The sequence below is a fragment of the Choloepus didactylus genome, chromosome 10 (assembly GCF_015220235.1).
Source record: "Choloepus didactylus isolate mChoDid1 chromosome 10, mChoDid1.pri, whole genome shotgun sequence".
NCBI classification, from domain to species: domain Eukaryota; kingdom Metazoa; phylum Chordata; class Mammalia; order Pilosa; family Megalonychidae; genus Choloepus; species Choloepus didactylus.
The window spans coordinates 80,077,148-80,221,326 of NC_051316.1; the positions used below are offsets into that span (position 1 = coordinate 80,077,148).

A 144,179-nucleotide genomic window follows, 5' to 3' on the forward strand; every position below is an offset into this window, starting at 1 on the left:
ATGGTAGATCAAATATAACAAGATGCTAGCAATTTTTAAGTTTGGATGTTGGTTAAATGTTCATTGTACTATTTCTACTTTTCTTTACATATTCTTTACATATAAAACTTTTCAACTTGTTTGCTATGATAATTACACTGTATGGAGAATGTCCTTAATTTTGGAGATGCATACTAAAGTACTTGGGGATGAAATTATGTGATTTTACAATTTACTTTTTGGCACAATGGAGCAGCACTTTGCAAATATTAATAATCACATTCTTAATTATAATCAATAATTAATATTAATACTTATTGACTGTACGTGGGGTTATTTACATTATTCCTGCTTTACATGTCAAAAATTCACATATTAATAGTCAAGAAAATCCTAGAATAATTTTTCTGCCAGCTAAAGTTTATAAAGACTGAAGAAAGAGATCTCCAACATTTATTGCTTGTATATTAAGTGCAGGTATATGGCCGGTTCCTTCATATTTATTTAATTATGCACAAATGATATGAGAGATGTCATTGCTCATGTCTCAAAATAAGCCAACTGAAGCTCCAAGAGATTAAGAAATGAGGTACATTTTATGCAGCTACAGCAAGTGGATCAAGTGCATTTGCTTCATGCCAGCTTATTCACCTTGCTATGAGAGAACCTCCCTAGGACGTTGTCTATTTTGGTGTAAAGGAAAAAGGAACATGAGGGTCCCTGATCTGACTCCAGAAGCTTCTGTTCAGAAGAGACATGATGCGCATCTCTCCAGTCCAAGTTTTGTTGGTCAAATTAGGCACATAGCCAATGACACTACAAGAAGGGAATCAGGAATATTGCATAAAATACTGACTTTAACCATCACAACATTATTGCTAGTGTATACGAAATCCAAATTGTGTCAAAAAGATGAAATGAAGTGTTGTGCAAGTGATTTCTACTGAGCTAAGCACACTGCAGAAGTTAGGAATTATTGTTTCCAAATTTATTGCACTAAATTTTGTACGTGGGCTATATGCTAAAACTTGAAATTTAGAAACAGTGATAGCAGGTTGTTACAAGGTATTTTTATCCCTTTCCTTAATTATAATCCTTTGAATCCACTCTGCTTTGTGTGAAGTACCATTTAACATTCCAGTGTGCTGTAAAACACTTTTGCTGAGATAAAGGATGTTTATGATTCCAAGTAAATGCTATGATGGAATATAATCATTATTTTGAATAAATCTTATGGATTGCAGAGTGAAAAATGGAATTCCAGAAAACCAGTTGGGGGTTGTTTCGAATTAGTTAAATTGGATTTTAAATTTGAGTCCCAGCGGAGGTCAGGTGTAACAGAATGGGAAACTAAGGCCATGAAACAGGAGAAAAGATAGTTTATTCCTCACAAGTTCCAGAGAGAGAGGGGTGCCCGTGAGGGGTGGACGGGAAGCGCAAAAGACTCTGGGGGCTCAATCAGCAGACGGGAAGCACACAGGCCGAGTGAGGAGGACCCCGTGGGCTTCTGCTTTGATTGCGCGTCAGAGGCGGAAGCTAGCAAACTTCTTGTGGGAGTCAAGGATTGGTTTGTTTAAAGCAAATGCGCGCGAAAATGGAAAGGGACAGGGGGTCTGAGGGCGGTGGGGATGGGGAGTTTATAATTCGGAACCAGTGGTGGGTTTGGAGTGAGGTGTGTGAGTAGTGTGGACGGTGGCCAGAAGCAGGTTTTGGTCCTGGGAAGGTTTATGCCCCAGGGCTGAAAAGCTACTTATTAACCAGGTCAAAGATCAGTGCTGAGGCAAGTGACTTAGTCAAAGTAAAATGGATGCCGAGGCAGCGCACAAAGAATTTTGATAGTTCTAACAGGTGTTGAGATTTAAGATATGTTTTCCACCTATTTCTTTACTTTTTGGGAAAATTAGTATTTTCATGTAGCTAATAATGAATTTAAAAGGTTAAACTTAATTGCATTTATAAACTAATAACTATATAAATATAGACGGAATATAGTATATTTCCACTTACTTTATTTAAAATCTTTTGGTAGAATTGGTACTGTCCTAAAATAATTCACTCATATTTCATAAACATGTGAGAAAAAGAAAGCAAAAATGGTATTAAAAGTGGAAAATGTATGCATACATTTATTTATTGATCCCTTACTATGTGTCAAGCTTTGTTTAGATTCTGGGAATAAAATAATAGACAAGAACTAAACCTAAACTCAGATTTATAAGGAAGAATAGATGATTATGTTCAGAGTCAATAGTGTGTGCTAAATGTCATGATGCAGGGTACTCTGAAAGGTATTTAAGCAGAAGGTAATATAATCTTGGATAATCTGTTAAGGCTGCTGGAAGAAGGAATGTCTATGAAGAGATATGGAAATTGAACAGTAACTATTTCTGTGAAAATTAGGGGAAGAGTTGGGTAATAGGGTCAAGACAATGTAAATAGTGTTTACAAAGTTGCCAAATTAAAAGAGTAGGGCACATTCTGAGAATTTCAAGTAACTCCCTGTGACTAGGGGGATGAGAGAGAAACTGCTGGAAGAAAAAAGGGGAAAGTGGTTTAAATAACCAAGGGCTTTGAATGTCACAACTGGCCAAAAAAGGAGCCGTTGTTAAAAAGTTTCAAGCATGGGTGTGAAATGATCATATTTGAATAAATATTGGAATGCTTTCTCTCTATATTCAGGTTACCTAAAGAAATCTCAAATTTGATAAGGTAGTGAAGAGTAGGTGGAAAATGGCATTTCTTATTGCAATGAAGATAAGAAAAATGCTCCTAGATTTAATTATTAAGATATGTTTAACCCACTATGTGATCCTTGGTGACCAATTAGCAAAATGAGCCCTTTTAAAAAAAAATACCCTGTTTAAATCTTGTAACATAGATGCATATTTTAAAACACAAGAGAACGCTGTGTTGATTTTTTTTTTAACTCAGAGCTATCATTTAAGGTGTTACTTTGAGAAATTTTTCAAATGATTTGGATGTATGCTATTTATTTTCTTCCCTATTTATTTCTGTATTTTCAAAAATTTGGGCAATTATGAGTTAAATTGGGAGTGCTAATACTAATGAAGCTAATAATGCTTTCATTAGATTTAAAAGTTAAATGATAAGAAAAATTCAAATTGTGGCAATAAAACAAAGATTAAAATGAAATGGAATCATAATAATGCCTCATTAAATTTCTTTAGCACTAGGGAGAAATAAAGTGATTTTCATTAGACTGCTTTCCTGATAACTGAAAAAGAGTCAAGATGCTATATACATACAAATGTTTAGAGTTTTTCCCAAAGATGTAACATATACTTTATTATTTCTCTAAATAAATTATGTTAAAGTAAGTTGTTTTATTGGTAGCTTAGAATCATTTGGGCATCAAATATTAATACTATTTTGATAGTATTATTTAGTTATTCCATTATGTGTTGTTGAGATTTGTAAGACATTCCTCCTTTCATTTACACTGAAGGTTTTTTCTTTCATGTTCTTTTTTCCCTCTTTTTTTCTTTTCTCTTACTGTTATTTCACCAGTATTTTTCCAGATTATTACCATTCCTTTCTTTTTGATGTCAGTATGTGTTCCTCTGTCAGTTCCATTTCCTTATAAAAATGTTTCTAAGAAGTTGTACATTGAGAACTAGATAAATAAACAAGATTCTTTCTAAGACACTAGTTAGTGGGTTTCAAATAAACATGAAGTGCTTTCTTATAATTTATTTTCCTCTAATAATGCATTTTCTGCAGCTTTATTGCTTAATTTGCAGATTGCTAGGGTTTCAGGAAGAATAAACTTCAGACAAGTGGTTTTAAAACTGAGATCATATTTGGGTCAGTTTTTTGAACCTGTAAAAAGGGTAGTCAACATGAACAGAGCGATGTCTGTCCCAATAACAATGTTACGCTTTATGAAAGAATATTGCCCTGTCCAATGAACAAAAAGTGTTCAAAGTATCATGAGAATTTTGAAAATGATTATATAGCACATAAAACACGCTCTTGCACCAACACTTCAATAACTTAAAGAATTACATTTAATATTATAATTTTATTGTTGCCTGTGATAGCCTAATATACTAAGAGACTTTGATTTAATATACCATATCATATCATATCATACAAAATAAAAGAAAACTGAAATTAACTTTATGCCTGTAATAAAATCAAAGAAAAGAACATCAAAGTATTAATAATTTTAAAAGTTAGAGAATTCACAATAATAGTTTAACTTAAATCATTTAGAGACATTATTTACTACGGTTCCTCTAGCAGTTCTATACATGTGCTTTAAGCATGCACAAATGTACAAGTTTACCTATACCTAAATATATGCAATTACACATAAAACTAATCTAATTGCTTAGACTTTCATTAGACATACTTTCCATTTCTTCTAGGAAATAAAGGCTCCTGAGTAATTAATACTTCATCTTTGAAAGAAATTAAGTTAAAAGAAGATAAAGGTACCTATTAAACCACAATGGTAAGAATGTAAAGATTTTCAGTTAAAACTATTTTTAAAAATTTAGTCTTCATGAATTATTGGAAATGATTTTGTATTTCAATTCTGAATTATTAATTTGATTGTAAAAATATTTTCTTATAGTAAAGATCAATGACTATATTTTTTATTTTAAAAAGTTTCTGCTGTGACAGGAGGTCACATGTTGTTTGTAAATTTTACCTATTATGGGATAGTCACAATTCAATTTTTTAAGTATACCAAGTTTAGAATTTATCTAATGATGAAAACTCTAGTTCTATAAAATTCAAATAGTCATTGCAATCGATAAGATTTTAAGGCAAACTTTAAAATAGTTGTTAGATCTATGACAAATAGAAAACTTAAAAGAAAAATCTTACGTTAGCAAGGATGCATCGTGACATGGACAAGCCAATATCCAAATTACTTCCCCATGAACAGTGATATTTTAATGAAAGTAGATGCCATACAGATGATGTTTCAACAAAGAAGGAAGTCTACTAGAATTCACCTTTATAAAGGACATCTGTTAGCTTTGATTACCTATGATCTATTCTGCCTTCAAATAATACACTTTGATTTTTCAATGGGAAACACCTCTCACTAAATCATAGCACATCTGGTTTGGTTATATTTAACTTCTTCCACACATCCAGTGTTTGAAATATTATATTGTTATAGCATTGTTTCTCCTTGATCACAGAGGTTTGCTCAAATATGTACACGTGACACATTCTAAGCTGATATACCCCAATAATGGGAATTTTATGGAATTATTAGAATTAAACTTTCTTCTGAGATTACTGGTGATATAGCTGTGTACTCTTGACCATAGTAGGATTGCCATGTGGGGTTTGAGATAACACCAGTGAAGAGGAAGTCATTGCCAGGGATGAAACAGGATCCTATAGACAAGTATTCTTTGTGTTTTTGGATACAGTTGGGCCTGAATTTCAGCCCTGGGCACTTATGTTAGGTGAGTAATTATATTTATGCATATATATGTACATACATACATATATGTATGTACATATGTTGTACATGTATATAATTTTATACATTTCTCACTTTAAGTGAGGTTTTTGTGAATTGCAAATGAAGTTTAGACTGATACAACTACCTTCCCAATCCACATACATTCTCTTTCCTTTAATTTCTTGTCACATTTTACCTCAGTTCCTGTTCCCCGATACGTCATGCCTGGCTTTCAACAAAAAATTACAAGTTAGCTTAAAAGACAAAAAATATAGTCTGAGGAGACAAAGCAAGTATCAGAACCAGACTCAGGTACGGCAGATTTTGCAATTATCAGATTAGGAATTTAAATTATTTGTGTTTTATATGCTAGGATCCCTAATGCAAAAGTAGACAACAGGCAAAAACAGGTAGATAAAGTAAACAGAAAGATAGAAACTCTAAGAAAGAAATGCTAGAATTAAAAAAAAAAACAAAAACAAAACAAAAAAAACCTTTAACAGAAATGAAGAATGCCTTTGAGGGTTTTAGTGCTGGACCCAGACAAATAAAAATCAGTGAGCTTGAAGAAATGTCAGTAGAAACTTCTCAAACTTAAAAGCAAAAAGAAAAGAATGAAAAAACAAAACAGAGCAAAACAGAACAGAATACCCATGAACTGTGGAACAATTCTAAGAGTTGTAACATACACATAAAAAGAATACCAGAAGTAGACAAAAGAGAGAAAGGAACAAGAAAATATTTGATATAAAATGGCTGAGAATTTCTCAAAATTAATGACAGATACCAAACCACTGACCCACAAAACTCAAAGAACTTCAAGTGGAATAAATATCAAAAAATCATAACCAAGGCATAGCACATTCAAATGGCTGAAAAATAAAAGAAAAAGAGAAACTCTTGAAAGAAGCTGGGGAGGGGAAAACCTTATCTATAAAGGAGCAAGTATAAGAATTCCATTGGAATTCTCTTCAAAACCATGAAAGGAAGAACTGAATGAGGTGAAATATTTAAAGATTTAAAAAGGAAAAGAAAGAAAGAAAAGTAGACAAACACCAACCTAGAATTATGCATCCTGATGAAATTAGCCTTTAAAAGTGAAGAAGAAATATTTTCTCAAACAAAAATTTTGTTGTCAGTAGAACCACCTTGCAAGAAGTTCTTCAGAGAGAAGGAAAATGATATAGGTCAGAAAATCAGATTTACCTAAGGAAAGAAGAGTGGTAGAAGCAATAAATGAAGGTAAATGCAGTCTTTTACTAATCTAATTCTAACTGATCTAACAGATAACAGTTTGTTCAAAACAATAATAACAACAATGTATTGGATGTTTATATATTGGATAATAGTGAAAAAATAAAATGTTTGACAGCAATAATATAAGCAACAGAAGGGAAAATTTGGGAATATTCTGTTATAAGGTGCCTATATTATTCATGAAGCAGAACAGTGTTACTTAAAAGAGGTGTTAGATTAATGTATACAGCAAACCCTAGGGCAATCACTAAAATAACTTTTAAAAGAAGCATAATTGATATGCTAAGAGAGGAGAGAAAATTAAATCATATAAAATGTTCAAGACAGACAGAGACAGAGACAGAGCAGGGTGGTGGTGGGGGGAAGATCACTAAATGATGGAGGAATGCTTCAGACTCCAGGAGAAAGCAAGTCCTGCCAATACCTTGATGTTGGACTTCTAGATTCCAAAACCTTGTGATAATAAATTGAGATTATGTCAATCCTTTGTGTGCTATTTATCATAGCAGCCCTGGCAAACCAAGACAATGTACAAGATTTATAAAGGAAAACAACAATACTCTGATGAAAGAAGTCCAAGACCTAAATAAAGGAAAGATATTACATGTTTACGTATTAGGAGACTCCATATTGCTAAGTTAATCAGTTCTTCACAATTGACGCATGGATTTAATTCAATTCCAATCCAAATCCTAGCAAGACATTTTGTAGATATTGACAAACTTATTTGAAAGTCTAAATGGAAAGGCAAAAGACCCCAAATATCAATACAATACAGAAAAAGATCAAAGTTAGAGGACTGACAATAGCCAACTTCAAGACTCAGTATAAAGCTATAGCAGTAGAGACAGTATTGACGAAAGAATAGATAAATAGATCAATGGAACAGAATAGAAAGCCCATAGACCCACATAAATATATTAAAATTATATTGGGCAAATGAGCAAATATAGTTCAATGAAGAAAGAATAGTCTTTTCAACAAATGGAGCAGAAACAACTGGCCATGCAGATGCAAAAAAATTAAAAAAAGAATGGAGACACTGTAGATGCTGACTTTACACCTTTTACCCAAATTAACTCAAAATTGATCATAGACCTAAAAGAAAAACACAAAACTATAAAACTTCCAGGCAGTAACATAGGAGAAAGTCTAGAAGGCCTTAGGTTTTGAGCTGATTTTTTAAATACAACACCAAATGCATGATCTATGCAAGAAAAAGTTGGACTTCATTAAAATAATAAAGAAAAACTTCTGCTCTGAAAAAGACACTGTTAAAGAGAATGAAAAGACAAGCCACAGACGGGAAAATATTTGCAAATTTCATATCTAATAAAGTATCCAAAAGATACAAAGAATTCTTAAAATTCAACAATAAGAAATCAAGCAACCCAAATACAAAATGAGCAAAAGATATGAATGGATACCTCACCAAATAAGATAAAGGCTCATTGCCATATGTCACTAGGGAATTGCAAATTAAAACTAAAATGAGATACTATGACACATCAATTAGATGGCTTAAATCCAAGACACTGACAGTAACGAATGCTGATGAGAATGTGGACCATAGGAATTCTCAGTCATTGCTGATGGGAATGCAGAATGGTACAGCCACACTTTAGAAGACAGTCTGGCAGTCTCTCACGAAGTTAAATATATTCCTACCATATGATCCTGTAATCATGCTCCTATATCTTTACTCAAATAAGTTGAAAACATATGCCCAACACAGAAACCTTCATAGGATAATTTAGAGCAACTTTATTCATGATTGCCAAAAATTGGAGGCCTTCAAGTTGTCCTTCAATGGGTGTATGGGTAAATAAACCACAGTACATCCATATGTTGGAACAATCCACAATAAAAAAGAAGCGTTATCAAGACACGAAAAGACAAATTGGAACTTTAAATGCATATTGCTAAATGGAAGAAGCCAAACTGAAAAAGCAACATTCTGTACAATTCCAACTACATGACATTCTGGACTAGGCAAAACTAGAGGTAGTCGCCGGATCATTGGTTGCCAGGGATTTGAGTTGGGGGAGTGGGGGGATGAATCAGTGGAACACAGGGCATTTTTAGGGTAGTGAAACTATTCTGTCTGATACTGTAATGGTGGGTACATGGCAGTATACATTCCTCAAAATGCATAGTATTGTACACATCAAAGAATGAACCTTAAGGTAAATTATGGACTTTAATAATAATGTATCAATATTGGTTTGCCAATTGTAATTAATGTACCACAGTAACAGAAGACATTAATAACAGGGAAACTGTGCTGGGGAGAGGGGTTATATGGGAACTCTCTATACATTTCTGCTCCATTTTTTTGTAAACTGAAATCTCCTCTTAAAAAATTGTCTGTAATTAAGAAAATAACAATCTTGAGTAATACAAATTATCTCTAATCTGTAAGGAAAGTCATTTCCAATACACATGTATTATGAATTTCAAGAACTAGGAATATACAGAAATTTACCCACCCAACTACATCACATACAATGCATTGACTATGTGTATATATTTCATTTCAGACTCAACTGGATCAAGTAGGTCACTGATTATATAGATCCAGTTTTAGTTGCACTGTCTCATATTTTCAATTTGGTTTTACAAGTGCTTAGCCGATAAGGGATAAACGAAATATGGGACCTCCTAATAACTAATGCAAGTGAAAGAATAATATATTGCTCTTTGGGTCTTCGGAATAGAATATAGGTATGTTTGAATGTTTGATGTACTTCACCTATACCATTGTCAAAGATGCCCAATAACAAATTTACTAATATGTCCCAGTATCATAATGCCTTTAGGAACAGATTTCAACCTGGCTAGAGTTATGGTAGATGTGAAAACTGACCTTGAATTTTTTCAGTCAGGTAACACCCAGACTCCTTTCCTGTTACCTGTCCCTGAACATTTTAAGTGCTCCCTGCTAGAAAAAAATGCAGGGTCAGTTTCCCAATTAACATCACTTCAGCCAGCCCACTTACAGGCCTGGCTGAAATCTCTTCCTAAAGGCACTGCAATGATGGGACACATAAATAAAAGTGAACAGGATCTCCAGGATAGAGGGAAGAGATCGTTGGGTTCTAACGATGCCATCTTTCAAGCCATCATGTACTAAGGTAGGAGGTTTCTTTCTGGAGATTTTGAGGGACAGGATTTTCTGGCCTTCATCACAGAGGTGCTAATTCATGTGTAGCAACCATATCCTTTACCTATATCCTGTAGGTATCTATTTGCCTGACTATGTTGGCAACATTCTGTCAATCATATCACCTTGGAAACAATCATGAAATAATGTTACCAGATTGTTTTTTAAAAGACTACGATAGAAAATACACAGAGGGCGGGGCAAGATGGCAGACTGGTGAGCTGTATGTTTTAGTTACTCCTCCAGGAAAGTAGGTAAAAAGCCAGGAACTGCGTGGACTGGACACCACAGAGCAATCTGTCTTTGGGCATACTTCATACAACACTCATGAAAACGTGGAACTGCTGAGATCAGCGAAATCTGTAAGTTTTTGCGGCCAGGGGACCCGCGCCCCTCCCTGCCAGGCTCAGTCCCGGGGGAGGAGGGGCTGTCAGCTCCGGGAAGGAGAAGGGAGAATTGCAGTGGCTGCTCTTATCGGAAACTCATTCTACTGATTCAAACTCCAACCATAGATAGACTGAGACCAGACACCAGAGACTCTGAGAGCAGCCAGCCCAGCAGAGAGGAGACAGACATAGAAAAAAAACAACACGAAAAACTCCAAAATAAAAGCAGAGGATTTTTCGAGTTCTGGTGAACACAGAAAGGGGAAGGGCGGAGATCAGGCCTTGAGGCTCATATGCAAATCCCGAAGCAAAGCTGATCTCTCTGCCCTGTGCACCTTTCCTTAATGGCCCTGGTTGCTTTGTCTATTAGCATTTCAATAACCCATTAGATCTCTGAGGAGGGCCGTTTTTTTTTTTTTTTTTTTAAATCCTTTTTGCTTTTTCTAAAACAATTACTCTAAGAAGCTCAATACAGAAAGCTTCAAAGAATTGAAATTTGGGCACGTCAAGTCAAGAGCAGAACTAAGAGAGCTCTGAGACAAAAGGCAATAATCCAGTGGCTGAGAAAATTCACTAAACAACACAACTTCCCAAGAAAAGGGGGGTGTCCGCTCACAGCCACCATCCTGGTGGACAGGAAACACTCCTGCCCATCGCCAGCCCCATAGCCCAGAGCTGCCCCAGACAACCCAGTGTGACGGAAGTGCTTCAAATAACAGGCACACACCACAAAACTGGGCGTGGACATTAGCCTTCCCTGCAACCTCAGCTGAATGTCCCAGAGCTGGGAAGGGGGAGCAGTGTGAATTAACAGAGCCCCATTCAGCCATCATTTGAGCAGACTGGGAGCCTCCCAACACAGCCCAGCAGCCCAGAACTGCCCTGGGGGGACGGCACTCACCTGTGACATAGCACAGTCATCCCGCAACAGAGGACCCGGGGTGCACAGCCTGGAAGAGGGGCCCACTTGCAAGTCTCAGGAGCCATACGCCAATACCAAAGACTTGTGGGTCAGTGGCAGAGACAAACTGTGGCAGGACTGAACTGAAGGATTAGACTATTGCAGCAGCTTTAAAACTCTAGGATCATCAGGGAGATTTGATTGTTAGGGCCACCCCCCCTCCCCGACTGCCCAGAAACACGCCCCACATACAGGGCAGGCAACACCAACTACACACGCAAGCTTGGTACACCAATTGGGCCCCACAAGACTCACTCCCCCACTCACCAAAAAGGCTAAGCAGGGGAGATCTGGCTTGTGGAGAACAGGTGGCTCGTGGACGCCACCTGCTGGTTAGTTAGAGAAAGTGTACTCCACGAAGCTGTAGATCTGATAAATTAGAGATAAGGACTTCAACTGGTCTACAAACCCTAAAAGAACCCTATCAAGTTCAGCAAATGCCAAGAGGCCAAAAACAACAGAAAATTATAAAGCATATGAAAAAACCAGACGATATGGATAACCCAAGCCCAAGCACCCAAATCAAAAGACCAGAAGAGACACACCACCTAGAGCAGCTACTCAAAGAACTAAAGATGAACAATGAGACCCTAGTACGGGATATGAAGGAAATCAAGAAGACCCTAGAAGAGCATAAAGAAGACATGGCAAGACTAAATAAAAAAATGGATGATCTTATGGAAATTAAAGAAACTGTTGACCAAATTAAAAAGATTCTGGACACTCATAGTACAAGACTAGAGGAAGTTGAACAACGAATCAGTGACCTGGAAGATGACAGAATGGAAAATGAAAGCATAAAAGAAAGAATGGGGAAAAAAATTGAAAAACTCGAAATGGACCTCAGGGATATGATAGATAATATGAAACGTCCGAATATAAGACTCATTGGTGTCCCAGAAGAAGGGGAAGAAAAGGGTAAAGGTCTAGGAAGAGTATTCAAAGAAATTGTATGGGGAAAACTTCCCAAATCTTCTAAACAACATAAATACACAAATCATAAATGCTCAGCGAACTCCAAATAGAATAAATCCAAAAAAAACCCACTCCGAGACATATACTGATCACACTGTCAAACATAGAAGAGAAGGAGCAAGTTCTGAAAGCAGCAAGAGAAAAGCAATTCACCACATACAAAGGAAACAGCATAAGACTAAGTAGTGACTACTCAGCAGCCACCATGGAGGCAAGAAGGCAGTGGCACGATATATTTAAAATTCTGAGTGAGAGGAATTTCCAGCCAAGAATACTTTATCCAGCAAAGCTCTCCTTCAAATTTGAGGGAGAGCTTAAATTTTTCACAGACAAAGAAATGCTGAGAGAATTTGCTAACAAGAGACCTGCCCTACTGGAGATACTAAAGGGAGCCCTACAGACAGAGAAACAAAGACAGGACAGAGAGACCTGGAGAAAGGTTCAGTACTAAAGAGATTCGGTATGGGTACAATAAAGGATATTAATAGAGAGAGGGAAAAATATGGCAAACATAATCCAAAGGATAAGATGGCCGATTCAAGAAATGCCTTCACGGTTTTAACGTTGAATGTAAATGGATTAAACTCCCCAATTAAAAGATATAGATTTGCAGAATGGATCAAAAAAAATGAACCATCAATATGTTGCATACAAGAGACTCATCTTAGACACAGGGACACAAGAAACTGAAAGTGAAAGGATGGAAAAAAATATTTCATGCAAGCTACAGCCAAAAGAAAGCAGGTGTAGCAATATTAATCTCAGATAAAATAGACTTCAAATGCAGGGATGTTTTGAGAGACAAAGAAGGCCACTACATACTAATAAAAGGGGCAATTCAGCAAGAAGAAATAACAATCGTAAATGTCTATGCACCCAATCAAGGTGCCACAAAATACATGAGAGAAACATTGGCAAAACTAAAGGAAGCAATTGATGTTTCCACAATAATTGTGGGAGACTTCAACACATCACTCTCTCCTATAGATAGATCAACCAGACAGAAGACCAATAAGGAAATTGAAAACCTAAACAATCTGATAAATGAATTAGATTTAACAGACATCTACAGGACATTACATCCCAAATCACCAGGATACACATACTTTTCTAGTGCTCACGGAACTTTCTCCAGAATAGATCATATGCTGGGACATAAAACAAGCCTCAATAAATTTAAAAAGATTGAAATTATTCAAAGCACATTCTCTGACCACAATGGAATACAATTAGAAGTCAATAACCATCAGAGACTTAGAAAATTCACAAATACCTGGAGGTTAAACAACACACTCCTAAACAATCAGTGGGTTAAAGAAGAAATAGCAAGAGAAATTGCTAAATATATAGAGACGAATGAAAATGAGAACACAACATACCAAAACCTATGGGATGCAGCAAAAGCAGTGCTAAGGGGGAAATTTATAGCACTAAACGCATATATTAAAAACGAAGAAAGAGCCAAATCAAAGAACTAATGGATCAACTGAAGAAGCTAGAAAATGAACAGCAAACCAATCCTAAACCAAGTACAAGAAAAGAAATAACAAGGATTAAAGCAGAAATAAATGACATAGAGAACAAAAAAACAATAGAGAGGATAAATATCACCAAAAGTTGGTTCTTTGAGAAGATCAACAAGATTGACAAGCCCCTAGCTAGACTGACAAAATCAAAAAGAGAGAAGACCCATATAAACAAAATAATGAATGAAAAAGGTGACATAACTGCAGATCCTGAAGAAATTAAAAAAATTATAAGAGGATATTATGAACAACTGTATGGCAACAAACTGGATAATGTAGAAGAAATGGACAATTTCCTGGAAACATATGAACAACCTAGACTGACCAGAGAAGAAATAGAAGACCTCAACCAACCCATCACAAGCAAAGAGATCCAATCAGTCATCAAAAATCTTCCCACAAATAAATGCCCAGGGCCAGATGGCTTCACAGGGGAATTCTACCAAACTTTCCAGAAAGAACTGACACCAATCTTACTCAAACTCTTTCAAAACATTGAAGAAAATGGAACACTACCTAACTCATTTTATGAAGCTAACATCAATCTAATACCAAAACCAGGCAAAGGTGCTACAAAAAAGGAAAACTACCGGCCAATCTCCCTAATGAATATAGATGCAAAAATCCTCAACAAAATACTTGCAAATCGAATCCAAAGACACATTAAAAAAATCATACACCATGACCAAGTGGGGTTAATTCCAGGCATGCAAGGATGGTTCAACATAAGAAAAACAATCAATGTATTACAACACATTAAAAACTCGAAAGGGAAAAATCAATTGATCATCTCAATAGATGCTGAAAAAGCATTTGACAAAATCCAACATCCCTTTTTGATAAAAACACTTCAAAAGGTAGGAATTGAAGGAAACTTCCTCAACATGATAAAGAGCATATATGAAAAACCCACAGCCAGCATAGTACTCAATGGTGAGAGACTGAAAGCCTTCCCTCTAAGATCAGGAACAAGACAAGGATGCCCGCTGTCACCACTGTTATTCAACATTGTGCTGGAAGTGCTAGCCAGGGCAATCCGGCAAGACAAAGAAATAAAAGGCATCCAAATTGGAAAAGAAGAAGTAAAACTGTCATTGTTTGCAGATGATATGATCTTATATCTAGAAAACCCTGAGAAATCGACGATACACCTACTAGAGCTAATAAACAAATTTAGCAAAGTAGCAGGATACAAGATTAATGCACATAAGTCAGTAATGTTTCTATATGCTAGAAATGAACAAACTGAAGAGACACTCAAGAAAAAGATACCATTTTCAATAGCAACTAAAAAAATCAAGTACCTAGGAATAAACTTAACCAAACATGTAAAAGACCTATACAAAGAAAACTACATAACTCTACTAAAAGAAATAGAAGGGGACCTTAAAAGATGGAAAAATATTCCATGTTCATGGATAGGAAGGCTAAATGTCATTAAGATGTCAATTCTACCCAAACTCATCTACAGATTCAATGCAATCCCAATCAAAATTCCAACAACCTACTTTGCAGACTTGGAAAAGCTAGTTATCAAATTTATTTGGAAAGGGAAGATGCCTCGAATTGCTAAAGACACTCTAAAAAAGAAAAACGAAGTGGGAGGACTTACACTCCCTGACTTTGAAGCTTATTATAAAGCCACAGTTGCCAAAACAGCATGGTACTGGCACAAAGATAGACATATAGATCAATGGAATCGAATTGAGAATTCAGAGATAGACCCTCAGATCTATGGCCGACTGATCTTTGATAAGGCCCCCAAAGTCACCGATCTGAGCCATAATGGTCTTTTCAACAAATGGGGCTGGGAGAGTTGGATATCCATATCCAAAAGAATGAAAGAGGACCCCTACCTCACCCCCTACACAAAAATTAACTCAAAATGGACCAAAGATCTCAATATAAAAGAAAGTACCATAAAACTCCTAGAAGATAATGTAGGGAAACATCTTCAAGACCTTGTATTAGGAGGCCACTTCCTAGACTTTACACCCAAAGCACAAGCAACAAAAGAGAAAATAGATAAATGGGAACTCCTCAAGCTTAGAAGTTTCTGCACCTCAAAGGAATTTCTCAAAAAGGTAAAGAGGCAGCCAACTCAATGGGAAAAAATTTTTGGAAACCATGTATCTGACAAAAGACTGATATCTTGCATATACAAAGAAATCCTACAACTCAATGACAATAGTACAGACAGCCCAATTATAAAATGGGCAAAAGATATGAAAAGACAGTTCTCTGAAGAGGAAATACAAATGGCCAAGAAACACATGAAAAAATGTTCAGCTTCACTAGCTATTAGAGAGATGCAAATTAAGACCACAATGAGATACCATCTAACACCGGTTAGAATGGCTGCCATTAAACAAACAGGAAACTACAGGTGCTGGAGGGGATGTGGAGAGATTGGAACTCTTATTCATTGTTGGTGGGACTGTGTAATGGTTCAGCCGCTCTGGAGGTCAGTCTGGCAGTTCCTTAGAAAACTAGATATAGAGCTACCATTCGATCCAGCGATTGCACTTCTCGGTATATACCCGGAAGATCGGAAAGCAGTGACACGAACAGATATCTGCACGCCAATGTTCATAGCAGCATTATTCACAATTGCCAAGAGATGGAAACAACCCAAATGTCCTTCGACAGATGAGTGGATGGATAGAGTGTGGTATGTACACACGATGGAGTGCTACGCAGCGGTGAGAGGGAACGATCTGGTGAGGCATATGACGACATGGATGAACCTTGAAGACATAATGCTGAGCGAAATAAGCCAGGCACAAAAAGAGAAATATTATATGCTACCACTAATGTGAACTTTGAAAAATGTAAAACAAATGGTTTATAATGTAGAATGTAGGGGAACTAGCAGTAGAGAGCAATTAAGGAAGGGGGAACAATAATCCAAGAAGAACAGATAAGCTATTTAACGTTCTGGGGATGCCCAGAAATGACTATGGTCTGTTAATTTCTGATGGATGTAGTAGGAACAAGTTCACTGAAATGTTGCTATATTATGTAACTTTCTTGGGGTAAAGTAGGAACATGTTGGAAGTTAAGCAGTTATCTTAGGTTAGTTGTCTTTTTCTTACTCCCTTGTTATGGTCTCTTTGAAATGTTCTTTTATTGTATGTTTGTTTTCTTTTTAACTTTTTTTTTCATACAGTTGATTTAAAAAAGAAGGGAAAGTTAAAAAAAAAAAAAAAAAAAAAAGACAAACAAGGGAAAAAAAAAAAAAAAAAGATGTAGTGCCCCCTTGAGGAGCCTGTGGAGAATGCAGGGGTATTTGCCTACCCCACCTTCATGGTTGCTAACGTGACCACAGACATAGGGGACTGGTGGTTTGATGGGTTGAGCCCTCTACCATAAGTTTTACCCTTGGGAAGACGGTTGCTGCAAAGGAGAGGCTAGGCCTCCCTGTATTTGTGCCTAAGAGTCTCCTCCTGAATGCCTCTTTGTTGCTCAGATGTGGCCCTCTCTCTCTGGCTAAGCCAACTTGAAAGGTGAAATCACTGCCCTCCCCCCTACGTGGGATCAGACACCCAGGGAAGTGAATCTCCCTGGCAACGTGGAATATGACTCCCGGGGAGGAATGTAGACCCGGCATCGTGGGATTGAGAACATCTTCTTGACCAAAAGGGGGATGTGAAAGGAAATGAAATAAGCTTCAGTGGCAGAGAGATTCCAAAACGAGCCGAGAGATCACTCTGGTGGGCACTCTTACGCACACTTTAGACAACCTTTTTTAGGTTCTAAAGAATTGGGGGTAGCTGGTGGTGGATACCTGAAACTATTAAACTACAACCCAGAACCCATGAATCTCGAAGACAGTTGTATAAAAATGTAGCTTATGAGGGGTGACAGTGGGATTGGGAATGCCATAAGGACCAAACTCCACTTTGTCTAGTTTATGGATGGATGTGTAGAAAAGTAGGGGAAGGAAACAAACAGACAAAGGTACCCAGTGTTCTTTTTTACTTCAATTGCTCTTTTTCACTCTAATTATTATTCTTGTTATTTTTGTGTGTGTGCTAATGAAGGTGTCAGGGATTGATTTAGGTGATGAATGTACAACTATGTAATGGTACTGTAAACAATCGAAAGTACAATTTGTTTTGTATGACTGCGTGGTATGTGAATATATCTCAATAAAATGATGATTAAAAAAAAAAAAAAAAAAAAAGTAAATACACAATATTTGTCCTTTTGTGACCAATTTCTTTCGCTTGGCATGGTGTTTTCAAGGTCCACCCAGGTTGAAGCATGTGTCACTGCTTCGTTCCTTTTTGTCGCCAAATAGTGTTCCATTGTCTGTACATGCCACAGTTTGTTTGTCCATTCATCTGCTGATGGACGCTATCTCATTTCCACTTTCGGTTTATCACGAATGCTGCTGCTGTGAACACGTGTGGACAAGTGTCTGTGTGGACATATGTTTTCATTACTCTTGGGTGTAGACCAAGGAGTGGAACTGCCAGATCATATGGCAATTCTATGTTTAACTTTTTGAGGAGGTGCCAGACTGTTCTCTGCAGCGGCTGCACCGTTTCGCATTGCCACCAACAACGTGTGAGGGTTTCAATTTCTCCACATCCTTGTCAACACTTGTTATGTTCTGTGTTTTTTTTTTATTTTTTTATTATTAAAGCCATCCTAATATGTGTAAAAAAAAAAAAAAAAAAAAAGACTACGATAGAAGATGAAATCAAGTCAAGCATAATTTTACATTTTTGTTAATAGTTTCCCACTAATTTTAACATGCATTTCATTGTTGTTTCCTATATAGTCTTCAGTGAGTATTAGCTCTTTAATTGGGCTCTGACAAACCTGCTATAAAAGTAAAAATTAAGTGTGCTTAAAGGTTAAACAATCTAATGTTTGACCAGGAAACTCTTTTTTTCTAATGATATTATTATCTAGAGGAAGAATTTTACTTTACCAACAAATGGGGAAGCACTGCATCAACTTACCCAAGGACCCAACCAATTCTGTTTTAAATTTCATTTTACATGTGCTTTTCATGACCTATTATCCCAAATGAAATTGCCAAGACATTAACTAATTTTGCCAACTCTACAGAAGGTATTCCACTAATCCTCACTTTTTGGATTATTAAAATTATTTGCGGGTGACTCTAAATTTACATTGTATCATATAAATTGAAATATCACTTTTATTCCCATATCTATTCTCTGAAAACAAAATAAAATGAAACAAAACTGATTGCATGCACACCAGGAGGCATAAATCTAAATTTTTTAATAGATTATCACAGTTGTAAATGTATATAAAAATGCATAAACCTATAATGGGTATGGTGTGAACATTTTTTTCTGATAGGGTGGATGGTGAAAAGTTTGGAAACCATTTCCATGGAAGAGCAAGAATTTTTGCCTTTACCCCAAGTGACATTTTCAGTTTCTTTTGCTTATTAAATCATTTCTTATTCAATATCAACTGTACTGCAATAATAAAAATTGAGCTGTTACAGATTTATTGGTTAAAACAAAATGAAGCACATAAAACATGAATGAATGAATGAATGACTCTCTACCATTATGAAGCTCACTACAGTCTGGGGCTTTCCTCGGCAACTCCACCTACAAAGAGATGGTGCTGAAATTATGATTACTCACCTTTCTTCTCCAATGAAATTTTACCCTCCTGACTGTTTCATGCTTAATGCTTAGCATTGTATCTGTCACTTAATATTTAACAAATGCTTCTTTAAAGCAGTTTTATTGAGATATACTCACATACCATACAACACATCCAAAGTGTACAATCAGTGGTTTTCAGTATATTCCCAGAGTTGGGCAACCATTATCACAATCAATTTTTTTAGGACGTTTTCATTACTCCATAAAGATAAACCCCATACCCCTTAGCAGTCACCTCTCAATCCCTCTATCTTTCCCCAGCCCTACATAACCACTAATCTCTTCTGTCTCTATGGATTTATTTATATTTACATTTTATATAAATGGAGTCATATAATATGTAGTACTTTGTAACTGGTTTCTTTCACTTAGCATAATTTTTTTTAATTATTATTTTTTAATTAAAGAAGTTGTAGGTTTACAGAAAAGTCACATAAAAATATAATGTTCTCATAAACACTCCTATTGTTAATACTTTGCATTAGTGTGGTACCTTTGTTACAACTGATAAAAGAATATTAAAAATCCATAGTTTACATTAGGTGTATTTTTTCCTCACATACGCCCCTATTATTATTTTCTGGTCAAACATTTGTTAGAATTCATTAAAGAACATTCTTATACTTGTACCATTAACCCCAGTCCATCGACTACCACAGGGTTCACTGTATTAAACAGTCTCATGTTTTATCTTCTTTCATTCTAGTAGCATTCACAGCCCAGAACTTCCCCTTTCAACCTCAGTCACAAACATAATTCAGCGCTGTTAATTCAGCATACAATAATATGCTACATTCACCACTATCCATTTCCAAACATTTACAATCAACCTAAATATAAATTCTGTACAAATTAACTATCAGCTTTCTATTCTCTACCCCAGTCTATTCACTGGTCACCTATATTCCACAGTCATACTCTACGAGTTTGCTTATTATAGTTGCATCATATCAGTGAGATCATAAAATATTTGTCCTTTTGTGTCTGGCCTATTTCACTCAGCATAACATCCTCAAAATTCAGCCATATTGTTGCATGTATCGGGACTTCATTTCTTTTTACAGCTGAATAATATTCCATTGTATGTATATACCACATTTTTTTTATCCACTCATCTGTTGATGGACATTTGAGTTGCTTCCATCTTTTGAGAACTGCAAATAATGCTGTTATGAACATAGTGTGCAAATATAAGTTCAAGTTTCTGCTTTCAATTTTTCTGGGTATATATCTGGTAGTGGGATTCTCAGGTCATATAGTAACTTTATATTAAGCTTTCTGAGGAACTGCCAAACTGTCTTCCACAGTAGCTGCCACCAGCAATGAATGAGTATTCCTATTGGTCCATATCTTCTCGAGAACTTGTAATTTTCTGTTTTTTTTTTTTTAATAGTAGCCATTCTAGAGATGAGAAAAGATATCTCACTGTGGTTTTGATTTGTAATTTGCTAACAGTTAGTAATGTTGTGCATCTTTTCATGTGCTTTTTAGTCCTTTGTATATCTTCTTTGTAGAAATGTCTATTCATGTCTTTTGCCCATTTTTAATTGGGTTATTAGTCTTTATTTTTCAGTTGCAATATTTCTTTATATATTCTGGATATTAAACCATATTGGATATGTGGATTACAAATATTTTCTCTCATTGAATGGGTTGTCTTTTCACTATCATGGCAAAATATTTTGAGATGCAAAAGTTTTTAATTTTTAGGAGGTCGCATTTATCAATTTTTTTCTTTCATTGCTTGTGGTTTGTCTAAGTTTAAGAAACCATTGCCTAACAGAGAATCTTAAAGATGCTTCCCTACATTTTCTTCTAGGAGTTTTATAGTCCTGGCTCTTATATTTAGGACTTTGATCCATTTTGAGTGAATTTTTGTATATAGTATGATAGGGGTCCTCTTTCATTTTTTTTTGCATATGGATATCAAGTTTCCCAACACCACCTTTGAAGAGACCATTCTTTCGCCACTGAGAGGACTTTGCAGCTTTGTCAAAAATCAATTGGTCAGAGGGAGGAGGAGCTAAGATGGCAGCATAGGGAGCAGGGGAATTTAGTAAGTCCCCTAGAGCAACTAATAAACAATCAGAAAAGCTAGTAAATAATTTGGAATAACTGCTGGGGGACAACCGTGACTGTCCACACATCATACACCAGCCTGGATTGGGAGGAATGCCTGAGACTGCAGAATAAAATCTGTAAGTAAAAACTGTGGAACTGTGCCTGGGGCCCCTCCTCCCATTGCAGGCTGAGCTGCAAAACCTCTCTGTGGTAGAATGCAGCACTTTCTTAGCAAGCAAATATAGTTCAGCCCAAGTCCAACTGGAGATTTAATTAACAAATGTGTACTGCTGAATACAAGCTACAGACCTCTAACAAGCAGACAGAGGCTTTTAGTGACGACTGACTTAAAGAACCAGAAGACTCCACTGTCCTGGGAGGGAGAGCCCAGAAGACCAAGTGTTACCTCTGGCTGATGAGTGAAATTGGGGGGCCATGTACTGGCTATGAGAGGGGGCTTTATGTCCCTTTTTCTCTCTCTTAAACTGAGGGGCTCAGTGGAAAGAGCCTCAGCCATTATCAGTTCACAGCACTCTGACCCAGACAAGGGTGGAGATAACAGAGCCAGAGAGACAAAGAAGCTATTCAAATGCAGATGATGAGTCCCTAGGGGCTGTATCTTCCCTAAGAGGAAGGAGGTGGTGCCCAGCTCTGCTACCCATCTTCCCTTCAGAACCAGACCCCAGAACTTGGGGGAAACAGCCAAAACAGAAACTAAAGGGGCTACACCTCCTTACACCAATTGGGAGTGACAGACTGACAGGCGCCACCTGCTGGGCAGGTTAGGAAAAGCACAGGGACTAGAGACATCACAGGAAAGTCTGTCAATCACTAAGATACACCCACAGGGAGACTTCTCAAAAAGACTTTATATAACCCCAGTCTAAGACCTGAACTTATTCTGGTCTGGGAAAATCTGATTGGGGTAACCAAGGAAACCAGATGCCTAGACAACAGAAAACTACAATCTACACTAGGAAAAATGATGATATGGCCCAAAGGAACAAACTTAAACCTCAATCAAGATACAGCTGAGATATTATTTCACTTCAATGAAACAATCTATTAAAGATTTTCAAAGAAATATGCTAAACCAAATCAATGAGTTCAGGGAAGATATGGCAAAAGAGATGAAGCCTATAAAGAAAACACTGGGCAAACATAAGGTAGAAATCAAAAGTTTGAAAAAACAACTGGCAGAATCTGTGGAAATGAAAGGCACAACACAAGAGATAAAAAACATAATGGAGACATGCAACAGCAGATCTCAATAGGCAGAAGAAAACACTCAGGAACCAGAGAACAAGACACCTGAAATCCTACACACAAAAGAACAGATAGGGAAAAGAATGGAAAAAATATGAGGGAGAATTTAAAATATTATCTGACAAACAATGAGAGAGTTTGTCAACAAGATACCTGCTCTATGGGAAATACTAAAGGGAGCACTACCGACAGATAGGAAAAGACAGGAGTGAGAAGTTTGGAACACAATTTTGGGTGATGGTAGCACAGCAATATAAGTACACTGAACAAAGCTGACTGTGAGTATGGTTGAAAGAGGAAGGTTAGGAACACGTGGGACACCAGAAGGAAAGAGGAAAGATAAAGACTGGGACTGTATAACTCAGTGAAATCTAGAGTGCCCAACAATTGTGATAAAATGTACAAATATGTTTTTACATGAGGGAAAACAAATGAATGTCAACCTAGCAAGGTTTTAAAAATGGGGTGGTATTGGGGAAAAAAAATACAATCAATGCAAACTAGAGACTATAGTTAACAGAAACATTGTATTATATTTCCTTCAATGTAACAAAGGCAATATACCAAAGCTACATGTCTATAAGAAGGGGACATAAGGGAGGGGTAAGGAACTTTTGGCATTGGTTATGTTGTCTGATTCTATTATTCTACTTTAGTTTAATTCTATCTTACCTTTTGTTGCTTTTTAGCTGTCTTTTTTTCTTTCTTTTTCTTTTACTTTTGTCTCTCTGCCTTCTTTTACTCTTCCTCCTTCTTTGTAGAAGAATTGGAGATGTCCTTATATAGAAGGTGATGGTGGTGAACACCTAAATATATGACTATACAGGGAACCATCAATTGTTTAATTAGGACAGAAACTATGGTGGGTGAACAAAACCATCTTAAAAAAATGAGTTGATGAAGAAACCTTGAGGGCACTATATTGCATGAAATAAGTCAGCCACATAAGGACAAATATTGCATAGTCTCACTTATATGAGCTAATCATAATATGTAAACTCATAGACATGAAATATAAGTTACTAGGATATAGAATGAGACTAAAGAATGGGGAGTGGTTACTTATTATGAGCGTGTTCAACTAGTTGAACTTAAGGTTTGGAAATGGACAGAGGTGATGGTAGCATGTTACTGTGAGAATAACTAACAGTGCTGAGTGGTTAGAGTCATGTATGTCACTAGAAGGAAGTTGGAGGTTAAAAGATGGGAATGTATAAAACAGTGAATCTTGCAGTGGACAATCTCTGTGATTAACTGTACAAATACTGTAAAATCTTTCATGAACTAGAAGAAATGTGTAACACATAACTAGAAGTTAATAATAGAGGGGATATAGGGAAAATATACCTATTGCAAATTATGTACTACAGTTAGTCATATTTTTAGCATTCTTTCATCAACAATAACTAATGTACTATACCAATACTATGAGTCAATATGGAGGGGGGTGTGGTTAGGGAAATGGGAGGATTTGAGTGTTCTTTTTTTGTCTTTATTACTTTTCTGTAGTAATGAAACTGTTCTAAAAATTGAAAATAAATAATTGTGGTGATGGATGCACAGCTGTATGATGGTACTGTGGGCAATTGATTGTGCACTTTAGATCTTTGGATAATTATTGGTATGTGAACAATCTCAATAAAATTATATTTTAAAAATCATTTGGCCATAGGTGAGGTCTATTTCTGAACTCTAATTCAGTTCCACTGGTCAAACTGCTATCCTTTCATCAGAACCATGCTGTTTAACCACTGTAGCTTTGTAATATGTTTTAAAATCAGGAATGTGAGTCCTCCAACTTTTTTCTTTTTTTCAAGATGTTTTTTGTCTATTTGGGACCCCTTACCCTTAAAATAAATTTAATAATTGGCTTTTCCTTTTCTGTAATGTAGGATGTTGGAATTTTTTGGGATTGCATTGAACCTGTAAATAATTTTGGGTAGAATTGACATCTTAACATATTTAGTTTTTTAGTTTCCTATGTACAAGTCCTTTACATCCTTGGTTAAATTATTTCTAGATATTAATTCTTTGTTTGCTATTGTAAATGGAATTTTTTCTTAATCACTTCTTCAGCTTGCTCATTATTAGTGAACAGAAACACTACTGAGCTTTGCATGTTGATTTTGTACCCCACTACTTTGCTGAATTTTTTTATTAGCACTAGTAACTTTGTTGTAGGTTTTCTGGCACTATCTCTATATAGGATCATGTCATCCTAAAATAGTAAGTTTTAACTCCTCCTCTCCAATTTGTATGCTGTTTATTTCTTTTTCTTTACCTAACTGCTCTGGATAGAACTTCCAGTACAGTGTTGAATATCAGTGTTAACAGTGGGCATCCTTGTCTTGTTCCAGATCTTAGAAGGAAAGCTTTCAGTCTTTTGCCATTGAGTACTATGTTAGCTGATATACGCCCTTTCTCATGTTGAGGAAATTTCCTTCTATTCCTAGATTTAGAAGTGCTTTCATCAAGAAAGGATGCTGGATTTTGTCAGATGCCTTCTCTGTGTTTTGTCAGATGCCTTTTCACATCAATAGACATCATCATGTGGTTTTTCCCCTTTGTTTTGCTGACGTGATATATTACATTAATTGATTTTCTTATGTTGAACTATGCTTAATACTTGGGATAAAACCCACTAACCATGGTGTATAATTCCTTTGATGTGCTGTTGGATTCAATTTGCAAGTATTTTGTTGAGACTTTTTGCATCTATATTCATAAAGATAAATTTGTAATTTTCTTTTCTTTTAGTACCTTTATCTGGCTTTAGTATTAGGGTGATCTTGGCCTCATAGAATGGGTCAGGTAGTTTTCCCTTCTTTCAATTTTTTGAAAGAATTTGGTATTAATTATTCTTGGAATAATTGGTAGAATTCCCCTGTGAAGCCATCTGGTCCTGGGCTTTGTTTTTGTTGGGAGGATTTTGTTGACTAATTCAATCTCTGCTTGTAATTGGTCTTTTAAGGTCTTCTATTTCTTGTAGACTTGGTGTAAGTTGCTCAGATTTTTCTAGGAATTTGTCCATTTCATCTAAGTTTCCTAATTTTTTGGTGTACACTTGTTCATAGTATCCTCTTATGATCCCTTTTATTTCTGAGGGGTCAGTAGTAATGTCCCCCTTCTCATTTTTTATTTCATTTATTTGCATTTTCCCTCTCTCTCTCTCTCTCTCTCTCTCTCTCTGTGTGTGTGTGTGTGTGTGTGTGTGGTGTTTTTTGTTGTTTGTTTGCTTGTTTCTTTTCCAGTCTGGCTAAAGGTTTGTCAATTTTATTGGTTTTTTTCAAAGAACCAACTTTTGGTTTGTTAATTGTCTCTGTTTTTTTATTCTCAATTTCATTTGCTTCTGCTCTAGTTGTTATTTCTTCTTTTGTTTGCTTTGGGCTTAGTTTGCTGTTCTTTTTCTAGTTCTTCCAGGTGTACAGTTAGGTCTTTGATTTACCTTTCCTTTTTTTTTTTAATGTAAGTATTTAGGGCTAATAAATTTTCCTATCAGCACTACCTTGACTACATCCCATAAGTTTTGGTATGTTGTGTTCTCATTGTCATTCATCTTAAGATATTTACTGATTTCCCTTGCAATTTCTTCTTTGTCCCACTGATTGTTTAAGAGAGTTATTTAACTTACATATATTTCTGGATTTTCCAGTTCTCTGTGTGTTTCATTCCATTGTGATCAGAGAAAGTGCTTGTAATTTCAATCTTTTTAAATTTATTGAGAACTGATTGGTGACCCAAACACATGGACTTTCCTGGAAAATGATTCATGAGCACTTGAGAAGAATGTATATCCTGCTCTTTGGGGTTACAATGTTCTGTATAGGTTTGTTAGGTCTAGTTAATTTATCATATTACCCAAATTCTCTGTTCCTTATTGATTTTCCATCTAGAGGTTCTATCTATTGATGAGAATGGTGTATTGAAGTCTATATATTGTAGAGACATCTGTTTCTCCCTTCGTTTTACCAGTGTTTGCCAAGATATTTTTGGGGCACTGTGGTAGATGCATAAATACTTATGATTGTTATTTCTTCTTTGAGGAATGTCCCTTTTATTAATACATAGTGTCCTTCATGTCTCTTATGACACTTTTGACTTAAAATCTATTTAGTCCAGTATTAGTATAGCTACTCCAGCTCTTTTTTTGGTTACTATTTGCATGGAACATCTTTTTCCATCCTTTCAATTTCAATCTATTTGTGTCTCTGGATCTAAGTCTCTTGAAAACAACATATAGTTGGATCATGCTTTTTTATCCATTCTGCCAACCTTGTCTTTTGATTGAGGAGTTTAATCCATTTACTTTCAGTGTTGTTACTACAAAGGCAGTACTCCCTTCAGCCATCTTTGCCTTTGGATATCATATGTCATTTTTTTTTCCTTGCCTCTCTTTTCCTTTATTGCAACCTCCTTTTCCATTTACTTGATCTTTTTTGGTGTATCTGACTGATCTTTTTCTCATTTCTGTTTCTGTGTATATTTTTAAATACTTTCCTTGTGGTTACCCTGATGTTCATATTACATAATCTACATCTTTAACCTACTTATTTGAAAAGATACCCATTTAACTTCAATAGCATACCAAAAATACATGATCTCTGCTCCTATATTCCTGTTTCCTCTCTTACGTTGTTTTTGCCCCATTTTACCACTTTATGTTTTGCACATTCTTTAACAGGAAATATGCCTTTTTCTTCTTCAATTATATTCTGATTCAACAGTACTATTGGGTTTTGAATTTATCCTTTTAGTTACTGTTACTGATGATTTCTTTTCTTCACATTATTCCTAGCCTCTCTCTCCTGACTTACTTTCAACCTGCAGAATTCCCTTTAGTAGTTCTTGTAGGGCAGATCCCTTGTTGATGAACTCTCTGTTTCTGTTTATTTTTGAATTTTTAAAACTCACCCTCATTTTTACCAGGTAAAGAATTTTTGGCTGGTGGCTTTTCTCTTTCAGTACCTTAAATATATCACCTCATGGTTTCTATGAGAAATTGGAACTTAGTCTTTATGAGGATCTCTTATATGTGATTAATTGCTTTTCTATTGCTGTTTTCATAATTTTCTCTTTATCTTTGGCATTTTATATTCTGATTAGGATGTATCTCACAGTAAGTATATTAGGATTTATTCTGTATGGAGTATATTGAGCTTCTTGGGCAAGTATATTTATGTCTTTCAAGAGAGTTGGGAAGTTTTTGGCCATATTTTACTCAAATATCCTTTCTGTCCCTTTTCCCTTCTCTTTTCCTGGGACACCCATGACATATATGTTTGTGCATTTTGTGCTATCATCCAATCCGATGGACACTGCTCATTTTTTTCTATTTTCTCTCTATCTGTTCTTATGACTGTATGATTTTGATTTTCCTGTCTTCTAGTTCACTTATCCTTCCAACAAATCTGCTGTTGTATTTTTATTCTCTACCATTGTGCCTTTCATCCCCATAATTTCTGTTATGTTTCTTTTTATACTTTCAAATTCTTTGTATGCTCATTCATTTTCTTCTTAATATCTTTTATCTCTTTATGCATATTTTCCTTCATCTTTTTGAGTTGATTTAGGAGATTTGTTTGAATATCTTTGATTAGTTGTTCCAACTTCTGAGTATCCTCTGAAGTTTTAATTTGTTCCCTTGACTGAGCCATATCTTCCTGTTTCTTAGTATGACTTGTAATTTTTTGCTGATGTCTAGGAATTTGATTTTCTTCTGGAATTAACTCTGGAAAGTCCATTTCTCCCTCTTGTTCTGGGTTTTATTTTTGATTGGCTTTGTGTTAAGCTCTTCTTTGACTGTCGGTTAACTTATTCTGGATCTTTAGACTAGCCACTATGTAACTGTTCAGATTGTCCTCAGCTCTTATTCCTCTGAACCTTGCAATGGATATACAGTGCAATTTTTAAGAGTATCAGGGTTTGTCATTGTTTCATCTCCAGGAGAGAGCTTGCTTTCCTCTCTGTTTCTTCTCTGGAAATCTTGATGTGTTCTGTTCATTTTTGTGCAAACTTTGCTTCTAACTCCTATGATTTGTTTAAATTCTCTCCTTCACTCTGTGTCCCATTTTCCTTAATTTTTCAATTCTGTTACCCATCCTGTCTCACAGCAGCTCAGTTTAGCCCTTCCGTTTTTTTGTTTTTTTTTTTTTCTTCTGTAAAGCCTTTCTGCCTCTGCTTTCTTCCCTGTTAGGATATCCTGCCCTTTACAGCTAGATAGGATCAATCTGGAAAGGTGGGTCCCTTCAGAAAGTTTTTCTTTAGGTAGTTCCAGCCACAGAAAAATGGATTGTGTGAGGGTACAACAGTTCTTGCCAGCCTTTCAATCATGGTCTTTCTTTTTCTTTTCTTTTCTTAAGTTTTTTCTTATTTTTCCCTGGAGGTCTTTTTGTATACAACACTCAGTGGCATATGTTCCACTCTGCCTCTCTGTGGACTTGTGTGGATATGTGTGGAGTTCTAACTCACTGCTGTGACTTACTCTACAGTCTCTGTCTGCAGTGGGAGGAACTTGAGCTGTGCTGCCTCTGTGTGACTCCCAAGCTGCATGGTACTGAATGAGAGAGAGGGGAATGGGAACTGATTGGTGGTCCAGAATGGAATTCTAGTACTTGAGTTTTTTCTGTTTCTTCAATTCAGCATTTGTGGAGTCTTTCTCCATTCTCTACCATCCTCCCCCTAAGCAAGTGGGCTTTGTCCCTTTATTGGCTATATCTCTAGGGACACTTTCTCAAGGGATGTCTTACATTGCCATGTTGATGACATCAGTTCTTTTAATAAATACTTTTTTATTTATATTGAACTAAACCTCTTCATCTCTTCTCTGCTATTGAAAGTCTTGGAAATTTTCCATTCTGTTTTCCTACTTTTATGTTTAGATGATTTAAGGAGAATGTTTCCCTCTGCTACTAATCATGGTTCCACTATTCTTTTATGAAACTTTCTGTTAGCTCTTAACAATTTCTCTATTCCATTTAATTCTACTAGATACTTTTTTCTTCTTCCTACAGATTTTTTTTCTACATTTTCCCACTTCTAGGAAGTTATATTTTTACATCAACCATAATGAATTTCTGGATCCTAATTTTCATTCTTATCTCTTTAACTTATTTAGAAACTTAAAGAGACTGTCTTTATATTTCATTGCATAAATCTTAGATTTTATTTTGGATTATCCTTAATGCAAAGTAACTTTGGATGATAAGGACTTTGTCATATTGTTCTCATCTAATTACTTATGGTGGATTTATCTTCTGTAATTACATAGTAGCCAAACAGGCAAAGTTATTGAATTGTACTGAGTCCTAAAGAATAATTCATTCTCAGTTACTAGGAGGGAATCTTGAGCTAAAAAAGGGGGAGAAAAAATTAACTTTTCTTTAGCATTCTAATTTGTTTCAGATCTTTCATATGTATTTTCTCATTTTAACTTTGACAATCTAAACATAAGGCTTATAATTCACTTCTAATTCAACCTTCATACCTCAGTTGAAGAATCTTATCCAAGTACTCTCAGTTCTATAATGACACAGAAGGCTCCATTACTATATCTACAACCTATCCTGCAACATCATACCAATCACATTTGCAGTTATGGGATTGCATTTGACTCAAATGATGATGGCTTTCAGCCACTTTATTTCACTTCAAAACATCCTCTCTTTGTTCATTTTGAATTACTCCATAGGACAGATTCCTCCCATCTCCTTAATTGAAAGGATGAGTCTGAAAGATTGCGTATTTTCTATGTCCTATGGGAATAAAATGCTACTGGTAATTTTGAAAGACTGCAGTTTCATGAAATTTATGTTTTATGAATTTAATAGCATTTGGCCATTTCTGTAATCACACTTGTTACTTTAGGGACTCATCAGCGTGGCTGCCTAATTTTAGGAACCTGAATCAGAAGTTTACCATTCTGAGTATCTGTTCACATTAATTTCACCCCCCTTCCTGGTGAGTTTATACAGATGAGTAACTCAGACTTTGCTGTAGTTTTATTCATAATTCAGGAAGTATTTCTAAAATGGCTAATCCTAACACTATACTTTCAAATTGCTCTATCTAGTTAGAAAAAGGTTTTGGGTGGAGCTGTGACAATATATATGACTAGAGCCATAAGAAATACAGGGCTTGCCATAGTGATTTCATCTCTGTAAAGTATATGCTTACTTTCTTACTCCCTCAATTTATTCACACAAATGTACCATATACAAATATCTAATTGGATCACATACTTTGAACAGATAAAAGAAAAAAAAAAAAAAAACAAAAAAAAACAAAGACCCAAAACAAAGTACTAGCAATCTAGTGAGAAATGTGAGAACAGGACCAATGAACAGGAAATTCAGATATTACTATATTGTTACATAAATACATTGAAAGTATTTAAACAACACTACAAAGGAGTCATTTTAAACTACATGTTATTCTTAAAGTTGCTTTTTTAAAATTGAAACAATGAGATATTTATATAACTCAAAGATTATGAACTAGAAATTAATGCAAAAGTAGAAAACTAGATTGAGATATGTGATCATCACCATTCAACATGTGGCAGGTATGCTTTAGAAGATCAGGCAATTTAACAAATAAACCTATTTATAAATTAGATATCATTTATTAGGCAGAAAAGATAAAACACCAACAGCTCATAGACATTTAATATTCTTTTTCTTAATATTCTCTTATTTAAATATCATTTGCTACACATGAAAATAAAGTGATTTCAAACTGTCATCACAATATTTGTTTGGCTTATATAGCACCACCTGCAGGGAGCCTACTTTAATTCCCTTAAGGAAAACAATTTGTAATCCTTTCTTCAACTGAATATATCCTAACCTGAGCTATTGAATGGTGAGTACCTGTCAATCTTTATGCAAATGTTTCCTTCCCCCACTGAAATGAGCTATCCAAGGTCCTCTGTAATAAGGAAAACCCAGCACATGGAATCACACACAGCAAATAATAGCACTCTCCTTAGAGTAAGATGAAGAAATATACACCAACACATGCCATAAAAGTGCATGCATATCTTTCTAGAAAGTATAGTGTTAGGATTAGCTGTTTTAGAAATGCTTCCTCCATTATGAATAAAACTACAGCACAGTCTAAATAACTCTGCCTGGTAATATGTAACCTGCCACACAGAAATCTCTTAACTTCAAAGTCTCATCATTTTCTCATTATTGTCCTGTCCCTTTTTTCACCTCTCCTCATTCACTACTGTTCCATCAGCCAAAAACAAAGAAGACAAAACTTGGTTACTTCATCTTCATCCCAGACCTTGAATGCAGGTTGAGCCAATAGAGGGTTGTGAGAGCCATCTCTGTGTCTAACCAGCCTATTGACCCAACCTAAATATGCATGTTCCTCCATAAAGTACTGTCTTATACATTTTTCACTATCTAAAAATCTCAGTACCTCTTTAGAGGCAAGAGTTAATAGGTTTTTGCAAAACAAAGCAACTGCATGAAGTCATGGGTAAAGATTTTGTTCTCTGTATTCCCAATTGCTTACAGCTCAGGTTTTTTGTTCCAACAATAGATCATGATGTGCATTACACTAGGGAATACTTCACTTTTCGTCATATAAATGCTTTCAGGAACATCGACATACAAACTATGTTTTTCTTCTAACCTGCACGAAGCTATTTCACTGATTCTGTAAGGAACTATGTCAGATTCATTTTCTCACACCACACATGCTGAGAGCTTAATGCCATTCAGAGCAACAAGATCCAGCAGGTTTTCTTTTCTTTCTCTCCTAACCCTCCTCCACCCCCTTCTTTTATTAGAGAAGTTGTGGGTTTACAGAACAATCATGCATAAAATACAGGATTCACATATATCACTCCACCACCAATGTCATGCATTGGTGTGGAACATTTGTTAAAATTGATGATAGCACATTTTTATAGTTGCACTATTAATTAAAATCAATGATTTAACTTAGGGTTCACTGTTTATGTAGTGTAGTTCCATGGACTTTTAAAAAAATTTACTCTTTTACCATATATAGAATCTAACATTTCCCCTTTCAGACACATTCAGATATATATTTCAGTGCTGTTAATTGCTTTCACAATGTTGTGCTACCATAAACACAATCCATTTTCAAACATTCTATCATTCCAAATAGGAATCCTATATAATTTAGGCCTTAACTTCCCATTCCCTATCCCCACCCCATCCCCTGGAAATCTATAGTCTAGATTCTGATTCTGTGAGTTTGCTTACAATGTTTCAAAACAGTGAGATCATACAATATTTGTCCTTTTGCATCTGGTTTATTTCACTCAACATGCCTTCAAGATTCATCCATGTTGTTGCATGTATCAGAACTTCACTTATTTTTACAGCTGAATAATATTCCATTGTGTGCATTTACCACATTTTTTATCCATTCATCAGTTGATGGACACTAGGGTTGCCTCAGTCTTTTGGCAATTGTGAATAATGCTGCTGTGAACATAGGTGATGTGCAAATATCTGTCCAAGTCTCTGCTTCCAACTCTTTTGGGTATATACCTAGTAGTGGGATTGCCAAGTCATATGGTAGTTCTATACTTAACTTTCTGAAGCACCACCAAACTGTCTTCCACAGCAGTTGCACCATTTTACATTCCCACCAGCGAGGAATGAGTATTCCTATTTCTCCACATCCTTTCCTATACTTGCTATTTTCCATTTTTTTTAAAAATAGTATCCATTCCTATAGGTGTGAAATGGTATCACACTGTGGTTTTGATTTGAAGTTCCCTGATGGCTTAATGATGTTGAGAAACTTTTCACGTGATTTCTGCCCATTTGTATATCTTCTTTGGAGACATGTCTAATCAAGTCTTTTACCCATTTTCTAAAAATTGGGTTGTTTGTCTTTTGGTTTTTAAGTTGAATGATTTTTAATATATTCTGGATATCAATCCTTTATCAAATATGTGGTTTGCAAATATTTTCTACCATTATGTAGGTTGTCATTTTCTTTCATGATGAAGTCCTTGAGGAACAAAAGTTTTTAATTTTGATGAGTTCTCCTTCATGTATTTTTCTTTTGTTGCTTGTGCTTCGAGTGTAAAGTCTAAGAAACTGTTACCTAACACAAAGTCTTCGAGATGTTTCCCTACATTTTTTTTCTAGAAGTGTGATAGTTCTAGCTCTTATAGTAAAGTCTTTGATCCATTTTGAGTTGATGTGTACATATACACACACACACACACACACACAGTGTGTGTGTGTGTGTGTGTGTGTGTGTGTGTGTGGTAGGGTCCTCTTTCTTTCCTTTCTTCAATTTTTTTATTTGGCAAATGGACATCCAGTTTTCCCAGCATCATTTGTTGAAGAGACTACTCTTTCTCAATTATTCTTCCTCAATATCTGCTTTCAAGTGGGACTTTGAATCATTTAAATTTTACATTTAGTGTAAATAATGATACAATTGTGTTCTATATGTAATCTTTTCATTTAAATTTTATTTGTCCCATCTGTTCCTTCCTCTTTTCAACTTTTTTCTACTCTCTTCTGGATTACTTATTATTCATGATTTCATTTTGTATCCTTGTTTGTCTTATTAACTATAACTTCTTTTTTTGCTATTTTAATTGTTGTTTTGGGGTCTATATGAAACCTAAATTTAAAAAACATCCTATCACATCATGTATAGTATAAGAGCCTTTCAACCATGTACTTCCATATCTTCCATACTTGTCTTTATGCTATCTATATAGTATAAGCTCCAGAATACATTGTTGTTAGTTTTTCTTTTAAAAAGGCAAATGATCTTTTAAAGAAATTTAAATAATGGGAAAATTGTCTTTCATATTTTCCCACAGAATCATCATCTCTGTTATTCTTTATTCCTTTGTGTAAGTCTAGATTTCTATCAGGTATCATTTTCTTTTGGTTGGAATATTTCCTTGGGCATATATTTTACTATAAGTCTGCTGGTGATGAAATGATCAGGTCATAAAATTTGGAAAAAAAGTTTTTATCTCATCTTTGTCTTTTGAAAGATATGTCTACTGGGTATTGAATTCTAGGTTGGCAGGTTGTTGTTTTACTTTGTTTTTGATATTTTAAATATGTTGCTCTGTTGTTTTCTGGCTTTCTTTTACTTTTTGTTAAATTTAGGAGGTGAGACTGCACCAGAGATATTGCCTCACAGACTCTTGTTGTTTTTTTATTTTTTTAATTTTTTATTTAATCAGTTTTATTCCCACACCATACAATCCATTCTAAGTGTACAGTTAGTGGTTCTTGGTATAATCACAGTCATGCATTGACCACCACAGTCAATATGAGAACATTCTAATTTCTTTTGAAAAACAAACAAACAAAACAAGCAAACAAACAAAAATCCCATACCCCTCCTATCCCCCTGTAATTGACATTTAGCTTTGGTGTAGTAGTTTGGTAACAATTACTGAAAGAGTATTGCATTGTTACCATTAACTATAGACCTTACTTAGTATTAATTGTACTTTTCCCCATATAGCAACCTATTATTAACACCTTGTAATAGTGACGTACATTTGTTCTAATTCATGTAAAGAACTTTCTTATATTTGTACAATTAACCACTGTCATCATCCACTCTAGGTTTCACTAAGTCGTGCAGTCTCAGTTTTTATCCTCTAGCTTTCCTTCTGGTGATATACATGACCCTAGCCTTCCTCTTTCAACCACACTCACACTTCACGTTGTTAATTACATTTACCGTTTGGTGCTACCATCACACAGTATTGTGTTCTCTATTTCCATACCTTTACAATCAACCTTATTAAACATTCTGTACTCCTTAAGCATCAAATGCCCAATCTCTAACCTTTTTCTATCTCCTAATAACCTATGCTCTCACATTTAACAAAGTTTGCTCATTATAGTTAGTTCATTTTACTGGGAACATGCAGTATTTGCCCTTTTGTTTCTGGCTTATTTCGCTCAACATGTCTTCAAGGTACATCCACATTTTTGCATGCATAATAACTTCATTCCTTCTTACAGCTGCATAATGTTCCATCATATGTTTATGCCAAGTTTGTTTATCCACTCATCTGTCAAAAGACATTTGGGTTGTTTCCATCTATTGGCAATAGTGAATAATGCTGCCACAAAAATCCGTGTGTAAATGTCTATCCATGTCTGTGCTTACAGTTCTTCCAAGTATCTACCTAGTAATGGGATTGCCAGATCATATGGCAATACAGTTACCTTCCCAAGGAACCTCCAAACTGCTTTCCAGAGTGGCTGCACCATTCTGCATTCCCACCAAAGGTGAATAAGTATACCCATTTCACATCCTCTCCAACACTTGTTGTTTTCTGGTTTTTTGTTTGTTTGTTTTTATAATGGCCATTCAAGTAGGTATGAAAGATTGGCATTTCCTTAATAGCCAGTGAAGTTGAGCATTTTCCATCATGAAAAAGTGTCTATCCATGTTTTTGCACATTTTAAATTGGGGTTGTCTTTTTGTTGTTGAATTGTAGGATTTCTTTATATATTGTGGATATTAAACCCTTATCAGATATGTGGTTTCCAAATATTTTCCCTCATTAAAGAGGCTGTCTTTTACTTTCTACACAAAGTCCTTTGATACAAAAAAGTACTCAATGGTAAGGAAATGAAATTGTTTCCTTGATTTTCCTCCTCAGATTGCTCCTCACTAGTGTATAGAAACACTGCTGATTTTTGCATGTTGATCTTGTATCCCACCACTTCCCTGAATTTGTTTATTAGCTCTAGTAGCTTTTTTGTAGCTTTTTCAGGACTTTCTACACACAGGATCATGCTATCTGCAAACAGTGAAAGTTTTATTCTTTCTTTCCAATTTGGATGCCTTTTATTTCTCTTTATTGCCCAATTGTTCTAGCTAGAACTTCCAGCACAATGTTGAATAACAATGGTGACAGTGGGAACTCTTGCCTTGTTCCAGATCTTAGAGAAAAGGTTTTCAGTTTTTCCCCAGTGAGTAGGATGTTGCTATGGGTTTTTTTATATATGCCTTTTATCATGTTGAGAAAGTTTCCTTCTATTCCTATCTTTTATCAAGAAAGGATATTGATAAATCCTTGAAAATAAATATTGATTTGTCAAATGCATTTTCCACATCAGTCAAGATGATCACCTGATTTTTCCCTTTCAGTTTGTTAATATGTTGTTTTATGTTAATTTATTTTCTTGTGTTGAAACACACTTGCACACTTGGGCTAAAATTCATTTGATCATGGGGTATAATTCTTTTAATGTGTTGCTGAATTCCATTTGCAAGTATTTATGATTTTTGCAACTATATTAATTAAAGAGACTGATCTGTAATTTTCTTGTAGTATTTTTGTTTCCATTTGTTATTAGGGTGATATTCATAGAAAGAGTTAGGTAGCCTTCCTTCATCTTCAATTTTTTGGAAAAGTTTAAGCAGGATTGGTACTAATTCTTCTTGGAATGCTTGGTAGAATTCATGTGTGCTGCCATCATGTCCTGAACTTTTCTTTTTTGGGAGGTTTTTGACAGCTGATTGAATCTCTTTGCTTATAATTGGTCTTGTTGAGGTCTTCTATTTCTTGTTTAGTTAGTGTACATTGTTTATGTGTTTCTAGGCAGTTGTCCATTTCATCTAAGTTGTCTAGTTTGTTGGCATATGGTTGTTCATAGTATACTCTTATGATCTCTTTTATTTCTGTGATGTCAGTAGTAATCTCTCCCCTCCCATTTTTTATTTTATTTATTTGCATCCTCTCTCTTTTTTTCTTTAGCAGTCTAAGGGTCCATCAATTTTGTTGATTTTCTCAAAGTGCCATCTTCTGGTTTTGTTGAATCTATTTTTTTTTCTTCTCAATATCATTTATTTCTGCTCTAATCTTTATTTCTTTCCTTCTGTTTGCTTTGGGGTTAGTCTGCTATTCTTTTTTACTTCCTCCAGGTGTGTCATTAAGTCTTCTGTTTGAATTCTTTCAGGCATTGCTGGCAATAAATTTTCCTGTCAGCATTGCCTTTTGCAGTATCTCATAAGTTTTGATTGTGGTGTTTTCATTTTCATTTGCCTTGATATATTTATTTATTTCTCTTGTAATTTCTTCTCTGACACACAGGTTGTTTAAGAGTGTGTTGTTTAGCCTCCATAAATTTGTGAATTTCCCAGTGCTCTGCCTATTACTGTTTTCCAGTGTTATTCCATTATGATCAGAGAAAGTGCTTTGTATAACTTCAAACCTTTTAAATTTATCGAGACTTTATTTGTGACCCTACCTGTGGTCTATCCTGGAGAATGAGCCATGAGAACTTGAGAAGAATGTATATTCTGCTGTTGTGGGGTGCAATGTTATGTAAGTGTCTGTTAAGTCTAGTGCATTTGCCTACTGTTCAAGATCTGTTTCTTTATTGACCCTCTGTCTAGATGTTCAATCCATTGATGATAGTGGTTTATTGATGTCTGCAACTATTATTGTAGAGATGACTATTTCTTCCTTCAGTGTTGCCAGTGTTTCCCTCATGTATTTTGGGGCATCCTGGTTAGGTGCAGAAGTATTTATGATTGTTATTGATTCTTGGTGGATTCCCCCCTTTATTCCCTTTATTCATTGTTACTACTATAAAGGCAGTACTTTATTCAACTATTTTGTCCTTTGGTTTTTATATGTAATATCTTACTTTTTCTACTTTTTATCCTTTTAGTTACCCTTACTGATATTTTTCTTTTCTACACATTCCCCAAATCCTCTGTCTCTCTCCTGTATTTTCCTATCTGCCTGAAGCACTCCCTTTAGTATTTCTTGTAGGGGAGCTCTCTTGTTCATGAACTCTCTCAGTTTGTTTATCTGTGAATATTTTAAACTTGCCCCCCTCATTTTTGAAGGACAGTTTATCCAGATATAGAAGTCTTGGCTGGCAGTTTTTATCTTTCAGTATCTTAAATGTATCATACACTGCCTTCTTTCCTCTGTGTTTCTGCTGCAAAGTTTGCACTCAGTATTATCAAGCTTCCCTTGTATGTGATGGATTACTTTTCTCTTGCTACTTTCAGGAGTCTCTCTTTGTCTTTGGCATTTGACAATCTGATTAGTAAGTGTCTTGGAGTAGGACTATTTGGACCTACTCTGTTTGAAGCACGTTGTGTGTGCTTTTTGGACAGGTATTTTGATTGTCTTCTTAAGAGGTGAGAAATTTTTGGCTATTATTATCCCAATTCTTTCTGTCCCTTTTCCCTACCCTTCTCCTTCTGGAACACCCATGACATGTATATCCATACTGTCATTCAGTTTCCTAAGACTCTGCTCAAATTTTTCCATCCTTTTCTTTATCTGACCTTTTGTGTGTCAGATTTTGGATGTCTTATCCTCTAGTTCACTGATCCTTTACTGCCTCTTCAAATCTGCTGTTAAATGTCTCCATTGTATTTTATATCTCTTCTGTTGTGTTTTTCATTCCCATGAGTTCTGAAATATTTTTTTGCATGCGTCTGAGTTCTTTATGCTCACCCAGTTTCCTCTTTTTATTCTTCATGTCTTTTGGCACATGTTCCTTCATCTCATTGAATTGATTTAGAAGATTGGTTTGTACAGCCTTAATTAGTTGTTTCAACTCGTGTGTCTCATCTGAATTTTTAGTTTTTTCCTTTAACTGGACCATATTCTCATGTTCCTTAGTGTGACTTGTGATTTTTTGCTGGTGTCTAGGCATCTGAATTTCTGGATTAGTTTATCCTGGAGGTCATTTTATCTTTCTTGCCTACAGTTTTCTTGCTGATTGGCTTTGTGGTATAATTCTTCTTTGACACTTATTTCAACTTATTCTAGACCTCTAGCATAGCTTGTGTTTAATTAATCAGAATTTTTTCAGCTTTTCTTAATCTGATTCTTGCTCTGAATATATGGAATGATTTTTGAGATTGCTCTATTTGTGCAGTTGTTTCACCCCCAGGAAAAAGCTTTCTCTTCCCTCTTCCTCCTCAGGGGAGGTTGATCTCTTCTGTTTGTTTGTTTTTTTATAATACAAGGATTTACTAAATCATACATGAACAATATACTGCTAATTGCATTAGCAAAATGTCATTGTAAAAACACTCCACAATTCTGCAACTGTCAATTTAAAAAATTTTGTTTTAATAGTTCAAAGGTCCAATGTTGTGTTCTTTCCAGTGTGTAGGAGGTATAGAACATTATCTGCATTATTGCTGAGTTACTGAACCTCAAAGACCCCAAGGAACATTTTTAGGAAAAGCAACAGAGGAAGCACGTGTCTATGAAGGTGAGGTAAAGGGGAGGTATTAGTCAAGTTACAGTGTTAGTCAGCTGACAAGACAGTGATATTTAGAATGGCCAGAGTTTAAGAATATCTAAAATATTTTAAAAACTGTAAAGCTGCAACACATGATTTTTACACCTAGTTATGAAGGAAAGCACATATTAGCTCTGAATAAATTAACATGAAAATGGGGTAATTCACTTTTACTAATCTATGAAACAAGATTCTAATGCATTATCAGAAAAATTTTATAATACAAGGAGACATATTGCTTGTTAAGATAGAGTTCTATAAGAAAAGCACTTACTAAGTTCAAGATAGCAACTGTGGGAATGACCAGTTCAAAGAGGAATTAAATGTCCAGTTTTAGGGGCATGGCTGGTACAGGAGAAAGGAAAATCTTACAAAAACACATGGTGATAATACTGACCTTTCTTCATCTACTGCGTTTGAGAGAAATTAACCTTTTAAAAATTGTACCCATGACACTTTTATTCAGTCTATTTATTCTGTGTACAATGTAAATTAATCTCTACTTCATATTTGTCAAAATACTGTCATCATCCTTTGATCACATCAAGTGCTGCAGACACTCCAGCCTTGTACACCCACCACTAAGAGAAGAATACTTCATTAGAGGAAACACAAGAAACAGATTTCTGTTCAAAATCTCAGCAAAAGCTAATAACCAAACTTAAAAGACAAATTCACTATGAAATAAAAAATATTGATCCAAAGAGTTGAGTCATTATACTCATTCCATTAAGAGATAGAGTACAATGTTATGTAATGAACATGGATAGATAAATTATTGAATGCAGTAAACGGCAACCTTTCATTGAGGAGGCTGTGCTAAACTAGTTAGAAAGTGTCTGTATTTCCTAACATCAGAAGCTATGGCTTCCTGAAGACAAAGGTCTTTAAAGCAGTTTAGTGCCTAGTGTTCATAATGCAATTCAGCTTAGTTCAAAGGGTATTTTGGCAACTCTTAATCTGAGCAAGTATAGGGACTTTTGAAAAATAAGACATTAAGAAGGCTTGTCATTTAGGGCTAAATTTTAATAGAATGTGAAAATTTGAACTCTTACCCTATAACAAAAAAATATTGAAATTAATGATTCATTCAAAATAGTCTTATGGAAAAACTAATCTGTAACAAAAACTTGGCATCAAGGGCAAAGACTCCACCGTTTCTGAGTAAAGCGTACAAATGTTCCAAGTGGAACAGAGTAAAGAACAAGGGGATCTTACATTTATAGCACAGGCATTTTCTCTTCCTCTTCTTGACAGAGGGGTGGACAGAGGACTGCTCTGACAGCTTCATCGAACACTGTCTCGATGCCCCGCTCTGTGAGAGATGAGCACTCCAGGTATTTTACAGCACCGATCTCCTTGGCCATGGCAAACCCTGGGGATAGGTGATGGGAGTCAGCTTCTTCAGTTTCTCAACCATGTCTTTATCCTTCCTAAGATCAAGTTTAGTTCCCTCTAGAATGATGGAAGTGTTGGGACAATGGGATTGCATCTCAGGATACCACCTTGCATGACCATTTTCAAATGATGCAGGACTTACAAGGGAAAAGCAAATTAAGAATACATCTGTTTGCTGATATGAGAGGGGCATAATCGGTCATAATCTTCTTGTCCACCTGTATCCCATAGGTCCAGATTCACTGGTTTTCCATCTACCATAACATGGGCAGAAGAGTTGCCAAAGACAGTGGGAATATATTCTCCAGAAAATGCATTGCTTATGTAACTGATCAGTAGTCAGATTTTACCTGGTGTCATCTCCCAACAACCACACACTTGATGGCCTACGTTATGGCTGCCCACTGGGCTGTCGGGGTGGCAGCAACCAGGCATGGAGGTGAGGAATGGCAGGTGTGGGGTGCAGTGGGCTTGGGGCACAGCAAGGCATGGGGTGCCAGGGCCACTGTCCACAGCACCTGGCCCTCAGTGCACTGCAGCCGAGGCCCAGCAGCAGCTACCACCCAAAGCTGATGGAAAACTGCTGTTCTGTTTGTTTCTGATTTGCCTCTATATGTTTTTAACACTCCTTTTGTTATCTCTGGCTACTGTTACCTGGAGGGCTGACTCTTGGAGGAGGTTCCACCTAGAGAGGACCTCCCCAGTAAGTTTTTCCCAGACAAGGCAGGTCCAGGACTCACAAAGGGGGTATAGATAATACCAAGTTTCCCTGGGGGAGAAGCCTTAGCAGGACACCAATCTTTTCTGTGACGTCTCCTGATTTTGTGCTTTTCCTGTCCTGCCCAGCTGATGGCACTTTTCAAACCACTGCTCCTCACAGGCCTAAAGTGGTACTGTGCTTTGAATTCTCAGCTGACCCCACCCCTGTCAGGGAAATGGTTGAGACAGAGGCTGAGAGAAAGCAATTTGAGATTGTTTCTGTTTTCTCTGGCTTTGTGGTCTGAATTCTCTAAATAATAGCCACCACCTGCACTGGGCCCTGCCTGTCTGCCTCTTTGGATAAGAGTCACCCTTCAGTGAACTGTCTCTGCTGCCTGAGGGGTTTACTGTGCCTATCAGTGAGCCCTGCTTCCACCTCTGCCTGGGACAGTACTGACACAGAGATTACCAGCTGCTTTCTCTATTGGCTGCTGAAAAAAAATGTAGTTGTTCTCAGAGCTGGAGTCCAGCAGCCTGGGTTTGCCAATCAAGAGCCAGAGTTGGTGCCTAGCCCTGTCTACCCCTTTCCTTGGGGGCAGAGCCATCCCTCAGCAAAATGTGCTCAGCCACTTCTAGAAGCCACTGTGACTTTCCATCCACCCTGCCTCCTCCCCTGTGGGAGGTTACACTGAAACAGAACCTGCTGGGTTCTTTCTTTCTTGGGTGCATTGTAAATTTTGTGCTAAGACTCAGCATGCAGCAGCCTGAATTCATTAATCAAAAGTCACAGTTGGTGCCTGGCTGAGTCCCCTCTTCCTAATCCTAGGAGACAGAGCTTCTGTTTCCCACCATGGAGTGACTCCTAAGTCAGCCTGCCATGCCTGTCAGGAAAGATTTACTTACAGCTCTTCACCACAATGTATCAGTCTCGTTCTTCCACTCCTAACTGGATGGTATATGATGTATGTCTAGATCCCTCTCTCCCCCCAACAAAAAAGTTTGTTTCAGACAGTTTTTGGCTATTTACTAGCTGCCCTGGAGGACAGACTAAATCCTAAAAGTCCCTATGCTGCCATCTTCTTCCACTTGCATTGTTTTGGACAAGAAATCTACTACCACCCTTATCTTTGCTTCTTTGTTCAAAATATGCCTTTTTCTCCCCTCAGTCTACTTTTATGATATTTCTGTTCGTTAAATTAAAAATAATTTTTTTATAAACACTACCTCTTCTGCCCTCCCTACATTCCCCTCCACTGTAATCTCTAATTTGTTTTCTATATCTGTGAATTTGCTATTTCTAGTCATCTCTTACAAGTGATATCATACATTTTTTTTCCCAATTTGTATTTTGCACTGAGCATAATGTTTTCAAGTTTCTTCCTTGTTGCAGCATGTCTCATAACTTCATTTTTTTTCTTATGGTTGATTAATATTCCATTGTGTGCATGTGCCACTTTTTGTTTATCTATTCATTTGTTGATGAACAAGTGCTGTCTCCAGTTTTTGGCTATTGTGACTAATGTTGCTATAAACATTGGTGTATGAGTATCTGTTTACCAGCCTATTTTCATTATCTTTGGGTACATACCAAGAAGTGGGATGGCTGGATCAAATGGTAAGTCTATATTTAATATTTTTATGAGCTGCCATAGTGTTTTCCATAGTGGCTGTACCATTTTACTTTCCTACCAACAATACACTAGAGTTTCAATTTCTCTGAATCTTCTCTAACACTTACTATTTTCTGTTTTTTTTTAAGTAATAGCCATCTTTGTCCGCATGATTGTAGTTTATCTTATTGTAGTGTTATTGTAGCTTTATTTTGCATTTTTCTAATGGCTAATGATTTTGAGCATCTTTTCATGTGGCCATTCATATATTTTCTTTGGAGAAATATCTTCCTTTGCCCATTTTGAAATTGTATTTTTGTAGTTGAATTGTAAAAGTTACTTATATCTTCTGGATATTAAATTCTTATCTGATATATGCTTGGGAACGGTTTTCTCCCATTTTGTAGATTGGTTTTTCACTTTCTCAATAATTTCCTTTGGTGCACAAAATTTTATTACTAGCTTTAAACAAATTGTTATGGCATGTCTTGGTGTAATTTTATTCATACTTCTTGTGCTTGGGTTTGTTGAGATTCTTGATTCTGTTGGTTTATAGTTTTTATTAGATTTACAAAATTTCTGTCCATTGTTTATTCAAGTGTTTGTCTTTTTTTCACCTCTCTTCTCAGGTCCTCTCCTCCAACGAATCCAATTATACCTATATTTGGCCATTTAAAGTTGTTCCACATCTCACTGACACTGTTTCTAATTTTTTAAATGTATTTTCCATTTCATTTTGTACATTTTCCATTTTTAAGTCTTCAAATTTACCATTCTCTAATCTGTGCTAATCTGTGCTCAATGCTAATTTCTGCCTCATTACATTTTAGCATAGTTTTTCATCCAATATTTGTATTTTACATTTCTAAAAATCGTTGTATTTATGTTCCTTAAATATCTACATGGCTCTATCATTCTCAGTCTTTCCTCTATCTGATTGAATATATGTAACACAGTTACAATAAATCTTAATGCCCTGCTTATTAGATCTTCCAGTATTTTATTTCTGGGTTTGTTTTGATCTAACGTATTTTCATCTTTCTTTGCATTTCTGGCAATTTTTGATTATACATTAAATATGAAATTTAATTTTTTCAGTGCGGGTTATTTTTTATTCCAATGAATATTTGTGTTTTTTTTTCCAGTATATTTTTAAGTTACCTGGAAACAGTTACATCCTTTCATATTTTGCTTTTAAGCTTAGTTAGACATGGTCAAGCAGCGTTCAGTCTAGAACTAATTTCTCCCCACTCATAAGGCAAACCTTTCTAAGTATGTTACCCAATAGCCCTGGTAGGGACATGGACCATTCCTGGCCTTGTGTGCTCTCCAGAGTTGTGCCCTCTTATTCTTTCTGGTGGTTTGTACCATAGTCTTAGGTAGGTTTCCTTACATGTTTGCACATATCATTAATCAGCTGAGGTCTTCAGAAGGGCACCATGCTGATCTTCAGAGTTTTGCCTTTATGCACTTTTCCTTTTGTAACTGACTTGTGAACCCTAGCTACCTTAGTTTCTGAGACTTCCAGTTTTATCTACTCAATCAGGGAGATGATTTGCTGTGGCCTGGAACTGTCTCTTGGCAGTAAGCTTGGGAATTTTAGATGCTCATCTTCTTTGTTTCCATCTCTCATGGATCACTGCCCTTCAAAGTCAAAATTATAATATATTAAAATCCATCGTTTCATATATTTTCACAGGTTTTTTAGTTAAGTTGGGAGGATGGCCTAGTCCCTATTGCTCTTCCTTGTTCATGTTTTTATTTAAAGTCAAATTCAATTAAATATTCAAGTAATTTGGATACCTCCTGGTAATATAATCTTATATGTCCCTCTCAATAATAATATAACATGTATGCACTGAATATAAAGTAGAATTCTGTGTTGTCTATTCTATTACCTATGCAAAATTTAGTGATCATAGCAGTGATAAAGTTATTTGTTTACCCCAATTCCTTCCACTTTAATAAGTGAATACCAATATTATCTAGGCATATTGTTTCCCAAATTAAATTCTGCATTCTCAGCTTTGCTTGTGGCTAGGTGCAGCATGATGACTTGTTTGGGTCAAGAAAATGAAAGCAGAATTGTTACATAAAATGTCCTATAAGTCCTCTTAAAATTTCTTCCTTTCTTCTTGCCAGCTTGAAATCAAAGGATATGTCTGGACCTCCTTTAGATATTTTAGTCCTCTCCTGTCCAGTAATGGCAGCCACTTGACATGTGTGGCCATTGAGTACTTGAGTTGTGTAAAATACAAATTGAAACATACACTGAATTTCAAAGACACAGTATGAAAAAAAATAGTGAAAATATTCCATTAGTTTTCAAAGTGGATTACATGTTGAAATGAACATATATTGGATATACTATGTCAAATGATACATATTAAAATTAATTTTGTCTGTTTATTTATACTTTTAAAATTTGACTTCCAGTAAATTTAGTTACATATGTTTTAAACTAGGAGCTAGTGAACCTTTAAAATAAAGGCTGAATGGCAAATATTTTAGACTGTATGGATCCTAGAGTCTCAGTTTGGATATGGCCATTTTCCAAAACAACATTTTTATACAAAAGCAAGTAGACAACAGGATTTGGCCTGTGTGCCTTGATTTTCTGAGCCCTGTTTATACCAGGCCTTTTAGAACTGACTATGAGTTTTTAGGTAGGAACAGAAAGAAAGGAGACTTGGTCCCTGATGACATTGTGGAGCTGCTGTAGTAGCCCTTGATGAACTCTTTTTAGGTGAGACAAAAATACGCTAATATCTTATTTGTTTCTTTTATTTTTTTGTTTTATACACACATACACATCCATGCATATATATATATATATATATATATATATGCACACATATATTATTATATAAAAGTGTATATAAATATATACATAGATATTAGTATATACAAAAATGTGGGTATATACATATATAAGAACCACCCCCCAACACACACACATGCATATATATATATACACACACACACACACACAATCTATTCTAATCATGGTCACATGCTGTGCTTTCATTATACTTTTTGCAACTTTAAAATTTATAACATCCATCCTCAATCCAAATTTGACCACTTTTACTCCATGAATACAAATGTGTACATCTATTTAACATCTGTTTTGCTTATTGAATCATAAAGTCCATTTAGAGAAACTACTGGGTCTTATCTTTATCAACTGTTATCTAGTAGACTGCTTTGTGTTCAGCTAGTGTTGCATACATTATTCGTTGAGTAAATAAAGATCAATGTCATGTGCAAGGCAACATCCATTGCCAAAGTTTCTATGTCTAAATGACTGAACCATAGGAAGCAACAAAAAAGAAGCTCATTTAATAGAATGATACTACCAAACATCCAAAAAAATTAATGTTCATAACCTCTCTTCAAAATGATCTTTGAGAAGAAATACTCATGAAATATGATATCTCAAAGTAAGTCATCAGTTGATACCTTGTTTCATTTCCTGGTGAACATTAATGGATTGTAATTTTTTAGCCTACTAACCTGTACAAATTGTAAAGTTGTTTGTCTAATTTGTATTGTATGCCTCCAAACTTGAAATAACTAAGCAGTTATGGCCAGTCAGCTGTTGTTGAATGGAACTAGATGCAACATTTTCTAAATGATATAGCAGGAAAATAAATAGGATTATGTTGTATATAATTTATCACCATTGCATATAGAGTTAATGCTAATGATAATCCTACAAATTACCTGTAGAACTCTAGAGTAAAAAGACTTGTCTCTTTTTATTAAGAAACAAACAAACAAATACAAGAAATCAAAAAACATTTTCCTGGTGCCTTAATTCAATGTGTAAAATTCCTACAGCCTGCAATAAGAGACTAATAAGTAGCAAAGACACATTTGTTTTACTAAGATTCAGAGTATGACTAGAAGACCTCACTCCATCCCCCTAGAGAATGATGTCTGCCAGAAGAGGGAGGCAAACAGGTCAAATAGCAACAAAATCCATTTATTGTACCACTATTTGCTAGACTCATTCTTCAGTCCTCATGACAACCCTGCATTCTAGAAATTATTATCTGACTGTACAGATAAAAGAAACATGCACATCAAGCAACTCATCCATTGTTACAGAGCTAGTAAATACATTTAGATTCAAATTTGTCTGACTCCAAAACTGATAACTTGACAACACAGTACAAAGAAGTAGATGATAGATATGCCCTTCTGTGAATTATAATCTCTTTTAGAACAATGAATTACTTTTGGGTACCAATGAGGAAAGAACGACTTGTCCGTTCATCCCTGCTTAGATGATAGTGGTGTCTGTGAACTCATATATGAGAAGACACCCAGAGGATTTGTCTGTGTTGCTAGATGTCATTTAGAACAAATAGAAATGTGATATCTGTAATACTTAGCCCAGTTTTTATTGTCATGGACATTTTTTATTATAGTTTCAAATACTGTAAGAGTATAATTGGTATGAATTGGCTTCATAGCCCCAGGATTAAAACTGAGGTTACCTATTCATAAATGCCCCAGTGTCCAATGGCTCCAAGCATCTTTCCTGGTTGATTTCCCCTAAAATACGTATCTTCACATTTTAAAAGTCTTCCTAAATGATAAATCAAAGAATATACATTAAATACTGAGGGAAATTTATAGCCATTGCCACCACCAGTAACCTCAATACCAGTTGTGGGGGAAATACTCCACTGTGTAACTGCTCGTTTCATTCAGAACACACACAAGGTGCACCAGTTTGAAACTGTTATGGACCCCAGAAGAGCCATGATCTTTTAATCCAATCTTGTTGGGTGGAACTTTTTGATTGAGTGTTTCCATGGAGATGTGACTCACCCAACTGTGGGAGAGAACTTTGATTAAATTATTTCCATGGAGATGTGACCAGTGCCCATTCTGGGCGAGTCTTAATTAGATAGCTGGAGTCCTTTAAGAGAGCTCACAAAGAAAAAGAGCTCAGAGTAGCTGAGTGAGAGATTCTGAAGAGAAGCTAAAATATGTAGTCCAGAGTTTGCCCCTGGGAGAAGCTAAGAGCCGACACACACCCAGAAACTTGGAGACATGGACAGACATTTGGAGATGCTAAGCTAAGAGGTGAAGCTCAGAGTTTGCCCCAGTGACGCTAAGAGAGGTGCTTCAGAGGCCTAGAGAGCAATGCCCTCAGAGAACAAGTAAGGATGCACAGGTGCTGGGAGAGAGAAGCTAAGAGACACAGAAGCCCAGAGACATTTTGGAGAAAGCCATTTTGAAATCAGAACCTGGGTGCAAAGGACCAGCAGACACCAGCCACGTGCCTTCCCAGCTGACAGAGGTGTTCTGGATGGCCTTTCTTCATGAAGGTATCCTCTTGTTGATGTCTTCGTTTGGACACTTTTATGGCCTTAGAACTATAAATTTTTGTAACCTAATAAATTCCCTTTATAAAAGCCAGTCCATTTCTGGTATTTTGCATAACAGCAGCTTTAGCAAACTGGATCATAAGGTACCCAGTTCAGGATGGATTCTAGAAACAGTTGGCTTTTATTTACAGGCCTTTATTGTAAGTAACACCTCCCTATGGTGCTTACATCCTAATGCTGAATCCACACTTATCACTCCCTTATGATATGATACTTCTCTCTCAGGAATTCATACTGTACTTTACTACAAAATGCCCTCCATCAACTCCACCCATAGTGCCCACCTGCCTTCATCGATTGCAGAAGTTTTTATTTCTTTTTAAATGTTTTAAACTTAACTGACAAAGGATTTAAGACCCTTTATTTTCTGGGGGAGTTCCCAACTCCTGTATAGAGATGAATAAATTCGGATGTATATATAGGGAAAAAGTGCTTCCTAGTTGCACACATCAGTTTTAACAAAATCCCTGAATCAAACTGATTAATTGGGACATGTGTCTCTATCCACCAAGAGAATAAAAGCTTCATCCCTCTGCTTAGCCAAAATATTCTCTCTAGTGCTCATGTGTATGTGAGAGTGCATGCACACACATTCTCTCAGACATACACTTTCTGGAAGGAAAAGCACAGGAAGATAAAACTTTAATACTGTGTCTCTTGCAAGTCATTATGAAACACATTTTGAAGCAATAATAGGTTGGGGTTGAATTTTGATTAAGTGAATGCTCAGGAAGGCAGTCTGAATACCACTTGGAATAAAAGAGTTGTTTGGATGTCAGGATTATACAGAAGTTCAGTGAAATTCTATTGGGGTGCAGTATATCTGAGGAGGTTAATACTTAGCAGACTGAGGAAGGTGGTAAATTCCTTGAAAGGAAACTGCATCAAAGTTAATATAATTTTGAATTTATGAGCTTTTAAAGATTCACCTTGCAGGAATCCTTATCAGAAGAGTTTGGCAGCTTTATTCTTTCTTAATATGGGTTTTATGGTTTGTCTGAGAATGAGGACCATATTTTTCAGCTTCTGCTATGTTAGGGAAAGCAGAGTAACCCCCAAAACCTTCCAGATAGCAAAAATCTTGGAGAAAAGACATGTTATGCCAGTAATGACAATGAAATGTGAAACTGGAAGTGGTTTATGTTATAAATATTGACATTTAAATGATTTGCCCTTCAGGTTGGTGGCTCCCTGCTTCTCCTGCTTCTCCTGGTCCAAGTACAAACAGATTTTTAAAAAGACACCTGACTGATTTGAAACACAGGTACATGTCTCACCCAAATAGGAGATATTGAAGAACAGGAAGGGAAACTACAAGGCAAAAGTATTTATATTGGATAAGAACAATAAATATCATAATTCCCCTGAGAACTGTTTGGCAGTGCATGGAGGACATGCAAATGCTTGGCTTTCTATAAGCCCTACATGAGCCTGTTATTTCAGAACATCGTTTCTTTATATGCTGAGCATAGATTCAATTAGATAATAAGAATTATTGGAACTCCACTGGAATCTGTCAGGGTTTTCTGACACAAAAGCCTATTGTACCAGACAAACCTTGTGTAGGGCAAGGCTGAGGTATGAAAGACCTACAATTCACCCACAACATCTGTATTGTACATATAGGGAAAATTAATTTGTGGCTTTTTCTGAACAAAGAATCTCTCTGTCAGAGGATTAAGATAAGAATAGCAAGCACATACCATTTAGAATATGCCAGGCACTATTCTAAGCACCTTTCACATGTTACCTCACGAAATCCTTATAGAAACCCTATGAGGTATATTTTATTATTGTCCTCATTTGAGATGATACAACTGAGGCACAGAGAAGTTAAATAAACTTGGCTAAATTTCCACTGTATGCAATGAAGCCTGGATGTACATCTACAAGCCTGGCTCCACACCATGTACCTTTAACCACTATACATGTTGCTTCTACCAAATATGGCATATAATGCTTAGCACAGTGCTCTGTGTGAGGTAAGTGCTCAAAATATATCCATATTCATATTAAAAATTAATGCATAGTTATAATTCAGTGTAACATTTTTGAAAGCAGAATGACAATACAACTTCTGGCTTCAGCTCCAACATGTAAAGGGGTTAGAAGTCCTCACTTCCATCCTTACAACAAAAAAAAAGTTAAATGAAATCAAAATCAATGATTTTTTTTCCTTGAACCTATCATAGAATTGAGATCACAGAACAATCTGCTACCTTGAAATACAAAGGGGCGGGCAATCCAGAGAGTCACAGATGAGATCTGCTTACCCAGAATAGAAGCCACTGGAGCGTTAAACTTGGAGTATTTAAATAGTAGTTTTGACAAATTGTTGGAATATGAGTGTGAACTGACTTGAGAATAAGAAACTCCTGGGGTTTTAGGAGGACTGCCACACTTTTGAAGCTTTCACCTACAGGAATCCCACCAGGTTCTCAAGGTGACGAGCCAAGAGAGATTCCCTATACAATCTAGCAAGGGGAATGAAAAAGTAACTCTTGTGAACTAATCCCAGAATGGCCTCCATAAAAAAGGCATATTCTCCAGGTGAAAAGACTTAACCAGAACCCTGGACAAGAGAATTTTTCTAACTCTGTCCTTTCCAATTTTTATTTCTCACCAAAGGGGTGAGGTTGCTAAAAAACATTTGTGAAGGTCAAAACCCAGGGATGCAGGCTGTATAAATGAATAAGATTTAATCATAGGATTATAGAATGCTTCCAGTCTCCTACACCTTACCACTACATTAACAGAGCCTCAGTGTAAATGGATTATGCAATGCATTATGCAGATTTTAACTGAGTGGTTATTCATAGGGAGGCCCAAAGACAAAAGAGGAGATGTAAATAAGGATGCCAGTGGTATTTGAAATCTCTGGCACCTACAGATACATGAAACATTAAACATAAACTCTTAGTCAGATTAATATAAAACTTCACACTAAAGACTTGCTTACGTAGGTTCCTATTACAATTACAGTATATCATGCCTGGTGTTCAACAACAACAAAATTACAAGTCTTGCTAACAGTCAAGAAAAAATAGTGTAAAGAGAAAAATCAAGCATCAGAATCAAACCAGATAAGATAAATTTTGAAATTATCAGATAAGGGATTTAAAACAATTAAGATTAATATGTTGAGTTCTGACAGAAAAAAGAACATGATATGCAAGAACAGATGAGCAATATAAGTGGAGAGATGCAAATGCTACAAAAGGACAAAAGGAAATACTAGAATTCAAAAACATTAATAGAAATGCAGAACATCTTCAATGGTCTCATCAGAAAACTGGACATAGCCAAGGAGAGACTCAGTGAGCTTTAAGATATGTCAGTAGAAACTCTGCAAATTAAAATTCAGAGGCAGAACAGAATATACAATAATTGTGGGACAAATTTCAAAAGGCAAACATAGGCAAGATTGAAATACTGTAAATAGAAGAAAGAGAGAAGCAGAAGACATATTTGAAGAAATAATGGCTGAGAGCTTTTCAAAATTAATGCTACTGTGCAGGAAAGAATTAATTCAGCAGCCTTGAGTTGCTCAAACTCTGCACTTTATTACAAATGGCTTGCTGGCTCTTGGAAGATGAGCGCTGACACTTTGGAATATTTTTCCTGATAAGAGTAGATTTGTATGCATGAGGCCTTGGGCCACACACTACCAATTTTATCAGATAATTTATGCTAACAATATGATTTATGGTGAACACCTGCTTTTGCTCTGAAGGGGCTGGAGTCTGGGTAGCTAAAGTCAGTCACATGGGTGCCACATGGTTAACACCACTTTGTATACAGTGTTACACATGATTGTTGGGTCGACTAATTGTGTCCCTGTAACTGCACTGAAAGAGGACACCGGAAGCTTTCACCCGGTTTCTTTTGGATTTTACTCTATTTGCCCATTGCTTTTGCTTATTTTAATCTGTATCCTTCCACTGTAACAAAGTATAATTGTTAGTCTGATTTTCTGAGTCCTGCAAATCCTTCTAGTGAGTCATAGAGCCTGAGGGTGTCCTTGGGAATCTCAACACAGACACCAAATCACAGACCCAGCAAGCTCAGAGAACAAAGATAAGAATTACAATTACAGTAGACCTTTCATCAGAAACCATGAATGCTAGGAGGGTGAAGTTAAATATTTAAAATGTTGAAAGGGAAATTACAGTACAATGGATATTTACTATTAGAGTACTTATTATTCAAAGATATGGGAGAAAAATAATCATAACATATTCACTAAAAATCAACCCTCCCTCACTAGTAATGTCTATCCCTGTCTGACTGGCCAGTCTAATTTCTGTAAATATTAAGTATCTCCAAATAAAGGGAAATGAAATGCAAATTGATGTTCAATTGATATGCCAAAACCTGTCTAAGATACTGGATTTTAGGAAGCTGATAAAAATGTTAGAGAACTTCTGGAATTTACATGCAAAATCACTATCCAGCAAGGATCTAGCAGAGTTAGGGCTTTAAAAAATGAAATAATAATAGACGCTTCAAGAAAATCTGTTCACTATTAAGCGATTATAATAGCATAACAAAATATTTAATGATACTGTTTCAGTTTGCTAAAACTGCCAGAATGCCATATACCAGAAATGGGTTGACTTTTACAATGACAACTTGTTAGCTTACAAATTCACAGTTCTAAGACTACGAGAATGTTCAAATTAAGGCATCAAGGGGACTAGACCTTCTCTGAAGAAAAGCATCTGGGACACCTCTGTAACATGGGAAGGCACAAAGCCAGCATCTGCTGGTCCTTCTCTCCTGCATTTCATTGATTTCAGCACCTGGTTCCAGTAGCTTCCTCTCTGAGCTTCTGTGGGTCCTTTCTTAGCTTCCCCAGGGCTTTTCTCTATGAGTTCTCTTAATTTCATCTCTTAAAGGACTCCAGTAAAAGGATTAAGATCCACCTTGGGGCAACTCCTCAATTGAAGTGACCTAATCAAAATGTCCCACCCACGTTAGGTCTGCACTCACAGGAATGGAGTAAACGAACATGAGCTTTTCTAGGTTACATAACAGCTTCAAACAACCACAGATAACCCCAAATACATATGATCATAGAGGACTTTTTCTTTAAACCATAGGAAAACTGTCAGAAAGTAACTATAAAAAAAAAAGATAGGAAAATACTTAATTTTGCCAACTATTGATGTATTATAACTAATTGTTAAACTGAATATATACTGTGGTATTTTAATGAAGTGCTAGACTCTGACTTAAAAAAGAGACTTTCAACATTTGATTAGTACATTTTTAATAATAAGAATGTTAAAAAGTCTTATTAAGACTTCATCCAGAACCTTGATACTAATTAGTACAAAAATTTCTGAATAAGAAATATAAAAGTACAGGTAGTATTCTCTTATATGGTATATTTCAGTAAAATTTTTTGGTGATATTAAAAATATATGCAGTTCATTGCACTCTTTAATTTTATACATTCAATAAACATTAAACTATAAGCAGATTTACCATGAACTTAGTGAACCCTAAGCTTTAGGATCCTTCCCTTACACAGCATCTTCCAAGGGTGAGATTCTAGCAATTGGCTCACATGGTCCTATGATTATTTTAAATTTATACCCTTAAGACATTTTAGTGATGGCCCATTAAGATTGATATCTCTTTCCAGAACTTAACCTCTGCCATACTTTTCCTTGTGTTGAGTGGCTTTGGAGTGGCCATGGGCATTTTTGACATCTGGCTAAGGAGAAGTTCAGCTGCAAATATACAGAACAGGGTTTAGTGAATGAAATCATTTTTATGTATATTTAAAGCATTAAGAATGGTGGAATCTTCTAAAGTCCCCTGTGAGTCACCCTTCCTCATGACACAAAAGCTTAGGGCTATGAATCATAATGTTATAAGAATGTACTCCAGAACACTCAATACCAGAAGTAAGTGAATAGTGGAGGAGAAATATGGCTTGAAAAGTACAAAACCAGCAATTATGTATATTTTTTGTTTGCAAATTCTTACAATCTTTAGAAGGATTAAAATTGCAAGCAGAATATTCTGTTCTCATCAATACCTAATCACCTCTTCATTAGGCATATACTCAATACTCCAAAACACCATGTATTTTTTTTTTAATGAGAATCATGTAAAATAAAATTTATAAAAATGCCTCTGTCATTAAGGCACAGACTTGCAGCTGTACTACAGTAAGTACATATGAAATACCTTATATACGAAAGAATCCCAATGGAGGTTTCCCAAGAATGAAAGTAATCATTAAAATTTTTAATGATAAAGTCATTGCTTAATTGTAAAACTAAAAGTAGGTTTTTAATTTACCATCAATAATTTAGAAATAATCAACTACACTAGTAGAATAATGGAATTATATTTCCATACTCACTAAAGGAAATATTACAAAAGTGTTAGCACGTAAAGAGGTGGCCAAAGAATATAAAGACGAAGCCATAGCAAAAAGGACAACGGGGAAGTGTCAGGTCATTAGTAAAAGGAGTCTGCATCATGCTTCTTTAAATTTATAGTTCACTGTGATTTCTTTGTTAATTCCAAATAAATACACAAATTAATTCTTACTTTTGTATTCTTTCCCTTGATTAGCACTTCAAAACCTTGTAAGCTTTAGGCCCCACAAAACCTGTATCTGCCCCTGGCTATGAAGCCAATATTTTAATTGTAATTTTACTAATTCAGAAACTGATCCTCAGAATTATTTTGTCCTGCATGAATCTACCAGGACAAAAATGAAATCCAAGTTTAAAGAATTTCAAAGCCAACCCTACTGCCACCATTCCTTTAGACATTTCTCAGAAAAGGTAAGAAGATGTTTAGTTGTCTAATGGAAAGAAAGAGATATGGGCAGGGTCTATCTTCGGAGCCTTCAGCCAGCTACCTACCACTATTACAGGTTCCTAAAACAGATATATTAGAGGAGCTTGCAGACAAAGACATATTCTTGGTGAGGGATTTTGCTTTTTTAAATAATAAGTCATAGTGGGTAGAATCCTTCCATCTAGTGTGCACAAAGTCTTGAAAAGCAAGTGTAAGTAGCCCAATGACAAGAATGAATGAAGCTTTAATTTAAAAGACTCAAATATGCTTTGTGTTTTACTACAGGGAAATTATTTTGAATTCAATGCCTGTCTATGATGCCTGTGATCTATTCTGCTCACGCCTCTTAAGATAAATTGTGCCATGATACACTCCAATCCTTATTGCTTTAATTAACCAATCAATGTTATTCTAGTGTTGCATCTTAATCATATATACAGAAAGGTGGACTTCTTTTACATATGTAACCTAATTGGTTGTCAAAGCAAATGAAAATTGTACTGTGCTAGTAAAGGCTTTGATTTTCTCTCTAAAATTTTTAGGAATGTTCCTTAAATGAAATTAATTTTCATACTGAAGCTTTTAGTTAAAAGACCTGACTGGAGATTATAGTCTGTTTGCATCTTAAAAACAATCAGGGAACAGTACAACCTTGATATTTCATTGATGTTATCTAACATGTTGGAATCCCTGCTGTATCTAGCCTGTGAGCTTAAATAATTTCTGAAGCAGAGGGCAGAATACAGCATTTGAAACCAAAAATTCTGGGTTTTCATATAAATGCTTCATAATTTTTGCTGTGATTGTGCACACTTAATATTTCTAAACTTTAGTTATACCAATGTAAAATGGGGATTATGATTTCCACACAAGTGCTGGTGCCTTAGCTATTGTAAGAATTGTATGGTATGGTGTATATGAAAGCACAAAGTAAACTAATTTCTAGTCTGTCTTTGACCTATTTTACACAGCAGTGCATACTGTTTTGTCTTGGTTTTCCAGGCTGTTACGACAAATACCAACACAAAGTTTGGCTTGCACAATGGGGATTTATTGGCTCACTGTTCTGGAGGCTAGAAAGCTTGCTTCTTCCCAGGGTTGGCAGCATCCTGGTGCTGGATTGCTGGAATCCCTGTGGTTCCTTAACTTTCCCAGCTGTGCACCCTGTGATGATGTCCTCTCCTTTATCTTCTGGCTTCTGTTGTTTTCCAGTTTCCGGCTCCTCCCCATGGCTTTCTTGGAATCAGGTTACAGGTTTCTTTCTTTTTGTAAAGCCTTCAGTAATCCAGATTAAGACCTGACCTCATTCAGTTGGGCCACATCTTAACTAAAAATAACATCTGCAAGAGTTCCTGTTTATAATGGGTTCACATGGACAGGAATGTGGCTTTGGAACATGTCTAATTTGGGGTACAGAATTCAATATCCCACAGTCCTTTCTGTTTGCAATGATAATATCAAAGCAAATACCAGAAAGAGTTATATCCTTGATGCATTTTGTCAGAACCATAAAAATGAGAAATAAACATCCAAGCAAAAGACAAATGATGGAAACCTTCAGAAATATGAAGTCCTTTCCCTTTATTGTCTTGCCAAAGAATCACAATGATCGGACAATTTGTATACATACTATTGGGTTGTATTTTAACTAGAAATGAACTTTTTATTGTTTTATTTTATAAATGAGCATCATTCTGCCTTCTCTCACAACTTTATTGACCTAAAAATTTAACAGAGAAATGAGGAACATACTTCTATCTGCTTTTCATTATTGGGGAAATGATACACATGTCATATCAGGAAGGGCATTAAGAATTTTGAACTTTAAAGGAAGAACCAACTTCGAGAAATGACCCTTGACCAATAAAGTTTCAGCATGGTTTAAAACTAGTCTTCCCAAACAACTCCAAGATCAAAATAACTCATTAGTATTTTGTGGGATACTAAATAATGGCCTTTTAAAAATGTTTGATGACCTTTTATTCATGAATACTTTACCAGTTAGACACATAACTTCATTTCTCTGTGGCTCAGCTTCATCTGGAAGAACATATTCGCTATGCCAGTGAATGGCTCAGTCCCAACCTCCCTCCACCCCAATTTTCCCAACCCAAATCTAAGAACTTTATCTTTCACTTCTCTCTCTCAAACAAAAATTTATGTTTAGCTTAACCTTTAAAACTTTTCTAATTCATATACCTTTTCTCCACATCCATTTGCCACTAACCAGCTGAATCGTTTTGGCTTTGAACTAGATCTCAGCAGTTATTCTTTCTAATTATCTTTCTTTTTTCTTTGTCACCAGCAACACCACAGTGTGGCTTCTACTTCAACCAATAATAACAGGGATGGGAATACCCTCACATCTAAACCAAAAATCCTGAAAACATGTATAATGCCATCATTTTAGGATATTGGATAGAAAGGCAGCCCAGAATTGTGATCCATGAGTAAATGGAGACAAAAAGTTGAGTCTGATGATTGCTCTGGCTCACTGCTTAAAGGCAGTTTTCAAACTACAGCAACAAGAGGGAGACCCCAGCAGAGTCCTAAGGCCTCTCTGAGTTTAGGAGACCAAAATTTGGGATGGTTAAGCTAGATAAAATTTGCAGGATCAGTCAGGAGGAAACTGTCCAGAGAGAGAGCTTTGGAGATTTGCAGAAGGGTGATTTCAAGTGTTCAATCAGTACTGATAAGGCATGAAAGACAGAAAACCAAGAGGCCAGGGAAAGCACTAATGGAAAATATTAGCAAAATAATTTCCTTAACACAATGCTAAAAACTCTTTGTATTCCAATATCCAGAGTGAAAGACTTTGAATGCATGGGGCATCAAATAGAATCTATATAAAGATATTATCTAAGTAGTAAGGCTAAATGATCCCTAAATTAAAGGCCACCCTGGCCCCACCCTATCAAAGCTTCATCCAGTCCCTCAGTTAATCCTCTCCAAGGAAATGAGTATATTAGAAGCCCTGTTTGTATCAATAGTTAATTTTACTCGTGGAGTCAGGTGCAGGTGAAGCTTTGAGCAGAGTGATTCAGGGACAAGTTAAGACATGTAGTCTTGAGTTCCTTGATCTTTTTGAGCTGGAGCCTTTCTCTGCTTTGTGCTTCCAGACTTCATATTGGAATTACATCTGTAACTCCTTCTAATTTGCCTTGCCAGCTCTAATTAGAAGAGGCATACTGCTTCAGCGTCTAGTTGAAGTCCTCACCCAAACAGTGCCTTTTACCTAGAACAATTGTTCATTCATGACCTTGAGTCAGAAAATCCTCTGAGCCAGAAAGGGTGAATACTGGATGTAGCTCCACAGCTGAAATCCCTTTCATTAAACATCAATTAGTTGCCCTTATATTTGCCATGCCCCTTTAGACACTGTGATTTAGAAACTTAGTTGCCTGTTTCTATACTTTCAACTTCAATGGCAGGCAATGTTTCCATCTAGATGAGCAGTTTTAACACTGGTCCTAAGATTCCCACTGCTCTCTTCTCCCATGCCTCATATCACCACACACTATAACTATAGTGTGTGCCATTGCAGTGCTGGCATATGTCACAAATATATCTTTAGAATGAGGGTGGCATAGATGTATGAAATCTGGCAAACAACAGAAATGGAAAAGTTTTATTGAAAACGGATTTTGAAAAAAATAATATGAGTTTTGTTTAAATATATTTGATTATACTCTTCTTAATTTGGATTATTACTCTTCATTAATTCCAATTAAAACATTACATTAAAACTAATGTGATCATACATTAATTAAAGCTACTTCTTTTCATAATTAACTCATATGACTTGAGGTCCAAAAAATGTAGAGGCACATCAGGAGGGAAAATGAATTTTGGTCTGGAAGTACAGGCTATTAATCTGAGTGCAAAGAAGTGATCTTCGCCATTTGTATATGAGATGTATTGCCTGTAGGAATCGTAAAAATCCAACCAAGATGAAATTTGAAGCAATGGCTAGAAATTGTATTCCTAAGAATTATTTTTCAAATTAATCATGTTTTTTTTTTCATGTCTCTACTCTGTCCCTTATTTTAAGTAGTGGTTTGGGTAAAGCAAAAATATAATTGCATTTGAAATATATCACATTTCTGTTAGTATTATTGCTGCTATAGCTCTGTTTGTTGACATACAGAGGTAGAGCATATATTGAGCCCTGGTTATGCTCAAATTAATCATTTTTGAAGGTTTACAAATTGGAAAGAAAAATAAATACACACAATATATTTTAGGAGACAAAAAGCAATGATGGAAGAAAATCAGTCCCTATAAGGTCTTGTGTCTTGAGTTTCTACTTCCTATATGACAAATAAAAGGTGGAATGACTTTGAGTAATGATTCCTTCAGTGGAAGTGGGAATAGAAAACAACCAACAAGAATCTCAGCTATTTTATAATAGGATGATTATTCCTTCAGCCAAATTCATTATTGTAAAGCCATGTTAATAATCTAATTGAAATCATTATCCAATTATCTGCCTTTCTCCTCAGCCAAATAGAAAATTATTTTGACAGTAATTATCTGCATAAAAGGACTAACCATTTGAAAAAAAACCTACCTGTTTCTAGGTTATTGTTTGTTTGTTAGATTGTTTTAATTTCTGTTCTTTGATTTTTGTTTTGTTTTTTTGTTATGATCTTGTCTATGAGAGCTCCTTCTTTATTAGCAGTACAAGTGGTAAAAATGATTTTGAGATATTTATCAAATGTTCATTTGTCATAAAGAGACTTCCTTTTTCCAGATTCTTTATTTTTGATGAACCAGTGCATTTAAGAAAATATTACAGATGTATCTGAAGGGTGATTGGCAAACAGAAACAAATGAGATGCAATTGTGAGTGCAAAGCAGTTCAGTGAAAGAAGGATATCCTTTTCAACAAACAGTGATGGAGCAGTTGGACTGCCATAAGCAAAAACATGAAACTCCTCAAATGAAACATCATACTTATAATGAATTAACCGAAAGTCGATCATGAGCTTAAATGTAAAATGAACACTGTAAGACTTTTTGTAAAGAAGAAAATTCTCATGATCTAGCCTAGGTGAAGAGATCTTGGTCTTGACACCAAAAGTATTATCCAGAAAAAGAAAAACTGATAATTGGACTTCATCAAAATTTAAAATGTTTTCTCTAGGAAAGACCCTGTGAAGAGGATGGAAAGTAAATATTTATAAACCAATATTCAATAAAGGACTAAAGTCTAAATATGAGAAGTATATTCAAAACCCAATGGAAAAAGCAAACAATCCAACTAGAGAGTAGACAAAAGATATGAAGTCTTATTTTATTGAAAAGGGTATACAGATGTGAAATAAGCACAGTATGAGATATTCAATATCATTAGTCATTAGAAATTTACAATTTCAAACTACAATGAGACATAAACCCACAAGAGAGATGCATGCATGTTGTTTGGCACATGGTTTTTTAACAGATTAAGGGGGGCAGGGTTTGAGATGTTGGTACATTGTGATTGGTAAGCATTCAAATTAAGTATTGTAAGTATGCAATTGTGATTGGTTGTCTATACATTCTTGTGATTGGTTAGCAAACATGTAAATTAAGGTTTGTAGGTAAGCTATTGCAATAGACTGAATAAACATTCAAATTAAGGATTTTGAACAGGTATTGTGATTGTTCCATGCCATGTGGTTGAACAATGTTTCTTGCTTTGTTCAACCTTGGGTTTCAGGAGCCTGACTGTTCTCACCAGATGTCCCCCTCCCTACACCAAGTCTAAAGGCACCTCAGAGTCTGCAAGATATTTCTCCTACATCTAACCTGCCTCAGTAGATTCTTTCAAAAGTAAATATGTTTACTATGCAACCCAAAAATTTCACTCCAGGGCATTTATCCCAGGGAGGTTAAAATAAATGTTCACTTAAAAATCTGTATATGGATGTTCATAGAAGCCTTATTTATAATAGCCTGAAATTGGAGACATCTAAGTTGTCCTTCAACGGATGAATTCTTAAACAAACTGGTAAATCCATAACAAGTAATACTACACAGCAATAAAGGAACATTTTGTGACACATGCAATAATTTGGATGGATCTGAAGGGAAGTACATTGAGGGGAAAAAGCTAATATCAAAAGGTTACATACTGGACTTCCACTTCATGGTCCAACAAGTAAAGAACTTGGACATCATCATCCCTTCCACACAATGAGAAAAAAAATACTGAGTGAATTGAAAATCAGCAGCTCCTTTTAGATCCATGAGAGATTTGAGGGCACAGAGCAAATCACTGTCCCCCAAACTGTAGAGACAGATGTATACAGAGAAATACAGCTTACCAGGAACAGAGGCCATGGCAAGAGTCAGAATCTGCTAGGAAACCTTAGAGGCTAATTGATTAAGTGTGGAATATCCTGAGAGATAAAAACTCTTAAAGGGCCCAGAAATATGGGGTTGGGTTGAGGGTTTAGACACATATTTGAGAATGCTACCTACAGGAGCTGAGCTCACCATATTCTCAGTGTGAATATGGGAGAAAAAAAAAAAACCTTCTCTAACAGGGCAGGGGAAAAGTAACCACGTTGAAATATACCAGAGCACTTTCTTCTTCTTAACAAAGGCTTGCCTTCAAAGGAAACTATTTTATCAGACCCTAACACACTTAGGTTTCAGCAGAGACTCTCAGCAGGGAAGGGAATTACAGCCTAGTTTCTTTTTTTTGTAGGACAAGGGAAATGCCCAACTCCAGCCCCCTTTAGATCTTGTCTCATGTAAGGCACAGGGGAGGTAGGGGATAGCTGAAAAGCACTTGAGAAGGTCACAGCCCAGTGGCACATGCTCACTGAAATACTGAAACATAACCATAGGAATATAGACTGCTCCCCCTTATCCCACAAAATTCTAGCCAGATAAACCTAAAAACTCACTCAAAAGACCTACTTACCTCAGTTCCTTACATCCAATATGTCATGCCCAACTTTCAAACAAAAAGTTACAAGGCATGCTAAAAGGCAAAATAAACAGTCTGAAGAGACAACATAAACATCAGAATCAGGCTCAGATATGACAGTGACTTTGTATTATCAGACCAGGAACTTAAAATAATTATGATTAATAAAATAAGGGCTCTATTGTAAAAAAAAAAAAGGATAATATTCAAAAACCAATGGGTAATATAAGCAAAGAAATGGAAACTCTTAGAAAGAATCAAAAGGAGCTACTGGAAATTGGAAACAGTACAAAAAGAAATGAAAAATGCCTTTAATTAGCTCATCAATACTGGACATGGCTGAGAAAAGAACCAGTGTGCCTGAAGATATGTCAATAGAAAGTTCCTTATGTGAAAAGCAAAGATAAAAAGAAATGAAGAAACAAAAACAAACAAAAAAGATCATCCAAGAGCTGAAGGACCATTACAAAAGGTATAACATATGTACAATGGGACTACCAGAAGGAGGAGAAAGAGAGAACGAGCAGGAAGAAATATTTTAAATAATGCTGAGAATTTTCTAAAATTAATGAGAGATGCCAAACTTCAGATCCAGGAACTCAAAGACCACAAAACAAAATAGATACCACTCCCCCCCCCCAAAAAAAAAATAAAAGCACCTTATGTGTAGAAGAACAAGGACAAGAACACCATGGTATTTCTCTTCAGAAACCATGAAAGCAATAGGGGAGTGGACTTAAATATTTCAAATGTTGAAGGAAAAGACCACCAACCTAGAATTCTGTATCCAACAAAACTATCCTTCAATAGTGAAGGAGAGTCTCTGATCGGGTCAGGGCAAGATGGCGGACTGGTGAGCTGTATGTTTTAGTTACTCCTCCAGGAAAGTAGGTAGAAAGCCAGGAACTGCGTGGACTGGACACCACAGAGCAATCTGACTTTGGGCATACTTCATACAACACTCATGAACACGTGGAACTGCTGAGATCAGCGAAATCTGTAAGTTTTTGTGGCCAGGGGACCCGCACCCCTCCCTTCCAGGCTCAGTCCCGTGGGAGGAGGGGCTGTCAGCTCCGGGAAGGAGAAGGGAGAACTGCAATGGCAGCCCTTATCAGAAGCTCATTCTACTGATCCAAACTCCAACCATAGATAGACTGAGACCAGACACCAGAGAATCTGAGAGCAGCCAGCCCAGCAGAGAGGAGACAGGCATAGAAAAAAACAACACGAAAAACTCAAAAATAAAAGTGGAGGATTTTTGGAGTTCTGGTGAACATAGAAAGGGGAAGGGCAGAGCTCAGGCCCTGAGGCTCATATGCAAATCCCAAAGAAAAGCTGATCTCTCTGCCCTGTGGACCTTTCCTTAATGGCCCTAATTGCTTTGTCTATTAGCATTTCAATAACCCATTAGATCTCTGAGGAGGGCCCTTTTTTTTAATCCTTTTTTCTTTTTCTAAAACAATTACTCTAAGAAGCCCAATACAGAAAGCTTCAAAGACTTGCAATTTGGGCAGGTCAAGACAAGAGCAGAACTAAGAGAGCTCTGAGACAAAAGGCAATAATCCAGTGGCTGAGAAAATTCACTAAACACCACAACTTCCCAAGAAAAGGGGGGTGTCCGCTCAAAGCCATCATCCTGGTGGACAGGAAACACTCCTGCCCATCGCCAGCCCCATAGCCCAGAGCTGCCCCAGACAACCCAGTGTGACGGAAGCGCTTCAAATAACAGGCACACACCACAAAACTGGGCATGGACATTAGCCTTCCCTGCAACCTCAGCTGATTGTCCCAGAGTTGGGAAGGTGGAGCAGTGTGAATTAACAAAGCCCCATTCAGCCATCATTTGAGCAGACTGGGAGCCTCCCTACACAGCCCAGCAGCCCAGAACTGCCCTGGGGGGACAGCACTCACCTGTGACATAGCACAGTCATCCCTCAACAGAGGACCCGGGGTGCACAGCCTGGAAGAGGGGCCCACTTGCAAGTCTCAGGAGCCATACGCCAATACCAAGGACTTGTGGGTCAGTGGTAGAGACAAACTGTGGCAGGACTGAACTGAAGGATTAGACTATTGCAGCAGCTTTAAAACTCTAGGATCACCAGGGAGATTTGATTGTTAGAGCCACCCCCCCTCCCTGACTGCCCAGAAACACGCCCCATATACAGGGCAGGCAACACCAACTACACACGCAAGCTTGCTACACCAATTGGACCCCATAAGACTCACTCCTCCACTCACCAAAAAGGCTAAGCAGGGGAGAACTGGCTTGTGGAGACCAGGTGGCTCGTGGACGCCACCTGCTGGTTAGTTAGAGAAAGTTTACTCCACGAAGCTGTAGATCTGATAAATTAGAGATAAGGACTTCAATTGGTCTACAAATCCTAAAAGAACCCTATCAAGTTCAGCAAATGCCAAGAGGCCAAAAACAACAGAAAATTATAAAGCATATGAAAAAACCAGACGATATGGATAACCCAAGCCCAAGCACCCAAATCAAAAGATCAGAAGAGACACAGCACCTAGAGCAGCTACTCAAAGAACTAAAGATGAACAATGAGACCATAGTACGGGATACAAAGGATATCAAGAAAACCCTAGAAGAGCATAAAGAAGACATTGCAAAACTAAATAAAAAAATGGATGATCTTATGGAAATTAAAGCAACTGTTGACCAAATTAAAAAGATTCTGGACACTCATAGTAAAAGACTAGAGGAAGTTAAACAACGAATCAGTGACCTGGAAGATGACAGAACGGAAAATGAAAGCATAAAAGAAAGAATGGGGAAAAAAATTGAAAAAATCGAAATGGACCTCAGGGATATGATAGATTATATGAAACGTCCGAATACAAGACTCATTGGTGTCCCAGAAGGGGAAGAAAAGGGTAAAGGTCTAGGAAGATTATTCAAAGAAATTGTTGGGGAAAACTTCCCAAATCTTCTAAACAACATAAATACACAAATCATAAATGCTCAGCGAACTCCAAATAGAATAAATCCAAATAAACCCACTCCGAGACATATTCTGATCACACTGTCAAACACAGAAGAGAAGGAGCAAGTTCTGAAAGCAGCAAGAGAAAAGCAATTCACCACATACAAAGGAAACAGCATAAGACTAAGTAGTGACTACTCAGCAGCCACCATGGAGGTGAGAAGGCAGTGGCACGATATATTTAAAATTCTGAGTGAGAAAAATTTCCAGCCAAGAATACTTTATCCAGCAAAGCTCTCCTTCAAATTTGAGGGAGAGCTTAAATTTTTCACAGACAAACAAATGCTGAGAGAATTTGCAAACAAGAGACCTGCCCTACTGGAGATACTAAAGGGAGCCCTACAGACAGAGAAACAAAGAAAGGACAGAGAGACTTGGAGAAAGGTTCAGTACTAAAGAGATTCAGTATGGTTACAATAAAGGATATTAATAGAGGGGAAAAATATGACAAACATAAACCAAAGGATAAGATGGCTGATTCAAGAAATGCCTTCACGGTTATAATGTTGAATGTAAATGGATCAAACTCCCCAATTAAAAGATATAGATTGGCAGAATGGATCAAAAAAAAAATGAACCATCAATATGTTGCATACAAGAGACTCATCTTAGACACAGGGACACAAAGAAACTGAAAGTGAAAGGATGGAAAAAAATATTTCATGCAAGCTACAGCCAAAAGAAAGCAGGTGTAGCAATATTAATCTCAGATAAAATAGACTTTAAATGCAGGGATGTTTTGAGAGACAAAGAAGTCCACTACATACCAATAAAAGGGGCAATTCAACAAGAAGAAATAATAATCGTAAATGTCTATGCACCCAATCAAGGTGCCCCAAAATACATGAGAGAAACACTGGCAAAACTAAAGGAAGCAATTGATGTTTCCACAATAATTGTGGGAGACTTCAACACATCACTCTCTCCTATAGATAGATCAACCAGACAGAAGACCAATAAGGAAATTGAAAACCTAAACAATCTGATAAATGAATTAGATTTAACAGACATATACAGGACATTACATCCCAAATCACCAGGATAGACATACTTTTCTAGTGCTCATGGAACTTTCTCCAGAATAGATCATATGCTGGGACACAAAACAAGCCTTAATAAATTTAAAAAGATTGAAATTATTCAAAGCACATTCTCTGACCACAATGGAATACAATTAGAAGTCAATAACCATCAGAGACTTAGAAAATTCACAAATACCTGGAGGTTAAACAACACACTCCTAAACAATCAGTGGGTTAACAAAGAAATAGCAAGAGAAATTGCTAAATATATAGAGACGAATGAAAATGAGAACACAACATACCAAAACCTATGGGATGCAGCAAAAGCAGTGCTAAGGGGGAAATTTATAGCACTAAACGCATATATTAAAAAGGAAGAAAGAGCCAAAATCAAAGAACTAATGGATCAACTGAAGAAGCTAGAAAATGAACAGCAAACCAATCCTAAACCAAGTACAAGAAAAGAAATAACAAGGATTAAAGCAGAAATAAATGACATAGAGAACAAAAAAACAATAGAGAGGATAAATATCACCAAAAGTTGGTTCTTTGAGAAGATCAACAAGATTGACAAGCCCCTAGCTAGACTGACAAAATCAAAAAGAGAGAAGACCCATAGAAACAAAATAATGAATGAAAAAGGTGACATAACTGCAGATCCTGAAGAAATTAAAAAAATTATAAGAGGATATTATGAACAACTGTATGGTAACAAACTGGATAATGTAGAAGAAATGGACAATTTCCTGGAAACATATGAACAACCTAGACTGACCAGAGAAGAAATAGAAGACCTCAACCAACCCATCACAAGCAAAGAGATCCAATCAGTCATCAAAAATCTTCCCACAAATAAATGCCCAGGGCCAGATGGCTTCACAGGGGAATTCTACCAAACTTTCCAGAAAGAACTGACACCAATCTTACTCAAACTCTTTCAAAACATTGAAGAAAATGGAACACTACCTAACTCATTTTATGAAGCTAACATCAATCTAATACCAAAACCAGGCAAAGATGCTACAAAAAAGGAAAACTACCGGCCAATCTCCCTAATGAATATAGATGCAAAAATCCTCAACAAAATACTTGCAAATCGAATCCAAAGACACATTAAAAAAATCATACACCATGACCAAGTGGGGTTCATTCCAGGCATGCAAGGATGGTTCAACATAAGAAAATCAATCAATGTATTACAACACATTAACAAGTCAAAAGGGAAAAATCAATTGATTATCTCAATAGATGCTGAAAAAGCATTTGACAAAATCCAACATCCCTTTTTGATAAAAACACTTCAAAAGGTAGGAATTGAAGGAAACTTCCTCAACATGATAAAGAGCATATATGAAAAACCCACAGGCAGCATAGTACTCAATGGTGAGAGACTGAAAGTCTTCCCTCTAAGGTCAGGAACAAGACAAGGATGCTCGCTGTCACCACTGTTATTCAACATTGTGCTGGAAGTGCTAGCCAGGGCAATCAGGCAAGACAAAGAAATAAAAGGCATCCAAATTGGAAAAGAAGAAGTAAAACTGTCATTGTTTGCAGATGATATGCTCTTATATCTAGAAAACCCTGAGAAATCGACAATATAGCTACTAGAGCTAATATACAAATTTAGCAAAGTAGTGGGATACAAGATTAATGCACATAAGTCAGTAATGTTTCTATATGCTAGAAATGAACAAACTGAAGAGACACTCAAGAAAAAGATACCATTTTCAATAGCAACTAAAAAAATCAAGTACCTAGGAATAAACTTAACCAAAGATGTAAAAGACCTATACAAAGAAAACTACATAACTCTACTAAAAGAAATAGAAGGGGACCTTAAAAGATGGAAAAATATTCCATGTTCATGGATAGGAAGACTAAGTGTCATTAAGATGTCAGTTCTACCCAAACTTATCTACAGATTCAATGCAATCCCAATCAAAATTCCAACAACCTACTTTGCAGACTTGGAAAAGCTAGTTATCAAATTTATTTGGAAAGGGAAGATGCCTCGAATTGCTAAAGACACTCTAAAAAAGAAAAACGAACTGGGAGGACTTACACTCCCTGACTTTGAAGCTTATTATAAAGCCACAGTTGCCAAAACAGCATGGTACTGGCACAAAGATAGACATATAGATCAATGGAATCGAATTGAGAATTCAGAGATAGACCCTCAGATCTATGGCCAACTGGTCTTTGATAAGGCCCCCAAAGTCACTGAACTGGGTCATAATGGTCTTTTCAACAAATGGGGCTGGGAGAGTTGGATATCTATATCCAAAAGAATGAAAGAGGACCCCTACCTCACTCCCAACACAAAAATTAACTCAAAATGGACAAAAGATCTCAATATAAAAGAAAGTACCATAAAACTCCTAGAAGATAATGTAGGAAAACATCTTCAAGACCTTGTATTAGGTGGCCACTTCCTAGACTTTACACCCAAAGCACAAGCAACAAAAGAAAAAATAGATAAATGGGAACTCCTCAAGCTTAGAAGTTTCTGCACTTCAAAGGAATTTCTCAAAAAGGTAAAGAGGCAGCCAACTCAATGGGAAAAAATTTTTGGAAACCATGTATCTGACAAAAGACTGATATCTTGCATATATAAAGAAATCCTACAACTCAATGACAATAGGACAGACAGCCCAATTATAAAATGGGCAAAAGATATGAAAAGACAGTTCTCTGAAGAGGAAATACAAATGGCCAAGAAACACATGAAAAAATGTTCAGCTTCACTAGCTATTAGAGAGATGCAAATTAAGACCACAATGAGATACCATCTCACACTGATTAGAATGGCTGCCATTAAACAAACAGGAAACTACAAATGCTGGAGGGGATGTGGAGAAATTGGAACTCTTACTCATTGTTGGTGGGACTGTATAATGGTTCAGCCACTCTGGAAGTCAGTCTGGCAATTCCTTAGAAAACTAGATATAGAGTTACCATTCGATCCAGCGATTGCACTTCTCGGTATATACCCGGAAGATCGGAAAGCAGTGACACGAACAGATACCTGCACGCCAATGTTCATAGCAGCATTATTCACAATTGCCAAGAGATGGAAACAACCCAAATGTCCTTCAACAGATGAGTGGATAAATAAAATGTGGTATATACACACGATGGAATACTACGCGGCAGTAAGAAGGAACGATCTTGTGAAACATATGACAACATGGATGAACCTTGAAGACATAATGCTGAGCGAAATAAGCCAGGCACAAAAAGAGAAATATTATATGCTACCACTAATGTGAACTTTGAAAAATGTAAAACAAATGGTTTATAATGTAGAATGTACGGGAACTAGCAATAGAGAGCAATTAAGGAAGGGGGAACAATAATCCAAGAAGAACAGATAAGCTATTTAACGTTCTGGGGATGCCGAGGAATGACTATGGTCTGTTAATTTCTGATGGATATAGTAGGAACAAGTTCACAGAAATGTTGCTATATTAGGTAACTTTCTTGGGGTAAAGTAGGAACATGTTGGAAGTTAAGCAGTTATCTTAGGTTTGTTGTCTTTTTCTTACTCCCTTGTTATGGTCTCTTTGAAATGTTCTTTTATTGTATGTTTGTTTTCTTTTTAACTTTTTTTTCATACAGTTGATTTAAAAAAGAAGGGAAAGTTAAAAAAGAAAAAAGAAAAACAAGGAAAAAAAGATGTAGTGCCCCCTTGAGGAGCCTGTGGAGAATGCAGGGGTATTCGCCTACCCCACCTGCATGGTTGCTAACATGACCACAGACATAGGGGACTGGTGGTTTGATGGGTTGAGCCCTCTACCATAGGTTTTACCCTTGGGAAGACGGTTGCTGCAAAGGAGAGGCTAGGCCTCCCTATAATTGTGCCTACGCGCCTCCTCCCGAATGCCTGTTTGTTGCTCAGATGTGGCCCTCTCTCTCTGGCTAAGCCAACTTGAAAGGTGAAATCACTGCCCTCCCCCCTACATGGGATCAGACACCCAGGGGAGTGAATCTCCCTGGCAACGTGGAATATGACTCCCGGGGAGGAATGTAGACCTGGCATCGTGGGACGGAGAACATCTTCTTGACCAAAAGGGGGATGTGAAAGGAAATGAAATAAGCTTCAGTGGCAGAGAGATTCCAAAAGGAGCCGAGAGGTCCCTCTGGTGGGCACTCTTATGCACACTTTAGACAACCCTTTTTAGGTTCTAAAGAATTGGGGTAGCTGGTGGTGGATACCTGAAACTATCAAACTACAACCCAGAACTCATGAATCTCTAAGACAGTTGTATAAAAATGTAGCTTATGAGGGGTGACAATGGGATTGGGAAAGCCATAAGGACCACACTCCACTCTGTCTAGTTTATGGATGGATGAGTAGAAAAATAGGGGAAGGAAACAAACAGACAAAGGTACCCAGTGTTCTTTTTTACTTCAATTGCTCTTTTTCACTTTAATTATTATTCTTGTTATTTTTGTGTGTGTGCTAATGAAGGTGTCAGGGATTGATTTAGGTGATGAATGTACAACTATGTAATGGTACTGTGAAGAATCGAAAGTATGATTTGTTTTGTATGACTGCGTGGTATGTGAATATATCTCAATAAAATGAAGATAAAAAAATAAAAAACAAACAAACAAAAAAAAAATAGTGAAGGAGAAATAAAGACTATTTCAAACTAACTAAACTTGAGGGGATTAGCTGTCTGCTACTCAAGAAATGTTAAAATACTTTCTTCAGAGAGAAGGAAAATGATATAGGTTAGAGATTCAGATCTACATAAAGAAAGGAAGGACACTCAAGAGGAATAAATAGAAGTATAATAAAATCTTTTATTTTTCTTATGATTAACTGATATAACAGATAACAGTTGATTAAAAATAAGTATAGAACAATTTATTGAATAATACTAGCTATGAAAAAGTGAAAACAATGACAGCAATGTTATAAGGAGTTGGAGGGAAGAATTGGGAATTCGGTCTTATAAGGTACCTGCACAGCCTCTGAACTGACAGTGCTATTTGAAAGTGAATTTAGATTATTTGGCAATGTATATTGCAAACTCTAGGGGAAACACTAAAAATATTTTTAAAATAAGTATAACTGCTATGCTAAGAGAGGAAAAAAGATAGATTGGAGTGAGTTACTACAATGGTAAATTGTGGGAATACAGGTTTAGGGCACAACAGAAATTTTCAGCAAATGATCTCTTTGTTGTACAGAATAGAGAGTCCAGAAAGGGCAAATTTCCTTGTTTACTTACACAGCACAAAAAGGCAGAAGAAATCCCATCATGGCTCATCTTGGGGCTAGCCAAAAACTGCTCTGGGTTGAGATGAATAGATGGCAACTTCACATGTTGCACTTTGCACTGGAGAAGAGAGACCAATCTATATTGTTTGAGTGTAGTTTTTATCCACCACGGGGGTTGGAGGTCCTGCCACTGAGAATTTCTATTCTGATAAGCATTTGGGGCTATTTGTTTCTGGTTTCCTGGTTTAAGATCTGTCAGGGCCTCTTCATTAGACTTAACATCTCCCTCAAGTTGTGGAATGGCACACAATAGAAAAGAAGTTGAGGATAGCGAAGGCTGGAGGATAGTAACTTAGCATGTATTTGTGACTTCCTCAGAGAAGGAGCTGGGGCATCTTAACAGATGATTGTGACTTCCCTAACAATGGAAATGCATGAAATGTTCAACTAAAGACAAAGACAGCAGAAAAAGGGGAGGAAGACATAAGAGAAAGAAACAAAGAAAGAAAGATCAAAGGCAAAGATAAAAAGTTACAAATATTCTAGATATTAATACAAGTATATCATTATTCAGTTTAAAAGTGATTGGTCTAACATCCCAGAGTAATTTGGGCAGATAATAAAAAATATATTTACAGCCTCCCCCTCCCCAGCCCCGAGGATCTGGGGGAAGGTGCAGATGTGTTGGACATCCTCACCTGGACTGTTGTTGATGTTGTCACAAACATTGGGACTGGCGGTTTGATGTGCTGAGCCCTCGAGCATGGGACTTGCCCTTATGGAGCTCTTTACTGCAAAGGAGAGTCTAAACTTGCATGTAATGATGCGTAAGAGTCTCCCCCTGAGTACATCTTTGTTGCTCAGATGTGGCCCTCTCTCTCTCTAACTGAGCCATGTCGACAGGTGAACTTGCTGCCCTCCCCCTTACGTGGGACCCGACTCCCAGGGGTGTAAATCTCCCTGGCAATGCAGAATATGACTCCTGGGGATGAATGTAGGCCCAGCATCGTGGGACTGAGAGTATCTTCTTGACCAAAAGGGGGATGCAAAATGAGATGAAATAGTTTCAGTGGCTGAGAGATTTCAAATGGATTCGAGAGGTCACTCTGGTGGACATTCTTATGCACTATATAGATAACACATCTTGGGTTTTAATGTATTGGAATAGCTAGAAGTAAATACCTGAAACTACCAAACTCCAACCCAGCAGTCTGGACTCCTGAAGACAATTGCATAATAATGTAGATTACAAGAGGTGACAGTGTGATTGTGAAGACCTTGTGGATTACACCCCCTTTATCTAGTGTATGGATGAGTAGAAAAATGGGGATAAAAACTAAAGGACAAATGGGGTGGGATGGGGGGATGATTTGGGTGTTCTTTTTTCACTTTTATTTTGTATTCTTGTTCTGGTTCTTTCTGATGTAGGGAAAATGTTCAGGGATAGATTGTGGTGATGAATGCATAACTATGTTATCATACTGTGGACAGTGGATTGTATACCATGGATGATTGTATGGTGTGTGAATGTATTTCAATAAAACTGAATTTAATAAAAAAAAAAAAAGAATTACCTTGCAAATAAAGAAAGCACAAATGTATCTAACATCAAAAAAAAAAAAAAAAAAAAGTGATTGGTCTAAATGCATGAACTAAAAAAACAGTGACCAGCACAGCAGTTTAAAAAGAAGTCCTAACTGTATCTTTTCCACAAGAAACCTGCTTTAAGCATAAAGGCACAGACAGATTACAAATAAAGGGATGGAGAAAGAAATACCATGCTAACACTACTCTAAGAATGCTGGTGTAGATATGTTAATTTCACACAAAGCAACATCAGAGAAAGGACCATTAATAGAGTTTCACTGCATAAAGATAAAGGGGTCAATTCTCCAAGAATACATGACAATCCTTAATGTGTATGCCCCTTACAAAAGAGATTTAATATACATGAGGCAAATACTTATGGAACCGCAAGGAAAATAGGCACCCACATTATATTTAGAAACTTAAATACCCTCCATCAATAAATGATGAATCCAGCATGCAGAAATTCAGTAAGGATATAGTTGAACTTAATGACAGCATCACAATCAACTAGATCTAATAGACATTAGTTAGACTATTTCTTAACAAGAGCAGAATACATATTTTTCTCAAACTCATATAGAATATTCATCAAGAAAGATCACATCCTGTGCCATAAAACACACCTTAACAAATTTAAAAGTATATCCATCATGCAAAGAATAATCTCAGACCATAATGGAATTAAAATAGAAATCAATAGCAGAAATATAGCTGGAATATCTCAACATATTTGGAGATTAAACAATACACTATTGAATAACGCATGAATCAAGCAAGAATGCTTGAGAGAAATTATACATAATTTGAAGTAAATGAAAGTGAAGATAGAACTTATAATATTTAAGTGAGGCAGTAAAAGCAGAAAAGAAGAAAGATGTAAGCTTAATAAACTAAGCTTCCACATTAGGAAACTCAAAAAGGAGACCAAATTAAATCCAAAGTTAGCAGAGAAAATAAAGGTTAAAAAACAGAACAGAAATCAATGGAATTGAAAACAGTATATCAATAGAGAGAATTAATTAAAACAAACCCTAGGTGGAAAAATTGGTACAACTCTAGCTGCACTAAAAAAGGAAAAAAAGAGAAAATTCACAATATACTAATCCAGAAATGAAAGACGACTTTCACTACTGATCCATGGACATTAAAGACAACAAAGCAAAAGAACAACTGTGTGCCCACAAATTTAATTTCTTAGATGAAATGAAACAAATATTTAAAAGGCACAATCTATGTCTAACTAAGCTTACATCTATTCGAGACATTGAATCAATAATCAATGACCTTCCCCCCAGAAAGCATCAGACTGAGATGATTTCAATGGTGAATTCTACAAAACATTTAAGAAGGAAATGATAGCCATACCTGGCAATCTCTTCCAGATAATGAAAGCATAGGGAACACTTCCTAAGTTTTTGAGGCTAGAATTATCCTAATACCAAAACCAAAGACATTACAAGAAAAGAAAACTAAACCAATATCTTTCATGAACATAGATACAAAAATCCTTAACAAAATATTAACAAATCAAATTCAACAATGGAAAAAAGAATTATAAATGACAGCCAAGTAGTATTCCAGGAATACAAGGCTGATTAATCCATCTCCATCAACAGTCTAAGAAAGAAAAATCATATGATCACATCAATAGATGCAGAAAAAAACATTTGACAAAATACAGCACCCATTCATGAGAAAAATTCTCAGCAAACTAGATTAGAGGGGAATTTCCTCAACCTCCTAATGGACATCTACAAACAGCCTACAGCTATATCATACTCAATGGTGATAAACTAGAGACTTTGTTCCCAAGATCAAGAACAATCCAGTCCTCTCTCTTCATTCTTATTCAACATCCTATTTGATGTCCCTGCTAATGCAGTAAGGTAAGAAAAGGAAATAAAAATTATATAGATTGGAAAGAAAACAAGAAAAGTGTCTTTGTTCATAGAAAATATACCTGTCTGCATAGAAAATCTGAAAGAATCAACAAAACTACACTTAAGGAATTAGTAAATGATTATAGCAAGGTTGCAGGATATGAAGTTAATATACAAAAGTAAATTGCATTCCTATATTCCAGCAGTAAACAACTGTAATTTGAAATTTAAAACTCAGCACCATTTACATTAGTTACAAAAGAACTAAAATAATTAGATATAAATTTAACAAAATATGTACAAGATCATATGATGAAAGCTTCAAAACCCTGGTGCTAGAAATGAAAGAATGTATAAATAAATTGATAGATATTCCATGTTTCCAGATGGGAAGACAATATTGCTAAGATAAGATAATAATCTATACATTTAATCCCAGTGCCAGCAAGTTATTTTGTGAATATTCTCAAACATTCTAAAGTTTATATGGAAAGGCAAAAGACCCAGATAGATAATTTTTATTCAAGAAGAACAAATTCAGAAGGCTGACAATAACCAAATTCAAGAATTACTGTACATATACAGTGGTCAAGAGAGTGATATTGGTGAAAGCATAGACAAGTAGATCAATGGAACAGAAAAGAGAGCATGAAATAGACCCACAAAAATATAGTCAACAGATTATGGACAAAAGAGCAAAGGCAATACAAGGGAAAAGGACAGTCTTTTCAAAAAATGGTGCTGGAAGAAACACATCTACATACCAAAAAAAAAAAAAAAAAAAAATCTGCACCCATATTTTACACCTTCCATGAAAATTAACACAAAACGGATCATAGACCTAAATGTAAAATGCAAAACTATAAAACTTCTACAAGATGACATAGGAGAAAATCTGGGGGACCTGGGCATTGGCAATGACTTTTTAGATACAACACCAAAAGTGTGGTCAATGAGAGAAAACATTGATAATTTGAATTTTCTTAAGATTAAAAACTTCTTCTCTGTGAAAAACACTGTTAGGAGAATGAGAAGTCAAGCCACAGACTTGGAGAAAATATTTTCTAAACACATGGTTTATAAAGACTTGTATCTAAAATATAAAATGGACTCTTAACATTCAACAATTAGAAAACAACCAAATTAAAAAGTGAGCAATCGCAATAGACACGTCACCAAAGAAGATATACAGATGCAAATAAGCATGTGACAAGATGCTCCCACATCATGTATCACTACTAATTTAATTTCAAATTAAATTAATAGTGAGATACCCCTACACACCTATTAAAATGGCTAAAACCCTCCAAAAGCTGACAATACCAAATGCTGGCAAGGAACTCTCATGCATTGCTAGAGGAAATGCAAAATAGTACAACTACATTGGAAGACAATTTGGGAGTATCTTATAAAGCTAAACATAGTCTTACTCTATGACCCAACAATCACAGTCTTCAGTATATATGCTTAATGAATTGAAACCATATTCACATGGTTAAAAACTTATATCCATGTAAACAACTGCACATAAATGTTTATAGCAGTTTTATTAATAGTTGTCAAAAATTGAGAGCAACAAAGATCTCCATCAATAGATAAATGGATAAGCAACTTGTGCCCCATCTGTATAATAGAATATTTATTGATAATAAGAAGAAAAGAACTATTGAGCCATGAAAAGACAGGAAGAAACTTAATGATGTATTTTGATAAGTGAAATAAGCAAGTCTGAAAAGGCTACATACTGTTTGATTCTAACTATATGACATTCGGGAAAAGGCAAAACTATAGAGACAGTAAGATCAGTGGTTGCCAGGGTTTTAGGGGGAGGGAAGGAAGGATGAATAGGTAGAGCACAGGGGAGTTTTAGGGCTGTGAAGCTATTCTGTATGATACTGTGGATGACATGGCAGATATGTGACATTTTGCATTTGTAAAAACCCATAGAACTGCATAACCCAGTGTGAATCCTGATGCAAACTATGGACTTTAGTTAATAATATATCTATTTTGGTTTGCCAATTGTAATAAATGTACCACACTAATGCAAGATGTTAATGATAGGGAAAACTGGGAGTGGGGTTGGGGAGAAAGCACATGGGAACTTTCTTTATTTTCTATTCTATTTATCTATTAACCTAAACTGCTCTGAAATATGAAGTCTACAAATTTTAAAAATATTGCATGATCACATTTTATAAAAGTCATGAAATGAAAAAATTATATGATTTGTGGTTGCCTGGGGTTTGGAAGCATGTGTGTGTTGGGGGGTAAGGAGGGGAGTGATGGTCATGGTGATGGCTATGGCTATAAAAAGGGAGCAGAGGGTATCCTTGTGGTTGAACCTGATCTATATCTCGACTGTGGTGGTGGTCACACTAAGTCTACACATGGGATAAAACTGAACAGAACTAAAACCCCTGCCCCCTCCACACATTGAAAACCGATGAAGCATGAATTAGGTTGGTGGATTGTTTCAATGTCAATTTCCTGGTTGTGATTTTATACAATAGTTATGCAACATGTTACCATCGAAGGGAAACTGGGTGAAGGGTATATAGGATCACTCTGTATTTTTTTTTTTTTTTTTTTTTTTACAATTTATATCAAAATAAAAAATCTAAAAACAAAAAGGGAGATGATGAACTCTGTGTTATTCAATATGTGAGATCAAAGTCAGACAGAAATAAAAAGCCCCGGCTGAAATTATTTTTCTTTTCCTTTGTTTCCATTCTGTTTTCTACTTGTGTGCATATTTGTATTGTAGTAACATATATATGTAAAACATAAAATTTTCAATTTAACCATTTCTAAGTGTACAATCCAGTGGCCTTAATTATATTTACAATGTTGTGCTGCCATCAATACCATTCATTACAAGAGCATTTCATCACTCCAAACAGAAACTCTGAATCTATTAACTAATAACTCTCCCTTCCTCCTCCTGCCTGGCCCTGGTAACTGCTAATCTACTTTCTGCCTCTATGAATTTTCTTATTCTAGAGATTTCATATAAGTGGAATTATACAAATATGCCCTTTTGTAAAGTTTTATTTCGCTTAGAATGACATACTATATTATACTAGGATTTTGAGTAATTTGTATAAATATAGTTAATATTTATATTAGGATTTTGGGGGATATTATGAGTGACCTTGGAAAAAATATTCAATTTCTAACCATAATTCCATGATACAGAAATAAGCAATCTTAGTATTTTGATATATGTTTCTCCAGGGTTTTATTTTTATTTCTCTCTCTCTCTCTCTCTCTCTCTCTCACACACACACACACACACACACACATAAACTTTACAATTAATTTCCAAAAATAAATAAATTAAAACTATATCATGGAATCTTTCTAGGTCAGAAAATTTTGATGCATTATCATTTAAAATAATTATATACTATTTCTTATATGAACATATCATGATGTATTTTGCCATTTCCTAATTGTTAGAAATTTAAATGATCTTGTATTTCACTATTATAAATAGCTCTGAGATAAACACATTATAGCTAGACCTTTAATAGAACACATATTCTATTAATTTACATAAATTATTGTTCTGGTTTGCTAGAGCTGCCATTATGCAAAATACCAGAAATGGATTGGGTTTTATAAAGGGGATGTATTAGGTTTATAAATTTACAGTTCTAAGGCCATAAAAGTGTCCATACTAAGGCATCAACAAGAGGATGCCTTCACTGATGAATGACCAGTGATATCTGGAACACCTCTGTCAGCTGAGAAGGCATGTGGCTGGCATCTGCTGGTCCTTTGCTCCTGGGTTCTGGTTTCAAAATGACTTTCTCCAAAATGTCTCTGGGCTTCTGTCATCACTCCTCTCTCTCAGCTCCTGTGTGTTCTTGCTTCTTTCTCCCAGGGTGTTTCTCTCTAAGCATCTGGGGGTCCTTTCTTGGCTTCTCTGGGGCAAACTCTGGATTTCATCTCTTAGCATAGCCTCTCCAAGCGTCCTTCTGTCTGCATCTCCAAACATGTCCAAGCAGCAGGGTTTGTGTTGGCTCTTAACTTCTCTCCAAAATGTCTCTTTCAGCTTCTCTTGAGGTGTTTTGTCTTCCCTACTCTCTGTGTGAGCTCTCTGTAAAGGACTCTAGTGATTTAATTACAACCCACCCAAAATGGGTGGGGCTGCATCCCCATGGAAATAATTTAATCAAAGTTCTCACCCACACTTGGGTGAGTCACATCTCCATGGAAACACTCAATCAAAAAGTTCTGCCCAACAGGACTGGATTAAAAGATCATGGCTCTTCTGGGGTCCATAACAGTTTCAGACTGGCACTATAGCTAAATGTATATTATTTGTTTATATTTTGCTCCTTGTCCTTTGTGAGCCTTATTTCAGTACTCTAGCCTGATTTCCACTTCCACTAACATCCAAAAAGATTTGATGATATATAGTAAAGCAATAACCACAGAATAGATAGGAGGGAAAAATCTGAGAGGCATTTCTGATACGGAAGAGAGTCTTTGTATTGTGATCCCCTTGCAGATGAGACTATGGCTCTCTCTTTTATATTTTAAGTGTCTGTCCTAGTGGCTGGCACACAGAAAGGGATCTTTTTTTTTTTTTTTTTTTTATAAAAACCAAGATGGAATGAATGAAATGAGAATTGACAGAAATTGGTGCATAAAATGTGCAGATACTGAGTAAGAGTAAGAAAACCAAGATGACTGATTTTGTTTGTTTGACTGCTTATTGTGAAAAACAGGAGCCATGGTCACATTGATATTTCCACTCTGAATGTCAAAATTTTCATCATAGAATGTGTTAGTTAAAATACCCAGGAATCCTTATATGTTCTTGAAATCTTTATCCCAGGGAACCCTAATTTCTTCTCTTACAAATGGTCATAAATATTTACAGTTAATTTCTACTTTATGTTACAGTGCTATATTTATTTCCTCTACTTGATAACAATGTCCTTGACAACAAACACCTTATTTTTATCATATGTTTATCTCCTACCCTAGCTAATGTAGTATCTTGCCAGAAATATTTGTTAAATTAGTAAATGAAGGAAATATATATGTGTGTATATATTTGCATTCTGTATATCACCAAAACTATTATTGATATTATTTTTTAATAAATGAGCCCAATTCCTTTTGTTTATTTTTGTTTTGTTCCTTTTTTTTTTTTTTTCATTATTATATTGCATGAGGTGGAGAACTGTTTCTCCAAAACACTCACCTGCTATTTGATTTATGGTACACAGAGTCTCACAAAGACTTTCCACAATCTGTGCTCAGGCACCCTTGTTGTCATCTCACCATATTCAAACTTATTTATTAGAGTAATAGCAAAGTATGTGAGAGCAAAGACAGGAAATAAAAATGTGTAAACAGAAATACATTTTGTGGACTGCCAACATGTTTTTTTCTTTTACTAAATTTCTCAATTTTTCCCCTAAATATCTGATTGACAAGTGTGCATTTTACTATTGAGTAAAGCAGAACAATTGCTTTCCCTTAAATAAAAAATTAGAATTGTATATACTGACTTTTCAGTATAGGAGAGAAAATCTTCTACAAATAAGTGACTTCATTTTAAAATGAGCTACATTTTCTGTTTCTAACTCACAACTTTAGTAATAATTTTGGATCTTGTTGAAATACAGTGTTAAAAGAATTTCAGTGAGGTGTTTTCAGTGAAGCATTCTCACAAAAAAAAGAGCCCATAATCTTGATCCTTGGATGTGAGTATACTCTCTGGAATCAAAATGCATTCTGTTTTTTTACTCTTGGCTCTATTATTTTACTAGGCGTAGGACCCTGGGAAAGTTAGTTAACCTTCTTGGTTATCAATTTTAACAACTCTTTTAATAGGGATAGTAATAGTTGCTAATTAAGAGATAGGTTGTAAGGATTAAATGAGATAAAATAGGTAGTGTTTGCACATTTCCTGGCACATATTAAGTGATGAATTAATGTTGGGGTTATGTGTTTACTAGTGACACTGAGTTTAGGATTCTTGCCACTCTAACATGTTTAGGCTGTTTCCATACACATCATTTCTCACACTATTGACATACTGGATTATTGTTAATCTTATGGCTGCTGAACCTCAAATGTGACCTTTATTAAATTGAGTACAGTACTTAACCAGCACTCTTACCTGAGAATGTCTTATTGCATGGCAGAAAATAAATAAATAAATAATTCAGAGGACATTGCTGATTCTTCTCAGGGGAGAGCTGTATTTATTTAGAAAAATACTCATCAGATATGGATGTGTATAGAAACAACATATTCCAGGCTTGGTTTGAATGGGCTGGAATGAAAGATAAGTCTGGAGGGAAAGAGAGCAGTGCAAAAGAAAAGCAAGCCAGCAGAAACTCTCTTTGGAGACATATGCTGATTATCTTTTAGGAATGGAGAGTATCTTGTAATGTATGTTTTTCTTTTTATTGATCTGCTTTGTTTTATATTTTTCTCCCAAATCTAAAATTGTGCTAGAATATATTGTTAAGTAATTTTAATAAATCTTGGAAATGGGGATGTGTTTCACTTTTGGGTAAACATGAGGCATGGAGAAGGCTGTTGGTGTTACTGCAAGTAAGATCATCATTTCAATGGAAACAAGAAATTGGAAATAGAGAACCATGAAAATGGAAATATAAGCCACTAGTGGACATCTTCGATTGGGTATTGGATTTTTCACAGGACATAAATTGTAGTCCAAACTAATTTTACTTTAATTGAATATATTGAGGTGACCACAGATCTCTCATCTTGCGAGTAGCACATTAATTTACAGAATTTTATATATCCAGAAGTATAAAACTTTTATATTTTTCTCACCTATGTTATTGATTTAACATTTATTATCAATATTCCCAGTAGATAGATGTTATAGGAAATATTTTTTATATCACCTTCTGAGGGGATCTCGAGAATGTTGAAAGTTACACATTGTTGCCTCTCCCACCTGGTTATGGATTTCAGATCTTTTGGGTAATAATTATATTTAGACAAGTTGGAAGATTTTTCCCCAAGGCAATATAACTTGCAGAATACTAGAACTGAATGATATTATGTATATGTATTTTTCTTTATTTCCTTAGACTCACTATTTTAGGGGTTAATTTGTCCCCAGTTCTTTTATATGGTAGTACTATGAACAGTCAAATTGGGAAACCAGTTTTTTGCCTGATTACAGTTGTTTATTAAGGATAACTATCTGGCCCAAACTGAGCCTGTTACATACCCTTGTCAAACACTGAACCAGTATCCATAATTCATGGGTCTGTAGTATGATAGCTGACCTCATGAAAAGAGAGATTTAATTTAGGCTCAGATGGCTAAACAAAACCATAAAATGTGGAGCTACTAAAAAAAATCCCTCAACTCTTGACTAATTCAGCAGAAGTAGATGATTGCCAAAGAGAAAGAAAATGAGACGAAGCAAATACAATAAAGCAGAGAAGAGCTGAGAAACTGAACAGGAGTTCCAAAAGGCACATGGGGGCTTGGTTCCAGTTAATTCTTGAGATCCACAATTGGCTTTTGTACTTTACTCCTACAGATATTTCTTGCTATGAAAAATGTTTTCTCCCACTTTGTTTGAAGTAGCTAAAGTGCTTGTTGTTATTTGCAACCAAGAGTCCCAACAAACAAATGAATACATAAAGAGCAAAGCAAAACAGGAATATGCTCTTTGAAATTTTTGAAAGATAATTGTGAAACCACTTTCTTGAGATTTTCATCTAACAAAGAATCACTACTTGGTAAAGCAGCTTATTATACACGTATTTTGAATCAATACATATATTTTTTAACTCAAATCTGTCTCCTGAAAATTTTGTCCTATAAGTCTTTATTCAGTCCTCTGCATTAAGGCAAAATAAATTTAATTTTCTATTTCATAGCTTTTAAATAGTGTCAAAAGAGTTAGGTTTAATATTAAAAAAAAAAAAAAAAAAAGACGGGATCCTGATTATTAGCATGCCATGCCAGTGGAAAAAAAAGTTTTTTTTTGAATTCCCTCTTCTTCACCATTGTATTTTAGAAATCCACACTGGAATAACTGAGTGCAATTTTTCTCAAAGGGTAAACTTGCAAATTGGTATCAATTGAGTCTCTTAGAAGGGAGGAGTCTCCTCATAAGATTGGCTATAGGATCAGATTTAGTTACTGGGAAGTCACTTCAGAATAGTCCCATGGGTGCAGAAACAGTGAATTATGAGACACTCTGTGGAGACGTTTATCAGGAATATTTTTTAAAAAGGAGATCCCTAGGTCAGTTATGAGACAGCAGGTGTGGATCTGTGAAGAGTAGGATGCTAAAATTCTCATGACTATGTGATTTCAGAGGTGCCTGCCACTCTGGAATTGCACCTGAACGAGAATTGAAGCAGTGCTGCAAGATTTCAGAACCTAGTGAGGGGCACTTCTAGCTGAATTTATTAGAATCACAATCCTTCAAAGAATGGAGCACCTGCAACCTATCATCACAGAATGGAAAAAAAAAAAGAAGTCTCCTGAGATGATGTAAAAATACTCCTCAAAAGTAATGGGATGAGAGGCAAGGCAACCCTATGCTAATGACGCCCTTCTCTCCATTGTGTGTGGAATCTACAGTAGATGCTCTCTTTGAACTATGTAAGCATTAAGGGTTCCTGAAGAAGTCAAAAGATTTATTGTGAAAGTCAAAGGAGATGCTGGGTTTCCTTTTTTTTTTTTTTTTTTTTAATTTGAAATAATTGTAGACAAGTGGGAAATTGCAAAAATAGCACATAACATCCTATGTACCCTTCACCCGAATTCCCTCAGTGGTGACATCTTACATAGCTCAAGTAAAGTATCAATACCAAGAAATTGTCATTGTACAATATTCTTTAACAGACAGTAAATTTATTCAGTTTTTACCATTTTTACATGTATTAATTTGCGTGTATATTTCTTTGTAAATTCATTCCATGCATATATTATTGTAACAACTTCCACAATCAAGAAAAAGAACTGTTCTGTCACCACAAAGGAACTTCCCTTAATAGTCACAAGCCCACACCGAGTCTCTGTCTGCGATAGCCAGGAATCTGTTTTTTACCTCTACTGTTCTAAGAATGTTATATCATGCAATGTAAATTAAAACATACAGTGGTTAACCTTCAGAAATCAGCTTGTTCACCAATGATAATGCTCAGGAAATCCATCTATTGTTGCATATATCAACATTTTGTTTCTTTTGTACTCCATGAAATGGATGTACCACAGTTTATTTAACTATTCACCCAGTGAAGGATATTTGGATGCTTCCAGTTTTTGGCTGTTACAAAAAAAGTTGCTATGAGCATTCATGTGCAGGTTTTGGTGTGAACATATGTTTTCATTTCTCTGAGATAAAAGCCCAAGAGTAGTATAGTTGGTCTGTGTATAATTTTATAAGCAACTCCTAAACTATTTTCCAAAGCACTGTACTATTTTATATTCCACAAGCAATGTATGACATATCTAGCTTCTCCACATTTTTGTATTAGGTTCTGTCATCTTTTAAATTTTATTTTACTTTAGTTGTTCTAATAGGAGTGTAGTGATAACTCGTGATTTTAACTTGCGTTTCTCTAATGGTTAATCATGTTGAACATCTTTTCACGTGCTTTTTTACCATATGTATCTGTCTAATCAGATTTTCCTTTTATTACTTTTTTCTTTTTAATTTTTGAGTGTTCTTTACATATTATAGATATACTTTTATAAGATATGTGATATTCGAACATTTTCTCCCACTCTATAGCTTGTCTTTTCATACTCCCTACTGGGTCTTTCACAGTAGAGTTTCTTTTAATATGGCAGAGTGGTGCCAATGTAATTTTTAAAAAATAAAAGAGTTAGACCATATCTGCACCCTGATTTTGTGAAATTGTTACAATATAGCCACTATTTGTTCTGTTATGGTAATGGAAAATAGACGGCAGTTTCCAAATAATTGATTTACAAATTGCCATTTAGAAAACAACCCACTCATAGGTAGGAGGCTTCCATTTCAAAATTAACTAATTTGGAAGGAAAACTGTCATTACTTTCTATTCCTAAACACAAATATTTTGACTTTTTCTCACAGTTTGAGTCAATTAAAATGAAGAGAAGTTACTGCCCAAATGCCTTGTATTATATTTTCTCTCTGAGCCAGTATTTTGACATTTGTATGTGACATTCAACTAAAAGAATGAAGTTTCAAATTTCTATTGAAACTAAGATGCAATAATGTTGTGGAGACCTTTGTAAGCAATATTTTTAAATTGTTCTTTTTTCCATTTTTAAAAACTCTTAGCTTTAATAACAGTGAGTTTCTTAGGATATAATAAAGAAAAAAGGATGGATTCACTTAAAATTATTTGCAAATATAAGGTATTACTTTCAACATTACTGTCTCGTGTCCTTTCCTTATTCTCAGAAGGAAGCATTACATTTTCATATTTTGGCACATAGCTGATTCTTTTCCATTTCATCTTACTTTTAGCATAACAAAACATCTACATTTTCTAGTTTACAATATTATATCACCTTAAATCAATTAAAGAAGATGTACTTACATGATACAAGATAATTTTGTTGCTACAAATACTTTAGTAAATTTATGGCTATATAAAATGAAAATGAAGCTGAATTGGTAGAAACCTTTTTAGCTAAATCTACGTAATGACTATTGTGATTTCTCAACCAGCCATGAAAATAGTTCCTTCACATTTATCACATATATTTTGATTTAATACTTTCAAAGATGGGGAATGAGTGAGAATTATGAGTGAACAGATATTGTGGCAACTGTTTTCAATGTGATTAAGAGGAAACTATGAATGATTTTGATTATTTTTTGTTTTAAAGCTTAAATTTGTCAATCATCTCTTCTTTCCTCAGTGTTACATCAAACGTTTTGAATGTTCAAGGTCAAAGTCTGGCCTCTGACTTCAGGGATGTCATTTTCATGGGGGGGCAGATAATATGCAAATGTATCAAATAAGCAATTAGACATCTCGGTTTCTAATAAAGTGTTAAATACTGATTGCCAATTAAAACTGCTACTGTGATTTTTGAAAAGATAGAGGAAAAAGTGTGTACTGCTTGCAAAATAGAGCTTAAAGGGCATCTCAACTGATTATTGTCAGGTTAAAACAAAGGTAACATAAATTACCTAAGAAGATGAAAATGAAATAGCTGGAGAGGTAAGGAAAGCAATGCCTTCTTTTCTACAAACCCTAATTTTGCAATGACATTACATAGGAATAGGACTTTCTATTTGTTTTTCTTTTACACAATAACTTATTTGCACGTTTAAGCCAAATATGAATATATAAACAACATCATCAGGCAGAAAATATACCATGAAGATAAACATACCTTGTCTTCAGATTTAAAAAAAACGAAGAATCATATGCTTATTGGAAAAAAAAGTTAGACTTTGTTTTATTCTAAAAATAAAAAGTGAAGTGCTGGTAATTTAGATTAAATGAATGTGTATAATTTTACTTGGTAGTTGAGTTTGTTGGAAGCAAATGCTTTGTGAAAAGCAAGACTCAAATACAACAACGGAGAAGAAGTATTACCCTTAATATACAAGCATATTTTAATACATTTTTATCAATCAATTTAAGCTAAGTTTTGCTGCATTAAAATATCAATCCCCTAAATCTCAGTGCCTTCCAACATCAAATATTTCTTTTGCTCTTGTGCTAAGTTGCAAGTCAGCAGAAGTTACTCTAAGGTCAAGTGGTTCCTAAGGCAAAGGGACAGAGAGCAATAATGGCACCATCCATACATTTTTCAGCTACTAGGTTGAGAAAGTTTGAAATGTTTAACTAAAGCTTAGTGTTGAGATGCTGTGAAGAAAGAAACATTTTATGATCCATTCATTGGGGATTTAACACAACATTTATTGTTGGGCATTATTTTGGAAATTAGTATCAAAATACTTAATAAGCTTTAATTTAGGTATAATAGTTTAAAGACTCTATATTAAGAATATAACTGTACAAAAACAGAGAGATACATGTGCCAAAACTACATTTCACTATTTTTTATAGTAGACCAGATGGTAAATATAAAAATGTCCATCCCTGTGGGCAAGATTAAGTAAAGTATGCAAAATGCAATTCTGTTCTATACAGACTGTTCTATGCAGACTGTTATAGGCAGATATGTCAACTTGGCTAGGTTATGGTTTCTAGTTTTTTGGTCAAGTAAGCACCGACCTATTTCTTACTGTGAGGTTATTTTGTAGATTTAAATCATCAGTTAGTTTACTGCAACTATGGCTGATGACATCTACAATCAACAAAGGAGATTGCCTTCATCAATGAGAGAAGTCTCAGCCAGTCATTTGAAGGCCTTGAAGGGAGAACTGATGATTTCAGCAGTTAGAAAGATTTTCTATCTCTACTTCAGCCAGCCATCTTCTCCTGGGGAATTAATCAAAACCTTCATCAGAGTTCCCAACTTGAGGGCTGCCCTATGGAATTTGGACTTCTCAATACCCATGGTCCTGTGAGCCAAATCCTATAATAAACCTCTTACTATTTAAATATGTATATCAGTTCTGTTTCTCTGGAGAATCCTGACTAATACATAGAAATTTCAATTGAGAACAGAGACTTACTGCATATCTCCATCTATTTATCTATGTATCTATCTATGCATCTATTTATCTATCATCTACCTATGTTTGTGGTATACTTTTAGGTATAAATCAGCATTAATATCATGATTCCATGTATCTGAAATTATGTTCATTTTTATACTTGAATTTCTGCAGAGGTATGCAGGAGGAAATAGCTGGTAGGAATGTTGCCAAAAATCTAACTTGAGTGTTTACAGGTACCCTAAATTTGAGTAATTTATTATAAAGGGTCTGCTTGTTGGTATGTTTTACAATAAACAAGTACTGTCCTCACTTTCAGAAGAAAATAATATGTATATTTTTGTTTTTAAATTATAGTGCTCTCACTGAACAGAGAAGCAGCTCCAGCCACTGCTTTCTTCAATGAGCTGAGCTAAATCTATACTCAGAAACAATGCCTAAGGGATCTGCAGTTTCCAATGAAACTGAAATCCCCTATTCCTGTGTGTCTTCCAACATGGGAAAGTGAAGCTATTACCTATGATTAGGCCAAACAGGACCACCCCAAATTATGTCACCTGTATTGATTTTATGCAATTTATTGGTGAAGTGCTGAAAGAATCAGACTGTGTTGTTTGGATTTAGATTTGATAATGCTGTCATCCAGTCTGATATGAAGCCTTGGCCCTTGGTGGTGGTGAATGATGTAGGCATGCCCATGAAACAGCAGGAATTCATGGGAGAGATGAAAGCTTCTATCCAGAGTAGATATCTTACATGGTTTTGGCAAACATAAAAGAAGTCACAGAAGCCTATTTTGGGAAGACTGTTACAAAAGCTACTGTTAAAGTATTAGCTTATTAATGACTCTCAATATCAGGTTTCCAAAGATGCTGGACTTATTGCTGGTCTTAGTCTAAGAACCACTGAAGATTCATTGGCTTCTGTCATTAAGTATGTGTTAAACATGATATTCTGGTGCCAAAAAAGTATGTTTATCTTTGACTTAGAAAGTGGCACTTTTTGAGTGCCAATCCTCACTATTTGAGATGGAATTTTTAAAGTAAAATCTACAGCTGAAGACATACACATAAGTGGATAGGACTTTGACAAACAAAAAGGCAAACATTTCAATTGTACAGTTCAAGTCCTGTCAGTGAGAAGAAAATGACTAATCAAAACCTCCATACTACATGGGAACAGGCTAATTGTACTCTCTTTTCCAAAACCCAGGTCAGTTTTGAGGCTGATGAAGGGATTGACTTCTATGCCTCCATTATCTGTGGCCAGTTTGAAGAATTGCATGCTGTCCTGTTTTGTTGCACTCTGGACCTTGCAGAGAAAGCCTTCACTATGCCACATTAGACAAGTCAAGATTCATGGCCTTGTCCTGGTAAGTGATTAGACATAGACTTTCAAGATTTGGAAACTTCTTCAGGACTTTTTTAATGTAAAATAACTAACCCTGATGAAGCTGTTGTTCATGGTGCATCTTTCCAGGAAGCCAAACTATCTGGGGATAAATCTGAAAATGTTCAAGATTTACTGTTCTTGGCTATCACTCATCTTTCCCTTGGTGTGGAAAATGTTGTTCACAATTGTCCTGATACAGCACAATAACAACATTCTTATTAAGCAGAAGCAGACCTTCATTATCTACTCTGACAACCAACTTAATATGCTCAATCATGTTATAAAGATGGATGTGCCACGACAGCTTTCTTGAAAAGTTTGCACTCGGAGACTACTGCATCCATTGTGTAACTCAGATCATAGCCTATGGATAACAGTACAGCAAAAAAACACAACATTGCCATCACAAATGACAAGGGTAATTTAAGCAGTGAAGACATTAAATGTATGGTTCCAGAGGTTAAGAAATACAAAGGTGAAAATAAGAAGCAGAGCAGTATGGTGTCTTTTAAGAATTCCCTTAAATCCTACACTTTCAACATGAAAATCATGCTTGAAGGTGAGAAATATTAAATATCAATGCTGAGGACAAACAGAAGATTCTTGAAGAGTGTAATGAAATATCAACAGTCTTGGAAAGAAACACAATGCAGAGAAAACATTTGGACATCAGCAGAAAGAGCTGGAGAAAGTCTGCATCTCCATCATTACCAAGCTGGGCCAGAGTGCAGAGGCTCACCAGGAGGAATTCCTGGAGTTTCCCTGGAGGTGGAGATCTTTCTTCATAGCTGATTCTTCTGGATTCGTCATTGAAGAGGATGATTAAGCCAGTGAGAGCATGGATTTCTTAGCATTAATCCACAGTAAAAAATTTAAGAACCCACATTTTTAGCAAATTCAGTGGCAGTTGAAAAAAGTTGAGTTGCCATATTAAATTTTTCAATACTCTCAACACTGGAATGAGAAAGGAAATGACAGTTCACTTTAACAGCACTGTTATTGTAAGTTAGTGAAATATTCAATGTCCTAAATAAAAACCATATTTAAAAATTGCACAAAAATTGTTGTAAGAAATACTTAAAAGCAGCAAAAAGAAAACCATCAAATACAACAGTTAACATATAACAATTATCTTTCAAATACTAGGTTATATGCTTTATAGGTTTCACAGGTTGAAAATAAAGAACATATACAGGAAGAAAACAAAAAAGAACAGGAGGTAAAAAGATCATTTTGATCATTACCGTATTTTCTATCTTTCCTATTAGTAACTTTTCCCTTAAAAAATAAGAAACTCAGTAAATTGATGCCAAGAGCTTAAATTACAGTCATTTTTTTTTAATGTAGCATTTAGTTTACTAGATTTTCTCCTTTCCCAATGTTAATATTTTTGATAAATGAATGAAACGGAAGACAGCAATTAAAAAAGCTCAGAAGATATTTCCACGCATTTATCTCATTTCTGGGTATATTTTTCTGGAAATACAGGGAAATCAAGCACTGGGAAAATAAGAAAATGGAATGCTTGGCACTGGATATGTATAATCCATCAGAAAAGTTGGGTTTTCTTTTTTAGATGTAAAATTGCTGTTCCTTGCTGTCCTTGTCAGCAAGATCAATAAATAACTGTTTAATGTCGTGAAGGTTTTAACACTAAGAGAAGAATTATGAGCTCTCTGTAGTTGAACTGCAGCCAGACTGTTTGTCATCCATTTTAGCTACCCCTATTAGTTTTATCTGCTGTAAGTACACACATGGATGATTTGTGTGCATGGTTTTATTCATATGTAATTCAAGCACATGCTAATAAACATATTTTAATTGAACAGAAGCTGCATTACTAAAAGGATAAGTTTATTTCCATAATATATAGTCATCATGTTAGCAAAAAATATCAAGAATAGAGTAAAAGCTACTTTTTACTATATCTTGAAAAATTTTGTTCTATATATTAAACTAGAAATTACTTTGTTTGCAAAACTTAGGCTTTATTTAGACTGATAGCCATAGTTGTGGGAAAGTAAATGGGGAAAGAAAATGGGGTAAAATGTTAGTGATAAATATTAAGTATTCAGAAATATAAGGAATACAGACATCTTTAATCTTAAAATTTAGGATTAAAAGAGATTACCCTTGGCTACTCAGTGACAATCCATTCCACTTAAGCAAAAATTCATGACACAGATACCAATGCTAATAGCTAAAATGTGTTGAATGCTTGAAACTGCCAGGCACTGTGTTCTCCATTCCCCAGGCTTATGCAGTTTCTCTCTCTCTCTCTCTCTCTCTCTCTCTCTCTCTCTCTCTCTCTCTCTCTCTCTCTCTCTCTCTATCTCTCTCTCACACACACACACACACATGAGAGGACATTACTGTTGTTCCTGTATATGATTTATAAATCGTAACCCATGTACTTAAGTGCCCCTCCACTACTTCCTTGCAAAGCTTGATATTTGGGAATTTTTGGTGAGGCTGAAGCTTTCACCTCCTGACTTCCCCTGTACCTGTTACCCACCTTGGGCACTGTCAAGGATCAGAGAAATGGTCTCTACTGCCTCAGGCAATAGACGGCTCACTTTTCCCTGCTTGTAGGGAATATCCACATTTCTCTTTCCCTTAAAGCTGTCCCCTAGCCCATCAAACACTTAGCTTTCTTTCGTTTCTTCATCGTAGATGCTAATGACCTGTGAGGTTGTATATATGTTACTAGGAAAAAAAAAAAAAAAAAGCAAAATAGGGTTGTACAACACAAAAGGGGAACCCTAACATAAACCATGGACTATAGTTAATAGTATAACTTTAGTAATATTTCTTCTTCAAGTTTACCAAATATACCACACTAATGCAAGGTGTTAGTAAGAGGGGTATGTGGGAACTCTGTATATTCTGCATGATTTTTCTGTAAACTTACAAATTTTCTAATAAAAAAAGGTATTAGCAACCAACCCTATGGTGCAAAAAGAGGTAGAAAAACATTTTGGGTGTACATTTAAAAGTGAAAACAAACAAAAAAGGAACTCTTACAAAAATGAAACAAAAATAAACAAAAACAAATCTCCCCAAACCATGTGAACATTCACATATTGTCATTCTTTATTGTCATGTACAATCAAGGTTAGTTTCAGACCACAGTTCTTAATTTCAGTGACCTGGAGATGGGATAACATTTGCATAAAAATTCAGACTTTGTGATCTCATTGTCTAGCATCAGTTCCAAGCTTTATGGGGTGACCTTGCATAAGTTGCAAGTCTCAGTTTTCCCGTGAAAGGTTGATAATTCATTTACTGATAGTACCTGTCTTCTTGGGTTATTGTGATGATTAAATGAAATCATACATGTGAAGAGCTTGCAGGGGGACATGGAAAATAGTCCTCTACAAGTGTTAGCATGTATAGTTCAAGGGACAATACACTCCTACCCTGATACTGTGCCTTCCTTATTTGTTCATGCTGGTTTTGACCACTGATGTGACCTAATTTTGACCTTCATGTTTCTCAGACTTTGATTTGGGTGATTAATAGTGGAGAGTACGGAAAGTACTTACTTTAGAGACATAGTGTCAACTCTTCCATTTTAAATCTTTGTGACTTTGGATGAGATACGTACCTCTTCACCATCATTTTCTTCATCAATGAAACTGAACATTGTAATACATCATAGGATGGTTGAGAGGATTAAAAGAGCTAATAGAATAAAGAAATTTACACAGTTTATGCTGCTGCTGCTACTACTACTTATACCAATACAACAGCCACAGTTGTAAAAATTTTAGTGAGCACTACATATGTTCCAGATATTTGTGCTATTTTATAAAAATATTTTATTTAACCCTCACATCTATCACTGAAGTAAGTTATTAATATTAACATTTTAAAATCAAAATTCTTAGCCTTAAAGTGTTTTGCCAGTGTTTAATGACTTTTTGAAAGGACTACTTACTCACTAAGACCTCAAAATCATGTAACTGTAAAGTCCAATTCAAATATTACATTATTATATAATTCAAACTGATAATCATTGCTACCTATTTATTCTTGAAATTGGGAGCAATATAATATAAACCCCTATCAATATTTCAGTATGTCATGGCTTTTATTTGCAGGAGAACCACTACTAACCAGTGTAAGAAGAAAAGGAATTTATCAGAAGATATTTAAAGTCTTTCAGACCCTTTGGTAGGATCACAGGATTATGTGAGGTGGTGACAACCAAGATTTCATTGCCATTATTGTGGACACTAACCCTGCAGTTTCACAAAGCATCAGCTTTATGAAATGGATTTTCTGGTGTTGCCTGCATATAGCTTTCTCCTGAAATGATGTTTCATGTGGATCTATTTGATTGGCAGGAATGCCATACACCTGCACCTAGCTGCAAAGGAGCGTGGGAAGCAAGATGCTGACTCTGTATTTCATAATATGTGAAATTCCCCATTCCTAGAAAGGGTGTTCAAAAATGCTGAGGTGCCAAAATGCATGATAAATTTCCAGTATATTTAAAAACCTTCAAATCAAGTTGTTATTCTATTCCAGGACTATTTTTAGAATTAGTTTATCTCTGTTTTTAGGATAGTTACTTTTCCTCTCTAAGACATATGTCTGCCACTATCTCTAGTAGAACAGATTGCTAAATGAATGAATGAAAGATGGAATAAATGACTTTACAAAAGTACTTGTGTGTACTGTGTTTATGACAAGCTGTGTTCTTAGTTTCATTGTGGCCTTCACAAATGCTGAGGGATACTATTTTAGAAATAATATAATCATGTGTCTATCTGTTTACACTAGAACTTCCCCTGCTACTGTTTCTCCACAAAGCCAGATAACTTCTACCCCCTCATCAGAAATGCATTCGTGGTTTGGTCTGAATGTTACTCGTTACTCTCCTTTGAATTAGTGTCCTTACAAGGTCATGCTCATAAAACTGACAGAGTCAAAGCAATTTTTTCTTCTCATTAAAAGTGATCACCTATGTAAACCTCTCTTTCTCATAGAATTTATATTCTTTCTTCCTTTTCCCAGAACCACTACTAACAGATGTGGCACACCAACCAGAGAATTTATCATGGTGGCTCTCACTGCCAAAGTTGATATCCGTGAAGGAGTACAGATTTAAAGGGTAAGACTCTAGATGGGAAAGGTCTCTTTTCTGATTGCACTGAGTAATCACTGCAAATTACTGCTTTCAGTTTGACATCAAGAAACAGACTAGGGCCCCTATGTGGTCAAAATCAAACCTCATGATTGTCCCTAAAAGTTTTCATTTGCTTGTTTCCAAAGAATTCCTCTGGGTAATCACCTGAAGTTCTGTGCCCATCATGTGATTCAGTACTCATTTTAAAAAGTCAGCATAGTGAATGGAGAGTAAAAGGATTTTGATGAAGAACAGTCAGAGCTATGATGTTTTTCAAGTGTCCTGAAGAGTTTACTTTGTTGTTTTCACCTACTGGAAAAACTAATATTATTTTTTTAACTTGCAAACTAGTTCACTGAAAAGCAAAACTAGTTTATTGAAAAATGCCAATGCTACTATAATTCCTCCCAATGGAATTCCATCATTATTAATACTAAGTGTCTCATTATAGAAATTACTGTTAAAAGTTTGCACAGACAACATTAAAATTCCAATTACATCATAAAATGCATCCAAATATATAATCAACAACAGCAGAACATTCCCTACACTTCTCCCTTTTATCAACTAGACATAGGAAATCCCAGAGCTGATGGATAGCTCAAGAAGTTTCCATATGTATCCCCACTCCCATTTGGGACTGATAAAATATTCAAGACATAGAAGTAATTTAAAAATTATAACAACTGACATTTATGAGGTGCTTACTTTATAGCAAGCACAGCTCTAAGTCCTTTTTAAGCATTAAGGTGTGTATAAAATCCATGAGTTAGGTATGACTGTCTTAGTTTCCTCATTGCTAAAGCAAATACCATGCAATGGGTAGCTTAAACAACAGGGATTTATTGGCTCAAAGTTTTGGGGCTAGCAGAAGTACAAAATCAAGATGTCATCCAGGTGATGCTTTCTTCCAGAAGACTGTGGTGTTCTAGGGCTGGCTGCCAGGACCCTGGTCCTTGACTTTTCTGTCACATGGCAATGCACATGGTGGCCTCTCCTGGCTTCCGCTGACTTCCAGTTTCTTCCTGTAGCTTCTTTTCTGCATGTGTCTGAATTTCATTCCACTTAAAAGGACTCCAGTAATAAGACTAAGCCCCATTTTGATTCAGTTGGGACATACCTTAACTAAAGTAATCTCATTAAAAGGTCCTGCTTACAATGGGTTCACACCCATGGGAATGGAATAAGTTTAAGAACATGTTTTCCTGGGATACATACTCTAAGCCACTACAATGACCGTCACATTTTAAAGATAAAACAAAACAATACAAACAAACAGCAAAAGTGCACATGCAAAAATTCTGAGGCACCAAGAGTGTAAGAAAATCCCCAAAGGACCATATGGTAATAAGTTGTGGAATCCTTAGAACAGTACACTATATTTGGTTAATTTATTAGTTTATTTAGCAAAATTTTTGTAATGTGCCCAATATGTGCAAAACATTGAGGGGAATATAGGAGTGCATAAAACTTGGTTCTTGATTCTTGGCTGCTATATAATTCACAAGTAGTAGTGGTTAGAATATTTTGGGAAATAGGTTCATAAGGTGGAAGCAATCAATTCTGTCTGGTCAAAGAGGTGAGCTGAGCTTTTGGGAATAAATAAATATTTTCCAGCCATAAAAAATGAGGAAAGTTAATGAGGTTTTGAAGAAAATTTTCAGACTGCAAGGTGTAAGACTGTGAAAATACAAGTAAGATCATGAGTATGATTTTGGTAATATGGACTAAGGATATACAGGAAGGAATTAAGAAGGGATTAGGAAATGTAGCTTTTGAGGTTGGATAAAGCAAGAATACAGAATAAAAAGTCCAGAAAGAGCAAATCTCCTTGTTACTCACATAGCACAAAAAAGTCCAAAAGAGCAGGAGAAGAAGTCCCATCATGGCCAGTCTGTAGGGGGGACGAAAACACTCTGGGTCAGGGTCAATGGATGGCAGCTCAGCACACTCCACTTCATGCTGGAGAAGAGAGACTAATGTATGCTGTGTGAGTGTGGTTTTGTCCAATTCGGGAGCAGGGGGCCTTGCCACTGAGAATTCCTGTTATGATAAGCATTTGGGGATGCTTGTTTTTAGTTTCAGGATTTAAGGTCTGGCAGGGCTTTTTCATTAAACTCAATGTCTCCCCCAAGTTGTAGAATGGCACATGATAGAAAAGGATATGGGGATAGGAGAAGGCAGAGGATCACCACTTAGTGTGTGTGACTTCCTCAGACAAGGAGATGGGGAGCAGGTGAGGCCTGGGTAATGGCCACTTAACAGATGTCTGTGATTTTCCTAACATATTTCTTCACCTTGTTTAATGTAGACTCAATTGATTGTCCCTTTCATATGTATACACCCATATGGGATAATCTTGAGAAGCCAAGGGATTTTTATGTGACATTAAAAAAAAATGTATGTTAAGTATCTTTTCTTACAATTCCTTCAATCACACTGATCCTAGAAATTCCTAACTCCATCTTTCCCACAAGTTTCAGCCTCTTCCCAATTACTGACCCTCCCTCTACTTTCTTCTTTTTTCTTTCTCATTTCCCCACTCCCAAATTCTTATTTGTATTGAAATTGTGTTAGCTATCTATCTCTTTGGACCTCCTTCTAACCCAGGACTTAAGTAGCACCCTGTCTAATGATGACAAACAGTAAATATTCCTAAATATTCCTCAGAAGGATTATTATTATTAATTTTGGCTTTTAAGATATATTTGAAAAAAATTTACTTCGTTACTGGTAAGCTTTGTGCTATGTTGATGTTAGCATATTATATTATCCCTTTAGAATTCAACTGGGAGTTTATAACTTCTCTGCTTGGAAAGACAGCTATGTCTCTCCACATCTAGATGTAAACTTCCTCATTCTATTTAATTTTCAACCTTGTTTTACCAGTCATCTGAAGGAGTTTATTTGTGATGGTTTAATAAAGGTCAGCAAGGATTGTTTATGTTCCTGTTGACAAGGAATGCCATTTTATTGGGGTGAGAGAATCTGCTCTTTTCAAGCAATACAGTCCTTTATGATTTAACATCTTATTTTTAAGGTGTTTTCAATCATTCAGTTGAGTGAGGATTCCAGGCCATGTAAACTAAACTGCTGCTTTTATAGACTCCATTAAAAAAGAATCAAGAAAATCTTTTCCACTAACAAAATTAGAGTTTGAATTTTCAGTCCATGTGTCCTGTGAAACTAAGTTGTGAATAGAGAAAATGATTTAAACTTGGCAATGCTAATGCTTAGTTCCTGAATCTACATGGTGTACTTGAGCTGCAAACCCCCAGAATTCTGAGGTGACTATAACTGTGAACAAATTCAAGATAAAGGATCAAGTTTTCAGACTGCTGCATCCATAAGGACTGGCATGGGGGACAAAACAGGAAGTAATCATTGCCCTCTTCACAAAGAAATTAGTGAATTCATTAGGTCAGAAAACACTGCAAAAATTCAGGAACTAGAAACTTGGGATCTATTAAATATTATAATTCTGAATTAATCACTTAGAACTATGTATCAGTAACAAGGTGTTGATTTTATTTGATGTTCTCATTTCTCATGAGTGCATGGTAAGCATGGATGTGACAGGGTAAAAGGTTAGTTTTGAATTTCATGAAATAAATGTCCTGTATCTATTCCAGGGACTGTTTGGAGAGATGGGGATTTCAGAACTTGGAATCTTAAATTGCCTGCTATGTGACATGCTGCAGTGTACTGCCTGGATTCTTCCCTTTGCCCTAGGGCAGCATTGCCCAATAATTTTTTCAGTCTGTGACACAGTTATGAAGTCCTAGGGACACATTGTAAAAACAAATAGAACCTCTCAGTTAAAGCTGCCTTAATCATAAAGGAAATGTATTTATAGACCATCTATTATGCAAGAGACATTGTGTAAAGCTTGTTACAAATATAATTTCATTTAGCACTCTCAACACATCTATGCAATGGAAATTATTTTAGAACAAACTAGGGGAGAGAACATTTTAATTGTCAGGTTGTTTCTGCAGCTTACTTTTTGTATTTTGTTGAGAAAAATCTAACTGTGAAGCTAATATTGCTGATTAAAGGAAGGCTCACTGCCCGATGCACTCAGGAATCAATTCTGTGACACCAGGGTTTCAAAGAGAGACAGAGCTTTATTACATAACTGCATGTAAGGAGACAGAAGCAAAGCATGCTCAGATCTGTCTGCCCTAGAGTTTAGGGATTTTATAGGATTTAGACAAAGGGAGATGGAGATAGCGACATTGGCAAATATACATTGGTTATGGTTAATTGGAAGTGTGTAAGCGCAGGCAGGCTGGAAGATTGACAAGAGCTGGGGTAAGTATTAGGTTACAGGTTACAGCAGTAACATAAGATAACAAGTAAAGAGACTAAGCTAAGCAATGCACTGTAAAATCTGACAGAAAACTAACTGGGGCAAATAGATTGTTACTGTTTACAGCAGCATTGTAAAACATAAGATAACAAGTAAAGAATGGTAAACTAAAATTATGTCTACAATTAAAATCTTGTAGTCAGTAGTTTTGATCTAGAGGGAAACAGAGGCTTTTCCCAAGGACCCAGTGGAAGGGTCCCAAAGGGAAATGGGCTAGTTGGTGACAACAGTCTACACAGTTACACTAAGGATGCCTTGCCATCTGTCACAGTGATAGCTAAGTGCTTTTTTCTCTTCATTCTTCAATGATTCATATGTGTTTTTTGTCAAAAAGACAATCTTCACAGATTAAAAACAGTTCTTTAACCAAGAGTTGGCCAAAGTAAAAAATTGGCAAGAACTTCCAAGCAAAATCCCCAAGTCCATTTCTCAGAACTCTTGAATCGCAATTTCCACATTTTCTAATTTCTGGTCAGCCTAAGGCTACATTGTGCTTCAAATTAAGTCATACATATAAATTACATGAGAAAAATTAAAATATAATACAAAGGTATGCCATGAACACTCTTATAACCACAAATAACAGAGGAAAGGGTGAGTTTAGAAGAAAACAAAACAAAATTAATGAGGACAAAAGAGCAAAACTATATATAGATAAATGGAGGTGAAAGATTATTGCCTAGAAATTCTGACCACTATTTACAGTCATGGCCATCAGTCATCTCAGCCCTGCCATGCACAGAATTACGGACATGGACTTGAATCACCTTACGTGCTGCCAAGTTTGCTGCTACACAGACTATCCAGTGTGACTAGCTGATGAGTTAGTTAAGACGCATGCAAGTTGAGAGAGTCATAGTTTTGCATAGTTTAGTTTAACACAATTAGAGTTTACCATTCCTCCTCCACAATCTGCATATCATATGGGACATTAAAAAAGCTTCAAACTGTATATGGAAATCTCTCTCTCTCTCTCTTTTTTACCTTTCCTTTTCTCTTTTTTTCACAAAAGGTCTTTCACTGCCAGGTGGTGATAAGTCCTGGCTGTCAACTTGGCCTTCTGTGATACCACCCTAGGGTGGGAACCCTACTGCCTGGTGAGGGTGGAAGTTTGGGTTCCCCACTTGGTCTTTGCCAACATAGGTGGGTGGGATCACAATTTTTCTGTGGTGTTTGGCTGGAGTAGAGCAGATATTGCCTGAAAGCTTTTAGTGTTGCTAGGTTTACCTTTTCCTGAGTAAGCTTGAGACAGGCTTTTATTGGCGCTTTTGTTGTCTGTTCCCACTGGCATATCTGCGTTGCCAGCTTCTTCATCTCTAATTCTGGGATGTATAAAGGGGGAGAAAAAAAGCCAGGGAAATCAACATTGTTTTTCATTCTTTGGAGCTGGATTTACTAGCTAGACTGCATTTTTCTGTCCACCTCTCAGTCTTATGTTTATTTTATATATAACGTCCAGGGTTTTTAGTTAAAAATATTTACTCCATCTTTGCTGAAGCTGAAATGGTCACTTTTTACTTTTTAAAATCTACCTCATTGCACGTATGCTATATAGCTCCAGGTCACACTTGATTCATTACTATGTTGGAGATCAAAGTAATGTTTTTAACCTCTGGTGAAAATGAAAATCTTCGTCCCATCCTGGGAATAATCATAACGTATCTTATTTGTGTCATGTACAACAAAATTTTACATGATTTTGCAGAAGGATAGTGCCAATATTTAAGTTTATTATTGCAAATAAGCAACAATAATTGTATGGGATAATTATTGTGTAGAAAAGTTATATACAGGATCCTAACAAGATCCTATATTTGTAGGCTCCCAATCCCTCAAATAAAAGAATTATTATGTGTAAATATGTTGACATATAGATATTTTAAACAGATATACCATCAGCAAAATTTGATCAACCAAATGCTACCTTTAGGTCAGAGATTTAAATTTCCCTGTGAATCAAAAATGTTATAATATACAATAATAGGAGATTCTGAAATACAAATGGAAAAATTAGAAAAACTGAATTTTGTTTCTCCAGCTGTCCATGCGATATCAGTAGCTTTTCATTGCCCTGAGACCATATTATGATTTGCACATCAAAGATTTATTAGCTTATTTTTTTAATGCCCAGTACAGAAACATGAGAGTCAAGTTTTCTAATGGAGAAATGGAAGGTTTTTCTGGATTAATTCATAGTTCTGGATATAACAAAACACATTAGAAGAAGGAAAAATACACTCATTGGGGAATACAAAAACATATGAAAGGGTATTCAGAGCTTGTTGATTTCTTATCTGGACAGTAGTCTAATCTCAAAATCTGCTCATATAAAGAAACATTTGGGCATGTTCTGAGGCAAAGAATACTGCTACATGACAGAGTTTTGTAGCCACCCAAAATGTAAGAGAGAGGGATAAGCTCCAGTCTCAGAAGATCTTACAATTCTACTTAAAACAAAGTGATCTTCTGAAAACCATTTTATTCTAAAAGCCTTAATTTCATCATCTGTGCTATAGAAATAATTATACCCATTATATGGTAATTCCATGACAATTAGGCAGGATGAGAATTATTAAAATATTTTGTAAAACCTAAAATTCTGTGCACATATCAGATATACCTCTACTTTGTTTAATGCCACCTAAACAGAGTTGGTGTTATATAGCAATAGTATTTTTCTCTGAACTTATTTCTCATTATATATGCTTACACATATATACACATACTTCATTAATAAGTTCATTTTGTTCATACTCTTGGTGCATAATCTCATTGACTAAAGCAGATGAGGGCACCAAACATAGTCAAGAAGCCAAATGCTCTCCCATGAGCTACAAATATTCTGAACTTGTGTGGAATACTCCACTATGACCAATTATTTCCCCTATTTATCTAGTGTTGTTGTCAACAGTTCAATTTATAAAGAGCTGTGAATTTGTACAAATGTTGGTGGAAAAACTACAGCAAATATTCAAATGAAGTAATCACACTGAGGTTAAAATGAATATGTTATTTCAGTTTGTGTCACAGTCAAAGAAGAAGGAAGAAGAGGGTAAATGATATGAATGATAGTCTGACATCCCAAGGGTGTTAGACATTCAAGAATTACTTAAGAATGACTAGATGTCCTCAAGTACTGCTGAAGGAGCAAATTGCACGGTGAGAATTTAATACTCCTTTCAAGTAGTTTAATATTCCATTTAACCACTATCAAGTAAGGTATAAAATGGAGTTTGATTGTGATGTATTATTGGTTCATAACATCGTGCCAATATAATAAATAGTTTATTTCTTCCTGTAAAGAGATTCATCGGTGAGGACTCTTGTCACTGCCAGACATGAAGAAATAGACACAATGCTAAGTGTTGCTTAAAGAAGCTGATGGTGAAAAGTAAGGGAGAGTTAGGGCAATATTTACATGGGAAATGGGGAGAAGTTTAAGCCTAATTTTTGGGAAAGGCAAAGAAGCCAGTGTAGAGGAAGAGACTGCTAATATGTCAGAAAGAAGGTGATTGATAGAGCAGGGGAGTCAAAGAGGAAGGCATCAATACTACAACATTCCTTCCTGTAAGATAGAATAAAAGAAGGAATGAATATATGTACACATTGAAAAGGAGATTAAAAGGATGTTGAGGAATGCATCACTCACAGATGTATATTCTCAGGGAGTTTAAATCTAGGAAGCTCTGCTGAGATTGAATGAACAAAGATTGCCTTGAACAGTTGAGGAGGGGGATAGAATTAAGTAAAAGCATTATACTTATGAGATCCCAGCTGATACTAAAACTCATGTATTTATAATGCTGTATAAATATTATTTTCTCCACATTTTTCACATAAGGTTTAAAATAAATTATTAGAAAGTCATTAAGTAAAATTTATTTTTTTCCAGTTCAGAATTGTCAGAACAAGAATAGTGGAAAGAAGATCAGGGCCATTGATAGGGCTGCTGATAGTTTTGTTGAAGTAGAGTTATTGTATAGGGGAATTCTATATCCTCACTCCTGGTTCCCATAAGGAGAGATTTTCTTTATTTGTTTATTTTTCTAAATATGTACTTGGCCTCTTGCTAACATGCTTTTACTCTCAAACTCATTGCAAGGGAAGTACAGTAAATTATCTCTTTGATAATTATGGGGATAATAACTTGTAATACTTTGTTCAGCTCTATCCTGCTTCCTCTTAGGAAGGAGTGACACAAAATACTTGTCCCCCTGTTGTTCTCAGTGCTTTTTTCTCTGTAGTGGAAAGCCTTTGTCACTCAATGCTGGTTGATTAAGTGGATAAGCCTGTCTAATTCTGAGGATCAATGTTAGCAAGGCCATTTGGCAAATGACTTAAAGCCGTTCTTACCTATCTGGACAACATTAGTGTAATCAAGGTAAATTTTTTAGCCCAATCTTCCATGCCCTTGTTTTATGTGTAAACTTTTACAGATGCTGCTATACTTGGAGAAGAATAAAGATTCCATTTATTGGGGTCTCACATACAAACCCCAACAGATATAATAATGAGACTATTAGGACATGAAGTTCATCCTAGCAGATTCTGATATGGGTTCATAAAAAGATGACAAAATATAAATTTGCTGATGAAACCAAAGAATAGTTTTGGAAGAAGAAATAATTCAGTCATGTAAGTACAATAGTGAGTAAAACAGATACCTTCCCTGCCCTCAAAATGTTCTTATTTTAGTAGGGGAACCTGGTATTAATTTCACACCAATAAATGTAAACTTATGATTGTGCCAGGTGCTATTAAATAAAGCAACACAGGAGAATAAGTGTTTTAGTTTTCTTGGCTGCTAATGCAAATACCATTCAATGGATTGGCTTACACAATGGAATTTATTGGCTCACAGTTTTGAGACTAGAAGTGCAAATCAAGGCATCATCAAGACGATGCTCTCTTCCTGAAGACTGGCATTCTGGGGCTGGCTGCCAGTCATCCTTGGTCCTGGACTCCTTTGTCACATGAGAATGCACATGGAGGCCTCTCCAGGCCTCCCCCTTCGCTTCCAGTTCATTGTTGTCCAGCCTCTGACTAGTCCTTCTATGGCTTTCTATCTTTCTGAATTTCATTCTTCTTATAAAGGACTCCAGTAATAGGCTTAAGATCTAACGTGATTGAGTTGGACCATACCTTAGCTAAGTAACCTCATCAAGATGTCCTACTTACAGTGGGTTCACACCCACAAGAATAGATTAAGTTTAAGAACATGTTTTTCTGGGGCACATACAGCTCCAAAACATCATAATAAAATCATGAGACAGTGGACTTAAAATACTCTAATGGGATAAAGGAAACTTTCCCTCGGGTGGTAGCAGCAATGGAAGAAATGAAATTTGAAGAATATGCTAGATTTATTTAGGCTTCCTAACCTATAGTACAATGGAACATAACAAACTGGTCAAGATCAGAATGATAAGAGCCAAGAGAAAAAGTTAAAGCAAGCTCTGAAACCAGGCTGGAGGTTTTAACAAATGTTTAAGATTATGCATTACCTCCCAGGCCATGTTAAGGATTTCACCTTTGTTTTAAGGATAATTTGTCACCATTAAATGATAAAATGTGTGTTTCGAAAAGGTGAATGATTACTGTGAAGTTGTTAAGGAGAAGAGATTGAACAAGAGTAGTAGTTAATGTGGAGGAACTTGCTCAGAGGTTACATACAACACGTGAGAGGTGATGAGGCCTTGGAAGAGGTAATAACAGAAACGGTAAGAAGCAAACAGAATCAAAATATTGACAGAATGATTTAAAGTATTGAGAAATCAATTGGACATGGGAAATGAAAGGACTTAAGACATCTAAATAGATTACTAGATATGAGTTATGCAATTGGGTGGAGGGTACTGTCATTCACTTGGAGAAAGAATACTGAAGGAAATCCAGATGTAAGGGGATGATCATGAGTTACTTTTGTCATATGCTGACGATAAAGTGACACTCGAGCCTCCAAGAGTAAATTTCAAATAAGAAAATGGAAAAAAAGGGTTAGACTTCAGAGGGTATACAGACTTAATATATAAAAGAATGAGTCTTTTGAATTTTAGGAATTAATTGAAGAGTAAAACTGATATAATCTTGAGGAGAGATTAGAAACTGAGAAGAGAACCTAGGACTAATCCTTAAAGAACTCCCTTTTTAGGGCTTAGTAGATGAGGATGAATCAGTGAAAAAGAAAGATAAATAGTAGCTAGAGAGGGGTGAGGAGCCCAAGGGTATGTAGTAGCATGGAAATTAAGTGAATAAATTGTTTCAAGGTGGAAGAAATCAGTGAATGCTGCCCACGAGACAGGACAGAAGAAAGACTGAAAATTTACGTTGATGACAGTGGTGAGAGCATAATTTGTCCGAAGTCAAACTGAAGTGAGTTGAACAAGAATGAGACATGATTAAAAAGAGTGCATAAAAGCAATTCTTTCCAGACAGTTTCTTGAAAGAGAATAAGAAAGAGCTAGGGATTGGTATCTAAGGATGGTTTTGTTTGATTACTCTTTCCTTACGCAGAGAAGAATGTGAAAACATATAAAGGGCAGGATCCAGTTGAGAGCCATAAATTAATAAGCAAACAAATAAACAATGACAACAACAAAACATAAAAGAATAGATGGTGTGATTTCCTACAGTGATGGGAAGGATGAATGAAAACATAAGTGGTAGGATTGATCCTAGATAGTAACGAGGTATCTCTTCTATTGCAAGAGGTAAGAAGGACAGGTACATATAGAAGTAGTTTAGTTTGTTTAATGGAGGGACATTAATGGACCCCATGCCTGATGGTATTTGAGTTAATATGAAGAAGACGGCATCACTGACTAAAATGTGGGGGAGAGATTTAGGTGTCAGGATTTGAAGAATGTGAAAACTGAATTAGTTATTCTGGAGTCACTGAGCTTGAATTGAATACACAGAAATAATATAATGGCCAGAGAATAATAAGCGCTTATTTGAGCTTTGTAACTATGAATTTGTGGTGGTATAACAGATATAACTTGCTCTGGTAGAATTTAGCTATTTAGATACAGGTATGGTGAAAATGAATCACTGGTTTAATCGTGAGTTTGGAGTTTTACCAGAAGGGTGGGATAAAAGCAAAAAAAAACAAGGGGGCTTATGGTTTTGTAAAAATGTGTCACTTAAGATGAGTGAATAGAAAAATAAATACATAAATAAATATAAATAAAGGCATTTATAATTAAATATGTAAACAAGCATTTATACTTAAACACATTTGAGAAAACATAACAACACATGTGCTAGATATGTTATATATATTTATATATATATATATATATATATATATATAAAACATACCAATCATGGGTTTACGTATTTTACATATTTTAGGTATTTTTGCTCTCATAATGACCCTATGAGAGGAATACTGTAGTTGAGAAAATGAAGTAAAAGAAAGCTTAACACAAAGTTAAAAATCTAGGAAGTGTCAGAGATGGGATTTGAACTGAGATGTTGTGACTCCTAAATCTGTGTCCTTGCCTGAAATGGCTAAGACCATAAGATGATGAATAAGATGGACAAGATGGGATCAAAAATGGAGACTTCACTAATGTATCTGGAGAAGGTAAGAAGGACTTATAACTTAAAACCTCAATAAAGCTAAAAAAGCTTTGGACAAGCAAGCTGGATAAATAAGTGGTTATAACTGCAGGATGCAAATAAAGCTTGACAAAGAGATTTTCAAAAATTAATTAAAAGTGTGCAATTACAATGTAAAGGATGTGGCCAAGGAAGTGGGTAGGTAAGGTAGAAGGTCAAAGAAGTGTTTGGAGATAAAGATGTCAAGAATGGGTTGTCCTCTTAGACATTTAAACAGATACTAAAATCTTCCAAAATGACATAAGATTTAGGATAGATAAATATCGTGATCCAGGTACTGAAATCTCTGCTTAGTCAAGAGGAATACCAGAGAGTTTGGTAGATGGGAAGATAATGAAGGAAGGAAGGCATCCAATGAAATGATATTAACCATTTTAAAAGAGAAATGGAAAATAAATATCTGTAAGTATAGTGGTTTGGAGCTGTATGTATCCCAGAAAAAAAAATGTTCTTAAAGTTAATCCATTCCTGTGGGTATGGACCCATTGTAACTAGCCCTTTTGATGAGGCTAGTTAAATTGTGACCCACTTCATTCAGGCTGAGTCTTAAACCTATTACTGGAGTCCTTTAAAAGAGAATGAAATTCAAACAAAGAGAGAAAGCCACAGAAGCAAGAAGCTGAAAGCAAGGAAACCCAGAAGAGAAGGGAGAGACCAGGAGACGCTTCTATATGCCTTCCTATGTGGCAGAGGAGCCAAAGATTGCTGGTAGCCAGTGTTTGGGAATAAAGCACTGCCATGATGATGCCTTAACTTGGACGTTTTCTGGACTCTAATCCTAAATGAATAAATTCCCATTGTTAAGCTGAACCTGTTCATGATAATTTGCTTGGAACAGCCTAGGAAACTAAAACACGAAGGTGCAGTGGGTAAGGATGTTAGATACCAACTCCATCTGACCTTGAGGTTTGAGAACTATCAACAAATTGCCGTTTCTTTAAGATAGGGCATAAGGTGAGGCCATTTCCTTGGGGAAAAACTGGATTTTACTAAGGCAAGGAGATGGAAGAAAGATGCAGAGAGGAGGTTGAAATAGGGGAATTTTGGATGGCTTAAAAAATATGATTTTCCACATTATAAACTAAAAGTAAGTTATTGTGCACATGGAATGTCCCTTGTGAGTAGGCTTCTGAATATGTTTGGGTTATCAAAGCACTGAGCCTCTCAAGTCATATTCTCTCAAAATGAGGCCAGGCATCTGAGAGAAGCTGCTATTGCAATGAACTATCAGGAGATCAGTGGACTGTAAAGGCTAGAGAACCATTTGTAAGCTTCAAGGATCCACTGGTATGGGGTCTGAAGGACAATCACTTTGATAGGTGGGACACAGGTCATACGTATTAGTAATTCTAAAACTCCAAGAGGTAGAGTTATCTCCTTACCCACCTTGGTATGTCTTCAAGGAGTTTTCAAGGTGACAGGCTGGTTTGTTTTACATACTAGGTAATTATCATGACCACTGGCATTCTGTCATCAGCTGTTTGATGAGAATCTCCCCCTCTTTCCTGTCTCCTAATCTTCTGAGGTTTGAAAGTACCATCATTGCCCCGCCTGGACCACTGGACCACTTACTAGGCAAACTTGGCCACTGTTTTCTTGCTGCTGTGCCTGGTGCACTTTTCTTCTTGAATCTACCAATGTTTTGTAACTCATCCCTTTTGCTGACCTGCAACCAGGTACCTCATTTTTCTAGATTACATATTTTTTTTTAATGTTGGGGTGAGGAAGTGTGGTGCTGCAGCCAAAGTTCTTAGGTTCTTAGTTATATATAAATAAATACTGTTTTTGTTATCATGTAGCACCCTCCTATTCAGAACAAACAGATAACTGTAAAGAGATGAGAGTTGGTGTGAAGCTGTGTCAGGATGTGTTCAAACGCAATGTTATGCTATACCAGTGAACACAATTCATTCACAATTCTCCGAGCTGCTGCTGAGTCTCTCTGACCCTACCAGCCCATTTTTCACCATGAGGCTTTTATTCTTCTTTGTCCCTTCCTGCACATTACATTCCAGCACCCCACTGCAAGATAAACTATACAACTCAGTTTGTTGGTGTGTGAGGTTATATCTCAATGAGATTCAAGTTTTAACCATTTGTATTCCTGGGCCCTAAATAAATCAGGAAATTTTCTAAGGCAATTGTTTAAATATCCTTAAACATTCTGTAAAAGTAAAAAAATGACTTTTTCTGTTGTAATAGATATTCTTGATTAGATTGTCTTTTAAAAGAAGTAAGAGTTTTTTTCCTACCTAGAGTAAACTTTTTAAAACACTTTTACTACTCTTATAAAATAGAGTGTGATTAAAATATTAGTGTATAATTATAGAATTCTTTGGATGAGTAATTTTTGCTTGGCTGACTCACCAGTGGTCCTGGGAGGTTGACTCAGCTGCAAGTGACTTATTCACCAGCTGTGGAGCAATTCTAGTGTTTTATAACAAACGCTTAAAGCCATCATTTGTTTTCCTTTGCTTAAAATGGTTAAAGTCACAATTTTCCTTTCATGTCTGTGCTACAACTTTGATTTACCACCAGCACAAACACGTGGAAAGGCTAAAAGAGGTAGAGCACTAATACTCAACACCAGTGGACTGAGATGAAAACACATACACACAGGTAGTATTTGTTATCCACACCAGCTGAGCAGAGCAGAATGGAACATTAACTTTAACCTCCTCACCTCACTGAGCCTGGGCTAAATAGAGCTTTCAAATGTGGTGTTGATTTTGGACTCCATTATTCTTTTATGTTCAGCTTCTGAAAAGATTCATTGGCATGCAAGACCTGCAACTGGTTGCTAATAAAATCCTACCCTGACAAATAAATGGACTGTAATATAACCTGCTTCATGGCAGTGAAATCTCAACCACTCAAAGATGGTCTGTGGAAAAGCAATAAGCAGCTTACTAGAGTTCCCCCAGCAGCTACTGCAGAATGATTCTCTCTACTTTTGCTCATCCCAAATTTCTCCATTAATGAACCTGAAATCATAGATCATCTGCTATAAAATTGTACTGCATTTTGTTATGATGTCTGAGAGAAGTTCAAACAGGGCAGCTATTATGTTTAAAACAAACCTCCTGTTAGAGCTGTAGAAAAAAAATCTTAAAATGTTTTAGATTAATCAGCATGATAGAGACTGAATTAGGTAGGACGTAAGGACAAAAGGACAAACTTCAAGCTGAAATAGTTGAAGTTTTCTGTTTCTGTCATTTTGTTTATGAATTTAAATTAATACCTCCATTGAAGCTGATAATAATATTTGTCTAAAGTCTATGATTACAATTTATGAGAATATGAAATACATAAAAATAAAGTGTGAGACAGGTGTAGGAAAGATAATTTTGCTGATGGTGGGGTGGAGGGAGTAAGAAGAATTTATAAAGTATACCCTGCAGCATTTTCTTCCTTGCTTTCCTCTCAGGGAGCAGAGATGCTATGAGGATCAAATGAGACAATGGGGGTGAAATTGTTTTACACATTAGAAAGCAATAGAGAGATGCAAGATATTATTTTTACCAAATAGAATACAGTCAGTCCTTAATAGACATGATCATTCGCTAAATTCCACCTTAGCTGTGAGTCTGACACTGTAAAATATGAAGGAAAAAGGATATGAATACATAATTTATTGTTTAGGGAATTTATGTAGTTCCCCACAGTTATAGACTATGATGTTTATCTTTCTCTCTGGTAAGCCTTTCTGAATGGCTCAATTGATATTCATTACTGGGAAGCTTGTCCCTTGTTTGTATTATACTAAGGTATTCCCAGGTACTATACTACCAGAATTTCACTGTTTACCTGACTTTCGCACATGGATCATATTTGGAATTGTGTAATTTAATGTTTTATTCACAGAAAGTCTCAGAAGAAGTGGGCCCTGTCAGTGGGCCAGAAACCAATGAAGCAGCACATCATGAAGCATCATGAGGCAGAAACCGCTATGTGGAGAGAAAACAGAGAAGCATAGAAGGACATAAAGGGTCAGGAAGTTCAAGAACAGAAGGCTTTCTGGGGAATGCAGCCATGGAGGAAGTGGAAGTGGTGAGTTCGGGGAGAGTAAAAATGTCAGTGTGGCAGGTGATGATAATGCCATGTAACATGCACAGGTAATTTATGTAAGATGTGTGCAAGATCATCCAGTCACCCTATGTATTAGCTTCCTGGAAGCAGCTGTAACAAATGGCTGCAAAATGGGAGATGGAGCTAAAAACTGTTCTCTCACAGTTCTGGAAGCTAGCATGCTGAAATCAAGGTGTCAGAGGGCCATGATCCCTCTAAGGTTGGGGGAAGCATCTGTTCTTGCCTATTCCTTGCTTCAGGTGGTTGCTGGCAGTCCTTGGCTTTTCTTGGCTTGTAGCTGCATCACTAATTTCTGCTTCTATCTTCACATAGCCTTCTTCCCTCTTTGTGCATCTGCATGTCTCCAAGTCTCTTTCTCTTATAAGGACATTGGTCATTCTATTTAGGGCCCACCCTAATCTGGTAGTATGGTACCTCATTTTAACTTTATTACATCTGCAAAGAGCCTATTTTTAACTAAGGTCACTTTCACTGGTTCCAGGGGTTAGGATTTCAACTTATCTTTTTTTGGGGTGGGGGGGATGGGAGGAAGGGGTCATAATTCAACACCCAGCTCCTTGTATCCCAGCTGCACAAGTAGATGGTCACCCAAGGATTCTAGTAAGAGATGAAGTTGTAGGAATAGTTCAAAGGTCTCAAGATCTTGGAACCTCTTGAAGTGAAACAAGAATTTAATTGAAAAAGGTATGTAGGATCTGCATAGATCACGTTATCATAAGTCTTGGTGTGCTCATCTATAACATAAATACAATAATAATTGCATTTGGGTTTGTTATGAGCTGTTCACTTGTTCATAGCTACTATTAATTAACATTTCTAAGAACTGATACAGTGATACAATGTTTGAGGAAGATAAATATTAGGTGTAAAATAAATATTTTTTCCCTTCTGATTATCAAGTTCTTCAATTTTAATTGTCATATATGTCTCATAGGACATGATAGTTATTTAATTATGAAAATTTTCAAGGATATAAATGCTGTATATTAGAAAGAAAATGAACTTAGTTATTCCAGAAATGTCTTGAAATTCAGAATCCCTCATTTACTATATAGACTTGGACAAATTATGTAACTTATTTGAACTTCAGAAAATGATTCTATTAATAACAATGTCTTGAAAAAGAAGTGAGGAATAAATGGGCTAAGGGATATAAAGAGTCACATGCATTGTAGGAATGTGACTAATTTTGAATTCCTCTGCTCCCTTTCCCTTAAAGAAGCCATAGTAAAAAGTGTTACATCCTAGAACTTCATTTCTACTAGTACCAAAAGAACAAAGCTAAAGTTAACAAAAGGAGAACAAAAACTGGTTGGGATACAAAGGTTAATAAATAAAATAATGAATAATCAGGAGAACAGAAAATTCTGCCTACAGGCTGATACATTGATGGGATCATTGTTCAATAAACTGTCTGATTCATGATTCTATCAATGGGACTTTAAAACTTGATTCTAATGGATATGAAACATAGAACAGAATTTTTTCTAAGAGAATTTAGTAGCATTAATCAGAGGAAATTGTTTAGACTCATTCAAGCAGAAAAGAAAAAAAAATCTATTTTCACACCTTTAGCATAAAAATTTAGGGATATTTGATGTTTATGGGAATTTTTAAGATATTCGTCTGCTGAACCCTGCTTTTACCACAGTTTTTTGTTTGTTTGTTTGTTTTGGGTGGTCTTGAGGGGGAGATGTTGGGTGGGGATGCAATATAGGAAATATTCTTTTACATGAGATATTTTGTTCACCACAGGATCTGGCAATACCCAAATGATACTGCTTCTGAGAAATGAAAAATAATAATGTTTGTAAACATTTCTGCTATGCTTTACAGGGCATAGAGTAAATTATTCCATAAATCTTATCAGATTACAACCTAAAACACTTTATTATGATCATTCATTGTGGGTTGTTTTTTTTTTTTGTTTGTTTGTTTTTTGTTTTTTTGTAGCAACACTTCATAATTTGGGATTATTAACTTTTTAGAAATATTCAAATTAACTAGGGTTAGAACACAGAGATTATCATATAATGAATAATGCCTAAATATTATAACATTTATTTAAGATAGTCAACCAGATGTACAATAGCAACTAAAAAAATCAAATATCTAGGAATAAATTTAAACAAGAATATAAGGGACTTGTACATGTAAAGCTATAGAACTTGCTAAAATAAGTCAAAGGCAACCTAAATAAATGGAAGAACATCCTGTATACACTGAATGGAAGACTAAATATTGTCAAAAGACAAATCAGAGTTGAGTTTGCAGATTATGGCCTTTTATTCAGGAAAGCAAAAGTTTTCTGCAGCAAGAAAGTTGGATCACTTGCAAAAATGGAAGATGTTTTGAGTTTGTAGGGATGCCAAATGATGTTTACACACATTAAAAGGAAGGTAGCTTGCACCCTGTTGACTGGATGTGGTTTTGTCCATCTTATAGTGGTGGATTTAGGGCAGGTAGGCTTTATTTGGCTCAAATGTCACTTGCCAGCGGCTTGATTGGCTACCTGGGTGAGCAAACTTGGTGATTTTTCAAATTTCAAAAGACTTAAAGAGACAACTGAAAAGGAGTTTCAAAGAAGAAGTAGAGAACAGTTTTTCTTGTTGTTGATGATGTTGCCTTTTGTCTCTAAGGAGTCCTCAGAGCTTTCTCTATATAATTTATTAATATTGTTAAGATGTCCATTCTATCCAAAAGAACTCATAGATTCAATACAATTCCAATCATATTCCAACAGCCTTCTTTGCAGAAATGGAAAAGTCAATAATTACATTTATATGGAAGAGTGAGGGGCTTTGAACAGCCAAAAACAATTTGAAAAAGAAGAACAAAGTTGGAAGACTTACATTTCCCAATTATAAAACTTATTACAAAGCCACAGAGCTCAAAATAACATGATACTGGCACAAAGACAGACATATAGACTGATGGGATCAAACTGAGAATTCAGAAATAATCCCTTATATCCATGGACAATTGGATTTTGACAAGGGTGTCAAGTCCATTCAATGGGGAATATAATAGTCCCTTCAACAATTTGTGCTGGTAAAACTGGATATCCATTTGCAAATGCATGAAGGTGGAACCCTACCTCACACCGTATACAAAAGTTAACTCAAAATGGATCAAAGACCCAAATATAAGAACCAGAACTATAAAACTATGGGAGGAAAACATAAGGAAGCATGCTACAGACCTTGTGTTAGGCATTGGTTTCTTAAAATTTACACCAAAAGCATGAGCAACAAAAGAAAAAATAAATGGGAATTTTAAAATTAAAAACTTTTGTGCCTCAAAGGACTTCATCATGAAAGTAAAAAGACAATGACAGAATGGGAGAAAATATTTGGAAACACATATCCAGTAAGGATTAAATATCTAAAGTATTTAAAGAAACCCTACAACTAAACAACAAAAAGACAACCAAAATAAAAAGTGGATAAAACTTGAAGTTTCTCCAAAGAAGATATGCAGATGGCCCATGAGCACATGAAAAGATTCTCAACATCATTAGCCATTAGGGAAATGCAATGCAAACCCATACGAGATAACCTTTCACACCAACCAACCAGAAGGGCTACTATTAAAATACCAGAAAATAGTAAGTTTTGGAGAGGATATGGAGGAATTAGAATACTTGTTCATTGTTGATGTCAATATAGAATGGCACAGTTGCTGTGGGAAACAGTTTTGTGATTCCTCAGAAAGTTAAGTATATAATTACTTTATAACCAAGCAATCCCACTTCTGTGTATATACCCAAAGAATTGAAAACAGGGACTTGAACAGATATTTGCACACCAATGTTTAAAATGACGTTATTCACAATTGCTAAAAGAAGGAAGTAACCTCTGGTGGTTTGAAGCTGTACGTACCCCAGAAAAATGTATTCTTAAATCTAATCATTTCCTGTGAATCTTTTGATAAGACTACTTCAGTTAAGGTGTGACCCGCCTCATTCAGGTGGGACTTAATCCTATTACTGGACTCTTTTATAAGTTGAATGAATTAGTGAAAGAGAGAGAGAGCAAAAAATGCCACAGAAACAAGAAGCTGAAAGCAACAAAATCCAGAAGAGAAGGGAGAGACCAGCAGATGCTCCCTTGTGCCTTGCTGTGTGACAGAGGAGCCAAGGATCACCAGCATCCAGCCTTTGGGAAGAAAGCATTGCCTTAATGATGCCTTGATTTGGACATTTTCTTGGCCTCAAATTGTAAGCTAATAAATTCCCATTGTTTAAGCCAACACAGTTCATGGTATCTACTTTAAGCAGCCTAGGAAATGAAAACAGATTTTGGTACCAGTAAAGTGGAATGCTGCTATCAAAAAACCAAAAATATGGAAACAGCTTTGGAATTGGGTAATGCGTAGAGGCCGGAAAAATTGTAAAGTGTGTGATAGAAAAGCCCTAGACTATTTGAAGAGATTGTTGGTAGAAATATAGATTCTAAAAGTACTTCAAATGAGTTCTTAGATGGAAGTGATGATTGCGTTATTGGAAACTGGAAGAAAGGTGGTTCTTGTTTTAAAGTGGCAGAGACTGGTGAAATTGAGTTCTGATGTTGAATGGAAGGCAGAATTTGAAAGTGATAAGCTTGGAGATTTAGCAGATGAGATTTTGACGCTGAGTGTGAAAAGTGCAGTCTGGTTTTCCTTGCAACTTATAGTAAAATGCAAGAGGAAAGGGATGAGCTGAGAACTGAACTGGGCACAAAGAAACCAGAAATTGATGGTTCATAAAATTCTGAGTTTCTGGAAAGCAAGTCCCCAGAGAATAATGCTCCATGTTAGAGTTTAACTGAATGTGGAAAGTCAGCCATTTCAGTGCAATTGGAAATGCAGTTATCCAGCGAGGATCTGTGGAAAGTCCTACTGTCAGATGGATTGGACCCCTGTGTACTATATATAAACATGCAAAACCAACAAAGGTTTAGTTTGATCTGTATGAATGGAATCACTTCCAGCCTGGACTAAAAGAAACAGAAAAGGTACAAACTGAAGGAAAAATCACTTTAAGGGCAGGACCATGGAAGCTGAGTTCTGGACTGAAGGCATCTTCTTGGGCCAAGAGTGCAGACCCACCCATGTGTATGGGAAAGGTGAACATGCCCCAGCACTTGGAGAGGGTGCTGCCACTCCAGAAAGATCAGATGCACTGGTGATTGTGGAGAGTCTGGTAGCTACCCCAATGCTTGATGAGGATGCAACCTGTACCCCAGGGATAGTGGAGAGTTTGGCCATCATCCCAATGTTTGAAGAGGATGGAACAACATGGGTACTGCACAACCATTTGGAAGGACTGGAGCTGCCACTCAATCATGCCTGGAGGACATCATTCCATAGATGACTCTCAGACCTTGAAATCTAATGGAATATGCCCTGCAGGATTTCAAAGTTATTTGATCCTGTGACCTCTGTTTTCCTTCTAATTTCTCCCTATGAGAATAGGAATGATTATCCTATGTCTGTCCCTCCATTTTATATTGGAAGCAGATAACTTGTTTCCTAAATTTCATAAGTCCACAAATAGAGGGGAATTATGCCCCAGGACAAACCACACCCATAACCAATTTTGATGAGACTTTGTACTTAGTATTGTTCCCGAAATGACTTAAGGCTTTGAGGCTATTGTAATGGAAAGAATGTATTTTGCATATGGAAAGTACATGTCTTTTGGAGGCCCAAAGGGTGGAGTGTAGTGGTTTGGAGCTATATATACCCCAGAAAAGCATATTCTTAATTCTGATCCATTTCTGGGCGTGTAAAATCATAGCAAGTAGTACTTTTTGGGTGAGGCTACTTCAGTTAAGGATGATCTACCTCATTCTGGATGGGACTTAATCCTATTACTGGAGTCCTTTAAAAATGGAATGGATAAAGAAAGAGAGAGAAAAAAAGCCACTGAAACAAGCTGAAAACAGTGAAGCCCAGAAGAGAAAGGAAAGACCAGCAGATGCCATCATGTGCCTTGCCTTGTGGCAGAGGAGCCAAGGATTTTCAGTAGTCACTGGTCTTTGGAAAGAAAGCATTGCCTTGATGATGTATTGATTTGGACATTCTCCTGGCCTCAAACTGTAAGCTAACACGTTCTCATTGTTTAAGCTAACTCACTTCATGTTATCTACTTTAAGCATCCTATAAAAGTAAAACACAGATGAACGGATAAAGAAAAGTAGTATATAAATGCAATGAAATGTTATTCAGCCAAAAAAAACTGTAAATGAAGTTCTGATACATGTGACATGGATGAACCCTGAAGATATCAGTTGAGTGAAATAAGCCAGACACAAAGGGCAATTACTGTATGATTTCACTGATATGAAATAATTAGAATAAGCAAAATCATAGAATAAAAAACTAGAATATAGGCTACCGGGGGTAGGTAGATGGGTGTTTGGAAAGGGGAGTTAATGCTTAATTGATAGCTATAGTTAATATTATAATTATAATAATATTATAATTATAGTAATATTGTTCCATCAATTATAACAAAGTTACCAAAATAATGCAAAATGTTAATAATAAGGAAAACTTTGTGTGTGTGTGTGTGTTGGAGGATTACATGGAAACTCCATTTTTTCTTGATATTTCTGTAAAACATAGAGCTTCTCTAATAAAAAGAAAATCAAATTAAACAGGATGAAAACAAAAGGATTATCATATAATGGATCATACTTACACATTTCAACCAAATTTGTTCTGATATGTGTTTCTCATACTTTGAAATGAAGCAGCAGTAGCTTTGGGAATTGCTCTCCTGTCAGCTCCCAACATTAGTGTGAGTCCTATGTATAACTGGGCTTTGATTCATTTATTATTTTTCTTTAGGCACACACAGTTGGGTCAGTCATAATTCTTAGCCACTTGGTTTATTAGACTGTGACCTCCTTGAGAAAGAAACTGCCTTTATTTACTTGACACTGAGTTCACTCTTAGTGGTTAGTGAATGAGTGAATCAACTAACACCTAAGAAGTGTCTGCTGTATGAATCTGGGATTAAGAAATCCATTTCCCTAGCATATAAGTAAACTACGATCTGGTTGTTGAGATTAGTCACATGCATATGATACGAAACAAGACAGTGATCACATTTGATACTAAAATCATATAGCTTCTGGTTGAAAAAGAATACACCATCTAATTGCCATTAGTGGATTTATTTTTCCTGTCATGACACAGTAGGTTTTGCTTAGAGATTTTATACACACTCACACACACTAGTTATAACTAAGATGTATTCAATTATGTTGGCTAAGAATCAGCCTTTAGAGCAAGTGGATATGAAATGGATCTTGATTCATGCATTTACTCATTTTCCAACTGGACACTATTGTAACAGAGGTATAAACTCTGTAGGGTCAAATGTTGGAAAAGAAATGTTCAGAGTAGTAAATCCTAACTGATTCATCAAAAAGTATACTTTAATGTTTCTCCTCATTGAAAGATAATTCCCACAAATTTGTATTTATTTAAAAAAACTAATTTATTGTTTTTTTATTTAAATGTAAAACAGTTGTATCTGCGTAGAAGAGCTTGTGCCATTACCCCGATATAACTTTTGTTACCAGCAAGTAGAAATAATTCCTACTTAACGTAATTTTTAGTTTATTAGCCAGAGCTGGCTTTCCAGTGCTAAGTGTGCTGTGTTCTGTAGGCTTTTTGAGAGAACAGCTGTTGCTTTTTTATTCTTCATTAGTAACCACTTAGTAGTCTAAAGTTGCAAGAGCCTGGATTGGGAAGCACTGGCTTACAGAATGTTGATGGGAAGGAATCAGAGTTCTTGAAATATGAAGACTATAAGGATAGTCTTTAAAAGGGGCATTGCAATGTTGACATTTTCAAATCCTAAAATTTGTAGGCACTGAACTATAAGGAAATTAGACAAATATATAACATTTTTTCAAAAGATGAAAGCCTATTAATTTGTTTAAATTTTGGAAATCAATGTTGTATATGCTGTTTTACTTCAAAATGCAGTTTCTCAAAACTCCATCATTTTAGTCATCTACAGAGAGTAGGGGAAGGACCACCTCTTTGTTTGGGTAAAAAACAACAACAACAACAGCAAGGTTATTGGGCCACTATTGAAATATTTAATAATGTAGATTTCAATATAAAACTAGGAAGTAATTGGACTCTAGTGCAGTAATGAATAAACTATAATCAGGTAGTCAGTTAACTAGCTAGTGATAATCTATGTCCACTTCCATTTGTCATATTGAAATGCTTGTGATGAAACTAGAATGCTGTTTTTGTTCTTTAAAACATATTTCAAATTAAAAAATTAAGTTTATATGATCAAAATGCAGTAATATATTTCAACATTCTTTTAATATCTAGTGATGTGTATATTTGTACACATATGCACACCCATTGTAGCCATGAGATTTAGAAACCAAAAAATATTTTAGATGCATGTTACTATTTGTACTTATTCAATCCATTCCAAGTAAATAGAATACATTGCATAGAACAAAGGAGTTTATGCTCATAAAGAAATCTTTCATCTCATTCCCATAGTCTCCCCTTGACAGATATCACTGTAGTATCAACTCCAGTGGAAATGGCCTTGCTCTCTAATGGATTCTCCTAACATTTTTCTGTAGTACAAGCTGAACATTGAATCAAAGGTGAAAGCTACATTTCTTAGAGGAAGAACAATGCAAGATATATTATTTATGGCTTTTTCAGTATAGCTCTAATGATTATGGAGTCTGTTTGAGGTAATGAAAAGGACTGGACTAGAAGCCTAGAATCCTATTATATAAGACTTTTGGCATTGTGAATGACACAATGTGAGCCCGCCCCAAATATATCAGTGACCTTGGACAAAACACTTACATAACCTGTGCCTCTGTTTGTTCATCTTCATAATGAGTAGTGAGTGAATTGGTTTTTTTAGAACCCTTCCAGATCTAATATTCTATGCTAGCATACCTTTTATCACAATCACTTTTATTACTCACTGTCTTTTTGTGCTCAGGAGGAAGCAGAACATTTTCTTTCTAAAAGAGATGGTTCATCATTATGGAGGAAGACAAACTCCACACCAGAATTTCCCTTCCTACAGTGAACCAGATAGAACCTATAAAAATATGTTCTGTTATTGTACTATTTTCTAGTTTGAATAAAATATCTGCTTTTGCATTGATGTGTTGACTTGCACCCAACAATTCTTTCTAAATTACACCATATCCAATGATTAATGGACATTAATAGAATCTCTTTGAAGATAACGTGAAGACTAGTGCTGGTTCAACCAATGTCACACAAGTCACAGAAAGCAAAAGGAAAGCAAACTGAGAATGCATCTTTCCACTCTGTGCCCTGACTCTCAACTATTAGTTGCAAGTTGTCTTTACTTTCTTCCCACAGTTGACATGCTGGGTAAAAGAAATGATTTTCTGAGAGCACAGAGTCTCTCCGTGCTCACTTCAGCTATGTAGATATAGAGAAGCTGTGAAACTGAGGTCAGAAACAAAGCTCAAATCTATCATTCTTTTATCTCCTTTACCTCCGTGGTTGGGAACTATTTCAGTTTTCTTTTTGAGGCTCCCATTCCCCCAAGATTATGAACACATGACTCAAGCTGAGAAATGTTACTGAAAGTGTCAGGGGAGGAGGCATTTCAAATATGTTCCAGGATAAAGTTACAAAGATCTTAAAAACATCTCTCTCACAGTCATTCTTGTGACTTTTACATCCTTTTCCTCAAACTGTAGAAGAAAATGTAAATTAGAAATGATTCATATTCTGGCCTGGCAAGGTGCTGGCAGATGCTATAGAAGAAATGAACTAAGGACAAGCTACATAGTGAGGGTATTTCCTGGTGCTTTGGCAACACAATAATTTGACCTGCTTTTAGAGAACAAATGAAGCTAGTTAGAAGCTTTCCTTTTTGGTCTTTTTTTATGATGTAAGACCAAATGATTTCATCAAAATGATGGATTTGACCATATGGTAAAACGTAATATTTTATTTCTTTCAAAGACATATATGTCTAAAAAAATCAATTTTACTTGGAAAAATAAACTATATAACCAAAAAAAAAAAAAAAAAAAAAAATGATGCACTGCTATGTTTGAATAAAGGAATAAGTATTCCTGTAAATCAAATGTGGTTTAATGATACAAAGACAATGACAACTGTTTGTATGATAAACTTCACAAAAACTGAAAAGCATGGACATTGTTGGTGGTCCATATGGATTTAATGGACATGTCTTTCCAATTAAGCTTCTACAAATATAAATCATTTAATTTTCATCCAAAAGCAATCATCTGAGAACTTTAGCAGACGTCCTTAAAACAGTATCAGCAGCATCCTATACATAGGTTTTATTTGTTTATATATCATACTCCAGATAAGTCTTCTACTGATTTTTAATTTACCTTTCAAAGTTCTAATAACATTAAAGTAGCTGTGGTGGATGCAGTTATGTAACCCAAGTTAAATATGTTGCTGCTCTTAATCTGTCTCCCTTGATGTAAGTAGCCTCTCTTGAAAATGTTATTTTAGTTAAGGTGTGGCCCAACTGAATGAGGATGGGCCTTAATGTGGATTAATGTGAGCCCCCCCACTCCCTCCCCCCAATAATGGAGTCCTTTATATGCAGAAGAAATTCAGACATAGTCAGAGAAAGCCACAAGGAGGAGCCAGAAGCCAAAAGAAACAGGATGAGAAAGGAGAGGACAACAACATGTGACATGAGGGAAGAATATAAGCCAAGGAACCCCAAGGATCACCAGCAGCCAGCACCAGAATGTCACAGACTTGGGGAGAGAGCATCACCTTGCTGACATCTCAATTTTGAATTTCCTTAGCCTCAAAATTGTGAAACAATAAATTCCCATTGTTTAAAGCACACAAACACTGCTGTGTGTTATTTGTCAGACTGGCAAACTAAGACAGTAGATTACTAAAAAGAAAAAAGAAGGGGAGAAATTGCCACAGAGGTTATCTCAGCAATGGAAAAAGATATAATAGTGGAGTTCAGAAAAGAAAAGAGACTTTCAATGAAAACTTTCAAACCAGAGATAGGCTTCATGTTCCCTAAGCTTCAGAGAGAACTCAAAATATTTGACTTAACAAGTCAGCATCAAATATTGAAATCATAAATTTCAATTCCAAATTTGATCCTTTTAAGTGCAATGTAAGGAGTCACTTGTTTTCTTAGAATACAGTGGGAAGTCTGAAGCCACCAGGCAAATTTTGGCCCAGAAGTCTCTCTTACCTCTGCCAGCGGCTTTCTCATACTATTCTACCTTAAATTTCCTGTCATTGTCACTGCATCACGAAAATCATTCCTAGAGTCACTGAAGTGTTCTATATTGTACTTAATTGAAGTTATTTTCATATAAATATAAATTGACTGTAGTCAGTCCCATGAGATAAGTACCAATCGCATATATTTCTGTTGATTTTATTTTTATTTTACAATCCTTTTCACAGCAAAATAAAAAAATTAAAATTCATAAAAGACATCACCCATAGATCTGACAGCCACCAAAACCCACTGTGAATGTTTTAGCATAGTCCCTTTTTGAAAAGAATTTTTATTTTAATATTTATGTAGTAACTGATATATACTTTTATAACTTTATTTTGCTTAGGTTTTTCTGTTTTTGCTGTAGGCATAACAAACTTATTTTTAATAATTTCTTGGTGATATTAATAGTAATAATGTTTATGACTTAAGAATAGCCTTAATTATCACATTGTGCATACTGTAAGAGCTTATGCAATCATTCCAAAACTGTTAACTATTTAAGTTGCTTTTCATTTTTACTGTATTGTAAATGGCATTGAAATAAAAATTTTGTACTGTGCTGGCATTAAATCTCAAATACAGTAGAGAGAAGTTTCTCTCACTGTACCAGGCATGTCATGGTTAAAATATATATGAATATAAATATAAATATAAATATGAATATATATATAAAATGCAATTAGATACATGAAAATCATATTTAATTTTTAAATTTGCATTTCTTCTGTATCTGTTAAATTTATCATGATTTCTTATGGTCATTAGTTATTTGCATTTCATTTTTTTTTATTTGTACCATTTATGCTTGTTTTATTAGTTAAGATGTTAATTATTCTTTTTTCTTTTGTAAAGTATTCCAGATATTAAGAATATCACACCTTACGGTCAATATACCTCCATGTGCAGTTTGGTTTTTAATATCTTTAACAATATTTCCTGTTATCTTTTTTGTTCCTGCTACTGCTGTTGTGTATGTTTGTATGTGTGAGATACAGGTCCAAGTCTCAAAACTGACTTTCTCTGGGCCCCTGAAACTATGGTTAAGAAGTTGCAGTTTCATTTTTATTACATCAGCTTCCAAGGCCCATTTACTTCCTTTGCAGCACAAAAGCACAACTGGGTGGGATAGCCTCTGTGGTGATTTTGGAAGATTAGTAATATAAATGAGAGGGGGAATATGAGGTGGGGATTAGGAAAAAAATAGAAGTAGAAAATAGGAAAAGGCTTTTCATTCTAGGGTTCATAAACTAATAACATTTTTACAATGGTTAACATTCTCTTATCCACACACCACAATTTAAGTCTTATGTTGCTGGACTGCTAGTTGTTGGACAGTTTCAGGGATGTAGAAATGCTGTGGCCACTTCAGTGACAGTCAGGTTGCTCTTCTGATCTTACAGAAGAAACAGCATCACATCTCCAGGGCAACAACAGGCTGACTTTGTTCTTGCCATAACTTTTCTTATCTTCCCTTTTCAGTTAGTCTTCAAATTCCTAAGCAAAAGACTAGCTATCATGGTGATTATACTGCTTTAGTTATTTTACGATAATATATATGTACCTGTATGTGCTAGAGTGCTTAAATATCAAGTCTATAATTATTTATTTACAGGTATTTTTTTCCCAACAAGCCATGAGCTCCTGAGGATCGTGTACTTTTTAAATCTATATTAGGCCTAGTACAGACTAGGTACAGTAATTAGGTATCCAATTAATGTTAAATGAATAGTGTAATTATCTAATTAGTTAAATGACAAGAGGTAATTAGAGAGTGAAATACAGAGGGACAGGAGTGGAGAGGAACTATGTAATTATGCTGTTCTTTGTCATTTCATGCAAAGACTAGCTAATCATGTCACTTGTGGGCACAAAACCAAGAGCAACTGCAGTGTGCCACCCAGTCATTTCCTTAGACAGAAAGGCAACTGACTGGGTTTCCAGCACCCTTACATTTACCCAAGCCTCTGCTTTCCTGTGTGAGATGTCATCACTATGATAGCACTGCTGCTAGCTGGTTCCTTCATAGCAGGAGTATCCACCTTGTCCTTTTTGGGGCCATGCTCCCCTTCAAACCTGCTTTCTCGTATTTCTCTTACTATGGTTATGACTAACAAAAGGGAGCTATGCCCTTGAGTGGAGTGCAAGTCCATTTCTCATGTAAAGACCCATAGAGATTGACAGCAAACAAAAGTGAACAGAGCGCTCTCTGCCCAATGTGCTCAAATGACCATTCCTGAGACACCGGGGTTTCAAAGAGAGAAAGAGTTTATTGTAGGTGTGAAGCAGGAGATCAGATGACCTATAGGCCTATAAATCTGTTTTCCTGAACTGTAGTAATTCTGATAGTTTTATAGTATCAGAAGATGGGCAGGTTTTAGGATAATGAACACAATGACTCGAGGTGATGAGGTTATAGATGACCTAATGATTGAGCATGCTCAGATTGATTACATGCTTGTCACAGAACCTGTGTAAGAAAATTACAGTCTTAATAAGATGATGGGCATCAGTTTTAGTATTATAATAAGGTATAGGTCACTTATAGGTTGAAGTTTAAGCTGCTGCACATGTCAGGTAGGCCCATTTTGATTAGATCCAATTTCGTCTCTCAAGATATCCTTGGGATCGGGATGGGTTAGTTCTGGACTGACTCAACATCCTTCATTAATAAATATTAGGGGCTGTCTTTAATGATCATAAGACTCTAAAGTTGAAAAACAGTATAAGGGTATATAAATGAGGGTCAGGCACAAGGTTTTTACAATCATAAGATAAAGGCTATATCATTATACAATCATTATTAGAGATCAAGGCAGCTGGATTACAGTTCAGAGATTTCAGGTATTATCCTCTATTTTACTATACCAGAAAGTAAAAAGTAGTATCTATATATTGATTCAGTAGTTATAATCATCCACTAAATCCTAACTTCTCAGTTACAAGATGTCTCGCATACCACAGAGCAGCTCACTCACTCTTACACAAAGTGATAACATAACATCAGTCTCCATTAAAGAGGATCAGGACAACTGAAACATATAAGTGTTTTTAAAAGCATACCTAGAAAAGAGAAAATAGGAATTAAAATGAGAAATACAAGAGATAAACTAAAGTAAAACATTATAATAATTAACAGAGAGAGCAGCAAAATGCTCTTCAGGGAAAGAAAAATGTTAAGTCCTAAAATGGCCAGAAGGCAGGATTTCTGTGAGGGAGTTTCTTGAGGGACTGGATACATCTATTATGTTATTCATTAGATGGTTATAATTATAAGCCAATGTTAAACTCAACCATCTGCAGAAATCAAGTCTTATAAGTAGCATGGCTATGATTAATCAATTAACTATGATCTAGTAAGAGTAGTTAGAAATTATTCCTTAGAGAAGACAGACCTGCTCAGCAGTTTGATCATTTTCAGTCATATTATATAAAGCATTATATGATTTATTAATCATTATATAATAGGAACTCACAATTTATAGAACACAACAGACATGTAAAAACACAGCAGGTATTATTTAAAAGATACAGTACATGTTTATCATTTTCCTTTCCATTTTCAGAAGCTAAAAAACTTTTTTTTTGTACATAAGAGATTTAATGATGTTCCATTGCTCTCCACTTCCCTTGGAAGTTCATCTTCACTCTGTCATTTTATTCTGGTGATATATATAACACCAAGAAACGTAGTTGGGGAAACATTTTGTTCCACAAATTACATATCTTTAAATAAAGTAAACAAGACTTTGAATATACTAGCCATTGGATATGGTATCAGTGCACACTGAGATATGGTAAAATGAGAATATTCATTCATATCACATAAATGAAAGGCTTTTCTTCAGTCAGGCTTCAGGGAATTGCTCCACATTCTCTTTGTATGTTCACCTGCTGATGCTAACTACCCTCTAACATTAAATCAATCTTTTTTACTTTTTACAATGCATATACTATTGATTGCTACCCAGAAGGAATAAAAAGACAGAAATATTTTGCTTATCTTTGTCCCCAATGTCTTCTGGCAAAACACTCCTGAGTGGTGATAATTCACATAATTTTTTTTTTTTTTTAATTTCTGTTCTTTGGATTTCTTCTTCTCCTCCTCCTCCTCCTTCTCCCCCTCCACACTTTAAGCTTTTTATTTAGAAATACTTTCAGACTTACAGGACAATTACAAAAAAATATACAGGCCCTATAGAGAGAACTCCATCTTACCTCTATTACCCCTAGATACACAAATCCACCAATATTAACATTTTACCATATTTGCTGTATCATTTTCTCTTTCCTTTTTTCTTCCTTCCTTCCTTTAAGTTCTTCCTCTCTTTCTTTTCCTTCCTTCCTTTCTTCCTTCCTTTTCCTTCCTTCCTTCCTTCTTCCTTCCTTCCTTCCTTCCATCTATATCTATCTAGCAATCTTTCTACCTATATTCTATCTATTTTCTGACACTTGAGTGTAGGTTGTATATATCAAGTTCCCTGAACACTTAATGTTTCTATGTACATTTCCTTAGACCAAGGATATTCACTTATGTAACCACCTTAGATATAGCTATCAAACTCAAGAAATTTCACATGGATATAAAACTTACAGTCCATATTCCAATTTTTTCATGCATCCCAAAAATGTACTTTTGAACTTTTTCTCCTCCCTTTTAGACCCCATCCAGGATCATGTATTACATGTAAATGTCATTATCTCTTCAGATACTCTTTTTTTTCTTTAATTGTGGAAATATATATATATACAACATAAACTTTCCATCTTAACCACTCCCAAGCATACCATTCAGGGGGATTAATCACATTCACAATGTTGCTCTACCCTCCCCACCTTCCATTACTAAAACTTTCCCATCTCCCTAAACAGAAACCCTACACCCATTACGCATTCACTCCCCATTTCTCCAGTCTCCCACCTCTGGTAAACTTAATTCTACTTTCTGTCTTCATGAGCTTGCATATTCTCTGATATTTTCATTGTAGTTTCTATGGGACTTAAATTTAAATCCTAAATCTATATATTTGCTTTGATAGCAACTTAACTTCTATACATGGACTATGTCTTCCTAATTGGACAAAGAAGTTAACAAAAATGGTAAGTGGAGAGAAGAAGGGAAATGATTTTCATCCATTTTATAAGCCATATTCTCCAGTCTTCTACTTTTATTCAGCATGGTATAAGATGTGTGGACTGATCTTGTGGCTGTGACATGCGAGTGAGCCCAATGGGGCCGGGGAGGTGCCAGCTGCCACATGGGAAGGAGGCCCATGCGGCTGCTTGAGGGAGGCCCCCGCCCCTCTGCACCTGTGTCTGGCAGAACCGTGTGAGACCCAGAAACAATCCTTCCCCACCACCCTGGTAATCAAGAGTTTTGGCTGGATATTTGAGTGCCCACCGAGATAGTGCAAAGCCAGATGAAAAGCACAGACTATGGCGCTGAAACGGTTTAATAAGGAACTTAGTGATTAGGTCTGTGACTCCCCAGCACAATGTTCTGCAGGTCCAGTTTGGGATGATCTGTTTCATTGGCAAATTGCAATTATGGGACCTAATGGCAGCCCATGTTAAGGCAGTATATTCTCTTTGACAATTCATTTTCCTACAGACTACCCTTTCAAACCACCTAAGGTTGCATTTACAACAAGAATTTATCATCCAAATATTAATAGTAACACAGCATTTTTCTTGATATTCTAAGATCACAATGGTCTCCTGCTTTAACTATTTCTAAAGTTCTTTTATCCATTTGTTCACTGCTATGTGATCTGAACCCAGATGACCCCCTAGTGCTAGAGATTGCATGGATCTATAAAACAGACAGAGATAAGTACAACAGAGCATATCAGGAATGGACTCAGAAATATGCCATGTGATGCTACCTTAAAGTCAGAATAACCTGTATTATAGCTGGAACTTGAAATTACTGTTCCTTTTTTGATTTTCTTATGGAGCTGCTCTCCTATCAGACCTCATCTTTTTTAACTTTGTTTTTTATCTCCCTCCATTCATTCACATGATCATGTGAGAAGACATAAGTTCTTCCAGCTTTGGACAATAACTGCTTTTAGAAACCATAAAGTAGTTATAAGAGAACAGTTGCCCAAGATTCAGAATATTTTTAAAAAATGGAGCATGTGTATTATGTGGCCAATGTCTTCACTCTAACATGGTTATGAGACTAAAACCATTTTTCACTGCTCTAACATGCTGAAGAAGTCATCTGAGGGGGAGGGAGATGGATGTTCAGTTGTCACATCAAAGGAAGCAAGCATTATTCTATAGCAGCATCCATTCTTGTTTAAACCTTCCATTGTTAGAAATTTAAGGTTACTATGATATACTTTATGCTCATAACTGATGTGGCTGGAGAACTAGTGTTGAATTTATAGCATCAGCAGAACAGAAAATGTGATGTATTTTATGCATGTCAATAAAGGAATGACCTGTTCTTGTTCTACAGATAATGGAAATTGGAAATCAAGCACCCTTTGTATTCCAAAATAGGGTCTCAAACATTTTGTAATTTTCATTTAAGCTGTTAGGAAGCTTGGAGCTATTAGTTAATCTGCCTTCCAATACATTGTTTAACATAGCACTGAATAAATGATGCAAATTGTCAGTGGTTAAGTGATCGACGTAGCTATGCTCTGCTAGTAATTGATTTATTTTTCTTCAATAAAGTTGCATAAACCAAACAACAACAGCAACAACAACAAAAAAGATGCATGGACCACAAAGATAATTTTGATATTGTGGATTCCACATATTCTGATTTAAATAAATATACCCAATGAACTTTCTATATAATTTAAAGACAGATTTGACTTTAGATTCTGCAGAGCAGAAGCTAGGCCTTCAAAACTTTGGAGCCTATATTCCACCTTAATGCAGCGTCCAGTATTTAATTGTGTTAAATGTATATATGAAACTTTGTAGATTAAGTTTATAAATTTGTATATAGCCAGTTCTGGGGTTTACCTAAACTACAAATATAAAGAATATAAGGTATCATTTGGCTCTTTGGAAGCTTGAACACATCTAAGTCATAGAAAAGGCTGAGGACTTTTATTGTTTCCTTCTGCTCTAGAAGATGTTATGAAAGCTCTGATTTGGGTAATGATATATTACTTATTTTGGTGTTATATAGATAAATTCATACATAAAGAGTTGTAATACTACATACATCAAGATATCTGTATCACTAATAATTTTCTTTTCATTCCAGTTCATAAGAAAGAGAGAGATGGAAACTGGATGCTAAAGAATATCATTTTATGTTATGTTTAATCAGTACTATTGATTTCTCTATGTAAAAATCATATTTTGAAGAACACATTGCAAGTTATTGAGAGTAGTGATCTAGAGATTGGTAAACTTAAGACATATTCTCTGTTCAAGCATGTAGTCCAAATATACAGACTAAGCAAATTGTCAAGAACAACAAAAAAAGCAAAAGCAGTTTGGAATGTTTCCTTGGTCTAGACCTTTCAATCAGTCTGCCAGTAGTCTGCAGCCTTAAAAGCCAGCATCAGACAACCTTAGACTATCAGAAGTTATTCCCCTGATGACGTGTTTGTGAGCATCCTATCAATTGCCACAGCTTTGCCAAATCTACTTTTCTTTTACAGTGAGGAGAGGATCCTGCCTTTATAATAATCTACAGATTACCTCAGGCACCTGCATAAGAACAGAATTCATATGCTCATAAGTCTGTTATCAATGATAAGTTCTATAGAATAATGGCTATTTGCCACATATTTTGCAAGCAGCCTACAGTGCATTTAATAGTTATGGAGTCTTTATTATACTTGAGACAGTGTAATAAATATTTTATGTATAGTATTGCAGTTAATCCCAATTACCACCCTCTAAGTCAGTTACTATTATTATCTTAATATTTTAGTAGCAGAAACAGAAGTTTTGAGATTTTAAATTTAATGCACGAGCTCCACTTCTACCAACTGATCGAAACTATTGTCATCTCTTGTATCATCAATTGCTCTTCCCCAGCTTCTTTTGTTATATTTTCCTCTTATCATTTAGCATGTGACATCCTATTTTACATACATTCATGATTTATTTATTGTTCCTCTTCACCGTCATCATACCTAATGTCAAATTTATGACCAATAATTCTAGGTAGAAGTTTGGTCTTTGACCAAGGGGAAAAGATATTTTGAATTTTTTTCATTTTGTTGCAGTACTTGAAGTCATCATCTTTCTGGCAGTAAAACAATAAATATCAAATGAGGCTAAACAGTGGGATGTTCAAAACCAAGACAGGTAGTGAAATTGTTTCAGTATTGAAAAGTTATTTGTTTCTTTGCCTGGTGCTGGCTGGATATTTCAAATGGAATGAATTCAAAATACATCATTGCCTCTGTTGTAAACTCCCTAATCTCTGGGACAAGTTACTCCCTGTAGGGTGGTGAAAAGGGGAAAAGAGTTTATATCCAAATGTGCCAATAATGTCCCACATTGGCTCACATTGTCCTTGTGCTTTCCCAGGAAAACACTTTTACCTTGAGCAAAGTGTTACACATCACAGGAATACTATCCAGAATTCTATCTTTAGTTATTTAACTATTCAAAGATTTTTTTTAAGCTAAAAACATTGTCTATCACACACTGAAAGAAAAAATACCTCAAAAACAAAGAAAATCTTAAATGGCAAGTAGCTATGAACAATTATTTATTATTATCTGGTTGAATTATTTCCCTATTAAATTAATACATTTTAGGGGTCATACATAGGTAGAAAGAGTCCTACAAAAATTATACCATCAAACAGGATTTGCAAATGCCCAGTCGTAACACAGAGCCTGACCAGTGGCAGGACTCACACATTATTTGTTGAATGAAAAAATGAATGAGGGAATGAATGGATAATGAATGGAGGTTAAAATATTTAGACATTAGGAGATTTACCAAATATTATGAATCATGATTAATTGTTCAATCCACTTCTCTACAGTTGATATGCTTTCTTAATGACCCTCCACCTGTGTAATATACTAAATACTAGTGCAAAATCAGTGCACTTTTAATTTGTAGATTTTTCATGGTAACCTTGTAATCGATAGATGTTGAAATAATGGGGCCTGTTTTTAACAGTATGCATCAGAAGTGCAGAGAGACAAGCTAAAATCTGGCTGGAGAACACTGGAAATATTTCTTTAAAAATAAGGAACAATGCCAGTATTATATGAAAATAAGTTCAAAGTAAATTATTAATATTGGTATCAATGCAGAAGATGTCCTCTTTTCTTTTAAAAAATTAAATAATCATAAATTTGGTTATGATACATGTGGATAATTTATCCTCAAAGAAAAGGAAGATACTCTATCAGTTCTTCTCTAGCAAGATTTTATGGTCAAATCTTTTCACATATGAAATTTTTGGTTTCATAGTGATCTGTGGCAATAGGAAATTAAGCATTACTTGTAACACTAGTTCACATAGTTAAACCATAAAGCCACTGATATCAAAGACATGGGATGAAGTTCTTTTTGTCGCTTTAGCTCAGGTCTTCAGTGTTCCCAGTTTATGGTTTAACCTTTGCCAAGCCTAACAATATGGAAATGTTCTCTCTTGGCCATGGGATAGTAGAAGTAATTTGTAGTTTTACTGCAACATAAAAAAAAAAAACAACACACAGCATTTAATTTACAACATAAGCCCTATTTCTGGCTATTTATTCATAACCTTTCTATATAAAAAAGAGAGAGTACTCAGTGAATCTAACATTAAGAAAACAAGTTATGCGTATAAACTACTATCTCAAAACACCTCTCTAAGAGTATGATTATTTAATTTTTGCATTAAATATCAGTAAAAGTGTAGCACTAAACTCAATGTATTTTCAAATTGAAAATATACTATTTCTTTGCTTCTTTTCTAATGTTAAATAACTGCCCTGTGAAGAGTACCAAAGCAATGCCGTTATCTTTCCTCTTCTATTTCTCCATGTTTTGGCATTAAGAAATTCTGTTATATTTGACTTTGTTATTTAGATTTGGTCTAAACAGATGATAGGCCATATTCCACCATACTCACTCCTGAAAACCATTTGTTTTTAAAACCCATGTGGAAAATAATGTGAACAGTGAGAAATGTATATAATGAAAGATAAATTTCCAATCATTTCAGGCCTTAGTCTCATTTTGCAGATATTCCCATTGTCATCACAGATTATTATGTAAAGTTTCATAAATTGTCCAAGAATATACATATGAATCTGTGTGTGTGTGTGTGTGTATGGGCAAATATATTTATTCATACATGTATTTGTTCCATAAATAAGATAGCTCAAACATTGTTCTTTAATTTGCTTTGTGTGCACTCAAAGCTTGTCTTGCATTTCTTTATTAAATGGCACCCTTAATTCTGCCTCATCCATTTTGATGGTTGAAGACCATTCCATTTTATGGATCCTATAATAATTTATTTAAGTTTTGTACTAGTAACTAATGCAGATGGAAGTTTAGGTTGTTTTCAGACAGGTTGCTGCTACAATGCTGAATAGCATCCTTATGCATACATCTTTGTCTTTATGTACTAGTAAATAAATGTAGGATACATTTGCAGAGGTAGAACTGATCTGATAATTTCTTGTTTTTGTTATATTTTGTTTAGTTTTGTATAGCATGTTGTAGTGGAAAATAAAAGAGATCATGGTATCTGAAAAGAGGTTCTCACTTTTCTAAAACCAAAGGTTAATAGGGGAATTGGGTCAACACCTTCATAGGTTTTGTGGCATATCCAGTGTCACCTCCAGTTTACATATGTGTTAAAATGAAAAGACTGGCTTACATGATCTCTGCGTTCCATTTAGAAAAGTCTGTTCATTAAATAACATTTACCTGATGCAAAGAAAATATATGATCCTATTAAATCATATTTAATTATGATTTCATATCTTAAGAAATCAAAATATGGAATAGATTTCCCCTCCATCCTTGATCTCAAGTTCCAAGAGGGCATCGGTGCTATAAATGTCTCCTGATTGTTTCCCCAACATGTAGCACAGTGATTGGTAATCTCAATAAATCTTTGCTGAGTGAAACAACTCATTACCCTCTCAATAATATAAGAGTTGCAGCTCTTTTAAACCCCCGCACATTGCATAAAATCTAACTAGCACAGAATAATCAGTCTGAAAACATGTGGATTGATGGTTTCCTCTTTCAAGATTCAGAAAAATAATGTCACATTCAATCAGCAATAGAGCATATTATTACATCATAACTGTATATATTTACCATGTTTTCAAAATTTGTAGGAGCATAAATGGTAGTCACATCTGAATCAATGGTGAAGGGAAAATGGTAGTAGAAAAGCTAATTGGGAACTATATAATGATATTGATCAATAACATAATGATCATTGTTCCTAGCATTATTTTAAAATGCTATACTTGCAATAAGTGATTAAGTAAAAAGAAAGAGTTTTCAATGACATGCACAAAGTAATTAATTGTCTGGGTGATCCAAACTCCATTCTAATGCTTGTGAAAATTAAATAAGGAAAATATGCATGTTATTATTTAAAAGTGAATTATTGTTTACAAATTTTACATGGAGCCTGGGTGATAGAGTTAGTGAAGTCTTGAAGGCATTTTGCATTACCTCCTGTTAAAGAAAAGATTTTAAAAAAAAAACCTGAGTATTATAAGTAAAAGTTGGACACTGTTAGATACTTGCGATTTTGTGTCACTGATGACTGACAATAGTGGAATAGCTTATTTTAGAACAACTGTTCTTTAAAGTCCACACAGCAAATTTGGGAAAAAATATTTTTTAAAAAAGGAAAAGAAAACAACTATCTGAAGATACTGGGGAGCTCCAAGGCAGTCAGGAATTAGAGTTCCAAGATCCTAGAGATAAGTCATGCCCAAGCAAAAGAACCCATCATTTAATGCAACTTTTAGTCTTAAGAATTGAGTCTGAGAAGTTGCAAAGTAAAGGCAACTTAAAAACCTGAGAACATAGGTGGAGCTTTAGTCTCATAAACCCAGTGAAATATTTTGAATTCAGAGCCCTCTGAGAAAGAGGGCTGCTGGTAAACACCTCAGGCTTTCAGCTGAAAACCCCAGAGGGCTAAAATCCAAAGTTTATGGTAAAGGGAACTGAAAATAGACTAGCTCCAACAAAGAATGATGAAAAAAATCACTGCAACCCTATTACTCCATGCCAAATAAAAATATTACTCTTTAAAAATGAAGGCAAAAACAAAGACATTTTCAGACTAACAAAAACTGAGAGACTTAATTACCCATAGGTCAATGCTAAAGGAAATGACAAAGGGTGATTTTCACTTGGAAGGAAAATGATCCAAAATGAAAACATGGTAATGTATGAAGAAATAACAAGCAATGGAAAAAGCAAATATTGGGGGATATCTAAATGAATATTGAATTTATTCACCAACAATAATGTCTTGCATGGTTCAAAAATATATATAATTTGAATATACAATAGCAGTAATTTAAAAGGCAGAAGAATTTGAATAAATTTGAAATGTGAAAAAAAGCCATAAAATATGAATTTTTATGTAATTAGTTGGTGATAAATGTTGTAATTATTAGGATGACTAGTAAAATAATACCTAAGGAATTAATAATTAACATGCTAATAGAGGAGAAAAAGGGATAGTAAAAGTAACTCAAAATAGTAAAAAGAATATAGAACAAGTAGAACAAATATACAGCAAAGAGCAAGATGACATATTTAAACTTATATACAGCAGTAATCACATTAATTATAAATGGCTTAAAAAATAAATAAAATTGCTTAGATTTAGATATAGACAAGTTTAATCATAAAATTCTTTGAAATCTATTCTTACATATATAAGGAAAAGGGGTAATTAAATACAATAAAAACTAGAATGCAGAGAAGGAAGAAGGATGGGGATAATGCAGGAAGGAAAATAAAATCAGAAAAAGATAGGCAGAATAAGGAGCACCAAGAGGAAAAAAATGGAGGAGATAATTAGAAAGGGCAATGCTGAAGGGCAAAGAAGAGACTAAACATATAACTAAGATCTGAGCCACATAAGGTATGAATTCTACTTCATTTTGATCCTCTGTAGAAAAGGGAATAAATAAAATGTCAACCATTCTATTAGCATTTTTAGATAAAGTATTCTTTACAAATATCTAGAACTATTGACTTTAAAATTTTCATTTGCCCCACATTTTAATGCTAATTGAAGTGAATTGCTCAGAGTGATTAAAAAGATCTCCTTTATCCCAGGAATTTCTTAAAATGTGATGAATAGCATTCTATAACATTTGAGGTTTTATGGTAAAGCCTCTGTAGCATAGTCTAGGAACATTTTGATAGATAGTTCAAATCTTCTGCTAAAAAGAAACAATACATCTCCCTACTTTCGATAGGTTTACTTTAAGGTTCTATTTCTTTAGCTTGATCAGCTAATGTGGTGCATGAGAAATGCGGCTTCCAGGTTTAAGCTAAAGGGCAAATAATGTTTCCCCACGTATTATATAGTGGTGACTTATTCAAAACATCTTGAGAGGATCAGTTTGGAATTTCACTTCTTTAACTGGCCTAAAAAGGGCTGGAACATAGGGAAATCAGTGGAAAGGAAGTAAATCTTTACAAGACTGAAGAGGTAGTTAATTTAGCAGGCAGATCAAAGAAGTTCTTACTGTCAAATATTGAAAATCATAGATTTTTTTTTAGAATTGTAGGAAACATTAACCATCTAGGGTAATATTTATTCATTTGGGTTAGTGATTGAATCACATACCCCACAAAAGACATATTCAAATCTTAATCCATTTTCCTGTGGGTGTGAAACCATTTGTAAACAAGGCCTTTGAATATGTTATAATTAATTAAAGTATGGCCAAACTGAATGAGTTCATGCCTTAATCCAATATGACTGAAGTCCCTCTAAGCTAAGAAAATTGGACACAAAGTAGAGGTCAGAAGTCAGCAGAAACAAAAGAATCAGACTCAAAGAGAGAGACTGCCATGTGAGAGGTAATTGCCAGAATGCTACAGACTCTGGGAGAAAACAAGTCCTGCCAGGACGTTAATGTTGTACTTATGTACTTATAGCCCCCCAAACAATGAAACAATAGCTTCCTGTTGTTTAACCCAATCAGTTTGTGTTATTTGTTAAAGCAGACCTGGGGAACTAAGACAATTCTTTTAACAGAAATTATTGAATGTTTAATTTTGTCAGGTGTCAAAAACTAAAAATGAAAAAATTCCTCCCTGTCAACAGGTACAAGTATGAGATAAAATATTACAGATGATCTATTAAGTCTGTATACAGGAGAGTGGGATTGCAAGGAAATGGTTATTAAATTTAATGTGGTGAAAGGGGGCAGAAAAAGTCATATGGAATCAACTTGAACTGGATTTTGCAAAATCAGTAGATGTCCTCCAGTTGGAGAAAAATAGAAGATCACTTAAATAAGAGGGAACAGGATGAGCAATGGCACAGAAGGGGCACGGCGGATAAGGCATTGCAGGGCATGATAGTATGTCACAGGAAAATGCCAAACAGGAGCCAGGCCATGAGGGCTTGGCAAGTTACTCTAGGCAGTTTGGATATTCCCCAGAGACAAGGAGGACCTTTTGAATTAATTAACGCAGGGGTGACATGATGAAATTTGTGTTTTAGGAGGATGACTATGGTAAAAAGGTAAAGGTTGAATTGGAAGACTGTGAGATCTCAGGAAAGGAGTTGAATTAAGAAAGTAGAGGTTTTCACGATATCACCAAATGACAGAATTTGGTATCGAAGCATTTTGGTTATGAGAGAAGAGCGGGAATAAAGACACATACTAGGGTGTTTCAGTTTCCTTGACTGGTCAAACAAATACCAAGCAATGTGTTGGCTTAAGAAATGGGAATTTATTAGCTCAGAATTTTGAGGCTAGAATAAATTCTAAATCAAAGCATCATCAAGGCAATGCTTTCTTCCCAAGGCTGGCATTTTGGGCTGCCTGTCAGTGATCCTTGTTCTTGGGCTCCCCTGTCACATGGTGACACTCATGGCAGCTTCTCCTGGCCTCTCCTTTCTGTTCCAGGTTCTGTTGACCTTCAGTTCTTCCTTGCAGTGGCTTTCTCTCTGTCTGAATTCCATTCTGCTTTTAAAGGACTCCAGTAATAGAATTAACACCCATCCTGATTGAATTGGGCAACATCTTAACTGAAGTAACCTCATCAAAAGGTTATATAGATAGGTATATATGTATGTAAATATAAAGATAGATAGGTATATAGATAAATATAAATATAAATACATATAGATATATTTTTATACATAGTAGAAATTTAGATCTGTGTTTTAAATTTCCAAAGATTTATTTTAGCTCAAATCACTAATTTCTGAGTTTGCAGTACTCCAAGTGAGAAGTCAGCAGCTTTCAAATCTATTTCTCTATTCCTTCAAATGTTGTAAGCTCCAGACATATCTGGGTTAGTTAGTAAATTTGTGCTTTAAACTGAATCTGGCATCAAATGAATATTTTTACCAAGAGATATCAATTGTGTTCTTAAGGAAAAACAGAGAGATGAAAATAGAGATAAATAGTATTTTCCTTATTAGCCATAAGATCTTAGTTTATGTGTAGTGTGTTTGTGTGCGTGTGAATGTGTGTAGGATGGGATTTTATATTCTAATTAGTGTGATAATTAATTAAACAAATCTAGAAAAATTTATCATACTGGGAAGCTATTTGCTCACCTATAGCAAACATTCAACATTAGGCCAAAGAAGTGATTAAACAGAAAATAGTAGGACAAAACAAGCCTTAAATATGTAGAATACTGTGGAAATTGAAAATCCTACCGAATTTGAACCTTTTAAATGTATCTTGTTTACACTCTCATTCATAGTCAATGGCTAGGATGGGAAGGTGCAGGCAGTTTAGGAGATTGATGTTTGTCATTGTCTTTCCTAATGAAAACCTCTCATTTTATGCCTATTGTACTGTTCCAATGACTAATAACATCTTTTTACAGTCTCAAAAGTGTTCAATTTGGATGACAAATTATATGTTCACTCTAACTCTAGGCCTTTTTTCACTTCCCAAACACCTCTCTGACTTTGCCTGCTCTTTATCAGTTCCTTATATTCATGCCCTGGTTCACTAGCCTCTTTTTTATACATTATATCAAATTTATCAGTTCCCTGTAACATATCATATGTTAGCAGAAGTGTTTCTGTTTGGGAAGTACAGGGTGTGGACAGATGTTTGAGAGGGAGGAAAGCAAATTATTTCAAATTCATTTCTGCATGTTTGTGTTGTTCATCCCAAACTAGAGGAAAACATTGCAGTGATAAAACTCAAGTCTTTCTCAAATAGAAGCACCATGCAAAACAGGTACATAGAGATTTTCATCAAATTAACACTGACTAAATATTTAAGAATACATACTTAAGAAGATTACCCAAATTCACTTCTATAGTAGACCAATTTTATTTATGAAACTAAATTAATGAAAACAAAACTGCATTTTAGCTACAGCAGCTTCAGAATATTAGAGCAATTAGAATGTTAAAGGATTATGTAGGAAAATAATAAGAACAGTTTTTAATACATGCAAAACAACTTTATAATGAAATAATTTTCTTAAAAATAGCATTGTGAATATCCTCTTGAATGCTAAGCATATTAGTAGGAAAGTTCCAGAGCAGATTTCTCAAGGGTCCTCCCATATAAATTGTACCACTTGTCCAAACTTTTTCACAATTATTTAAAATATGTTATTGCATTTGAAACATATGTTGTGAATTTATCGATTTCTCCATATTGTAAAGGGTTTATTAATTTCAGGTTACAAATCTTGCCTAAAACATTTGTTTTTTCACCCAAAAGATCCTACTTCAGAATATTGGCTCAATAAAAAATTTGCTGTTTGGAGGATTTGGGGAAGATGGCAGGGTAGGATGCTCCAGGAATTAGTCCCTCCACCTAAAGAACAATTGAACTGACAGGAACTGTCTGAATCAACTACTTTGAAACTCTGGAATCCAGGGCAACACTGTGCAGCATCCAAGGAGAAGTGGGAGAAAGAGGCTATAAATTGTGATAAATACTGGTGACTTTTATCCTCCCTACATTGGCTACCATCTCCCTTGCCTCAGCCTCATAGCAGGCGGCACTAGGGACTGGTGTCAGAGTGGGACACAAAGACCTATTTCTCCAAACTCTGGGAATATATGATCTGATCCCAGATCTCTACCACTGATCAACTACTTCAGATCACTGGAGGCTGGCTCTGAGGGCAGGCATTTCTCCAACCCCGTCAAGCAAAGGTGTCTGAGTAATCTTCAAGACAGTAGCCTTCCTCGAAACTATGGGCAACAGTTAAAGGGCTACATTAACCGGGAAAGTGCTGAATTAAGAAAACCTTCAAGAGCCATAGAAGAAGTTCTTCGTGCCCTTGCTGTACCCTTTCCCATCCTTCCACAACACAGGGTCGAGGCAGCATGTACTTCCATTGTGTGTTCCTGGCACTGTTCCAGTGCATGCTGGGGAGCATGAATGTCAGTGCCAGTCTATCAGGTGTAAGTCTGAGAGACCGAGCCAGGGAACGAGTTGTCAGGCTCACCATCCAAGAATTTGTCCTGAAGGAAGAGAAGCTGCATGCAGACAGCTGTGATCCCATGAGTAACAATTAAGTTGAAGTGGCCTAAGGCAAAGAACTAGCTGCATTAAATCACTCCAAGAGAGCAAGCACGAAAGTTAGGAGCTCTGTTTCAAAGAGGGTAAAGAGGTTGTTCACTCAAACACTCGTAAACTGTAAACAGGGAATTTCTCTAGGAAGCCTCTAGCAAGCAGAAACCCTGGAAAAGTAGGCTCCACACCTGCTCCATGCAGGTTCAGAGAAGACAAAAAGGACCCTGTACTTCCCACTTGCCTTGGACTGATCTTTATAGGAGAGCTAAGCTCTGAAGGAGACCACCAGCCAAAGCAGAGCCAATTTGCAAAGACAGTTGAAGGTGCTTTTTGCTTAGTTTGTTTTGATCAGTTTCTGACATTCAAGAAAATTTATCACTAGCTGGATACAGACTTAAAAAACAGACAACTCAGGGCCTAAATCCCAGAGTTTAGCAAGTGAAAATATTAAAATATACAGTGTGCAACAAAAGATTACAAAGAAATAGGAAATGATGGTTCATCCATAGGAACAACATTACAATCTTGAAACCATCATTGAAGAGAATTAAAATTTGGATTTACCAGAGACTTTAAAATAATAATCCTCAATATGCACAAAGAGATAAAGGAAAATAAGGAGAAAGAACTAAAGGATATGAGAAAAACAATGAACAAACAATATGGAAATCTCTCCAGAGAAATACTGGAGTTGGAAAACACAATAACTGAAATGAAAAATTACCTAGATGCTTTCAACAGCAGAAGGGAGGTGGCAGAAGAAAGAATCAGTGGTGATCTCAAAGCTGAAGATCTCTCCGTTGAAACGATTTGGGTTGAGGAACAGAAAGAAAAAGAAAAGAATAAAAAAGCAAATGAAGTCTAAGACACCTATGGGACACCATCAAGTGTATCAATTTATGCATTATGAGAGTCCCAGAAGGAGACTAGTGGATAATGATAATGATACAATTTAAAAAAAATCCACAAACATGAGATGTCTTGCCATTATTTAATTTATTTAGGTTCAAAGTCTTAAACAGAGATGTACAGATTGGGGTTGAATATGTTTCCTTATCCACAGGTTATTTGTGGGGGGGAAGGGGTTGGGAAATAGTGGGGAAGAGGGACTCAGAAACTTGGAAAGAGGAATGACTTGCTACATGTCTCCAGTATCAGTTTCATCAGGTATTGATAGACCATCATAGCCTTCTAAACTCTTAATCTCACCAGGGTTGCCAGGGTCAAAGGAAGGCAGCACCTATAATAACCAGAATATGAGATTTTGCAATGTATTTTAGTTTTTAAGGAATAGAATTCCTTATTACAATCTGTAATTTTATTGTTTTGTTTGTTTATTTATTTGAGAAGTTATAGGTTTACAGAAAATCATGAAGAAAATATGGCATTCCCATATATCCCACCTTCCCTCAAACACACAGTGTTCCTTATTATTATCATTCTGGATTAGTGTGGAGCCTTTGCTACAAATGATGAAACAATATTATTGTATTTAACCTATTAAATAGAGTTCATAGTTTCCATTAGGGTTTACAGTTCATATTGTACAATGCTATGTTGGTCTATTTTTAAAATTTTTATTTAAGAAACATATATACAACCTAAAATATCCCCTTTAAACCACATTGAAATATTTAATTCAGTGGTGGTCATTACATTCACAATGTTGTGCCACCATTACCACCAGCCATTATCAGAACATTTCCATAGAATATGTTTTAAATATATACTGCCAAATGAAACTATGGGCCCACCAACACCACCTGCACTATAGCCACTGTGAACCCAGAAAAGGGAAGGTAACTTACTCTCCACCAGCGGATCATTTAAACCACTGAATAAGGTTTTACGAGGAATGGGAGTTTTCAACTTCGTGTTTCTTATATGAAATCTTTTGTTACTTAAACTACTTACGCATATTGTCTGCTCAAAAGCAATGGCAAGATAAGGTGTTCATGAAAAACTGTATAGGCCCTCGAGTAAAGTAACATACTCCTCAAAAATGACTAGAATAATAGGGTCATTGCAACTATTATAAGATAAAAAAATATGTACTGCAAGTATGGTCACATCTTATTTTATGTTTATTTGCATACATATGCATGATTGTGCATGGACATAGACTATGTATCTTCTTCAGTATATATAGTCTTTTTTTTATTTTTGCTTCATTGAATAATCAAAAGGATCAATTATTCTTTATTCCTAAATCTGTGTTTGCAAATTTATACCACTATAACTTTTAAAGGTTAGATTTTAGTCTTCTCAGAAAATTCTACAGAAGCTCTTAAATCCCTGGGATATTTTCAATGACATTTTGAGGAGTTATTTAAGACACTTTTACTTGAGTTAACATTTTAAATTAGAGGAAACAAAATCATGTGGTCAAAGCTGAAAATAGCATCTTAATTACTACTGGATTTCTTCAATTCCCAAGGCCAAAGGGGATTTTGAATTTCTGTGTGTCAGATGTGTCTACAGTATTTAAATGTCAATGAGTCTATTTTCATATTATGGTGAAAATGAAATTATTGGCTACTGGCTACAGAGGATAAATTGAACAGTAAATGATACTAAAAGCAGAATGAAAGCATATGCTGCTGAACACTATACTTAAATAAAAAATAAAATTTAAAGACAGTCTAACATTAAAGACCAAATTTTTATTTTTATGTACTTCCCAAACTCACATTTATTTGCCCTGTTTTTGGAGATGAATAAATATACCAAAATATATATAAAAAACATATTTTTAATTGATCAATCTGTTAGTTTTGTATTGAAATGGAAAATAGGATCAAGATCAATGATGATAGCAACTATCCTCGTACTAGGGAGGGAAGGTGTCCAAATACATTTTCATACCTTTTATGAATATGCAATCTACTTCGTGAAATATTTTAAAAATGTAGATAATTACATTTGACAAAATGTTCTTGGAGGAAATCGATTTTTTAAAAAAGACAGGCTATCGAGGTGACATCCTTAAACCTTTGAACTCATTACCATGGGAGGAAATTTTCAGCCTTTCCCACAAAATATCCTTTCATATTATGGTCAAGAGACACAAATTGTACTGGATGATCTAATGAATAACTGCTCATGGTTATTGTGTGGTTATTAAGGCCTTGTGTACAGAGCCCCAAAAGTCAAAATACTTTGTTTTGTATAATGCAGACTTGGTTCCCTGGGATATAAACATAATGAATCATATTATTAGATATGATCAAGTTAATATAATAAGGTAAAAAAATAAATCATAACCTTAACAATGAAAAGCTTATGAAAAATTACCATATCAATGCGATTCATCCCCAGAAGTACACACAAGCACACTGACACACACAAATAACCACCTTGAAAGACTTTCATGGTTGCTGCAATCCATGAATGAGGTCACTGTGGTTTAAATGAAGCAGAAGAAAGAATGAGAATAAATGCCACCACTTACGGTGATCTTTTGTATGAAGTCAAAGCAACTTGCTTACTCTTTGCCTCCTTTTCAATCTGTACTCTGAAGGGCCAGGACTTGATACATCTTGACTCAAATATTTCTTTTCTGAATCCTTGTCATCTTGGACAGTTTGGTTTTGGTGAGGTGCGGGGAAGATGCCTTTTATCAAGAGGTCTGTTTGATCTAATGAGAGTGCACTTACCAGGCTAGCGACTCTTCAGAGAAGCCTTCTTTCCTGTAAACAAATGGAAATACAAAGCTCAAAAATCTCTGTGGGCCTTTCACTCTACCTTTTGCTTTGTTTTCTGCAAAGAAAATCATAAGTCCATTGCCTACTCACTATTTTATAATCCATTATTAGTTATACTGTGTTTTTTAAGTTAATAGATTTTATTTTTTATTTCTTAGAGCCGTTTTGTTTCTACAGCAAATTGTGAAGGTAGTACCAAGTTCCCATATATCCCCTCCCCCCTCTCAGTTTTCCTTATTATTAACATTTTGCATTCATATGATACATTTGCTACAACTGATGAACCAAAATTGATTTGTTATTATTAACTAATGTCCATAGTTTACATTAGGTTTCAATCTTGTGTTCCACAATTCTATGGGCTTTGACAAATGCAGACTGTCATCTGCTCACTACTGCAGTGTTATAGAGAAGAGTTTCACTGCCCTAAAAATCCTCTATACTCGACCTAGTCATCCATTCTCATCATCAGAATCCCATATAGCTGAAATCATACAGTATGTAGCTTTTCCACTGCTCCCCTTCATTTAGCAATATGTATTTATGCATCCTCCATGTCTTTGTGTGTTGATGGTTTATTTCATTTTATCATTGAATGACAACTCCAATGTATGAATGTACCACAGTTTGTTTATCCATTCATCTACTGAAGTACATCTTGGTTGCTTCCATTTTGGCAATTATGAATCAAGTTGCTATTAACATTTGTATACAAGTTTTTATGTGGACATAAATTGGTTAGGTAAATACCAAGGAATGTAATTGCTGGGTTTTA

At 35.5% G+C, this 144,179-nt stretch overlaps 2 pseudogenes; one reads left to right on the top strand and one right to left on the bottom strand.

Moving 5' to 3' along the window:
- Positions 1-41,182: 41,182 nt before the first annotated feature.
- Positions 41,183-100,358, bottom strand: LOC119545242 (annotated as a pseudogene).
- A 27,106-nt stretch (positions 100,359-127,464) lies between these two features.
- On the top strand, positions 127,465-127,907 carry LOC119505121 (annotated as a pseudogene).
- Positions 127,908-144,179: the final 16,272 nt, after the last annotated feature.